The sequence below is a fragment of the Panicum virgatum genome, chromosome 7K (genome assembly GCF_016808335.1).
Source record: "Panicum virgatum strain AP13 chromosome 7K, P.virgatum_v5, whole genome shotgun sequence".
In the NCBI taxonomy this organism is placed as follows: Eukaryota; Viridiplantae; Streptophyta; class Magnoliopsida; order Poales; family Poaceae; genus Panicum; species Panicum virgatum.
Window position 1 is genome coordinate 30683052 of NC_053142.1, and position 140818 is coordinate 30823869.

At 48.7% G+C, this 140818-nt stretch overlaps 9 protein-coding genes, 1 long non-coding RNA gene and 3 pseudogenes across 16 annotated transcripts; 5 read left to right on the forward strand and 8 right to left on the reverse strand.

The window, feature by feature from the left end:
* Positions 1-12318: 12318 nt before the first annotated feature.
* Positions 12319-14355, forward strand: LOC120640885. The gene has a single exon (XM_039916809.1). It carries the CDS (start codon positions 13036-13038, stop codon positions 14047-14049), a length of 1014 nt encoding a protein of 337 aa, XP_039772743.1. The 5' UTR covers positions 12319-13035; the 3' UTR covers positions 14050-14355.
* A 36395-nt stretch (positions 14356-50750) lies between these two features.
* Positions 50751-52999, forward strand: LOC120640886 (cytochrome P450 77A2-like). Its single transcript, XM_039916810.1, has one exon. It carries the CDS (start codon positions 50766-50768, stop codon positions 52665-52667), a length of 1902 nt encoding a protein of 633 aa, XP_039772744.1. The 5' UTR covers positions 50751-50765; the 3' UTR covers positions 52668-52999.
* Positions 53000-61407: 8408 nt separating this feature from the next.
* On the reverse strand, positions 61408-63340 carry LOC120640887. Its single transcript, XM_039916811.1, has 4 exons — positions 62689-63340; positions 62219-62329; positions 61979-62059; positions 61408-61845 (listed from the first exon to the last, which is right to left on the reverse strand). The coding sequence occupies exons 1-4, from the start codon at positions 62938-62940 to the stop codon at positions 61771-61773; spliced, it is 519 nt and encodes a 172-aa protein (XP_039772745.1). The 5' UTR covers positions 62941-63340; the 3' UTR covers positions 61408-61770.
* Positions 63341-64085: 745 nt separating this feature from the next.
* LOC120640888 (DNA-binding protein S1FA-like) lies at positions 64086-66140 on the reverse strand. Its single transcript, XM_039916812.1, has 2 exons — positions 65956-66140; positions 64086-64626 (listed from the first exon to the last, which is right to left on the reverse strand). Exons 1-2 carry the CDS (start codon positions 65980-65982, stop codon positions 64414-64416), a joined length of 240 nt encoding a protein of 79 aa, XP_039772746.1. The 5' UTR covers positions 65983-66140; the 3' UTR covers positions 64086-64413.
* A 2836-nt stretch (positions 66141-68976) lies between these two features.
* On the reverse strand, positions 68977-71052 carry LOC120640889 (annotated as a pseudogene).
* A 659-nt stretch (positions 71053-71711) lies between these two features.
* LOC120640891 (1,4-alpha-glucan-branching enzyme 2, chloroplastic/amyloplastic-like) lies at positions 71712-88340 on the reverse strand. Its single transcript, XM_039916813.1, has 22 exons — positions 87908-88340; positions 87370-87491; positions 86406-86644; positions 85948-86046; positions 85817-85859; positions 85525-85584; positions 85021-85101; positions 84824-84940; positions 84431-84514; positions 83720-83841; positions 83413-83532; positions 82731-82860; positions 82528-82638; positions 82195-82323; positions 81672-81775; positions 81000-81144; positions 73421-73568; positions 73199-73299; positions 72971-73048; positions 72607-72762; positions 72280-72354; positions 71712-72182 (listed from the first exon to the last, which is right to left on the reverse strand). Exons 1-22 carry the CDS (start codon positions 88041-88043, stop codon positions 72093-72095), a joined length of 2490 nt encoding a protein of 829 aa, XP_039772747.1. The 5' UTR covers positions 88044-88340; the 3' UTR covers positions 71712-72092.
* A 1738-nt stretch (positions 88341-90078) lies between these two features.
* Positions 90079-93919, reverse strand: LOC120640893 (tyrosine-protein phosphatase RLPH2-like). The gene is made up of 4 exons (XM_039916822.1): positions 93263-93919; positions 92257-92324; positions 91993-92172; positions 90079-90507 (listed from the first exon to the last, which is right to left on the reverse strand). The coding sequence occupies exons 1-4, from the start codon at positions 93780-93782 to the stop codon at positions 90331-90333; spliced, it is 945 nt and encodes a 314-aa protein (XP_039772756.1). The 5' UTR covers positions 93783-93919; the 3' UTR covers positions 90079-90330.
* A 113-nt stretch (positions 93920-94032) lies between these two features.
* On the forward strand, positions 94033-103689 carry LOC120640892 (histone deacetylase 9). 7 transcript variants are annotated; one of them, XM_039916816.1, is made up of 15 exons: positions 94033-94222; positions 97018-97267; positions 99513-99625; positions 99713-99830; positions 100217-100291; positions 100369-100588; positions 100782-100845; positions 101376-101468; positions 101552-101660; positions 101928-101977; positions 102055-102145; positions 102324-102394; positions 102605-102703; positions 102906-102972; positions 103223-103549. In XM_039916816.1, exons 2-15 carry the CDS (start codon positions 97066-97068, stop codon positions 103306-103308), a joined length of 1458 nt encoding a protein of 485 aa, XP_039772750.1. In that variant the 5' UTR covers positions 94033-94222; positions 97018-97065; the 3' UTR covers positions 103309-103549. The 7 variants fall into 7 exon arrangements, with proteins under 7 accessions (XP_039772750.1, XP_039772752.1, XP_039772748.1 ...); XM_039916814.1 differs by lacking the exon at positions 94033-94222 and adding an exon at positions 95035-95637 and having other exon boundaries at positions 103223-103689; XM_039916815.1 differs by lacking the exon at positions 94033-94222 and adding an exon at positions 95035-95637 and having other exon boundaries at positions 97024-97267; positions 103223-103689.
* Positions 103690-104019: 330 nt separating this feature from the next.
* On the reverse strand, positions 104020-106422 carry LOC120640894. Its single transcript, XR_005662046.1, has 2 exons — positions 105971-106422; positions 104020-105217 (listed from the first exon to the last, which is right to left on the reverse strand). It is a non-coding gene; the product is annotated as an uncharacterized LOC120640894 (long non-coding RNA).
* A 4429-nt stretch (positions 106423-110851) lies between these two features.
* LOC120640895 lies at positions 110852-112393 on the forward strand (annotated as a pseudogene).
* Positions 112394-113888: 1495 nt separating this feature from the next.
* On the forward strand, positions 113889-121278 carry LOC120640896 (annotated as a pseudogene).
* A 2937-nt stretch (positions 121279-124215) lies between these two features.
* On the reverse strand, positions 124216-125723 carry LOC120643012. The gene is made up of 2 exons (XM_039919553.1): positions 124912-125723; positions 124216-124822 (listed from the first exon to the last, which is right to left on the reverse strand). Exons 1-2 carry the CDS (start codon positions 125005-125007, stop codon positions 124463-124465), a joined length of 456 nt encoding a protein of 151 aa, XP_039775487.1. The 5' UTR covers positions 125008-125723; the 3' UTR covers positions 124216-124462.
* A 736-nt stretch (positions 125724-126459) lies between these two features.
* On the reverse strand, positions 126460-130141 carry LOC120640898 (serine/threonine-protein kinase D6PK-like). Its single transcript, XM_039916823.1, has 3 exons — positions 130000-130141; positions 127986-129643; positions 126460-127675 (listed from the first exon to the last, which is right to left on the reverse strand). The coding sequence occupies exons 2-3, from the start codon at positions 129527-129529 to the stop codon at positions 126820-126822; spliced, it is 2400 nt and encodes a 799-aa protein (XP_039772757.1). The 5' UTR covers positions 129530-129643; positions 130000-130141; the 3' UTR covers positions 126460-126819.
* Positions 130142-140818: the final 10677 nt, after the last annotated feature.

Sequence of the window (140818 nt, forward strand, 5' to 3'; positions counted from 1 at the left end):
GCGGAAGAATCGGACGCTGGTTGAGATGGCGAGGACGATGCTCGATGAGCATAGGACTCCTCACAAATACTGGGCTGAGGCGGTTAACACCGCTTGTTATGTGTCCAACCGCATTTTCTTGCGTGCTTTCATGCACATGACTTCTTATGAGTTGCGGTTTGGACGCCAGCCCCGTGTTGACCATCTCAGAGTTTTCGGTTGCCGGTGCTTTGTGCTGAAAGATGGAAATCTTGATAAATTTGAGTCTCACTCGTCTGATGGTATTTTTTTCGGTTATGCTTCTCACTCTAGAGCGTACCGTGTGCTGATTATTGATACTAACATCGTCAGAGAGACTTGTGAAGTCACTTTCGACGAGACTGCACCGTGCAATTCTTCTGTCTTTGAAGTTACAGGAGATGATGAGCTCGGCACCTCCATCTTAGAAGATGAGGAGGAAGAAGCTCCAGATGGCGAGGCTGAGGCTACCACGCGTGCTGTGGACCCAGCTATCTCTGCTACGAGCTCGGACGATGACGACGGCCCCGACCCGACTACGTCTACTTCCCGGGGGCTGTTCGAGGAGGTGACTCAGGCTACACCAGCTGCACCTGAGGAGGCACCAGCTTTGGTTGAGGAGGAGGCGACTTCGACACGGGAAGCACCGCGACATATTCAGCGTCGCTATCCACCTCAACAGATGCTAGGTGATCTCAACGAGCGAGTCACCAGATCCAAGGTAACAAGTATCACTGGCTTTGCTCATTCAGCGTTTGTTGCCTCTTTTGATCCCAAAGATATTGGACACGCTCTTTTTGATTCTAATTGGGTCAATGCCATGCATGAGGAACTTGAAAATTTTGAAAGAAACCAAGTTTGGGTCTTAGTCGAGCCTCCCCCTGCTTGTAATCCCATCGGAACGAAGTGGGTTTTCAAAAACAAACAGGGTGAGGATGGTTTGGTTGTTCGAAACAAGGCTCGTCTTGTTCCCTAGGGGTTTTGCCAAAAAGAGGGTGTTGATTTTGAGGAAACCTTTGCTCCTGTTGCACATTTGGAGGCTATTCGAATCTTTCTTGCATTTGCTGCTTCCAAGGGTTTTAAGGTTTTCCAAATGGATGTTAAATCTGCCCTCTTGAATGGTTTTATCGAAGAAGAGGTTTATGTAAAGCAACCCCCTGGTTTCGAAAATCCCAAGTTTCCAAACTGTGTTTATAAACTTCAGAAAGCTCTTTGCGGTTTGAAACAGACTCTTAGAGCGTGGTATGATAGATTGAAAACATTTTTGCTAGCTTAGGGCTTTAAAATGGGATGTGTGGATAAAACTTTGTTCCTCATGCGATCTGGCACTGATTTCCTTTTGGTTCAGATATACGTGGATGATATTATCTTTGGTGGCTCTTCTCACGCTCTTGTCTCCAAGTTTTCTGAGCAGATGTACAGGGAGTTCGAGATGAGCATGATGGGTGAGTTGCAGTTCTTCCTCGGGCTGTAGATCAAGCAAACTCCTCAGGGCACTTTTGTCCATCAAGCCAAGTACACTAGAGACTTGCTGCGGAAGTTCGACATGAGTGACTTGTCTCATCAGCCGACTCCGATCAGCACATCTACGGCGCTTGATGAGGACTTGGACGGTGAGGCGGTGGACCAGAAGGAGTACAGGAGCATGATCGGCTCGCTCCTGTACCTGACGGCGACGCGACCGGACATCCAGTTCGGCGTCTGCCTTTGTGCGCGCTACCAGGCTTCTCTGCGCACCTCCCACAGACAGGTGGTGAAACGCATATTCAGGTATCTGAAATTCACCCCTGAATTTGGTCTTTGGTATTCTGCGGATTCTTCTCTGGTTTTGGTGGGCTTTTCTGATGCCGATTTCGGTGGGTGTCGGTTGGATCGCAAGTCGACATCCGGCACTTGTCAATTTCTCGGTACATCTTTGGTGTCTTGGTCCTCTCGCAAGCAGGCTAGCGTAGCGCTTTCTTCCACAGAAGCCGAGTATGTTGCCGCTGCTAGGTGCTGCTCCCAGATACTTTGGATGAAACAAACCTTGCAGGATTATGGCTTGAGTTTCGGTAGGGTTCCCATCTTTGTGGACAATATGTCAGCCATTAGCATTGCAAAGAACCCTGACCTACACTCCAGAACCAAGCACATAGACATCCGATTCCATTTACTGCGAGACAACCATGAGAGAGGACACATAGACCTGATCCATGTCCCTTCAGAGAGGCAAACCGCAGATATTCTTACCAAACCGCTAGAGCAAGACACTTTTGCTTGCTTGCGAGGGGAGCTTGGGGTTTGTTACCCCTTTTGATCGCTGACTTTTGTTTTGGTTAGCTTGGTAGGTCTTGGTTTTGCTTCTCTTTGTTTTCTAGGTTTGGTAGTTGCATTGTGCATATGCATTGCGCATATTTGCATTTTGCATTGTCTCACTTGCACTAGCATTCTTGAATACATTGCTATGATCTTCTAGTGCCTACTAGTGTGAGTTGATAAACTTGATCATGTATAGCTTGCTCTATTGTGTATATGACATCATCTGAGTTAAGCTATTTTGATTTGAAAATCTGAAAACATGATCACCCTGTCTTGGCTACTAGCATGTTAGGGCGTGTTGATGTGCTTTGCTATCTTATTCATGCTAGTGTGCCTTTTCGTTCAGCAATTCATACTTGAAATGATCTGAATCTGATAAAATTGCTTGAACTATTCTTGAAATGGATTGAAAAGATCCAGGTGGGATTGCTTGTCGCACTGATCGAGCTTTCGGGACGGCTCACTTTGCACTTGTGAGAACCCGGGCAAGGCTGTGCATGACTGAAACGAGTGCTTTGAGCTTCTGATTGTCTGTTGGCATAGGCTTGGCCTCGTTGCTCAGTAAAGCATGACAAGCTTTCAACCCCTGGCATTAAGAATTGCTTGATATAAATTTGATTGAAAAATGAATGTTCGCAACATGTTTTGGCTGGTTTGGCTCACCTGTATGAGTTTGAGTAGCACTGCTTTCCATTCCCTACTTGTTAGTGCTAGATCATGGGTGATGCTTTTATTTCTCCTAAACTGAACTTGCCTAGCTCTAGACTGATTTGATATACCCTGTTGAGCTAGATGCGGGTCTTGTTTATGGATGCACACATGCTTGAGACTAGATGTTGCTCATATCTTTGCATCCCTGAATGCTTTCGCTTACACCTCCTGTATTGCATTCATTGCATAGCATTGTTCAGGGGGAGTCTCAGCTTCAGGGGGAGTCTCAGCTTCAGGGGGAGCTCTAGGTCTTTGTAGCCTTGATGTGTGCATGTGCCAACAAGGGAGAGAATTTTGAGAGAAGTGATCGAACAAGGGGGAGACTTGTTTGATTTTTGAAAAACTTTAATTGGGGAGTTTCTGCTTTGGTTTTGGCTCCTGGTTTCCTCGTTTTCCCTCTGCTTCCTGCATGACTGTGTCGAGCGTTACCTCTGTCTTTGAGGAGTCATGTTTTTGGCTTTTGATCGATTGTGTAGAGCTTTTACCCTTGTCTTAGGGGATCGATCTTTGCTTGAGTAAGTGACTGTTCCTGCCTTTCTGAGCTTTTTGTCACTTGCTTGTGCTTCTTTGTTCTTTTCTGGTTTCACTTCTCTTGGTTCATTTGTGGTGTGTTGACAATGCACTCATCAAGGGGGAGATTGAGGAACGAGAGTGCTCTATCCTGCTTGTGATGAGTGAATTGTCAACCGTGCGGTGTGATCGTGCGCTTGGTCTTTGGATTGCAGGTACACGGGCGTCGAGTGTCGACGGGGAGCTGCCGTGGAGGTGCTGTGGCCGATGGACCGTGCGGTGGACGGCGGTGAAGGGTAGCCGGGACCGGAACTCGGACCGGGCGGCAGCTGTGGCGTCCACTCCTGGATCGAGGGCGCAAGCGGCGACGGAAGGTGGGTTTCTTGGTTTGTGCCACAAAACCAAGGAGGCGGACGGTGGTTGAAGACGTCGAGTCGTGGAGGCACGGGCGTCGGTCTCGGGACTGACGGAGGCGACGGGCATCGACGGCGTCTAGGGCCTCGCTGCGGGCGAGGAGGTGACGGGCGGCGGGCGGCGTCTAGGGCCGTCAGAAGGCCGAGGCTGGAACGGCGTCTAGGGCCACGGCGTGGAGGCGGGAATCTTCCCGCGCGTGAGGTTTTGGCGGTTTTCTCAAAACCGGCCACCTACCTGGGTTTCGCGGACCCTCCAAAACCGCGGACTGGATCTTCAACAAGACGGCGGCATCGCGGAGAAGACTTCGTTTCGAAGAAAGAACCTCGGCAGTCGGATGAGATCGTGTACAGGGGGTGCTGCAGGCCAACCGGTCTGACCGGTCCAGCGTACCGGTCTGATCGGTCCCGCGGGTATAAATACCCCTTCACTTGTGTTAGGTTAAGTGCGGCTTTTGTATTGTGTCCGTGGATTCTCTGTTTCCCCAGGCCGCCGCCCCTGTGTTCCTATTCCCCTGTTCATCTCTTTAGGGTAGATTTGAATGTTATTTGTGTGAGAACTCTTGTGGATTTGATTGGGAAAGAAGGCCCTAACCTCCTCGTGCCCTCTGGGCGGTTGGAATCAATCCATCTCCTCGTTTTGTGCCTTGTTTGATGAAATTTCGATTTCGTTTTTGGTGCACTTGATTGCGAGGAGGTTATGAGTTCTTTGCTGTGATTCCCGTGCTTCTAACTCTGTCTTAAATCCTCTGGAATCACTGGCTGGTTCGAATTCGAGTTCTTGAGTTTTTGAGAAAACCCCAATCCCTTTTGATCTCCTCTATAATTCTCAAGATTTGTTGATCTTTAGGACGAGATTTTTTGGGGATATGTTCACGGGATAGGGGCGAAGCAATCCCCCAAGTTTCATCGATTTTCGTGGTCATTTGGTCGAGATTCACCGTTTGAATTTAAGTTTTTCGGGGTTTTCTGGGTGCCACCGGTCAGACCGGTAGGCAAGACCGGTCAGACCGGTCTGCTGGATTTTGAACAGACTCGACCGGTCAGACCGGTCCAGTGCACCGGTCAGACCGGTCCAGTGCATCGGTCAGACCGGTCCAGGCAGATCAGTGCTGCAGTTTTTCCGATTTGCTTCCGATTTGCTTCGTGGTTTCGCTCACTTGTTCGTGGCCTTTTGTGTTGGGTTAGCTTTTCAATAGCTACTCCAAATTTTGGTCAGAACGCTTGAGGGCTTGGGCGATTTTGGGACATAGGCCGACGATTCGAATTTTGAAGAAATTTTGATCGGCTCCCATTCACCCCCCCTCTGGTCGCCGGCTTCGGTCCTTTATATTCGCCTTCGAGGCTTAATGCAATACATTCCATGCATTATACCCAATCTTACGTAACATATGCAACAGAGTAGGCTGGTTTTGTGCGCACGTATTGATTACATTACGTCCATAAATAAATTGTCGTAAGCTCAACTCTGACAAATCTTCATATGCTCAGAAGTATCAGTGTATCACTACACTTAGCGCCTGTTTACTTCGTGCCCTGCCAGGCAACACCGTCGCCAGGCATGCATCGCAGCCCCAGACGACCGAAATCGGACGCCTGGGAGCGCTGCTTGCGCCAGGCGTCTTTTCCAGGGTGGAAAGCAAACAAGCCCTTATAATTTTATCTGAAATTCTACATACCATGCCCCACAATCGCGAAAGTGCAGTTGACATCGCTTTCGTTGAACATGCTGAAGCTGCCCAGAATTTGAAATTTGTAATAATGGGACAAGAGGAGTTTCGTGCAAGGGCTTAAAATCTCGTCATTCTAGTATGTTGGGAGGTTTGGAATGAGCGCAATGCCCGCATTTTCAATAGTGAAGAACCGCCTTCATTTGTAAAGACCGAAAAGATTAAGGGAGGGGCTTCTACTCGGGTTTTCGCTAGGACGAAGCATCTGGCGTGGCTAATTGGTAGAGCTTGAGTTCTTTTAGAGAGGTAGAGTGTGGGCTCTCTTTGTAAAGTCTTTTTTCTAGCTTTTTCCAGTTTTGTAGCCTCTAGGCTTTACTCTCTTCTTATTAATACACAGACTGCTCTCCTGCTCGTTCCATTTCCAAAAAAAATGTAATACGCCCTGCTTTGGACCCAACAAGATAAACCAACACAGCTGAGCAATTGAAATGCATCTGATTATAGCATTGGAACCATAAGTGGTCAAATCTCTCAGCCTGTTTATGTGTCAAGCTTCATAAGTGCGTAGTACTAGCTAATTCCATCGCTTCTGCCAGAATGAAAGTTCTTTTATTTCATTCAGCGTTCATGTACTCAGTCAGAGCATTCCTGGTTTATTTAGTGCACTAAGGCATGTTCCATGGAAAACCGGCCTCAGAATTCAGTTTGGCAATTTTTAAAACAATTTCTTCAGTACATTGAGGCTTGAGCATGTACAATTGTAGAACGAGCTCCAATTGAAGAAGCTAACATAATCACCCTGAGAATGCCTTTGTTTCTCTGAAACTGTTTTGCCACCATCTTGCCTGCAATTTGCTTAAGCATATTCCTCATTCCTCATCTTTCCATAGCGCTAGCTGACAGTTTCCTCACTGAATGAATCAATTTTCTCGCACTTTCCCATGTGTTTGTGAGGACAAAATCTTGTTAATTGTATACAGGAGATTATTGCTCTTATCAGCCTCTTCGACTGTGAGCTAACTGGGGAAAAAAGAACATCCTGTCCATTTTCATCACTGCTGGATATTCTGTCGCCAAAAGTGTCACCATTCACCATCTAGGCTCCTCTTTGTTCGGGGCTGGAGCTGGGGCTGGAGAGAAGGTTCACGGCGACGACTGACGAGTTCGGAGGCGCCGGGCTTCTTCCGGGGTCGGTGATCAGCTAGGCCGGAAGATGAATGTATGGACCACCGGGCCGGTGTCGACCTGCCACCAGAGCCGCTCGACACCGTGGGCGCCGCAGCTGCTGATCCCATCCCACGCAGGGCGGAGCCAGGAATTTGTTTTTTTCATTATTAGGAGGGGACCAAACATATTAATTTATAGAAAAATTTAAATATTCAATGGAAATTTGAGGAGGGCCAGTCCCCTGCCCCCCCCCCCTCTACGCCCCTGATCCCACGACGCCGCCCGTGGGCGGGTTCGTGGCGCACACCGCGGGTGGAACTCGACGCCAGAGGCCGTCGCGGCGGGGGCTTCCGGTGGTGACGTGGCCGCACTTAACGGGCCAGTTCTTGAACGAGAAGATGGCCGTGGAGGCGGCCGTGATGGGCGGCGGGGACGAGGGCGAGGGGAGGCGGCGCCGGGCGGGTCTCGTCGTCGCACGGCAACCTGCTGGACCTGGTCAAGCGCTTCCAGCCGGGCGCAGCAGCACGTGGCGCTGCCGTGTCAGAGGCGAAGCGGCAACTCGTCTCGTCCGATCCGTTGGGATTTCAGATCGGTCCTAGAAATAAATCCCAAGTGGTTGTGTGATTTTTGCGTCTGTTGCGGTGCTTCCTGGAATTGGACAATTGGTGCGTCTGTTGTGGAGTTCAGCCGGCGATGGTGGCTGCTTCTGCTTGCCTCCTTCCGTCGTCTCTGCTCCTCCTCTGTCTCACTGTTGTGTTGTGGCCTTTCCAAGGCCTCATGATGAGTGCAGCTCGAGGGAGCTGGCCCGTTCTCCTGTTGGGCTGCTCCCTGCCAAGTCGCGGTCGCCGCTCTGCCGCGACGGCATTTCCACAGGGGCTGTCTAGTTTACGGTCGGCCATTGGGAATGAATTGTACGGTCGATTCTCCGACAACCGCTGATAGCAGTTGTTTTTCCCTTTTCCAGTAGGTTTTTTTGTCATTTTGTGATAAAAAAAGTTTAGGAAAAAAATTACGGAGAGACATAAAAAATTTAATGAGAAAACTTTTACATCCAAACAAAAAAAACTCGGGTAAAAATTATTTGCATCCAAAACAAAAAAAAGGCTCGGGTATAAAGTTTTTCAGAAGCACAAATATTTTAATGAGAAAAAAATTACAAGAGAAAGTTTTAAGAAAAAATAAAAAAATGGGAAAAAACTTTCGCACCAAAAACTAAAAATAATTGGGAGAAAAATTGGTGAAAGTTTTTGCATAAAAAAAAACAACACCGCTACCCCTCAGGGAGCTCGCCGTCGCCGACGCCGGAGACGAATGCCCCGGGGAGGACCCCGCCGCCAATAGTGAGAGCTCGAGGTGCGGGCCGCCGCGCAGTGCGCGGAAGTTTGCTCCGGAGAAGCCCATCGCCGCGTTGCTGGCCCCTGATCGAGGAAGCTCGTGGACCACCCCACCGTCAGGCCGCCGCACCTTCGTCTCCGCCTCCCCGCAGTCGGGCAGCCGACCTCGCCTCCAGCCCGCTGAGCCGCTTGAGTTAGATCCAGAGCACAAGGGGGGAGAGAGAGAGGAGACTGGAACACGAAAAGGGATTTCTCACAGGAAGGGGATGGGAGGAGTCAAGCGGTTCACGGAAGCAGAGTCAAAGGGTTGGATGGAAGGCAAAAGCTGCTAGGGCGCGAGACCCGCCACGTTGGGGGTCGACCGTGACTTTGCATCCATCCAGTCACCCGTAGAACCAGCATTGGGATCTCCACATCCTGTCAGCCATCAACTGCCCCGGCCCACGGTGCAGTGGCATCTTTGATCCTCCAAACGAGCTTTTGTGGGTAGTGGCTGCGAGATCTACCAGCATGGCGGCACTGTTTCAGTATTTTTTTACGTTGGAGATGGAACCTGAGCTTGCCGTGCACACGCACAATCACACGCGGTTTGGCTAACTGATCGAGCACGTTGACAATGTTTCCTTTCCTGGATCTCGTCTCCTGCCACTTTTTTTTTTATATATTACATAAACAACTAGTACTTCTGGATCGTTGTTGTTGGGACGCTGCCGATGGGTCGGAAGTTTCTTATGCAAATTCCCTGCCATTTTCTAAACGGCTGCTTCATTCGACGCCCTTACTGTTACTGGTCACTGTTTCCTTTAATTCCTGACGCGCGTAACTGTTTCCCATAAGTATGATCTGGTCCTGCGATGGATCAATTCCTCATGGATGTGCCGGCGGCACATGCCCTGCACTCCTCCAGCAGCAAGTGCCGCGCTGCGCTTCCAATAATTCCCTCGCGTTAGAAAGAGACAACAAGGAAACAGGTAGCACGACGCAGGAGGAGAGGAAGCAGAGATGACATGCAGAGTCTGTACTTCGATCGGTACCGGGCTACCGGCCCCGGTGGTGGTAGCGCATCTGCACATGCGGACAAGAACAGGCACCCGCGCGCTTTCCGCTTGCGGGCCGGGCGCAGTGCGTGCAAATCTGCCGTGTGGGTGGTCATTAGTCAGTGATTACTGAACAGGACGGGAAGTGTAACGACAAGTACGTACTCCGAAACAAAGCAGCCAGTACGCTTGAGCATTGAGCCTGGCGTGGGTTGGATGACGCATCGATCGATCTCGCGTGCTCCAACTCCCCGGGGCCCCGGCCGCACGGTTCGGCTTCGGCACGAAGGGCGTTTCGTCGCCGCCGTGTCTGCCTACCGCGAGCGCGCAGGGTTCGTGCTCCGGCGAGGGGAGGTTGGGAAGTAGGTCGTGCCGGCCAACCACCGGACGTGTGGCCCGTCGACGATCGGGCGCCGGCGAGGAGTGCCGAGACGGGGGGGCGTCTTTTTCGGTTGGGCCGGAAGGCCGCCGGGTCCAGGCCATTCCCGCCCGGGGAAGGCTTAGCTTAGCCCCCTCACGCGGGCTGGTGCTGTCGTGCACGCTCGCATGCAGCACCGGTGCTCTCCACCAGCTGGCGCGTAGTGCGTACGTACGCAGGAGAAAAGGCGGCAACGTAAGCGGCATGCATCAAACGCCGGCGCAGCCGTTTCTGCTCCGGGTAGTGACGCGCCGTCGGTTTGCCTGGCAGCAGGCTGGCGCCCCCCGGCCCGGCGCGCGCAGCTGACGGCCGGCGTCCTCGGCGCGGCGGAAGTGCAGCGGCTGCTGGAGATGGTTGCCCCCCGTGTTCCCTGGGCCACAAGCAACAGCGCCGCTCCCGACTTGATTGACCGGGGGCATCTCGACCTTCCGCTGCGGCAGAGCACAGCTCCCGATCCGTGCAGCGGACGCACATGCGCGGGGGCGGCGGGACGGAAGGTTCGGCGCTGAAAACCCTGTGCCCGGGGGGTGGGCGCACGGCGCGGGGGAGGTGCCGTCGGCCGCGTGCGCTCGCGGGATGGGACGGACGAGGACGAGGACGAGGAGGAGGCGAGGAAGGACGGGACGGGCTGGTTCGTGCGCGCGGAATCGGCAGGGGCCAGGGGGCTGCGCAGCCTGACAGGTCAGGATGCAAGTGGGTCAGATTTGGATCAACTAGTGACCAACCCAACCGACCCATAAGCATTTAATTTGGGTTTTAGGTTTGTCCAACCAATTGCAATATTTACACCAGTGACCCATTGGGTTAACCCAAAACAAATGCGCAAAGTATCATGCACTGGTTATGGCTATTGCAAATCATTCTTAATTAATTAGCATCAATCAGCGCAAATCACGCACCAATCCATCACTTTTGTCATTATTATTGAATCATGATGAACGCATCAGGCCTTAAGCTTCTTGGCGATGGCTTTGCTTCGCCTGATGGTTGGCCACAGCGAGCTCGGTCTCGCTGGGCGGCGTCCTGCCGTCGGCGTTGGCGAAGGGGTGCCAGCCTGTGGAGTCCACGAACGTCTTCATCTACGCCACCATCATGCTGCCATCTGCCGTGTTCCGTTCCTCCGACCTGTTCGCCGCCGCCGCCGCCGCAGCATCCGCATCCGCCAGTCATCCGGCACCCAAGGCTGCATCTGCCGGAGTACCAGACAAGAAGCTGGAACGCGAGCTCGAGTCGAAGGCGGGCATCTTGGGCAGCATCCGGCACAACAACATCATCAGGCTGCTGTACTGCCTCTCTGGCACCGAGTGCAAGGAGGAGGGGCGGCGTGCAGGGAGGAGGGCGGCGCCGGGAGGAGTGGTGTCGGGACTAGGCGGCGACGGGAAGAGGAGCGGCATCGGAACTGGACGGCATCGGGAGGGGTGGCGACTGGCGAGCGGCGTCGCCGCGTCAGGAGGGGCAGCGTGTCAGATTGGGGAAGGGGAATGGGAGGATGAGAAAGATCCGGATGAGAATGGGTTACTCTAATGACCCGGGCCTCTTAGCACTAATTGACATCAAATTTTTATGGGTTGTCCTAATAAATTATTACACTAAATTTCAAATTTTGGATTTTGGTCATTAGGTCGACCCAGTAAAATCTACATCCTGACTGGCAGGTCCCGGCGCCGGTTGGGCGGGCCGAGACGTGTCGGCGGCTGTGCGGCGGGTGCGGCGGGTCATTGCAGGTGCAGGTCCACTGCTGCGGCCGTTCGGCTGGCTGGCCGCTTTGGACTTCACAATTTCACCTTTCTGCCCTCTCTGGGTCTGGGGCTCTCAGCTCCGGCGCACGCGCGCGTTTGCGGTCTGTGAGCATGTTCAGGGCGCCAGGTGCCGTACAACTGCGCCACCACCAGCGTGTTCAGAAGCCTCTAATTTTCCCCCCTCCTTTCTTGGGTTGGAATTTGGAGACGTGCGCTCCTGGACTTGGACAACGTGCGACGTCTAGAGCTTTGGACGTTGGACCTAGTAGGCACCTACCATTCGTGTTCGGAACAGCTAATGAATTTCGTACTAGCTAGCTAGTTTCGCCTTAGAGCAAGTATTGTGCTCAGCGAGTAGCCGGCGAAGTCCTGCGTGGAGGAGTGAAAATAGAGGAGAGAGGACGGAACGGACGGTTCAGAAAACGCCGGCTTTTCAGCGGACTGAGTATGGATCCTGCTACTCCTATTGATCAATTGTGCTCACGAACAATAAATGGCGCAGGTGCCGATGAATAAAAAAAGAATCACTGATGACCTGGCGCTGCTATCCGCCGGCAGCGGGTTAAATCTATAAGCCTTGCTCTTACTAGACGGGAATACGCTCGTGATAAATAATTCGGCGTGCGGGCGTTGCAAATCCGCAGTACGTGAGGGGTTGAGATGAGTCGACGATGCTGGCCGCCGTATGACTAATCATACGCTGCGTGCGTGGTTGTGATTACGTATGCCACAGCGGCAGGAACCGGCACGGGACTCTAATGCTCGCATTAACGCAAACGCAAACGCATTCGTTACTGCCCTGCAGCCTTTAATAGGTAGTACTAGCCTATTACTGATCGTCGCCAAAGGGGAAGATGGGAGACGTCCCCTCCTGATCTGACGGCTCCCACGAGAGGTGCGGTACCATGCGGTGCTGCCGCCGCGGCGTGATTTGCTCCCTTCCACTCATTCAGTGCCCCCCCCCCCCCCCCCTCAGAGAGCTCTATACTCTACTGTCTACACGTCCCTGCAGCTGGAGGAGAGGAGGATGGGCGCGGCGCTTCCTTTTGTGGCCGCAGGTGCCGCCGCCCGTTCCGTTTGGGAAGTTTCAGTGGGAGCGCCGCGGCAGAGGAAGAACGGGATGCGTCTCTTTTCCAATTTCCACCACCATCGTTGCCGCCGCCAGGTTCCAGCCAGCGGGCTAGCAACAAAGCGAGCGCGGGCGCGCGGTCTACTCCTAGCAGCCGCCTTGGGAGGCGAAAACGAGACTCGCCTCGGGTGGGTGCATGCGCCCGGAGGAATTTGTGCTCCCGTCCACTCAGTCCAGCCCCACCGCCACCGGCGACTAGAAACGGACGGAATTGAAGTGGTGGCGCGCACAGTGGTAACGGAAGAGGCGCTTGTGGGGTTGGAGACGGGACGGGACGGGGGGGAATTATACCTACCTTGCAAGCCCCCCGGTGTATCGCCTGGCAGTGTCAGGCTTCCCGATCAAGAGATACCTTCCTCCTGCGATTACCGAACCACTCGCCCTTTCATCTCCTCCTCGCCCTCTCTCGCTGTCCTAATGCCCGTCGCCATCGCCGGCCCAGCATAGTGCCGGGGCGGCCGTTGCTGCCCGCAAAGCCGTCCCAGCACGCCCCGCCTCTGCCCCGGTGGTGAGCGGCGGCCGGCCGAAGAATTCCCGCGTGGGGGGAGGGGTGGAGGAGAAGAGGGAACCCGTCCGAGGACAGGAGAGGAGAGGAGCGGATCGGCTGGGGCTTTCATGAAGGACCTAGTGTCGTGCTTCAGCGAGCACGCCGTGCGGATCTCCGACGTCGCCTGCTCCGGCGCCGCCAATGCGGCGGCCTGCGCCCCGGGCCCCGGCGGGGCAGCTGGAGGCAGGGCGGCGGCGTCGGCGGCCGTCAGCGCGGTCACCACCGGGTACCGGTCTTGGCTCGCCGCGTCCGGGAAGGAGCTGCTCGTCGAGGTCACGTGGTCGCGGGCGCCCGACGGGCCCGCGCTCTCCGTCGCCGTCCACGAGGCCTCCGCCGCCGCCGCCGCGCCGCGACACCTGCACAAGAAGAAGGGGAGCGGGACGTTCACGGCGGGCAGCTGCGTGGTGGGCGTCTTCTGGGACTACGCCGCGGCGCGGTACGCCGCCGTAGGCGCCGGGCCCGAGCCGGCCTCCGGGTTCTACGTCGCCGTCGTGGCGGACGCCGAGTTCGTGCTGCTGCTGGGCGACCTCAGCCGCGGGTACGTCGAGCGGCTGCACGGCGGGATACCGGTCGCGGGCTCCCGGGTGGCGCGCCGCCGGGAGCGGTTCGTCGGGTGCGGGTGCTGGTCCACGAGGGCCCGGTTCCTGGAGGCCGGCGCGGAGCACGAGATCGCCGTCGCGGTGCTGGACGGCGACGCCGAGGCCTGGGTCGCCGTGGACGGCCGCAAGGTGGTGCAGCTCCGCCGGCCGCGGTGGAACTTCCGCGGCAGCCACACCATCTTCGTCGACGGCGGCGCGCCGGTGGACATGACGTGGGACCTGCACGGCTGGCTGTTCCACGCCGGCGCCGAGCCGCCCCACGCGTCCTCCTCCTCCGCCGCCGCCTCCTGCGCCGTGTTCACGTTCCAGGCGCGCGGCGCGTCGGAGACAAGGCTGTGGACGGAGGACGACGACGGCAGCGCCGGCGAGGAGCTGGAGAAGCCGGCGAGCGGCCGGCGACACAAGCCCGGAGGCGGAGGGGCATCGGGGCAGGGGTTCTGCCTGCTGATCCAAGGCTTCAGGGGCTTTTCCAAGAGCACTTAACCTGTACATGCCGTTAGGGACTTTCCATCGCCATTTTTTTTCACTTCTTCTTCTTGATTTGTGTGCTTGGAAGAATGGATTAGGATCGGCGTGCTGCTGGTTGACCACTTGTTGATTAATCCGAACATGACAAGGGGTGTGTGATTGTGAATGGTAGGATAGGAGGGGAGGCTGACATACGGAAAGAGATGCTTTCGTTTCAGTTTGCTGCGTCACTGTCCTGATTTCACACGACATGACTGTAACAGTGTTCTTCTGCAACTGACTTATCAGAAATACACTAAAGATTGGATCTTTTTTACCTTATTTCACGAGACTGTTTGATCTTAATTAGCATGCCAGGGAGGGAGTTGTTAGACCCTCGGAATAGCATGCCTGCAGGGAGGCGTTGGATGATCAGCTCAGCAGCAGCCAGCAGTGTGTTTCGAGCCCAAGTAGGCACTTGCAAACATGGAAAAGCTTCAGGTAACAGCATGAACCGGTTTCCATTCAGAAAGGAGGGACTTGCACTTGCTAGTGGCTGGGGTGTGGAGATAGCGATGCAAACACTTTCTGACTCTCTCTTTGGTGCCGCACAATTGCGGTCATTTTCTCGAGGAAACCGCCCACATCCATAGCCATCGCTGTAGATGTTGATTGCCCATTTTGTAACAGAAAATTTTATGGTTGGTCGATCAGCTCCCGCGTGCCATTGCCATACAAACTTCACCACATTATCTTCTACTTTAAGAAATGCGCTTCACCACACGGGCTGCTGCTATGCTCACAGGATTGCCACGGCTGCCGGCGTTTCATCATAAAACTAAGACGAAAATCGCCACGCGTTTCTTTGTTGTTGCCAGGGGCCGATTCAATCGAACACGATTAAAGAAGTCCTGGTCTGAAGTAGACTCCACCATGGTTCCAACCAGAAACCAGTGGACCGGGCATGCTTTCTCTAGGCCTGTTGGGCTGAAATGGTACGAGATAAAAATCTGAATTCTGGCAAAAATCGGGACAGGGTGGGAATGTTTGGTCCGAAGCTATAGCTTGCCACAATTTACCACGTCTATGCTTGGGAAGATTTGACCAGCTTATAGGTACCTGTTTCTAGCCATAGTTGTGGCAAGATTTCATTATAGCAAACTAGGTCCCAATTGTCAGTGACTCATAAAGTGTGCAAGATTCTCTTAGACATGCCAAAGTGTGGCCAAGAATTTGATGAACTAAATAGTATTAGGCGAGCTTGGTAATATTATGTGGCAATCGATGGCAATCTTAGTATAGTATGGTCCAAAGAGGCCTTTTCGCAAAGGTGTAATGTCGAAGTAAAAATCACGGCTTTCCAGTCATTAAATGATCTGTGAGGTGCTTGCCAAGTACAGACATTCTTGGGAGGTTAGCTACTACTACTCCCTCTTGCTGGCCTTTCCTGTCCGGGGCAGCTTTCCCATGCAATTTACCAACCAGTCCAAAGCCACGGACAAAATACTTTACGCAATACCACCTGCTTTGCAACTTGAGTATCTGTGACATGCTCTATTGCTTCATGCTATACTTTTCTGTCAGGTATGTTAGGTTCAGCGAGAAGTAGCCATCCGACATATGCTCGGCCATCCATGGCACGCAGCCTTTACGTTTCGTCCATGGCAATTGCAGCTGCGGAAAGGCAGGCCTCCCTCCCTGGTTTGAGAGCATCACCATTAGAGCATCGGAGCAACTGCGTGCAGCTTTCATGGAGATTAAAAGCACGCGGCTTTCACGCGGCTTGAACTAACTGCAGCCCCGAACGGATGCGCACGGCGAAGCTGTGTAATTCAGGTACGTTAAGGAAGAAGCCTGCCTTCTTGCTGCCGCGTGCGGCATCCGATGTTGTTCCGACGCAACAAGTAATCTATTAGCAGAGCACAGCACGGCTCGCGCGTCGACATGCTAAAAGTAAAAGTCACCGGGGGCATCTATGCTCCAGCAACGCTCTCGTGACCATCACGACGACCCCGCCCCGGAGACGACGCGGTAGGTCGATCGATCGGCCGCCAGAGCAAAGCCGCGTCCGGACGGCTGCTCAGGCAGCGAGACACGAAGCGGGGCCGGCATCACGACAGGAAGGATCGGGGCACGCATTGCATCGTGTGTAGAGAGGATCGCAAGGGCGCCGGAGCAACCGAACGACAGCTCCGGCCTACGGCAGATTGACAACACAGGACAGGAGTAGAGGACCAGAGTCCCACAAGTAAGCGAATCAGTTGCAGCCCAAGTCGATGCTGAAAGGAGGCTCAAAGTTTGAGAAGAGTATAATCGAGCTAGTAGAGTATATTGGAATACATGGATTGGCATTTTCTAGTATATATGTGTGCCAGAAACGAGGTGGGAGCATTGCAGAAGCGAAAGGGCATGCTGAATTGCTGATCGCTCCAGAATCTAAGCGAAAGTGATCTACACAATGGCTCTGTCTGGAGATATAGTCTTGTGTCGGTATCTTGTAGCAGAGATACCCACTCTTACTGCAGCAAAACAGAACTCGCGTACTCATCCGTAACTACACAATAAGGGGCGGAGCAGCCAGGTCCCACGGATCAGGCACTTTCCTCACCGGGCCAACGGCCCCGGGCCCGCTCCCCGCTCTGGGACGGGTCCGGTGACGCCACGTGTCTCTGAGGAGGGGAAGCTCCGAACCAACATCTGATGCCTCGGACCCCCATAGGGGTCCGGGACCTCCCACGCGCGTAGAACCAACATACCGCCGGGGGGGGGGGGGTTCGGAGCCGCCGCGTGTCCCGCAGACGGGGGCGCGGGTCTTCCGCTGGAAGACTCGCCCACCCGCCGCATTCAATGCGGGTGATTAACGCGTGCTCTGCCGCCGCGGCACGCGGGGCAGCTTTTGTCAGTCTTCACTGTAGACCGCGCATTACCGAGGTACACAGTGCAGCCGCATGCGCCGCATCCGCGCAGAGCCCGTTTGCCGCATTAAATGGATACGACGGCACATCACTTTTCCATCATGCCTCCTACGCCGCAAGCTACACGACCCGTTCAGCTACGCTGCAGGCGACGCCGCAAGCTACGCCTGGCGCTGTTTCGACAAGACAGCGCATGGGTAGGATGGACGGAGGATTCCCAGGAGCAGGCAAGGAAATCCAGGAATGAGATCTCCTTCGCCTGCAACACCATAATGTATGAACAATATGTTACTTTATACTACATCGATTGGGCCCACCTATCGAGGACCCAATGGCCATGTACGCGCCTCCCTTGAGATATAAAAGGGAGGCGCTCGCTGCACACACCAGGCTCTCTAGGCTCTCTCAGACTCCCTCGAGACGAAGGGAACACAACCAATACAACACACAGTGGACGTAGGGTATTACGCTCCGGTGGCCCGAACAACTCTAACCCAGCTGTGTTCATCGTGTTCTTCCAGCGAGATCGAACTAGTCCTAACTAACCCCCGAGTACTCACCCTCTGGGCTTAGGTGGGTGTATTACGGCACCCGGCTGTGGGTTTCCACTCCACCACATTAGGCGCGCCAGGTAGGGGGATTTAGCTGGTTTCAGTTCATCTCTTGCTCGTCTCCATGGTTCGGGTGGCTGAGCACTCCCACAACGACGACGACGTGGAGATGATGGAGGGTGTGGCGTTATCCACGCCACATGCCTCTCGCCTTCCTGCTCCAGGGGCAACCGTGCCCGCGGAGCAGCCACCGTCGGCGGCGGCGCGCGCTGCACGCCGGCAAGAGTCAGGGCGCCCGTCAAGGGCCCCCTCACAAGCTGCAAGCGGCGGAGCGCTGGCGGCAGCTAGGGAGTTGCTTCGCAACTCTCCGGCTGCTACAGCCTCGCCAGACGCCCTGAGGCAGTGGCGGGATGACGTTGACCGTCTCCTCCATCTGGCTCAGGCCTCCCCCAGTTCTACAAGGACTGGGCAATTACCTCCGCCTGGCAATGCGGTGGTACCCTACCACCGGCGCCAGGGCGGTGCGTTGGCATCCGTGCGCTCCCCCACGGTGAGGGTGCACGAACAGAAGACCTGCGGGCGGAGCTCAACCGTAGGCGTGCGGGTGAGGACGCCCACATCTCCGTGGAAAGGGCGCGAGAGCGCCGCCTCAACATTGAGAGCCGCAACCTCAATGCCGACTTGGATGTAGCAGCACCCAAGCCTCCGGTGAACGCGCGGATACAGGCGGGCACCCCGGTGGCTGGGGTGGGGTGCGCCGCGCTGGCGGATCACCTCCGCGCGGTGGCATGGCCATCCAAGTTCCGCCCACACCTGCTGGAGAAGTACGACGGTACCACTAACCTGTCGGAATTCCTGCAGGTGTACGTTACCGCCATCACAGCAGCTGGTGGTAACGACGCCGTCATGGCGAGCTACTTTCATGTAGCCTTGACTGGGCCAGCCCGGACTTGGCTCATGAACCTCACTCCTGGGACGATTCAGTCCTGGGAGGAGCTCTGTGCGAGGTTCACTGCGAACTTCGCCAGTGCATACCAGCAGCATGGTGTGGAGGCTCACCTCCACGCCGTGAGGCAGAAACCCGGGGAGACGCTCCGGGCATTCATCTCGCGCTTCACCAAGGTACGGGATACCATTCCTCGTATCTCTGATGCATCTATTATCATTGCTTTCTGCCAGGGGGTACGTCATGAGAAGATGCTCAAGAAGCTGGCGACGCACGAGGTGGAAAGCGTTACCACGCTTTTCTCCCTGGCTGACAAGTGTGCCAGGGCCGCTGAGGGCCGCGCATGGCACTCAGCCCCCCAAGACGGAGACGCCAAAGCTTGTGGCTCCGGGGCTACCGCCCAGAGCGGTGGCAAGAAAAAGAAGAACAAGAACCGGAGTCGCGGGGAGCCACATCCCGGCGGTCCAGTCGCTGCAGCAGCGGCAACTGCAGTAGCGGCCGGGGACCAGAATGCTCATGGCAAATGCCCGCGCCCGCAAGGTGGCAGTGGAGGTTCATGCCCAGTGCATCCCACCGCTCGCCACAGTGCCGCTGACTGCCGCGAGATCTAGAAACTCGCGAAGCGGGTCAGTGGGCGGCGTTAGCAGGCCTCCAAGGACGGCTCATCCCCTCCTCGCCAACGGTCTGGCAAGGAGAAAGCCTCTGACAGTGAGACCGCTGCCGGGGAGAAGGAGCTGGGTACCAATCCCCCGCTCGGGAGCTGAAGGGCGTTTACCGCCACGACAACTCCGACTCCGACAACGAGGAGCGCCGCAAGAAGCTGTACGTAATGTACGGCGGAAGCTGGGAGCTTGTCGCCCGACGGGACGTGAAGACCCTTCGCCGAGAGGTCCTTTCGTTGAAGTCGGGGGTCCTGAAGGCGGCGCCGCTCCACAGGTGGATGAACACCGCCATCTCTTTCGGGCCATCTGACTGCCCGGAGAACGTGGCCGGGGCCGGTGGACTACCTCTAGTCACCGCCCCTGTCATAGCCAACATCAGGCTCTATCACGTGCTGATAGACGGTGGGGCTGGCCTCAATATCATCAGCTATGCAGCGTTCAAGCAGCTGCAGATCCCGGAGTCCAAGCTGACTCCCTCTCGCCCATTCTCCGGACTGGGCCCACATCCGGTGTTCCCTCTGGGGAGCATCACTCTGCCGGTCATGTTCGGGACCGAGGAGAACTTCCGGACAGAGAGCGTCCAGTTCGATGTTGCGGAGGTGAACCTCCCATTCATTGCCATCATTGGCCGGCCAGCACTCTACCACCTCATGGCCATTGCCCATTACGGGTATTTGGTCCTGAAGATGACTTCCCTGCCGGTGTCCTCACCGTGCGGGGTGACCGCACCGCTGCCGTCGCTGCAGTTGAAAGACTGCATGCTCTGGCGGCAGAGGCTGCACGATCCGAGGAGGGCCCATCCACTTCGCAAGCCAGGGCGCCTGCAAAGGCACCTAAGGTTCAGCCGTCTGATCCGGACAACGTTCCCATGAAGAAGGTGCAGATCGGAGCAGACACCTCCAGGACCACCCGCATCGCGGGAAACCTGGAGGAGAAATAGGAAGCACGCTCATCACTTTCCTCCGGGCAAATGTGGACGTGTTCTCCTGGGAACCGTCATAGATGTCCGGGATCCCCAGGGAAGTGATCGAGCACCATCTGAGGATCTACCCTGACGCCATGCCAGTACGCTAGAAGCCTCGGAAGCAGTCCGTGGAGCGGCAGAACTTCATCCGTGAAGAAGTCCGCAAGCTGCTACACGCTGGCTTCATCGAGGAGGTCTACCACCCAGAGTGGTTGGCTAACCCGGTCGTCGTCCCGAAGGCCAACGGGAAGCTTCGGATGTGCATCGACTACACCAGCCTCAACAAGGCATGTCCTAGAGACCCCTATCCTCTTCCACGTATCGATCAGATTGTGGACTCCACCTCCGGGTGTGATCTTTTGTCTTTCTAGATGCATACTCTGGTTTCCACCAGATTTAGATGTCTAGAGAGGATAAGAATCATACTGCTTTTGTAATAGTAGATGGACTTTATTGCTATATTGTCATACCATATGGTCTGCGGAATGCCTTACCCACGTTTGTACGAGCTATGAACAAAACCTTCTGTAATCTAATTAGAGATATTGTTGAGGTGTATTTTGATGACATTGCGGTCAAGACTAAGGTAGGGTCAACACTAGTGGAGGACCTATCCCTCGTCTTCGACCGACTGCGCGCCACGCGCACAACACTGAATCCCGAGAAGTGCATTTTCGGCATCTCGGCAAGGAAGCTGCTGGGTTTTCTGGTCTCACATCGAGGCATCGAGGCAAACCCAGCCAAGATCAAGGGGATCGAGGCGATGAGGCTTCCTGGCCGCATCAAGGACGTCCAGAAGCTTACTGGATCTCTGGCCGCTCTTAGCCGCTTCATATCGAGGCTGGCTGAAAGTGCCCTCCCCTTCTTCAAGCTATTGAGGTGGTCCGGTCCTTTCTCTTGGACCGAAGAGGCTGAACAAGTCTTTCAGGAACTGAAACAGCACCTCACCTCACTGCCAGTGTTGGTGGCTCTAGAGCCAGGTGAGACGTTGTTTTTGTATCTTGTTGCGTCTGCAGAGGCGGTCAGCATGTGCTGGTCGCCGAAAGGACGGAGCAAGCTCGCCAGGGGGACACCAGGGTCTCCCCGGACAAGGGTGGTGAGCCGGACCCTGGACGTGGGGGTCCAGCAGCCACTCCTCAGTCTGAAAGTCCGGACCCCGGACAAGGGAGTCTGGAGGAGCCTCGTCCCAGTGGGAACCCAGAGCCGCTGGGGGCCCAAGGACTTGACGTGGTGGACAAGGGCGAGCCGGACCCGGTCGCCAGGGTCCGGATCGTCCAGAAGCCGGTCTACTACATCAGCAAAGTCCTCCACGAGGCAAAGGCCAGGTAACTTGAGACGCATAAGCTTATCTATGCCATACTTATTGTGTCTAGGAAATTACGCCACTACTTTCAGGCACACAGAGTTGTCGTAGTGACCTCTTACCCGCTAAGAGCGATCCTGCACAACTCCAACGCCACGGGCAACATCGCCAAGTGGGCAGCAGAGCTGGCTGAGTTCCAACTGGACTTCCAGCCTCGCCATGCAGTCAAAAGCCAAATCCTGGCTGATTTCAGAGCGGAATGGACTCCTTCCCCAAGCAATTCTGGGGGTCCGGACATGTACGCCGGACCCCCGGAGCCGGAAGTCAGGACATCAGTCTTCGCCGAGCCCCACTGGACACTCTTCTTGGACTGGTCCATCTGCAAGCAGTGGACTGGAGCTGGTGTGGTCCTCATTGACCCAAACGGAGATCAGCTGAAGTACATGGTGCACCTTGAGTTCAAGGCCACCAACAACATGGCGGAGTACGAAGCTCTGATCTTTGGCCTGACACAAGCCCTATCTCTGGGGGTCCGGCAACTTCTGGTGAAGGAAGATTCTCAGCTAATCATCAAGCAGGTCCGAGGGGATTGCAGCTGCAACAACCCCCAGCTCGCGGCATACCTCATCCACATGAGGAAGCTCGAGAAGGACTTCGACGCCTTGAAACTGCAACATGTTCCCCGCGAACTCAACTCAGCAGTAGATGATCTCTCCGCGAGAGCATCTACCTGGGCATCCGTGCCCGAGGGCGTCTTTGAAAGACGGTTGCTGAGGCCTACCACCCAGCCTGCCGAACTGGGTGAAGGGGATCAAACTAGCACCTCGAAGCTAGCGGTCCCGGCGGCATTCCACCTGTGGTGCCCGCCCTAGGTTGTGAGCTCTGTTGAGGATCCTGGAGACCTCATAGAGCCACTCCCACCTGCTCAGGGAGCTCCCGATGCTTGGATCTCCGAGATCCGGGGCTACTTGAAAGACAATATCCTTTCTGATGATGATGTGTCCGCTGAGCGCATAGTACAATTGGCTAAACGTTACGTGGTGGTAGAAGGGGATCTCTACCGCCATGGCGCCAATGGTATCCTCATGTGGTGCATTTCCCAGGAAGAGGGCCGCGAGTTGCTCGCGGAGATCCATGGAGGCGAGTGTGGAAGTCATTACTCATCTCGCACGCTTATTGGTAAGGCCTTTCGGCATGGCTTCTACTGGCCGATAGCACTCCAGAATGCGGCTGAGCTAGTAAAGTCCTACAAAGCATGCCAGTTCTATGCAAAGCAAATACACACCGGCTCAAGCTCTCCAAATGATCCCGACCTCATGGCCATTCTCCATATGGGCGTGGATATCCTGGGCCGTTCCCCTGGGCTGTCGACGGGTATCGGTTCCTCTACGTCACCATCGACAAATTCACAAAATGGCCGGAGGTTACCCCTGTGGTGAACATCGCCAAAAAATCAGCAGTCGCATTCCTCAAGTCCATTGTGTGAAGATTTGGCGTCCCAAACCGCATTATCGCGGACAACGGGACCCAATTCAAAAGCAGACTCTTCCAAGAGTACTGTGAGGACATCGGCATCCAGCTATACTTTGCGTCCGTGGCACACCCCCGCAGCAATGGATAGGTCGAGAGAGCGAATGCAGAAATCCTCAGGGGACTCAAGACCCGCACCTACAACTGCTTGAAGAAACATGGTGCCAAATGGGTTGATGAGCTTCCGTGCGTACTATGAGGCAACCAGACCACACCCAGCTGAGCCACCGGGGAGACCCCATTCTTCCTGGTCTACGGGGCTAAAGCATGCCTTCCCTCGAAAATTCACCTGGGCTCACCACGGGTCCAGGCTTTTGACGAGTACATGCAGGAACAACTGCGGCATGATGATGTGGACTTCGTTGACGAGCGAAGGTGGCGAGCAGCAATCCGAAATGCACGCTACAACCAGGCGCTCAGGCGCTATCATCAATGGTTCGTGCACAGTAGGGAGCTCCGGGCTGGTGACCTCGTCCTGAGGCGGATCCTACACCATGCAGGGCTCTACAAACTCTCCCCTAAATGGGAGGGGCCCTTCAAGGTTACAGAGGTATGCCGCCCCGGATGCGTTCGCCTTGCCACAGAAGATGGGGTCCCGCTACCCAACCCATGGAAAATAGAGCATCTGCGTAAGTTTTACACTTAGGCAGAGCAGGGAAGTGAATTTTTCCTTTGTAATAAGATAGAATTAGTGTGCGGCCCAGAGCGGTGGGGGTCCATCCTCGTAAACTCGGCCTCTGGCATCCATCGCACCGTCGGCTTGCATTAACGCGCGGCCCAGTGCGGTAGAGGTCCGCCCTCATAAACCCGGCCTCTGGCATCCATCGCGTAAGCCATGTATATCAACTTGCAAAGGAAAGATTTGCTCCCAGTTCTGTATTTGTGTCAAATTTTATTTCGCATTTTGATTCTCGAATTTCTATCTTTCTAACCCCCGTGCGGACTTCTACTCTTGTCGCTACAGCTAAGATCTGTATTGAGTTGCTGGACTGCCATACAGGTCCGGACCCCCTTTGCTGCTGGGACAGGGGTCTGGACCCCTAGGGACCTACTCTGGAGAGGGGGTGCTTGTTTCCTGGGGTGGTCCGGAGTCCTGTGTAGCCGCTTAGCCGGTTCCGTACCCAAAGCCTACACACTCCACCACCCTGTAACGAGTGCTCTAATACTCGGAGCTGGGTAAATAGGGGCCCGGACCTCGTTCTAGCTCAAGGGTTGGCTTCCTAAGTCCTACACGGTAGGTCCATCTCCATATCTCAAAAGATGGAGTACGACAGAATGACCTCACCCACTGCTAGGAGAGGTCTGGAACGTCAGAGCCAGATCCGGTAAAGTCGTGTTTGTTTCTTGGAGTGGTCCGGAGCCCTGTGTAGCGCCTTAACCTGGTTCCGCACCCTAAGCCTACACACTCCGCCACTCTGTAACAAGCATTGAACTGCCTGGACCTGTGTATCCGCAGTTCCGGACCCCGTACTAGCCTGGGGGGCGGTCCAGAATGGGTCCCGCGGGCCTGCTACTAAGCTGTAACTTTGAGTGGTACGCAGGTTAAGCCTTGACTGGTGGTAGTTAGCCTCAAACCGTTGAGCCTACCTACCAGGGGGTTCCGGCATCCGCTTTAAGGCTTCATGAAGATCGAGATCCAGTGTCTGTGGTAGATAGACTCAAAGCAACTGAGCCTGTCTCCCAGGGGGCTCGGAGCGTTCGCTTTGAGCCAGACATCACGGACGCTTGTTCAACCTCATTATGCATGCGTCAAACAACTAGGTTGCAGTATCATTACTACCATACAAGCAAGTTTGATTTTTCTATCTGTAGTTTTTTCTGCTATACAGGGAATAAGTCGCTCGTTCGAGTTGCAATTTATGCTACACCCATGCCCAAGGACGCTTGTTCAACCTCATACGGGGGTTCGGAGTGTCTTCTTTGGCTATGGTGGCAGAAAGGTCCTAACAACTGAACCTATCTATCAGGGGGCCAGGGCGCCGGGGTGCTGCATACCGCAAACCACAACAACTGACAAATAGCTAAGTTGAAATTTTCTTCTATTCAAAATTTCAACAAGTACAATGTTTTTACAACTGCAAAAAACAAAACAAAAGTGCTACTGCTGTGATGGCCCGCTCCGGAATCTGCAGGCTCACGCTTGAAGTAAGCAGCGACGAAGTCAACGACGTCACGCACGCCTTCTCAAGCAGAGGCCTCCATCTCCGCCACTGGACCATCGACCACGGGGGCTAGCGAGATGGCTGGGTCGTGGCTCCGGAGGAAGGTCAGAATGTGCTCCGCCACCATCCGGATCAGCTCGCGGCCCTCGGCTTCCAGCTGGCCAGCAAGGATCATCTCCAGACGCCGGAGCCTGTCCGAAGCAGAGTTCAGCACTGGGAGGGCGTCGGCAATCGAAGCGGGCGGCTCTGCCACTTGGATTGGACTCATCCCAAGTGGCACCAGCGCTAAGCTCGCTTCGCTCGCCCAATCAACGATTCGCTGGCCCCCTCTGCAGCTTCCGGACTGCCTCCTGGACCGCCTCCTGCACCCGGGTGTCCAGTGCTGCCTAGGCCGCCTCCACCTCGCGGGTCCTCTCCTGGAGCTTGGCCTCCTTCTTCACCGCCAACTCCTTCAGGGACTTGAGGGCCTCGCGCTGGCGGTCAAGCTGGAGCTCCATGTTGGTGGTGTGGGATTCCCGCTTTGCAAGGGATTTCCTATCCTCCTCAAGCTCCAACTCGGCAACAGCCTGCTTGCTGGCGGTCTCCTGCAGCTGCTCGCACCATCCATGCAGAGTCTCATAGAGCTTGTCGAGCTCCAGCTTGCGGACCTCGAGTCCCTGGCTGCGAGACTCGAACTCCGACCACTGCGCCGCGAGGTTGGCCTCCTCCTTGGCAATGGCCTCCTCCCGCAGTGCCAAGGCTTTTTCCCGCCTCGACACCGCAAACTCCCGGTCGAACACCTTCCAAAGATTGGCTCGGTAGGACTCAAGGTCGGCCTTGAGTTCAGACCGAACACGCACAGCATGGGAGGCTTTGGCCTTCGTGCGCCCCTTCAGGCGGGTGTGCCAGTCGCTGAGGTGCCGGCGCTCGCTCTCTAGAGCAGCCCACTCCCGCTGGAAGGCCGCCTCGGCGGTAGAGGTCTCCTTCTCTATTGTCTGCCGGCCCCGGACCAGCACCTGGGGGAGGGGAGCCGCTTCCTCCTCCGGGGGACCCTGCAGGAGCCGCCTACCAGAGACCTCCTCCAGCTCTTCCTCTGCCGCAGGTTGGGCGCTAGGGGAGGGGACATCCGGTACAGGCGTCGGGACCTCAGGAACTGAGGTGCTCGCCGTTGCCGCGTCTGCTGCCACTGTACTCGCCATTGCCGCGCCCGCTGCCGCTGCATTCGCCGTCGCCAAGACCGGTGTCGGCGCGACTGCCGCCGTAGCTGGAGGCTCGGGAGCCACCACGTCGGTTGTGGCTGCGCCTGGCACTGGCGCACCCACCACCATCGCGTACGGCGTTGCTGTGCCTGGCGTTGGCACATCCTCCGCCGCCGCGTTGGGCGCCATCGGGTTAGCGGAAGCCGCCGCACCCGAGCTCCCCACCCCCGCCGTCGCTTCCACCGTCGCCGCCGAGGCCCCGGTCACCTGGACCCCCGCTGACGAGCCAGCGGCGGTGGAAGAGCTACTTGGGCGAGGGGCCCTGGCAAGCAAAGAGAAGAAGCCTTCAGCAAAAAGCGAAGCACCGAGAATAATGGGAGTGAACGGAAGAACACTTACCTCGAAGCGCCGGGTCTCCAGCGCTCACGGAGGCTCAGCGACTGCTTCTGCTACTGCTTCCGAGGCGGTAGCGGAGGTGCACCACGCGGCGGCTGCTGCTGCTGCTGCGGCTCCCGTGGCGGCGGCGGAGGAAGTCCCTGAACACGTGCAGCGAGGTGAGGCCTCCCTCCGCCAGCGCCCTGATCTTGCTCAGCACGGAGTCGAATGCCGACGGCAGGGACGACTTGGCCCTCCAAGACTGGCGGTCAGAGGCGGATCCCCCGGTCGGCATCACGAGGCGCTCGTTGGCTTCGGTGGTGGCGATCACCCACTTCTTGCGCCAGTCCTCCCACTTCCCGCCGGTAAGCCCGAGGATGTACGGCGTCTGCAAGTCGCTCCTCGTCTGGAAGTAGTACGCCCCCACTTCGTCTTTGCCCTTCCCGGACTTCACCAGGACGAAGAAGTGGCAGAAGAGGATGTGTGACACCTCAGGTGTCAGTACTTTTAAATACAATCAATGTACCTTAGTTAAAGTTAAAAGAAAAATTTGGGAATTTGATTCAAAAAGAAAGGGGCAAATAAAGGACAAATTATACAAAAGAAATTAAAGGAGACAATAAAAAGAGTGAAAAGCTATTCAAATTTCAATTCAAAAAGGTGCACAAAATTTTAGTTGGCTTATGAGAGGTGCTTCAATTGACATGTGCTCAATTGAACTTCAGCCAAAATCAAGTCAAAAACTGAATAAAACCAAAGTCCTTTTATGCAAATTTGCAAATGTACAAATAGTTCAAAATGTGAGTTTCAAATGAAAAATTGCATAACACGAAAGTTGTAGATCTTGAAAAGTTATGCAAAAGTGGTATTCAACACTTTTCCATTTGAGCCCTCCAAATAGGAGATAATTTTTGTTTACCGAAAGGTCCCTGGAATTTCAGAAATCGCAGAAAAGCCCCTATCTCCATCTCTCTCTCCCGGCTTGCTCTGTTTCGGCCGCCGCCTGCCGTACGCCGCCGGTGGACTTCGTCCACCGCGCGCCCGCAGCCAAATGGACCCGGGGAGTCCCTCAGCGCCACCTGGCCGCCTCTTGGCACCTCCTCACGCGCACACGCGTCCCAGACACCTCCCCGAGCCGCCACGACACCCCGGCCGGCGCAGCGCCGCTGCCTCCTCCGCCCGCTCGCCGTCGAGTCGCCCAGGGCCAAATCGACCGCCCCCAGACACCACTTCCCTCACCCAGGAACTCCTTGGCCTATAAGAACCCCCAGAGCTCCACTGTCGCGCCCCTTCTCCTCCTTCTTCCTCCTCCCGCCGCTCCGCCATGGCCGCCGAGATCCAGCTCGCGCGGACCGGCTAACCCAGCCCTACATTGTCCCATCCGACGACCGCAGCAGCTTCGCCACCTCCTAGTTAAGCTACACGCGTGCGGAATCGAGCCAAATCCTCCTCCCGACGCCGTTCCCCTTTTGCGCCGCCGCCGGCGAGCTCGGGCTCACCGCGGACCGGCCAGCTCCGAGGGAGACCGAGCACGACAGCTACCCCAGGAGCATCCACAAGCTTCCGCGGTGCTCATGCGCACCTTGTTCCCCTACCCCGAGCCCTCCTTCACCTCCAGCGCCGGCGAACTGAACAACCGCCTCGCTATTGACACCGACGAGCTCGAATCCGTGCACCAAACCTTCGAACGCCGACCAGGGTAGGTGTTCCTCGATCCCTACTCTCCCACGCGCCTCCCCGTGGCAGCCCCGGTAAGCCCTGCATCGCAGAACACCACCGGCAAGATGCCACGGCGGAGAAGGCCGGCGAAGGGCCCGGTTGTAATTTCTTTTTTTTGTTTAAGGGTGTGGTTGCAAGATTTTCAGTGTATACCAGTGAACTTCTAAAATGCGAAAAAACCACAGAAAAATTGCAAAAATGTAAACTCAACTGATCTGGAATCCTTGTAACAAGATCTACAAATTTTGTAACAGGCACATCTGCAGAAACTCAACCGATTTTAATCTGGGAAAAAGAATAAGAAAACCACCTTATGCATGTTCAGGAAGTTCTACTCAGCAAATGACCTTGATTTTTGGATATGTTATCACTAATGGAATATTAAGATCACAGTAAAAATATGACACCCAACCAAAACAGTTATCATGTTGGAACAATCAAGATTCTCTAATCTATTGTTAGCTTTCTCGATTTAATTCTGGAAAATATGCACATGAACTTGCTCTGGAATTTTTACTGCATGCATGTTCCACTGAATCACTACTAATCCCTAAATTTCAGATTTATTAGATTTCGTATGCTATATACCATGATTTATGCTTCTTTAATCAACTTAATTCTTCATATATAGTTCTTATGCCCAGAAAAATCTATATTTATTTCTGAAGTCTCTTTTTAGCTCTGTGTTCCTGTCTAAAAATTTTGAGCTGCAGTTACTGAGTCTTGCTTTGGTGAATAATCATGCTTAGCATCTTAGGGCTAGATTTACTGTTTTTGTTCTGAGTAATCTACAATGTTTCTGATCATGATTTTTTGGTATGATCTTGTTTAGAGTATGTTCTACCTATAATAAAAAGTTCAGATGCAATACTGGTTAAATACACCTTGAGAAATTTATGCAAACTCATGCTAAGTTAACTGCATAACTAAATTATCATTTTGATTTAAATCTTTCAAAAATTTATGGAGAATTTTTATCTCATGAACAGTATCTGGTAAAAATTTGAGAGCCATATCCCTAGAAAAACTCTCGGTAGAATTAATCTTAGCTAAAATCTTGCTGTTTTTGTCCTTTTTGTCACCTCAGTTATATAAGAGAATAAAATCTGGAAAAATTTAAGTGCTTAGTATATGCTATGACGTTGCTCTCGTAAAATTTCTAGCACCAGAACACATCTTAAACGTTCTGTAGAAAAAGATGAAGTAATTAGAATAGTTTACTTATATGAATAGTAGTGGTAAATGCTTTATGGTCAATGGCTGAAATTTATACCATGAATACTTAAGTTTGGATCTGTGTTACTTTAGTTTCTCATCAATAGCTCATTAATAATTGTGTTGTTAAGAAATAATGAAAGCGTGCTATGTGTTGAAATTGAAAAATGAAAACTAAAACCCCCACTCATTCATGAAGAAACGTAGTTATGTTTACTACTCTATAAATGACTGCCCATGAAACTGAAATGTTGAAATCGTCATTAAAGTAACTTTTGTTGACTACAACTTTATCGTAAAGGAAAGAAATTGTTATCCATGAATAACTCATAATCATGCATTGCATATAGAAACGGTTAATCTCGCGGACGGTGACTGCGAGTTGGTGCCCGCGGACTCTCGTGCGGAGCAGGAGGTTAATCTGAACTGTGCTAACTTGTCTCAAGACCTGGGCCAAGCCCCAGAGGCTTTTTTGCCTGACAGTGCCCAAGAAAGCAAGCCCCGGAGCATAATCCCACTATTTTTCCGAATTATCATTCAGCTATCTATTTATTAATGTATTGTAATATTTTGTTTTCTGCATTTAAGTTTCTAGGCGTTGATCGAAAACCTTAGATGCATGATCCCTAGGAACCTATGTTTGTTACCGGATCTTTTTATCGACTAGTTGCCATGCTAAATAGGTACGGTAGAAGTCGAGTGGTTTCCTGCCTCTCGCGAGCAAATAGGAATTGTACTGACCTAAATTCCTATTGAAATGTAAGGACAACGGGCGGGGTTGTGTAGTTGTGATACCCCGCTGGTATAGTCAAAAATGGCTAAGGTCGCGGTGTGTGGCTCATTTCGTTAAGCGTTTGAAAGTACTAGCCACATACCGAGAAATATGGTAATCGGTAAGCTTAAGTACCTGATTGGACCGGCGAGTGGAACGACCATTCACCCTCTTGGTAGAAGTAGGGTTTATATTTTTGTCACGACGTACGGGTGCAGAGTGGTCGGACTCTGTAGTCAGGGAGGGTGACCCGGATCCACGGACTGGAAAGAAAGGGGAAAAGTAGTGTGGGCGGGAGCGAAGTCAATCCCCATGCGTGTGGTCTAGGTTCCCCTGGCCAGGTTGAAATTCGATTCGGAATCGTCCGCCTCTCACGGCATGAGATTGCTTAATGTTTTCGGTCACACAGAGTAACAAGTGGAACATGATGATAATAATACTGCTGGTTGATTAAAATGGTTGCTCTACCATGTTTGTGTAGAGTTAGTTGCACATTTAGAATGGTTAATCCAACTAGAATTTGGCTAAGTAAAACCTGAAAGTAAGGATCAACACTTAGCAGCATTTTTGGCAAACAAACCCCACCAACCAAAAAGCCTTGCATGTCTAGTTATCGGACTAGGTTATATCCGGAGACGGGTCAGTCTTGCTGAGTATTAGTATACTCAGCCTTGCTTGTGGCACTGTTTTTCAGGTACTAACTTTGAAGATCTGTTTGCAAGTCTTACTTGGCCGTGTACTCTGCCTCCGGGTTGGTCTGTTGAGTGGGATGGCCCTTCAGCTGGTGCTAATCACCCTCCCGCTGAGTGACGCATTCGTACGGGCTTTATCGATGTGTCACGTTATGTCGCTAGTTATCTTTATTTGCTTCCGCTGAACATTGAGACTTGAATAATTTGAGTAGTTGGAACCCCGTAGAACTTGCTACTCCGAACATGGTTTGTAATAAATTTTCTTTCCGCTGCAATCACTCTGAGATGTATGAAATGTTTTGTGTTGTAATCTCTGGGCTCACCTTCGTGTGAGTGTTGTCTGCTGATCCTGGAATAGCGTGGCTTTTATCGAGGCTTCACTCGAGGAACTACCGGTGAGTGCCGATTTGGGTCAGAGTTGCTTAGCAACAAAGATCAGTGCACCTGGGCCCAGTAGTTTTGGGTGGTTCCGCCACAGCTGGCATCAGAGCTCGCAGATAGCCTACCAGAGATGGCAACCTCGGTTTCAAAACAACAATTTAAAACTTGACTTCAAAACTACTAAAGTTTTTGAAAGAGTTTAGGATCTCCAAGGACAAGTCTAGGACGTAAAGCCCTAGGGGATCTTATGGGTATAATCAGGTGGCTTATATTGTATGGCTAACTTCCAGCACATTACTTTTCAGTATTTAAATTCTGCAACTACATCGTCGCCGCGGAGGTATGCTTACTCAGTCAGCTGAGGGAGTCTGACCTTCCCGTCGGTGATGTGAGCCGAACGCTGGAGCTCAAGCAGTGGCCTACTTGAGCTGCTGCCCATATACCAACTTCGGTTGAATATATGGGGAGTACTGGTTCGAAATTGGAATTCAATTCCCCGTCAAAGACGGTACTCAGTCAATACGTTGTTTCGATAACTTATGCTTAACGTTGTCCATACGGCGGTAATTGTATGGATGCCGGTTCTATAGTGACCGGTAATGTATGGGAACGCTTTCGTGAGTGCTGGCACGAAAGGTTTATTTTATATACTGTCAATCTTGTGCAGGTACGCTAACTCGAATTCGAAATCTAGGCTATCTAGCTATATCGCGTAGATATATAGTGAGGGACGTAATATGTATGTCACCAAAATCATTGCGTAAGACCAAGGTTACTTGGCAATTCTTTTCCTTGGTGAGGACGTATAGGTTCTGCATTCATCCTCAAAATGGTTAACAAAGAAATCCTCGGAAGAAATCCCAATCAAATTGGCTAAAAACCTATCTTAAGGAGCATCTTGATAGTCTGCAATTTCAGGGAAATCGGATTCCACGAATTTTAACCTTCTGTTAAGTTACTCAAATCGACTTGGGGTAGTAAGACTAAATGATGTTTCCTAAGTTATCAATCTACTGTAAAAAAATGAAAATTTTTGAAGCCTTCTAGCTTGGTATTTGTGATTTTAGATCAACACTGTGTAAAACTGATAACTCGGAACAGTATAGACAACTGAAATTTTTCGACCCTTATAAGTTGTTCAAACGAAAAATCGTTCAACATGAAAGTTGTATAAAAATAAGTGATGAACTTACCATAAAAATTTGAAAATTTTTTGACATTCGGTTTTAGAGTTATGATCAAAATACACCCTCTCTGGACACTCAGTTTTCCTGGTTGACATCACTCTGAATACCTGAGCATATCACCCCCACAGAGTCCGAAATGCAAGACAATCTCCAGGACACGGTGATGGATCGTGATGCCACGATCAACTTCCTGGAGGACCAGTTTCATGACTTGCAGCTTGAGTTGAACGAGGCCCAGGGGCAGCTCCACGCGATACAACACGCGCAGGATGCCCTTCACGCACCTCCCGATGAGATGCAGGTGGACGAGGAGGACGAGCCCCAGGAGATCGAGGGCGTTTTGGAGATGGACTCCGAGGACCAGGTGCTGCAGCCCGCACCGGTTGAGGTTCACACTCCCGCGGCGAGTGAGGCATCGGTCAACATGTAGACCGAGGCGCTGTTTTCTTAGCTTTTGTAGACTCCTCTTAGTGTAGCCTACTTTTGGATCATGGCTACTAGGCTAACTTAGAGTTGAGTAACCCCCTTTAGTACTGATGTTAGGAGTAACCAAGTAGAAATGAGAGAATGATGGATGTAATGATTCCCTAATGCTACTAATGTGAATTATCAGTGATCTATGAAAAGCTGAAGGCAACAGCTAGTTCGAATTTTTATCCTCTTTTCCTTTCGGATTTAGCTCCTGAGTTGAATACCAAAGTGGTTCCAAATTTCATCGTGGAAATACTCACAAAATTTCAGCCCAAACGGATTAGTATCGCAGGAGATAATCGCCAATTACAGAAGCTCTGTTTTCCAGTGGAGGAGTAAATGAATTTTTCGACTAACTTACTCTGGAAATCTGACTTTGTGATGACTACCAAAGTTGTAGATCATGAAATTATCTATCTCCTGTAAAAGTTTCAAGTTTATTTCATGTGTAGAACTCCAGTTATTAGCGTTTTCGTATCATTGGTTTTTCTGCCCATATGAATTAAGTGATCCGTTTTACTCCCATGACATTTGAGTTGTATGTTCCACTTGAAATGATGAGAATGTGAGTCTAATGCAAAGATACTCGCATTTCAGATGGTTGGATCAACTCGAGGCACCCCTAGTGGTTTTGGAGCCGGGGGGAATGGCGATCCACCTCCACCTCCTCCACCAGTGGGTATTGCTGAGGTTCTTGCCGCCCAGACGGAGATTTTGCGGCAGTTGGTTCAAGCTCAGCAACAACCGCGGGGTGGGCATCATGCTCATCAAGCACAAGAAGCGAGCTACCAAGACTTCCTCAGTACTCAGCCTCCGCTGTTCAATAAAGCGGATGAGCCTCTGGACGCGGACGCTTGGATTCGCACGATCGAGTCCAAGTTTTCTCTATTGACTACTCCTTGTTCCGAAGCGAACAAGACTCGCTACGCCATGCAGCAGCTTCGCGGATCAGCTCGTATGTGGTGGGATCACTACCACGGGATGCTACCGGCTGATCATGTGATGAATTGGAATGAGTTCAAATTGGCTTTTCGAGATCATCATATCCCAGCTGGACTTCTGGACCGTAAGCTCAACGAGTTCTTGGCCTTAACTCAGGGCACTCGTACTGTGGTGCAGTATGCCCAAGTATTCCATCAATTGTGTCAATATGCTGGACATCACGCGGATACCGACGTTAAGAAGCGTGAACGCTTCCGTCGAGGCCTTAGCACTAAGTTACAAGAAAGGCTAAGTCTTGTCCGTGCAGACTCTTTCAATGAATTGGTGAATATGGCTATCTCTCAGGAGGATCTTATTTCTGCACACCGCGCTGAAAAGAAGCGCAAGGCACATGCTGGACCCTCGAGTGCCTCTGCACCGAGGTATCGTATTGTGCAGAATAACCCACCCGCACCCTCTCAAAAGGCCCCTCAGCCAGGGCGTTGGATTATTCAGCCTCCTCAACAGCAGCAGCAGACTCGATTCGGGTTTCCTCAGCAAGCTCGATTTGCACCTCAGCAGCCGCAGAACGGCCCTAGGCCGAATACTCAGCCAGCCGCTCGCCCTGATAATAATAACCGCTGTTTCAGATGTGGGAGTCCAGATCACTTTGCCAAGATGTGCCCCCAGGCGGGACAATCTCAAGGGCAGGCTTCTCGCAGAAATGATCAGAACAAGGGCAAGAGGCAAACCATTCACGTCAGGCAGGGCCGACTTAACTTCACCAACCTTGCTGAACTTCCTGAGGGAGCACCAATTATGTCGGGTACATTCTCGATAAACCATCACCCCGCAGTTATCTTATTCGATTCTGGTGCATCTCATAGTTTCATTAGCTCTAAATTTGGAGCAAAAGTTGGTTTAGATTTTTGTCACACCAAAGGCTCTTATATGATATCTACTCCTGGTGGTAAAATAGCATCCAACCAAATGGTTAGAACAGCACCGCTTAAGTTGGGTAGTAAACGATTTCAATCGATTTAATCCTATTACCACTAGAAGGAATTGATGTTATTCTGGGAATGGAATGGATGAAAAGACATGGGGTAGTGTTAGATATCTCTTCCCGAGCTGTTGAAATAAATTCTCCAACTCATGGTCATTCGGTTCTATATTTACCTCATCACCAATGCAACCACTCTTGTGCCTATGCCACGAAAGATATTCGTCTCGAAGATATTCCGGTAGTCTGTGAATATGCAGATGTGTTTCCGGATGATTTACCTGGTATGCCGCCAGACCGGGATATCGAATTTGTCATTGAACTTCAGCTTGGTACAGCACCTATTTCAAAAAGGCCGTACCGAATGCCGCCTAAAGAATTAGCTGAACTAAAAATCCAGCTACAAGAACTGTTGGACAAGGGTTTTATTCGCCCAAGTGCTTCACCTTGGGGCTGTCCAGCATTGTTCGTAAAGAAGAAGGATGATAGTCTGAGGTTGTGTGTTGATTACCGGCCTCTCAATGCGGTGACCATCAAAAATAAATATCCACTTCCCCGCATTGATGTACTGTTTGACCAGTTGGCTGGAGCCAAGATCTTCTCCAAGATTGATCTCTGTTCGGGGTATCATCAAATTAAAATCCGGCCTTGTGATATTCCCAAGACCGCCTTCTCAACCCGATATGGTCTCTATGAATATTTGGTTATGTCTTTCGGTCTCACCAATGCTCCGGCTTATTTTATGTATCTCATGAACTCGGTATTTATGCCGGAACTTGACAAGTTTGTCATGGTTTTTATTGACGACATTCTGATCTATTCCAAGGATGAGGCAGAACATGAGCAACATCTGCGCATTGTTCTTCAACGTCTCAGAGATCATAAGCTGTACGCAAAATTCTCCAAGTGTGAATTCTGGCTGGACACAATCAAATTTCTGGGTCACACTATATCTAGTGAAGGCATTTCAGTTGATCCCAACAAAGTACAAGAAGTGATGGACTGGAAACCTCCTACTTCAGTTCATCAGATCCGCAGTTTTCTCGGCTTGGCGGGGTATTACCGCAGATTTATTCCGGACTTCTCCAGAATTGCTAAGCCCATGACAGAACTATTAAGGAAGGATGTCAAGTTTAAATGGAACGCAAAGTGCGATGAAGCATTCCATACATTGAGAGCACATCTAACCACTGCACCAATCCTGGCTCAACCTGACAACAATAAACCATACGACGTTTATTGTGATGCTTCAGGCACTGGTCTTGGTTGTGTTCTAATGCAAGACAATCGGGTTATAGCCTATGCTTCCCGAGCTCTTCGGCCACACGAGCTAAATTATCCCACTCATGATCTTGAACTAGCCGCCGTTATTCATGCTCTCAAACTTTGGAGACATTATCTTATGGGCACTCATTGCAATATCTATACCGACCATAAGAGTCTCAAATACATTTTCACTCAAAGTGAGCTGAATATGAGGCAACGAAGATGGCTGGAATTAATCAAAGATTATGACCTGGAGGTTCATTATCATCCGGGCAAGGCGAATGTTGTAGCCGATGCGCTCAGTCGCAAGGTTCATTGCAATTGCCTTTCAGTGGAGTCGTATAATGACACATTGTGTGCTGAAATGCAAAGGCTGAAATTGGAGATCATCCCTCAAGGTTCTTTGAATCATATTTCGGTGGAACCGACACTTCATGACAAGGTCATGATGGCACAATTACATGACAAAAGTGTTGGTATCATCAAGCAGAAGGTAGTAGAAGGTGAAAATAAATATAAGTGTTTCCGAGTGGACCATAAAGGAATTTTGTGGTTCGAGGATCGCCTAGTCGTTCCCAAGAATCCTAAGCTGCGGAAACAAATCCTGGACGAAGCACATCTCTCTAAATTCTCTATTCATCCGGGTAGCACCAAGATGTACCAAGATCTCAGGCAAAATTTTTGGTGGACTCGCATGAAGAGAGAGATTGCCAAATATGTCGCAGAATGTGACACCTGTCAGAGAGTGAAAGCTTGTCACTTGAAAGTTGCTGGAACTCTCCAACCTCTACCAATTCCATCTTGGAAATGGGAAGATATCAGCATGGATTTCATCATGGGCTTACCAAATACTTCTCAGCATCATGATTCCATTTGGGTCATTGTTGATAGGCTCACAAAGACCGCTCATTTTATTCCAGTGCATACTGAATATCGAGCCAAGAAATATGCTGAAATCTATATGGATCGGATTGTCTGCCAACACGGTATACCCAAAACAATTATATCAGATCGTGGCCCTCAGTTTGTGGCAAGGTTTTGGGAGCAACTCCAAGAGGCTCTCGGAACTAAATTAATTCGAAGCTCAGCTTACCATCCACAGACTGACGGACATACCGAAAGGGTGAATCAAATTCTTGAGGATATGCTTCGACCATGTGTCATCCATTATGACAAGAGCTGGGACAAATGTTTATCCTTGGCTGAGTTTTCTTATAACAACAACTATCAGGCCAGTCTGAAGATGGCACCCTTTGAGGCCTTGTATGGTCGACGGTGTCGAACTCCTTTGAGTTGGTCCCAGACTGGAGAACGTCAAATATTTGGACCCGAATTAGTGGTCGAGGCTGAGGAGAAAGTAAAAATAGTACAAGCAAATCTCCGAGCAGCCCAGTCTCGACAAAAGAGTTATTTCGATAAAAGAAAGGATCCTTTGAAATTCATGGTTGGTGACCACGTCTACTTATGAGTGTCCCCAACTCGAGGCGTTCAACATTTCGGAGTCAGGGGTAAGCTAGCACCTCGCTATGTCGGGCCATATGAAATCATTGAAGAATGTGGACTCGTGGCTTATCGTTTGCGACTTCCTTCACGACTCGCCGCCATCCATAATGTTTTCCACATATCCCAACTCAAGAAATGTGTTCGAGTTCCTACGGAAATCATTGATCAACAAGAAATTTTTGTGGAGCCCGATCTCTCATATACCGAATATCCCCTCAGGAGCGATCCGGAGCTTCAGGAAGTCCCTGAACACGTGCAGCGAGGTGAGGCCTCCCTCCGCCAGCGCCCTGATCTTGCTCAGCACGGAGTCGAATGCCGACGCAGGGACGGCTTGGCCCTCCAAGACTGGCGGTCAGAGGCGGATCCCCCGGTCGGCATCACGAGGCGCTCGTTGGCTTCGGTGGTGGCGATCACCCACTTCTTGCGCCAGTCCTCCCACTTCCCGCCGGTAAGCCCGAGGATGTACGGCGTCTGCAAGTCGCTCCTCGTCTGGAAGTAGTACGCCCCCACTTCGTCTTTGCCCTTCCCGGACTTCACCAGGACGAAGAAGTGGCAGAAGAGGATGTGTGACACCTCAGGTGTCAGTACTTTTAAATACAATCAATGTACCTTAGTTAAAGTTAAAAGAAAAATTTGGGAATTTGATTCAAAAAGAAAGGGGCAAATAAAGGACAAATTATACAAAAGAAATTAAAGGAGACAAGAAAAAGAGTGAAAAGCTATTCAAATTTCAATTCAAAAAGGTGCACAAAATTTTAGTTGGCTTATGAGAGGTGCTTCAATTGACATGTGCTCAATTGAACTTCAGCCAAAATCAAGTCAAAAACTGAATAAAACCAAGTCCTTTTATGCAAATTTGCAAATATACAAATAGTTCAAAATGTGAGTTTCAAATGAAAAATTGCATAACACGAAAGTTGTAGATCTTGAAAAGTTATGCAAAAGTGGTATTCAACACTTTTCCATTTGAGCCCTCCAAATAGGAGATAATTTTTGTTTACCGAAAGGTCCCTGGAATTTCAGAAATCGCAGAAAAGCCCCTATCTCCATCTCTCTCTCCCGGCTTGCTCTGTTTCGGCCGCCGCCTGCCGTACGCCGCCGGTGGACTTCATCCACCGCGCGCCCGCAGCCAAATGGACCCGGGGAGTCCCTCAGCACCACCTGGCCGCCTCTTGGCACCTCCTCACGCGCACACGCGTCCCAGACACCTCCCCGAGCCGCCACGACACCCCGGCCGGCGCAGCGCCGCTGCCTCCTCCGCCCGCTCGCCGTCGAGTCGCCCAGGGCCAAATCGACCACCCCCAGACACCACTTCCCTCGCCCAGGAACTCCTTGGCCTATAAGAACCCCCAGAGCTCCACCGTCGCGCCCCTTCTCCTCCTTCTTCCTCCTCCCGCCGCTCCGCCATGGCCGCCGAGATCCAGCTCGCGCGGACCGGCTAACCCAGCCCTACATTGTCCCATCCGACGACCGCAGCAGCTTCACCACCTCCTAGTTAAGCTACACGCGCGCGGAATCGAGCCAAATCCTCCTCCTGACACCGTTCCCCTTTTGCGCCGCCGCCGGCGAGCTCGGGCTCACCGCGGACCGGCCAGCTCCGAGGGAGACCGAGCACGACAGCTACCCCAGGAGCATCCACAAGCTTCCACGGTGCTCGTGCGTGCCTTGTTCCCCTACCCCGAGCCCTCCTTCACCTCCAACGCCGGCGAACCGAACAACCGCCTCGCTATTGACACCGACGAGCTCGAATCCGTGCACCAAACCTTCGAATGCCGACCAGGGTAGGTGTTCCTCGATCCCTACTCTCCCACGCGCCTCCCCGTGGCAGCCCCGGTAAGCCCTGCATCGCAGAACACCACCGGCAAGATGCCACGGCGGAGAACGCCGGCGAAGGGCCCGGTTGTAATTTCTTTTTTTTTGTTTAAGGGTGTGGTTGCAAGATTTTCAGTGTATACCAGTGAACTTCTAAAATGCGAAACAAATCACAGAAAAATCGGAAAAATGTAAACTCAACTGATCTGGAATCCTTGTAACAAGATCTACAAATTTTGTAACAGGCACATCTGCAGAAACTCAACCGATTTTAATCTGGGAAAAAGAATAAGAAAACCACCTTATGCATGTTCAGGAAGTTCTACTCAGCAAATGACCTTGATTTTTGGATATGTTATCACTAATGGAATATTAAGATTACAGTAAAAATATGACACCCAACCAAAACAGTTATCATGTTGGAACAATCAAGATTCTCTAATCTGTTGTTAGCTTTCTCGATTTAATTCTGGAAAATATGCACATGAACTTGCTCTGGAATTTTTACTTCATGCATGTTCCACTGAATCCCTACTAATACCTAAATTTTAGATTTATTAGAGTTCGTATGCTATATACCATTATTTATGCTTGTTTAATCAACTTAATTCTTCATATATAGTTCTTATGCCCAGAAAAATCTATATTTATTTCTAAAGTCTCTTTTTAGCTCTGTGTTCCTGTCTAAAAATTTTGAGCTACAGTTACTGAGTCTTGCTTTGGTGAATAATCATGCTTAGCATCTTAGGGCTAGATTTACTGTTTTTGTTCTGAGTAATCTACAATGTTTTTTATCCTAATTTTTGGGCATGATCTTTTTTGGAGTATGTTCTACCTATAATAAAAAGTTCAGATGCAATACTGGTTAAATGCACCTTGAGAATTTTTTGCAAACTCATGCTAAGTTAACTGCATAACTAAATTATCATTTTGATTTAAATCTTGAAAACTTTTCTGGAGAATTTTTAGCTCATGAAAAGTATCTGGTAAACATTTGAGAGCCATATCCCTAGTAAAACTCTCGGTAGAATTAATCTTAGCTAAAATCTTGCTGATTTGTCCTTTTTGTCACCTCAGTTATATAAGAGAATAAAATCTGGAAAAATTTCAGTGCTTAGTATATGCTATGAAGTTGCTCTCGTAAAATTTGTAGTACCAGAACCCATGTTAAACGTTCTGTACAAAAAGATGAAGTAATTAGAATAGTTTACTTACATGAATAGTAGTGGTAAATGCTTTATGGTCAATGGCTGAAATTTATACCATGAATACTTAAGTTTGGATCTGTGTTACTTTAGTTTCTCATCAATAGCTCATTAATAATTGTGTTGTTAAGAAATAATGAAAGTGTGCTATGTGTTGAAATTGAAAAATGAAAACTAAAACCCCCACTCATTCATGAAGAAACGTAGTTATGTTTACTACTCTATAAATGACTGCCCATGAAACTGAAATGTTGAAATCGTCATTAAAGTAACTTTTGTTGACTACAACTTTATCGTAAAGGAAAGAAATTGTTATCCATGAATAACTCATAATCATGCATTGCATATAGAAACGGTTAATCTCGCGGACGGTGACTACGAGTTGGTGCCCGCTGACTCTCGTGCGGAGCAGGAGGTTAATCTGAACTGTGCTAACTTGTCTCAAGACCTAGGCCGAGCCCCAGAGGCTTTTCTGCCTGACAGTGCCCAAGAAAGCAAGCCCCGGAGCATAATCCCACTATTTTTCCGAATTATCATTCAGCTATCTATTTATTAATGTATTGTAATATTTTGTTTTCTACATTTAAATTTCTAGGCGTTGATCGAAAACCTTAGATGCATGATCCCTAGGAACCTATGTTTGTTACCGGATCTTTTTATCGACTAGTTGCCATGCTAAATAGGTACGGTAGAAGTCGAGTGGTTTCCTGCCTCTCGCGAGCAAATAGGAATTGTACTGACTTAAATTCATGTTGAAATGTAAGGACAATGGGCGGGGTTGTGTAGTTGTGATACCCCACTGGTATAGTCAAAAATGGCTAAGGTCGCGGTGTGTGGCTCATTTCGTTAAGCGTTTGAAAGTTCTAGCCACGTACCGAGAAATATGGTAATCGATAAGCTTAAGTACCTGATTGGACCGGCGAGTGGAACGACCATTCACCCTCTTGGTAGAAGTAGGGTTTATATTTTTGTCGCGACGTACGGGTGCAGAGAGGTCGGACTCTGTAGTCGGGGAGGGTGACCCGGATCCACGGACTGGAAAGAAAGGGGAAAAGTAGCGTGGGCGGGAGCGAAGTCAATCCCCATGTGTGTGGTCTAGGTTCCCCTGGCCAGGTTGAAATTCGATTCGGAATCGTCCGCCTCTCACGGCATGAGATTGCTTAATGTTTTCGGTCACACAGAGTAACAAGTGGAACATGATGATAATAATACTACTGGTTGATTAAAATGGTTGCTCTACCATGTTTGTGTAGAGTTAGTTGCACATTTAGAATGGTTAATCCAACTAGAGTTTGGCTAAGTAAAACCTGAAAGTAAGGATCAACACTTAGCAGCATTTTTGGCAAACAAACCCCACCAACCAAAAAGCCTTGCATGTCTAGTTATCGGACTAGGTTATATCCGGAGACGGGTCAGTCTTGCTGAGTATTAGTATACTCAGCCTTGCTTGTGGCACTGTTTTTCAGGTACTAACTTTGAAGATCTGTTTGCAAGTCTTACTTGGCCGTGTACTCTGCCTCCGGGTTGGTCTGTTGAGTGGGATGACCCTTCAGCTGGTGCTAATCACCCTCCCGCTGAGTGACGCATTCGTATGGGCTTTATCGATGCGTCACGTTATGTCGCTAGTTATCTTTATTTGCTTCCGCTGAACATTGAGACTTGAATAATTTGAGTAGTTGGAACCCCGTAGAACTTGCTACTCCGAACATGGTTTGTAATAAATTTTCTTTCCGCTGCAATCACTCTGAGATGTATGAAATGTTTTGTGTTGTAATCTCTGGGCTCACCTTCGTGTGAGTGTTGTCTGCTGATCTTGGAATAGCGTGGCTTTTATCGAGGCTTCACTCGAGGAACTACCGGTGAGTGCCGATTTGGGTCAGAGTTGCTTAGCAACAAAGATCAGTGCACCCGGGCCCAGTAGTTTTGGGTGGTTCCGCCACAGGATGACGCAGGGCCGCACCCCCACGAACATCTCGCACAGGTGGACGAAGATGGCCGTCAGGAGGATGGAGTGCGGCGTGAGATGTTGAAGCTGGAGGCCGAAATCTTTCAGCAGCAGCAGAAAGAATGATGAGATCGGCACCCCCAAGCCGGTAGAAATGTGCGAGATGAACAGCACAAATTCCCCGGCCCGCAGGTCGCCGAGGGGAACCGAGCCTGCTCGAATCCCCCAGGCATTCTCCTGAGAACTCCACCCAAGCAGGCGGCGCACCGTGTTCAGCTCCTCCTCAGTCTGGAAACGGCGGGGACGAACGAGGGACGCCATCTCGCTATGGAGGTGAGGAGCAATCTACGCAGAAGAGCAAGGGGTGAGGAGGCTCGAAGGCAAAGGAGCAAAAAGGTTGGAAGGAAGAAGGCGAATGCGAAAAGATAACTGCGGTATGTGGTTCGTCCATTTATGCCGTCGCTGGAAGCCAAGCGATGCTCACACCTGGTGTTAGCCGCCCAGTCCATGACAAGGGAGCCCAGGCCCGCCTGTCAGGGAGGGCGGGTAACAAACAAAGGTGTGAAAAGGCAGGATCTGAACCGTCGCCCGCGCGCGAACCGAGACGGAAGCTGAGCTGACGTGCGCGCATAAAGCGCTGGCATGACCAGGCTCTTCGGGAACTGCGCTGGTGGTAAATATCCCGTTTACTCCGGCCGCAGCAATGCCGAGCGTCGCTCGAGTGACTAAGTGCACCATTGCATGTGGGGACCGCGAGTCAGTAAGCTGTTGCGATGTGATGAGACAGCAAAAAACCCGATGGATGGTCAAAGCGGTCAAGACTCCTACAGTAAGAGGCTTCAAGTTATGCAGAGCCAAATCGCAGTAGTGACCCCACCTACGGGTTCGTCACCTCTCCCGAGGTGGGCCCGGGGGGTCACTAGCGGTACCCTGTAGCAGGGATACCGACTCTTACTGCAGCAAGGTAGGACTCGCGTAGTCATTCGTAACTACCCGATGAGGGGCGGAGCAGCCAGGCCCCACGAGTCAGGCACTTTCCTCACCGGGCCAACGGCCCCAGGCCCGCTCCCCGCTCTGGGACGGGTCCGGGGACGCCACGTGTCCCTGAGGAGGGGAAGCACCGAGCCAACATCTGAGGCCTCGGAACCCCCATAGGGGTCCGGGACCTCCCACGCGCGTAGAACCAACATACCGCCGGGGGGGGTCCGGAGCCGCCGCGTTTCCCGCAGGCGGGGGCGCGGGCGCGGGTCTTCCGCTGGAAAACTCGCCCACCCGCCGCATTCAATGCGGGTGGTTGAGGCGTGCTCTGCCGCCGCGGCACGCGGGGCAGCCTTTGTCAGGCCTCACTGTAGACCGCGCATTACCGAGGGACACAGTGCAGCCGCTTGCGCCGCATCCGCACAGAGCCCGTCTGCCTTATTAAATGGATACGACGGCACGACACTTTTCCATTATGCCGCCTACGCCGTAAGCTACACGGTCCGTTCAGCTACACTACTGGCGACGGCGCAAGCTACGCCTGGCGCCGTTTCGACAAGACAGCGCATGGGTAGGATGGACGGAGGATTCCCTGGAGCGGGCAAGGAAATCCAGGAATGAGATCTACTTCGCCTGCAACGCCATAATATATGAACAATATGTTATTTTATACTACATAGATTGGGCCAACCTGTCGGGGACCCAACGGCTATGTACGCGCATCCCTTGAGATATAAAAAGGAGGCGCTCGCTGCACACACCAGGCTCTCTAGGCTCTCTTAGACTCCCTCGAGACGAAGGGAACACAAGCAATACAACACACAGTGGACGTAGGGTATTACGCTCCGGCGGCCCGAACCACTCTAACCCAGCTTTGTTCATCGTGTTCTTCCAGCGAGATCGAACTAGTCCTAGCCAGGGTTAAAATATCCGGCCGGTTAGCGGTAACCGCAGGCCTCCGGTTCCGGTTTACCGGACCGGTTTGACCGGTTACCGGTAGAAACCGGTCAAATTCAAATTTGAATTCAAATACCGCAGTTCAACCGGTTCGTACCGGTTTACCGGCCGGTTTGACTGGTAACCGGTCAAATTCAAATCTTTTTCTTTTTTGGTTTAAATTCAAATGCCCGCAAAGTATACTAAATAAATGTTTGTATAACATATTTTAGTCTAAATGAACCCGCTAACTCTCTTTTGTACTATTTTTACATTGTATTTGTATACTTTTGTATGCACGTTTTTTTTATTTAACTTCAAATCCCCGCAAACTATACTAAATGAACGAATTTTTGAGAAAATTTGACACTATTAGATTCGTCGCACCTTGAAGTATTTTTAGGAATTTTTCAGGAATTTTTCATTTTTTTGAATTTAAATTTAAATTTTGAATTTGGGCCGGTTTGGTACCGGACCAAACCAGAACCGGACCGGACCGGTTTGACCGGTTACCGGTCAAACCGGCCTGGTTCCCACCGGTTAGGTGAACCCTGGTCCTAGCTAACCACCGAGTACTCACCCTCTGGATTTAGACGGATGCATTACGCCACCCGGCTGTGGGTTTCCACTCCACCACACCTTGGGTTATTTTGAGGGCTCAAGTTTAGTTGAAGAAAATAGTCTTGCAATGAAGTAGTCCTTATGGTGTTTGGGTCCAAGAGATATTTGGCTCATAAAGTATTATTTCAATCATTGAGCTGCCACTTATTAAGAGGGAGAGTGAGAGAATCAGTGGGCCCCACAAAAAATAGCCCCAATAGCACTTTTTGGAGGGGTTATTTTTTTTAGGTGGGCTATTTGCAAATTGCCCAGAAATAGCCCTCTTATTTGGCTCTCTTTGAGTTATTTGGGACTATTTGAGGTGAGCTAGAAAATAACTTATAGATCCAAACAGGACCAATATATATCTTTTTTATCCACATTTAAGATTTTCATGGGCTGCAGCCCGGAAGGCCCAGAAGTGTAGTTATCTTTCTTTTTTTTTGTTACTCGCGCGGCCTAAAAGGCCTTCGTTACGCACGGCCCAAAAGGATTGAGCCTCGGTCGGAGATGGGCCGCGCGACGCAATTCCCCCCACGGCCGGTTGCCTACCAAAAAGGTGGTCCAGACCTCCGTCCGGCCTGTACAATAATAATTGTAATAATCCTCCATGCATCGTTGAATGCCCTGCGCCCCCGCGTACGGCGTCGCGCCATTACGACCCTGTTCGGGGCCGTCGGTACTTCGCCGCTTTCTCCGCTGGAGCAAGCATGCAGTGCCGCGCCGTAACGAGGCGACCGGGATCGACCCTGCGTTGACCATTCCTGGGATCGATCACTAGTACTGTTACTGTACTACTAGTACACAAGAAGATCATCCTAATTACGATGCAGCAGGCCAAGGTTGGCCGCAGACCCGCAGTAAACTGACGGAACGAGCGACCGCCAAAACGGCGCCGGGCGGCCGAGATGGAGATGGCCCGGTGATGTGCGCACGCACTGTATGTATGTACGCGACGGAGATGGAGCTGCTAGTTATGGCGCGCCGGGTCGCGCGCGGAGCAGCTATCCCCGGCCGCTGGCGCCGCTCCGCTCCGAAGGGAACGCCGAGTGCGGACACGGACGCCGTTGACGGGTCCGTGTCCGTGCCCCCACAACCGCGCCGGGGGCCTGGCTCCTCTGTCCGTCCGGGGGCCGGGGCTGCCGCCGGCCCGGCTTCTAGAACCACTTCCATGTCGCTCGCCGTCGCCGGGCCAGCCCCAGGCCCCCCCAGCCTTCGAGATATGGCGCGCCGCGCTGCTACCGTGCTACTGCAAGGTCTGCAGCCCCACCGTCACGGCGTCACCGCGCCGGTCCCCATCGACATCACAACCACCACTCCAGTACTCCACACTGCCCGTTCGTCCATGCTCCACCTCTCTCCGCGTCGCTTAATGCCACTGTGCCAGTGCCAGTGCCAGTGCCAGTGCCAGCAGTACCAGCTTTCGATTCGAACAATCGGGAGTCGTACAGGTACTGTGAGCCTCTCTGACTCCCGGCCCGGTACCCGCGTCGATCCAGTGTGCCGAGCTTGGGAGCAGAGTGCGGCGGCTTAATGCACCGAGTTCGGGGCCAATAGCGAGCGGAGCGGCGACGACTGCCCGGCCGACGGCGTTCCGAGTGACCCCCCGCCCGGCGTGCCAGTCGCCGCCGGCCAGCTGCGTCCGCCTCAGACCTGTCCCTGCAGCTGCCCCGCACGCAAGGCATCAAGGGAGGTGATTAAGAGCATATCCAGCCGGCTCCCCAGATATGAGCCTCTATTTTGCATTTTTGGACCGGCTCGTAAAATTTAGGGGTTTGAAATTCTCTTCAGACTCCAATCAGTCCGACCAAATGATGGCCCCTAAATCAATCTGACTAGTAGGATCCAGCTGTCAGCGAAACTCTACCGGCTCCCACCACCCCTTCCCTGGTCTCTGCCTCTCCTCCTGGCCCCCTCTCCTTGCGGCAAGCCGGCGACCACTGGGCGAGCGGCGGCGCCATCCGCCACGTCTTCGCAGCGACGAGCGCCCGCTAGGTGTTCCCTCCCCTTTCCCTTCCTGCTGGGCGAAACGTAGCACCCTATTCGGATCTGGGTCGGTCCTCCCCTGCGTGCTGCCCAAGTGATCTCGAGCGGCCGAGTTCTTGCGCGGGATGAGTGGCCAGGGGTTCGGTCCGGGGAGCCCCAAGTCCTTCCGCTACCCCACCAGAGCCGGCGGCGGCGGCAACTTCGACCTCGAGACCGGGATCTCCCGCAAGGGCCGCAAGCCCAAGAACCCGCACCTCAAGGCCTCCGTCGCGATGCGGTTCCGCCACTTCTACGAGGCACACCCCGTGGCCGTCGCCGCCGCCCTGCTCTCCGCCGGGCTTGCTGCCCTGGTCCTCCTCTCTGTGCACGAGGCCCAGTCCCGGAGCGGCACGAGCGCGAGCTTGTAGAGGACGCGGTTCCCCATGCCCATGGCGACGACCGCGGTGCTGGCGAGGGCGACCTCCATGACGGCACCCCTCCCGACGCCAGTGCGCCCCGCCAGCTGCCCCGCCGCCGCGCACCTCGGCGGCGCCTCCCTCCTGCTCCTGCTGGGCCACACCCGCACCCACGCCGACGACCACCGCTCCGCCGCCGCCGCCACGATCCCCCGCGTCGCGACCAGCGGCTCCCTCGTCGGCGGCAGCGCCCGCCGCAGGCCGAGCGCCGCTCCATCAACGCGAGGCGCGCGGGCGCGGAGAAGCAGCCGGTGCCGTGCCGCGGAGGGGCGACACGTAATGGGGGACGGCGGGGCCATCGACGAGAGATTTGGGGGTGGGCGACCGCCTCGTCCATCGCCGGCGAAGACGACCTCCTCGCCGTCCTCGTCCACGCCGTGCCACGCCGAACTGTGCAGGAAGCACCCCACCTGGACGCCCCCGCCGGTGGCCGCGTACGCGCTCGCATTGGCCTCGCCGATCACCTGCACCAGCCCGGCCTCGGGCTTGCCCCAGCGGCGGCGACCACCCACGAGCACCACGGCGTCCGCGGCACCCCGCTGCTACTCGGCCGCGAAGAGCCCTGCCGCCGCGCACCAGAGGGCGGTCGACACTGCCAGCGGCAGGAGCGAGGCCGCGGCGCGCGGGACCGCCGCCGCCGCCGCCGCACCGCAGCACAGGAGTGCGGCGACGGCGAGGCCGGCCGCGAGCGCCCCGGGAGAGGAGCAGGCGGGATGGGGGCGGCGGCGGCCGGCGCGGGAGCCGCGAGTGCCTCTCCGAGCGAGCCAACCAGAGGAGAGGGGAAAGAGGAAAAAAAGAAGTGGGGCCCACATGTCGGGTGGAAATAGAGGGCCTCCAGTTTTAGGGGCCTGGGCCAAAATTTGGTAGCCTCCACAAAATGGTAGCCCATTTAGAGGCCCGGCTGGAGTTGGTTTTTTCACCTGGGAGACTAAAAGAAGAGATAGAGGTCCATTTAGTCATCCGGATGGAGATGCTCTAACTGCGGCTGCCCGTCGGAGCCGAGCATTTCCCCAATAATCCTCCCGGCACCGCCGACGACCGAATCCGAACCGCAGTCGCCGTTCCTGATGCAGAGGCTGCATTCTGCACCGCCGCGCTGCACCATACCACTCTCCGAACCACCAACAGCCAGATGATGTGAAGGGCATCTCTTGGGTTCAAGTGGTACCTCTCTCCAAAGACGGTTAGGAAAACCCGAACGGCCAAAGTTCAAAATCTTCCTCGCGCTGCCATGTGTTACACATGTCCATCTGCTTCTATGGTGTTATCTTTCGATTTCATTGCCTCGTATATATGTATGCAACTTTAGACGTTTCTTATTATGCACATACTTTCCTGGTGTACTCGGTTCGGTGCGTGTAAAACAAATTGGGAATAGACAGTGATATGGTGCTTTCAAGATGGCTGATCACAACTTCACAAGTCGCTTTGGTGTCTCGGCGAAGATATGTGTACCAACATTTGCAGGCACAGTTTTCTCACAAACAAATGCAGCAGCATAGTCGTAGCATTGCTAATTACTCCCCTCAACTATAGCCAAAGTCCGGATAACCCCCTAAACTACAATTTGGTCCAATTTATCTCCTGAACTATGCCATTTAGTTCATTCTACCCCATAATACAATTTATTCTTTTTGTTTCTCCATACACAAGTTGAATTCTAACTTCAAATTTTGCAGGGTGGTAGTGGACATTAGGATGCATATTTTAGAAAAAATTTATAATTTTTCAACTTTATTTTTATATAATTTTAAACTCCAATGTTAAATATTCTAACATATCACAATAATAATAAAAAATTATGATATATTTTTCTAACATGTGTTATGATGTGTACTATCATCTTGTAAAATTTCAACTTAAAACTCCACCTATACATGGAGAAATGAAAAAGATAAATCATGTTAGGGGGTAATTTGAACCAAAGAGCATAATTTGAGGGGTAAAATAAACCAAACGATAGTTTAGGGGGTTATCCAGACTTTGACTATAGTTGAGGGTAGTAATTTAGACTTTTTCCCTATTAACTATACAAGATCTTTTTTACTAAGAAAATTGGTAAGTGGCGCTTAACTAAAATTGTTTCGACTAAATCAATCAAATTTCTTCGCTTCATATATATCCTCCTGATAAAACATTATGATTAATGTCATCTCCATATCACGGCCAGTCTCAAATGGGCTTTACTGGAGAGTTTTGTGGCATTAAATTTTATGTCGCATCATCAATTTTGTTGACATGACGAGCAGAGAGGATGAGGGAGTTTCATGAGATGAGAGAGGAATTTTGTCTTCATGAAACTCGGTTGACACAGTTATTTAGTTCTCAGTCTTAGTGTATTGTGCCATGAAACTGTACACTGAGACTGGCCTCAGTTGGAACTACTACTATCTAGATTGTGTGTGTGTGAGAGAGAGAGGGGGGGATGTGTCAAAGAAAACTAGCGACGCATGTAGATATGGACGTAAGGGTAGAGAGCATGAAAGTAGACCCTCTTCCCTGCGGCCATTATACTGTTAAATGTGCATCTGAAAGAGATATGGGAGCTACCTCGCATTGATAATTGGTTGACAAATAGACCTCGAAGCCTCACATGTATTATCTTCTTGCATTCATCAACTTTTCGGAATTTCGCTTGACACCTACCTTTTTTCTGAAAAACTAGGGATCGTTGACGTTGATGTCCCTCCTTCCAAGGCTAGAACCTCGGATTATACTAGTTATTATAGTTACATCAAGTAAGGTTGCTTTGTTGCCGGTGGTTGTTGTAATTTTTTCCTACATAACTGAGTCACAGTGTTTATTTTTTTCAAACACCCCTACATAGGAGTACTTTAGGTGTCTGAGATTTTAGATTGTTTTAGGTGATGTATTCCGTGTTGCAGTTCTTGTTCTTTGATGTTGCAGACGATGTTATTATCTAACGTGTGGTTGTTGAGCCCGTTTCGGCCATTCGTTGCGTGCCATGCCATGGTTGTCGACGCAACTGGTACAAGCAGATAGTAAAACAAATTAAAAAGGCAGTGCCTGCAAGCTGCCCTGCCGCACCTCGATCTGGTACACCGTGACTAGCAGTAAACCAGAGCAGCTAGCTTAGCGTTTACCGTTTAGCTCCTTGGATGGACCGGCCGGGCCGCGCCAAAAGGGCGCAGCACGTCGGAGTAGCTAGAGTCTGGTCGGTGACGGAGAGCTACGCCGGCGATCGCCCTTGGATGCCCGCCCCCAACCACATTTTCCACCTCCCATTTACTCCGCCCCGCGCCACCGGAGCGCTATATCTAGCTAGTGGGCGGCACTGGCTTCTCCAACCAACTCGGGCAGTGCTCGATCGTCGACCACCTCGTCGGGGCCTCGCGCATTTATTTATCCCCACGTCCGTGTCCATGCAACAGCCGACGAGCCGCGCCACCACCGCCGCCGGCCAGCTTCTTCACGCCGCCGCGATGGAGGAAGCGGCCTCGTTGCTCTCCGTCCTGCAGCTCGCCTTCACGGCGGCGGTGGCGACTGCCGCGCTGGCCGTCGCCGTCGCCGCCGCGAGGTACAACCGGCGGTACCGGGGCCTCAGGCTGCCCCCCGGCCCCCCCGGGTGGCCCGTCGTCGGCAACCTCCTCCAGGTGGCCTTCTCTGGCAAGCTCTTCATCCACCACATCCGCGACCTCCGGCGGGAGTACGGGCCCATCCTGACGCTGCGCATGGGGGAGCGCACGCTGGTGATCATCAGCAGCGCGGAGCTGGCGCACGAGGCGCTGGTCGAGAAGGGCCAGGAGTTCGCGAGCCGGCCCCGGGAGAACACGACGCGCAACATCTTCTCCTCCAACAAGTTCACCGTCAACTCGGCGGTGTACGGGCCCGAGTGGCGGTCGCTGCGGCGGAACATGGTGTCCGGGATGCTGAGCACGTCGCGGCTCCGGGAGTTCCGGCCCGCGCGGGCGCGCGCCATGGACCGGTTCGTGGCGCGGATGCGCGCCGAGGCCGCGGCGTCCCCCGACGGCGCGTCCGTGTGGGTGCTCCGGAACGCGCGCTTCGCGGTGTTCTGCATCCTGTTGGACATGACCTTCGGCCTGCTGGACCTCCCCGAGGAGCACATCGTGCGCATCGACGCCGTCATGAAGCGCGTGCTGCTCGCCGTCGGCGTGCGCATGGACGACTACCTCCCGTTCCTCCGCCCCTTCTTCTGGCGGCACCAGCGCCGCGCCCTCGCCGTCCGCCGCGAGCAGGTGGACACCCTGCTCCCGCTCATCGACAGGCGCCGCTCCATCCTCCGCGGCGCGGCGTCGTCCCCGCCGGACCCCACCGTCGCCGCGCCCTTCTCGTACCTCGACTCCCTGCTCGACCTCCGCGTCGAGGGCCGCGGCGGCGCCGCGCCCACCGACGACGAGCTGGTCACGCTCTGCGCGGAGCTCATCAACGGCGGGACCGACACCACGGCCACCGCGATCGAGTGGGGCATGGCGCGCATCGTGGACAACCCGGCCATCCAGGCCCGGCTCCACGAGGAGATCGCGCGGCAGGTCGGCGGCGCGCGGCCCGTCGACGACAGGGACACGGAGGCCATGCCGTACCTGCAGGCCTTCGTGAAGGAGCTCCTCCGGAAGCACCCGCCGACCTACTTCTCGCTGACCCACGCCGCCGCCCGGCCCGGGTGCAAGCTCGCCGGGTACGACGTCCCCGCGGACGCGAACCTGGACATCTTCCTGCCGGCCATCTCCGAGGACCCCAAGCTGTGGGAGCGGCCGGCGGAGTTCGACCCGGAGCGGTTCCTGTCCGGCGGCGAGGCGGCGGACATGACGGGGTCGGCGGGGATCCGGATGATCCCGTTCGGCGCGGGGCGGAGGATCTGCCCCGGGCTGGCCATGGGCACCACGCACATCGCGCTGATGGTGGCGCGGATGGTGCAGGCGTTCGAGTGGCGCGCGCACCCGTCGCAGCCGCCGCCGGACTTCAAGGACAAGGTGGAGTTCACGGTGGTGATGGACCGCCCGCTGCTCGCCGCCGTCAGGCCCCGGAGCCTCTCCTTCTGATCGATCGGATCGCCCGTGTGCCCGCGCGGCGAGCTGCACATGCATGCATGAATGGCCGCGGGCTGCATGCAGCCTTGATTTCCGATCAGGACGCGTGGCGTATGGGTACTTGCGAGCTATAGCTGCTCTCTCCTACCAGCCATACTACCAGTAGTGTGTGTGCGTCTCTGAGCTTGCCGTGTGTTGCGTGTGTAGTGTAGCATGTTAAAACGAAATGCTACACGTTTGCATGTGCGAGTTTATAGAAACTAGTATAGTTCACTATGTATAATAACGAACCCTTTTTATCCCCTGAATTTCCAAATTAAAGTATACGCGTCGTTTGTTGACCATGGTGACGATGCATGGCTCGTAGCCATTTTTGTGACGTGTACTTTCAGCTACTCGTTCCAATCAGTTCACAGTTACTCGCATAATTCAAGTCGGTGCATTTGGAGCAGATGTACACGCAGCAATTAATGATTGATTTAGGACAACGCGGCAGTGCTAATCCTGGCAAAAGCATGCAGTAGACCCAATTGCATCGAAGCCGTCGGAGACGGGGAAGGAATCAAGGATTGGGGAAGTGGAGAAGTGTGGGTTGGTTCCAAGCAAACACAAACATGGGAACATAGCTAATAGTGGTGGTTGTGGGGAGATACCAAATGCCCGAAATAGGTTATTACGGCCTAGTGGGGTGGATTGAAATGTGTTTGAATAAAATGCACCGTCGGACCTCGAGCGTAGCGTCATCTAAATCCTCAAACTTTCAAAAATACACATTTAAGTCCTTAAATTTGCTAATCGTATCACGTGAGATCCAAATTACAGGTGCTTAAGCTAACCGAAAGTTGTATAGTTTGTTCAACTATAAAATTATATATAAAACATGCATATAGAAAATCATAAAAAATTACTTGTACAAATATATTCAACTAGTGTAAGTAGGTTCTTAAAAAAGTTGATCACGTACCAATTCATCAATTTCAGTTGGCTTAAGGCAGTCCCAACCCAAAACCTGCAAATTGGTTTCTACAGCAACCATGTCGGCAAGAAACTCCAATAGAAAATTAAGCTGCCCAACGCATGGTTTCTTTCGAATGGATCCGTAATAAATACAGCTAGCCAGTCGCCACACCAGCAGCGAAGATGGTGGACCATGAGTCCCACTGATGGAAACGGAGTGGTCGCCCCCAACGTCGAGATAGTGGTTTCGTCGGGCACCGAATGGCGCGTAGACACAGTTTCTCAATCAAGAAACTATTTCTTTATTTCATCATCTCTTTCCTCGTTAACTCATTTGCTATGTCATCAAATTACTTATATGACAGCCTCATTAATATCATGAAAATCATCCTAGGCCCTGTTTAGTTGAAACGCAAAAAAATTTTGCGAAAGAATCTTGCTAATTTGAAGTACTAAATTAAGTCTATTTACAAAACTTTTTGCACAGATGGGTTGTAAATCGCGAGACGAATCTAATGATGCTAATTAATCCATAATTAGCGGATGGTACTGTAACATAACTGTTGCAAATCATAGATTAAGTAGGCTCATTAGATTCATCTCGCGATTTACAGCCCATCCATGCAAAAAGTTTTGTAAATAAATTTCATTTAGTACTCCATGCATATGTCGAAATATTTGATGTGACGTTTTTTGTGTTTATGAGGTTTATGGGGTGGGAACTAAATAGGGCGTCTTTTCCAAAGGGGGAGGCGATATCGTCAGCTTGAACTGACGTGGCGGAGAGAAATATAGGAACAAAAATTTACACTAGCGAGTATTATTGTGTCGCTAGCTTATGACACGCTTTCCCAAATGCTGTGAGAGCTGACGCACAAATCGAGAATCACTTGGACTAGTATATTGTTTCTTATAGCTATCTATCGTTAGCACCATTGGAGGAGGCCTAAAAACAAGTTTTATGATACTGCCCGCTCGCCGGCTGCAAGGGACTCTAGGTCATCCCAGCTGCCCAGCAGACCTCGTGGGCTCTACCGGTAATTAATGCTCAACTGTGATTTGGACACATGAGATTGGAGGAGGAGCTGCTACAGTCCATTTCACCTGCTTTGCGTCGCCGTCTCGCGAGGCGCTCGTTTCTCTCTCTCATGCTTTCTCTTGCCACCACGTCGGATCTCGCGGATCCTCTCTCCCTTATAATACCTGCTCTAAGAGGGTTGGGACTGCCATTAACTGAACCTTACACAACAACCCACAAGAACGAAATGAGGAAGAAAGAGCTAGCTTATTGTTCCTTGTGCCGCTCGCAAATCAGTAACCCCCACGGGGATGCACGCAGTAGTAGCACTACCTGCATGTGTTAGAAGTGGTGTTCTTCAGGTGGCCTCTTTCCTCTTATTCCTAGCTGGTAATTAGCTTCACCTGGTCCCTCTGCGGCTAGTAGCTGTTAGCAGAAACAAACAAGCTACAAATCCACTGCAGTTGTCGACGACCTTCCATATGTATGTACGATGTGCATGTATGTTACATGTAGATGTGGTTGCTTCAAGCCTTCAACCTGCTTGCCGGCTAGCACTCATGCCTGTATCATTGCTACCATCACCATCGTCCATCGTCGTCATGTCCAGGCTCATAGCTTGTAAGGCCTTGATGAGATAGCCATCTATAGATGTCCACACTTGAATGCCGTCCATCCCCTCCCACTGCGTGCCAACCACATTTTCATGCAACGACGACCACGCACAGTGCAGCTGAAAAAAAATGAAGAATTCAGAAGCAGCAGCAGCTCATCAGGACCGTGCACTTGCAGTGTGCCGCTCCCCGCCCCCTCTTAAATAAGATGGGTTCGGTGCAGGCCACGCCACCAGCATTCGGCAGCAGTGCCAGTGCTGAGATCAGGCCGGCCCGGTCGCCATACGACGAACCGGGAACGGAGCAAGAGCTATTAGCCGCGCTTGCTTAATCATTGTTAAGGTGCTTGCCAGGTTGTGCCTGCACTGGTGGCTGCTGGTAAGGTAACAACCAGTAGTTGTTTAGTTAACGTTCCCTGCGGTCTTTTCGTCGTCATCAAACCATCGGGACAAGTGGCCGTAGGCGTGCCTCCTGGGTCCTTGCACTCGCCGAAGCAGTGGAATCTGCATGTGCGCTGCGGGTACGGGGTACGGGGCACGGACGAGGTGAAACCGGGGCCCTGTTAGGTTGTCTTTCTTCCTACCACACCGAGCACAAATTTTAACCATTAATTTGGGTGCTAAATAAAGACAGTTTACAAAACTAACTCCACAACTCTGCGTTACTTCGTGAGACGAATCTAATGAGGCATTTGACCGTATAATTAGAGGTTGGTACTATAGCATTACTATAGCCAATCATTGATTAATTACCGTCATTAGATTCGTCGCGAAAAATTACACCCATTCATAAAAATATTTTATAAATAAACTTCGTTTAGTATTTCATAATAAAATTCATGATAAAAGATTCCCTTGTCACGCCCGGCCCTCCGATCCTCTTCCGCCCCGGCAGCTAGCAGGCGTACCTGAAATCTGTTGCGTGGATCGGAGGACGGTGGCTGAATTTCAACAGCATGCGTGTGTGACGGCAGTGGCAGAATCCCTGCACTGCACTGCAGCCCAAAAGCAGTTATGGCCGTGTTTAATTGTTTACATGCAAAAGAATCTTGTTAATTTGAATTTGAAGTACTAAATAAAATTTATTTATAAAACTTTTTGCAAAGATGTGTTATAAATCGTGAGACGAATCTAATAATGCTAATTAATTTATGATTAATCTATAATTAACGGATAGTTACTGTAGCATCACTATTGAAAATTATAGATTAAGTAGACTCATTATATTCGTCTCGCGATTTACAGCCCATCCATAAAAAAAATTTTAATAGACTTTATTTATTACTTTATGCATGTATCAAAATATTCGATGTGATGTTTTTTAGAAGTTTATAGGTAAAGATCAACAGTGCGTACAGTAAACTGGAGCAGGGCGCGCAGCAGTGATGGGATGTGATGTTTCCAGGCTCAGGCCCTGTTTGGTTTGCCCTAGCACAAGTAGTATAAAAACTTTGACCAATAATTACGGGTACTAAATAAAGATAATTTACAAAACTAACTCCACAGCGCTGTACTACTTCGCGAGAAGAACCTAATGAGGCCTTTGACCGCACGATTAGAGGATGGTACTGTAGCATCACTGTAGCCAATCATCGATTAATTACTATCATTAGATTCGTCGTGAAAAGTTACACTCATCCGTGAAAAGGTTTTGCAAATAAATTTCGTTTAGTACTCCATGCATTGAAGATTCTTTTCTCGGGAAATGTGTGGTATGCTATGCTAGGGAAAAACAAACACGGCCTCAGGTACGTTGGTACTTTTTACAGGACACCGTAGTTTGGTCTGGGGCTGGGCATGGCACATTGGTACGGACTACGCGTCGTCGGCCAATCAAGATGGATAGATCGCCGGGACGCTGACAGAACAGAGCAGCATTCAGCTACGCCATACGCACATATTAGTTTTCTTCTCATCCTTTACTCCCTATTTGTATAATAATTTTGATCTATTATAAAATTATTAATAAAATAAATTAATACTTGTGATAGTTCTATATTTCAAATCAAGAAGGTATCCGAATTTGAATTCGGATTCGAACTATCCATTTTGTATTCGTATCCGATGAGATCCGCATTCGCATTCGTATCCGGATTAAAATGTGATAAAAATGATATTCGGATCCGATTTCATCTGTATCCGATCCGAATCCATCTTTACATACGCCAGGGGTGGTTGGGCATGAATGCATCCGAAATTGCATCGTTCCATGGACGTCATGTTTCTACCAAGAAGAGACGATGACGACCACGGCGACGGATTATGAATTTGGATCCCCATTTCTCTTAGGTTGCGTTGGTGTCTGACCAAATTATTCGAGCACAGTAGTGCCGGTATCTTCATGTTGGCCCCCGCCCTTGCTACATCAATAGCTAACAACCTTTTCTTACGTACAGATCATTGCCTGGTCCTGCTAGCCGTTCATGTTACTGTTGACACTTTTCTGGTCAACACACGAGCGCCAGAACGTGCGGATCGCAAACGATCACAGCACCAGTGAAGAACACCGGCGACCGGTCAGACCGGCCACACTAACCGGTCAGACCGGTTGGACGCAGAGAGCTTCGCGAAACCTAGAACCTCGGACTCGGAAAGGACCCCGTCGGAGCTCAAAGAACTAGGGTTGTCTTAGGTCAGCAGGCCACCCAAAACGTCCTTGAACGCCGTAGAGACGAGCAAAGAACAGCAAATAGGTTGGAAAAGCTTAGGACTTGAGAAAAAGAGTAAAAGAGATTGTATTGATTCGATTGTGGTTAAAAAACCCTCAATCGGCCGCAGTCTTTATATTTATAGGCCGGGGAGGACGTACCCCTTCCAAATCGGATTACAATAGGACTCTATACACAAAACCCTAATTATACTCGGATGGCAGGCCCAGACCGGTCTGACCGGTCGGCCCAACCGATCTGACCGGTTGATCTCGGTTATTGCCAATTTTGACTTCCAACAGTTACTATCCTTAGCTTTGCAATCTGCGTGTGGGCGGGCTTCGAGCTTGTACGCTGAGCAGTAATAATAATCAGTCCTCGCTGCCTCACTGGTACCACAATTCGCTGATGATGATGATGTCACGCGGCTGTAAAATCCTATCCACTTCGTTAAAGTCAGGGATGTGCAGCAAATTTCTCCTGCGTTTCCAATAAAATTTACCTTTTCAATAAGGAGATGTATGCAGTTGGTTAGATTATTGTATCTGTGTATTTTCTCAGTCATCAACAAGCAATATCCTAACTTTTGCGCCAAAGCACATGTACCTCTGAACTACGCATGGATGCGCGTCACTTAAATTCTTTAGAGAAAATCAAACAGGAGGATCAACCTCTTGTTGGAAACTTTCTTTGTATCTATGTTTCTACGCAAATATCTGCATTTTTCCTGTGATATATCTAAACTTTCTACTGGAAAGTTCGCTGCATTCTGAATTCATGTAAGATTTCAACCGACAACCAATTCGAAACCTACATTCTTTTTCTTTCCCTATGATTTGAGAATCCTATGTTCCAAAGAGGCCTAAGTATGAAGGGTTCTCACGTTTATACTGAGAGTATTTTCTACCCAGCATTTTTCTAACTTTACAAATCTTATTCTTTTGTGTACAAGCAATTGTTTTTCAGTGTTGTGACACATGCCAGCACCACGCTCCCCTTTCACCACACACCCAGCCCGTAAATCGACTGCGGAACTCATGTTCCCTGGCTCCCTCCTTGGGAACTGTTCGATCGGTGCAGTGACTGGTGATTCATCGAGACCCGTACCAGGAAGAATAAAAAACGACTTGCTCTGTTGTGCTGTCACTGGATGCTTGCACGAACTGAGGAAGGGGAAGGTATTACGAAACTATCTGGAATCATAATCTCTGGTCTCCACTATACATAGTTATGCTAAATAATATTTTCACTACGTGCATTCATAATATTTGCGTGCAAAAATTGTACATCTAATATATCACACTATATTTTAGTTTATTTCATGGTTTACAACAAGAAAGTGCATCACGACATTTGTAGGATATTCTTGGTGATACCAATATGTGCATCTTATATGTTTAATAATTTTCACAATTTTTACTTGTACAAAAATATGTGCATCATACCCATCAAATATTTGATAATTATTTGTTATTTAACAATATTTATAAAAAGAAAGCACATCTCATCCATCGAATATTTGACAAAACATATCCATGTTATTTATTCATTATAGGGCAATAGGATTTGCAAATATATGTGCATCTTGGACAATAAACAACTTTGAGAGCTTTTATGTGCAATTGTAAGTGCATCCTGTGTCCTTGGAAAAATATTCATATCTTTCAAGAAAAAGAAAAAATAATATGCATCACAGTAAATTTATTACTTTTCCTGTGCTTATGTCATTATGTGCATCCTGATCGTTGACAAAAATTACAAAATAAAATATAGGAGCAGGCATACAATTCAGCTACTAGGCACACTTTGGTTTCCGTCTCTCTCTCCATATTCTCTCTCCATGCTTCTGTATGAGCTGACAGTTGACAGTGTGACACTCACCTCTCTCTCCACCACGTGTCACCCATCCACATGAGTTCCGCGGTCGATGTTTGGTTTCATGAGCTAAACTTTAGTCCATGTCACATCAAAAAAAAATCTTAGTATTTAGAAATATTAAATAAAAATTAATTACAAAACTAACTGTAGAATCCTGGGACTAAACTGCGAGATAAATGTATTGAGATATATTAATCCATGATTAGCGGGTAGTTACTGTAGCATCACTATAACAAATTGTGAATTAATTAGGCTCATTAGATTCGTTTCGCGAATTAGCACTCAGCTGTCAAATAAAATGATACTTCAAAATAGTAAGATTCTTTTTTTATGTGACAGGGATTAAAAAAAGAGTCTCTTAAAACAAACAGCCTCGCCCACACTGTTGATGGTTGTGATTATGGGAGCCACGGATCCCCAAGTTCCCCGTTGCTCCTTCCCGCACGGCCCTTCGCAGCTTTGCCCCATCACCCCACTCCTCAAGTCCCAAACTCCCAACTCGCCCGCCGACACGCACACAGAAATCTAACAGGTGGTCCTGCTTTGCTTGTGGTCGATCTCGCCCTCCTGCCTCTACCTGGCGGCCGCTGCCATAAGCCCATAACCCTATTGAGCTGCCTCCCATAACCCTCTTTTACTTTTAGATGACAGTACATTAAGCCCTTGTCACAACGTTGTGGCCAACTGATGAATTTGGAGCAGGACGAAACCTTCGCTTGAGCAATAATAGGAGGCGTGTTTGAGTAATCTACGGTTTCACAAGTGCGGGCTTTTAGGGGAGGTCTTTTGTTAGAGCAGCACAGTGTAGCTAGGAAGCCTAGAAACTCGTCTGCTCTCACACGTTGAGTCTGCCCCATTTGCGGCACGTATAGTGCAGCGATCACACCCGATGGTCCATGGTCCATGATCCGGCGATTGTAGAACAGCATGCACGGAGACACCGTCTCAATGGCTTGGACCAGAGTATGCAGCGTGCTCGATCATCAGTTAACTGCAACCCAATCAACATCATGTGGTCTCTTGTGCCATCATGCATCTATCTACGTCCCGGCATCATGCATGGCCGAGGACCAGCCTTACGCGTACCTGAATGAATCCAGAGGCCACTGTCATGGTTTCACTGGACTTGATTGGGTGTTACGTGTTGGTACAGAAGAAGTACGTAGTCATCTACTCCTACTGCATCAAGTATGTGTCTCTGTGATCAAGTACTTGTTGAGGACCATGCAATCAGCTCTCTAACCCCGATTTTGAGGGTTCATTCATCATGGCTGATCGATCAGGCCCATGCTATGATTATATTCAGAGATGGAAAGAACCCGCTTTGCCGTGCGCGCCGAATCGAAGCTCCTTAATGCCTGTGGCGACCTCTTTACGTTCTCCGGCAAATGCGGGATCGGCGGATTGTTGCTCACATTAATCCCTTTGCTTTAGGATCTGAAATGGTACGTTAGCAGCAAGCAATCCCCTGAAAAGTTCTCGTAGCATGGAACTGGTTCAGACTTAAGAATCAAAACTCTGAAATCTGAATCTAATTAACCCCTGAATCCCTGATCTCTGATCCCTGCAGGTGAGTAGTTTCAGAGTACCCCTGTGATCAGAGATGACTGAGGACCTCAGCAGCAGCACGAAAAACACTCAGGATATTGCTGTTTGCATTACCAGCAGCACAAAAAACGAAAGGGATGATAGCTACTCTGAATTAGCACTATAGGTCCTACTAGTACGGTCGACAGGCCACCCTCCTCGTTTTCAGCCTTGTTCCTGGTACTCCGTTGTTGCTTAAATACGTCAGTTTTACTCGACAGTGACAGTGCAACGAGACTCAAACCAACTGATGAAAGAGAAGAAACAAAAGGAAAAGAAAGAAGAAGGAAGAATCACTCGATGAGAAACATCAGTTACAAGCAACACCTTGAACAAGTCCCGAATCCTTATGGCACACTGAGATTACAGAGGCGTCAAGCGAGCTCTCGGTGGAGGTGAGCATCAGCTGGGCGTCTAGTAGAGTGAGTCGACTGTCTTGTTGAGCTCCTCTAGCTTCTTCATCCGCATCCTCTCGCTCTCGCTCACCAGCTGCATCGTCAGTCCCGGCGATGCAGAGCAAGAGCAAGTTTAATTTTTAGTGTTTCAGAAGTTACAGTATCAAGAGTTAGTGATTACAATGAGCTACTGGGTTCTTCTTCATTAAGATTCAGAGAGATTTTACCTCGATTAGCCTGTTGACTAGCAGCGCTTTCTCTTTGCTCTTCTCGTTGTACGCCTCCAGGACCTCCTTGTACTCCTTCTCCTTTTGTTTTCAGTAGACGAAAAAAAAAATCCACATGTCAACTCATGAGGCTACTACTTGAAACACTATCAGTTGGTTTCGCTCGAATAGTCATCTCAATTAAGCCATTAATCTAGCTAATCCATGCCATGTGACACGTATGCGTGTGAGCTCTCTCACCTTCTTGACGCAGCTCTTGCCGAGAGGCTTGAGCTGACGGTTCACCGTGTCAATCCTCTTCCGTATCGACTCCACCTCCTTCCGCGTTGGATCCGCCATGCCTTCCAGCTCCTATACAAGCGGAATTATCGCGGTTTAGACAGCAAAATACCGGACAGTACTTATCAGGCTATCTTGAATCTCGTCAAGCAACACGGTGGTTCGTGACTACAGAACCTAGCATCAGCAACCATCTGTACCAAAGTACTAATAAGATGCTATTGTTTAGCAAATTCGTTTCTTGGAACCATGCTGGGATGGAACCGTTTCTATGAAATTTATCTGAAATTCGTGAAACTAAGAGTCTAAGGTAGCATCAGGATGTCAGGACAGAGGAGGAAGTCTCGTCATGAAGGTGAAACTAAACACGGTGCAGTAGTTTTCAGGATGTCAGGACAGGAGGGCAAGGCAACCAGCAACCTGCAGCTCACCTGCCTGATGAAGGCGAGCCGCTTGGACTCCTCCTCGACGCGGCCGAGGTGCGCGAACACCTTCTCCCGGACCTCCATCTTGCGCCTCTCGATCTGCTCCTCCTTGGCCTTGAACACCGAGAGCGCCGACCTCGACGAGCCCTCGCCCGCCTCCTCCTCGTCGCCGCCCAGCGCCGACGACGACGTCGGGTGCTTCACCCGCAGCACCATCTGCATCGGCTGCTGCTCCACGCCGCCGCCGCCGCCCTGCATATCGTCCTCCCCCTGGCGCACGCAGCAGCTACCTTCTCTCGCTCGGCGTCGGCGGTTCGGTTAGGCGCGGCCGGCGTATCCTCTCTTCCCTCTGTTCCCACCTCGCCGCCACTTATAGCCCCAGCCACCAGCAGCCTTCACGCTGTCAAAGCGTCGTGGCATCCGTTGCTTTCCCTGCGATGCTGGGTGTCTAAGCAACCCCGGGGGCACAGTGGCCGGTAGCATGCCTCATGGTAACGCCTGCGACGGCGAGCCAATAGCGTTCAGCGAAACCGAACGGAAAGGCAAGGCCAGACATGGTGACCGGCTTCGACGGTTGCTTCTGGCGGACACGACCGCCGACGGCGCGTGACCGATCACGGCGGCGTACAGTATTGTATGGTTGCCGGCTTGCCGTTTGGTGGCGAGTGCCCTGTGGTCTCAGAGGTCGAGTACAAGTAACTCTTCCCCGCGAGAACTGTGCCGGGGAAGCCGCCGCTCCGGTGAGGCGAGGTGAGGCGATCCTTTCCGCCGGGTTGGTGCGCCGGTGTCTCGTCGCGCTTGGACGTCGCTGAGCCCTCGCCCCTCGGGCTACGCATCGCCGTCTCGCAACTTTTCCCCGTCGTCTACTGTTTCGCAGGGGGGAAAAGGCGAGGGGGACATGGCGCCCGCAAGCCTGCAACGCGAGGCTTGCAAGGCACACGCGGGGCCTCCGGCTCGCCGTCGGCGATCGCCGCTGATCGAGACGGGACGTGCCCGTCCGAGAGGAGCGACAGGCAAGACAGAGCAGCACAGGCGTCAATCAGTAGCTCGAACGAAGAAATATCTCGTGGGGGCTGAAAAGTCTGACGTCCCAGCATTTCTCTTCGTTATCCTTCTGCTAGCCTTTTGAGGCACGGCGACATTACAAGATTCAGAGATCTTCAAGGTCTCAAATAAAAAAAAGATTCAGAGTTCTTCATTGCTCCTTAAAACCATGATTACCAACGCTAAACGGCCATCATAACACACAACGTGATGTGAAGTCATCTCAGATCTTGTTGAGCGTCAATCGAACACCCGGTTGGTGGCCTGGAAAGCCAAGCTGCAGTCGGTCATGTAGCCAGACCTCAATGGAATTCTAAACATGAATTCATCAGAGTTATCTAGCTCAGAATAGATAGATATTCGAACCACGGCCAAATTTCAATGTATATATTCATTTTTGATTTATACCAACGCAAAAAGGAGCACAGAAGGCACGCGGGGCTCATGAGTTGCATAGGTTCCCTCTTTTACCCAGCACCAAAGCATTTGAAAAGCTTCTAGAGGACAGGAAACAATGGGGTAGCTCAATTTAGGCTAAAGGTTCCATCAGTTGCTGAAACACAATACAAATGTACCACTCAAGACAAAGCTTCTACAGACTCACTTCAGACAATGCAGCTCCAGCTGGTCTATATATATATTTTTTATCATGTAAAGAGGAGCTCAGGAGATCAGTAGCATGGCTGTTTACTCTCCTGGAGCGGAGACGCCCTGCTTCAGCTTTTCCCTCTTCAGCTTCTTCTTGGAGACCGGCTTCTTCTTCTTAGGTGGAAGCGTCTTCTGTGCATACACATACAGCGCATAGTTTCCCACAAAGAAGAGCAGCAGGAAGCTTGCAACTACAAGCAGGACTATCATTCCTGGGTTCAGGCCCTTCACCTCCTCGATGATCACATTGTTCTGAAACAGTGGTAATCTATGAGAAAATAAACAGGATACCGATGACAACTGTAGTGGACTAAGCGCATGGATCTTGTAATGTCATATGTAGGTGAGGACAATCAAACAACAGCTGAACATATATACCCTTCTTTACAAATGGGACAGACCAAAAGCTGACTGAACAGAATAGCACGGTAACATATCAGTAATTGCACCATATAGAGCACTTCAGCTACGGAAATTTTACCCCGCATCTGCAAAGGCTAGTCATGTCGGAAAAATGAAGCTTAATTTGACCATATTAGTACGGCACATGAAGTGATACAAACTATAGTCACGATTTAGAATAAAATATGCAGATTAGCTAGCACAGACATGCACAAAGATTAATGGATAGCAACTCAACAGCCAGAATTACTGGAAATGTTTAAACCTAGATCACATGCACCTAAATAAACGAAGCCATTTAAATTTACATAGTAATTGAACAAAAGCTACACCGACCATCAACCAGACATTTACTTAAACAACTTTGGATTACACAAGCAAACAGAATAGCAACCACTTACCCAGGTAAGTGTATCATGATATTAAAATTTTCAAATGGGGGATCATAAGTCTTAAGTCTGATGGCAACCTCGTATAAGTAAAATGCACAATATATAAAAACACCAAACTAATCAAGTAAGGATAATAGATAGCATCAGCTAGACAGAGAATTGGACAAAACTAGAACACTGAAGACTAAATTGATCAAACATGATCCACATGTATCATGCCCCGAGCGCTCCACATTTGCAACACTCAGCAACCTTATGTCAATTTGTAGCACATGAAACCAAAGCTCACGAACAAGATAAAAGAATTTCGCAACCATTTTCCTAGGACACAACCGAAACATGCATTTTTCTAAACTAGTGCAATTACCGTATGTCCTCAAACCTATTGGTTCCGTAAAAGGTTTGCACAAATTTGGCAGATCCAATCCTCTATACCTCAACTTGGAACAAGATGCACCACACCAAAATCATCTACAACTCCGGTCGGTCAACGCTTCCTGCTCTATCCCGGAACAGCAACGACCCCAAGCTCGCTGCCACGGTGACAACCAAGCCAAAACCCGCCGGGAAAGGAGAAGGTAAGCATCAGATCTGAACTTTGCATGCGCATCGCACAGCTAGATAGCAAGGGCGAGATGGGCCGAAGGAGGGAGAGAGGCAACCATGGTCACCGGATCCCCCTTCCACACCGGAGCGGAGAAAAAGATCTGAACTTTAGATGAATCCTTGCGCCAAAACAGAAATCCCACACCCAAAGAGGAAGGAAGAGCTCGACGAGACCCCTTACCGCCGAATCCGCGAACTGATCCACCATGGCGGCCGCCCGATCTGAGCCAAACGCCCCGCCCGCTCTGAATCGGAAGATTAGGAGGAGTTAGCCGAAGAATGGAAGGTGGTGTGCACGAGAGGTGACGAGGAGGACGATGAATCGTAGGATCTGAACAAAAGCTCACCTTTGCGCTACTGGTCCTGGGGACCTTCGCGTCTTTCTCCTGAGGCCCTGTATAGTTCCCAAAAATTTTCAAGACTCCCCGTCATTTTTAGACACATACATAAAATATTTAATGTAGTTTAAAAAAAATAACTAATTGTATAGTTTAGTTGAAAATAATGAGATGAATCTTTTAAGCCTAATTAGTACATGATTGAACACTAATTACCAAATAAAAGCGAAAATGCTACAGTAACAAAACCCAAAAAATTTCACCAACTAACACACCCTGAGACAAAATAGGCGTTTTGGTCCCTCAACTTTCAGATAGGTCAATATGGTCCCTCGACTTTTGTTTTTTAGATCAAATTCATCCTTATGCTACATATTATACTCCACAATAACATAAAATTTATGCAAAAAGTCCTTTTCACCCTTGTTCCTTCCCCTTCTAAATTCCTCAACAATTTATTATTACTAAAAAAATATTTAGCTAATGCAAGCAAACCAATGTAGTGGCATGAGCATCAATGCATTTAGAGGATGAACATCACAAATGTTAAATTTGGAACACACAATTTTATTTACCCACGCATCACATTGTATTGCGGGCGCATGAAGAGTGAAAATTAAGGAGGAGAAGAATAAGCAAGGGTAAGAAGGACTTTTTGCATTTATCTCATATTATTATGGAGTATAATATCAGTATAAGGACGGGTATGACTCTAAAATAAAAGTTGAGGGACTATATTGGCCAATTTGAAAGTTAAGGGACGAATTTGATCCTTACAATAAAGTTGAGGGACTAAAATGACTATTTTGCCTTCTCCTGAGCTCATCCACAATCGCTTACCTCCGCCTCCGCGTGTGGGTTTTATGGGCTGTTTGATCTGGAAGTTTCTAGCGCGGCGTTTTTCACGGGTTTTGTCCGCTTTTCCTAAGGGACGTGTATTTGTGTCATATTTGTTTCGATTGAGGCACTTTGCACGGGGTTTTACTTTAGGTTAGTGGATCAGCTATGGATTACGGAAACCAGATAAAAAAAACTCTGGTGTAGCTAGTTCACATTATCTCTATACGTAATGTTTAGTAAGCACATGAGAAAAAATTATTATGCGCTTAAGTCAGCCCATTCAGTTCAGACTATTGATAAAATTTTACTCTATTTGTTCTAAAATATAGGTTGTTTTAATTTTTTTAGGATATTTTCTCATATGGTCCTGACAGCTTCATCAATATTCCATTTTTTCTAAAATAGCTCTTAAATCTCCGCGACTTGCCCCTCTCTTCCTCCATCTCTACACCCTCCGGGGGGGGGGGGGGTGGTTAACCATGAGTATTCTCTTCTATTGTTCTGTCTACGATATATAGACTCCTCTACAGTACAATCACTCACAGTAGCATGTAGAAATTTAGGGTAACCAATGGCATATGAGAAATTTTCCTTTAATATTGCAATGTTAGACTATTGGTGGGTCAAAATGGCAGCCCATTAACATTGTCTTGTAGGAAGGCATAATAAATCACATCGTTCTTTTTCCAACCGAGTAAATGCCTTTCTTCCACTATACCGGAGGAAGCTCAGGTGCTACTATGCTATAAATGCACGGTAACACCCGCAACATGTATAGAAGAGTTAACAAAATATATGGATGGATAAAACATGCTAGTATTTACATTCATGCAAAACTTGAGGTTGGATGAAAAAATTGCAATGAGAAGTAGAAAAGAGAAATCAACATAGGGATAGTTGCAGATTAAAGATATTAACAGTTGAATCCGTAACAATCATATGATGTATTTTTTTTTCTCCTTACACAATTTTTATACAATTCAAATATATGTCCTAAACGTCCATATTTTTTCATGCTCGAACTCACTTATGTTTCTATTTTCTACTTTTATATTTGTTTACATCCGAATTTCATTTGACTGTAACTTTGAATCCTTAAATACTCGTAGAGTTCGACTGCTTTATAAGAGGCAACACAAGAATCCCATTTCACATGACCACACCATTTAGCTACAATCTAGCGAACTCCAAAGGAGGATTTTATGAACCCGAGCTTAACACACACTCTAATAAGATGTTCTATTTGCTCTGATTTGTTCGTGGGATTAATGCACCTTGGTTACGGTCCTGTGATGACGTGGATTCGAGAGTTTGCGCGTGACATATGTGTGTGTCATAGTGCTGTTGAAGCTTGTACTTTAGAAGGAACTGATCTGTTGAAGCTTGTTTCAAAAAAGTTCCACGAATTTGCTAAGCTTGAACAAACAGTTTTTGCACAAACATAAACCGTGGATAAACACAATATACTCTTCAAACGGACTGAAATAGTTAGAACTTTTTTAAAAAAAATAGTTAGAACATACTACATAGAAACTTCTAGAAACTAATTTCATGGATTCTACTGTCACTTGGAACTATTTTGAACTATTTTGAAGCACCATAAGCTGGCTGGTAGTCATCTCGGTAGTCAATAGGCAGACGAAGGTCTCGTGCAATTGCTCTATCAATGAGGTAACGGACAGCCAGAGTCACTACGAGCTTCCATGTGCAGTAGAAATTTAAGCACAAGTCACTACCTCAGATGCTCAGAATTCCAGATTCATAGGCATCACAATAACAATTTCTTAGAGGAAAAGGAGCATGTGGCCCTGAAGAAGTTCATCCCTCGTGTGACAAAACTGGAGGCCATGATCAAATAAAATTTAGCAATCCAAATCAAATCATGTGGATGCATGTGTCAGACTGTCAGGTAAAAGCTTAAAAAAACAAATGAGACGCCATTCTGAGTAAATTTTTGGCAAGTCCATGCAATGAAGATTTTAAGCGTATGGACTCACATAATCCGATAAAGGAAACACAGAAAGAGCATCAACTTAAAAGTTCTTCAGATATTGCGGAAGTGACAAGCAACAGATAACAAAATTATATCTAGATTCAAGATCTGACATGATTCACCAACATGCATAAAATGCCCGTTATTGGCATCATGGGTACCAAATCTTAAAAGTTTTAAATACTGAGGCCACCTAAATCATTGTCTAGATTCAAAACATCAACCGAGCACACCTGCCAGTGGCACCATGGATATTGTTCTACTTTGGAATGAAACCTTGAATGCAGCCAAAGTTAAAATAGTAGTTTCAGATAACCAGCTAACAGTAACACAATGTCCTCAACTGATTGATGGATAATCACCCCAGCAGTACAACTGAGTCATTTTAATAGCCCATGATGTCGATATCACTGTCAAAGGGGTCAGGCAGAGCATTCACAGCCTCTATACTGAAACCCTTGCGATGGACGACTTTCTGACCCTCGAACATGACTTTGGCTTCCAAGGAGGCCCTGTGACATTGACTGAGCAGATTTTGCTGTTCTGTAATCCATGCAGGGTTGTTGGACATGGCAGATTGAATCTTCATGGTCTGCAGCACCTGGGCATTTGCAAGGAGGAAACACACAAATTCTAGCAAGTTTTGGTTCTCAACTTTGCTTTCACGTTTCTCGAATTTGATTTCCAGTCTCACGCTTTGAAGATGGTTCACAATACATCCAATGGGATCAAGCTTCTGGTAGTAGTTCGGGCCAATTGAGTGAACTTCCCCTTCCCCGCGCTTGTTGCCCTTTTGCACACATATGAGGAATAAGAGGAAGTTCTTTGTAGGGTTCAGCTAATGGGATAGTATACACAAGAACAAACAAACAGAGCAACCTCAAGCTGTAATTACCTGGATATGCAATGTTTCCAGGAAGGGAAAGCACTTGAGCAAGTTCATCACTGACTCCATGTTCTTCTTGCTCGAGAGCGTCACACTGATAGCCAGAATCTTCACGCAATTGAAAGGAGCGCGCAATCCTTTGTCAACCTTCTGCAATGTACAAGCGAGTGATGCCTCTTGGGCTCTGCTATCACAGACGAAGAACAACAAAGTGAATTCAAACACTGTAACCAGTTAACTACCTTCTGAGCAGCAGGCTTGTCAATGCCGTGGAAGAAATCCCGGAAACCCAGCACGAGGTAGCCTAAAGCAGTAAGCTTTGGCGCGCCGACGATGGTAACCGCCGTCCCCAGATGCGCGTCGCAGAGCAGACGCTCCAGGCGCGGGGCGTCCTCCACCGTTAGCTCCTCCAGATACTTGTACTGCCACACCCCGAGCAGCACGAGGCTGTGGCAGGAACTGATGTGGATGCGGCGGGGGCCCTGGATGTGTCTGAGCATGACGCTGCGGAGCGCGGGGCAGCCGGAGAGCAAGCTCTGTAGCGCGACCTCGGAGATGTGGGTGCTGGAGAGGGAGAGCTCCGTGAGGCGGGACGCGGCGGCGGCGGCGGCCCCGGCGTCGGAGAAGCGGCACTCGCCGAGGGCGAGGGTCTCGAGCGTCGGGGAGGCGAGTAGCGGGTCGGCGAGCGCGCGGTGGCACCAATCGGGCGTGCAGACGAGGGAGACCTCGCGGGCGCGGTGGACGCCGGCGGCGAGGTCCCGGAACCAGGCCTCAGCGGCGGGGAGGCGGGAGCGGAGGGTGGTGCGGGCGAGGCGGAAGCGCTCGACGGGGCCCGGGGTGGGAGGCGAGCGCGAGGGTGACGGCGTCCGCGCGCGCCGCCCAGGGCGTCCCCGCCGCCGCCGCGGCGCGGGCGATGGAGCGGCAGGTCGCGGCGGGGAGCTCGAGGTCGTCGAGGCGGAGCGGGGTCCCGCGCCTCGCGTCGCGCCAGCGCGTGGAGAGGACGGCGGCGCGCGCGGCCTCGGCGGTGGCGAGGCGGGAGATGATCGCGGAGAGGAGCTCGAACGGGAGGTTGCTGATGAGGTCCTCGCCGCCGGCGTCGCGCGGCGGCGGGGCTGCCATCTCGCCGCCGGGATTTTGCGGGGGTTTGGGTGGAGAGGGTTTGTTCACCGGCCGAACTTGGTCTGGTAGGAGAGAGAGTGAGAAGATGCTGTAGTGGGCCGTGGGCACACAAGGTGACCATGCCCATTTTCCCTTCTTCAGACTTTCAGAGGGAGAGGGCAGCTGTTTTTTTTTCCTTCTGAATTGAGAAAGAGTAAGTATTGCTAATTTGTTACTTGTTAGGGAAGCCAAACAAGCCGATTGTGGATTATTACAATCCGGATCGTTGCAATTCAACAATAAGGATCGTAACGATTTGCTCTTTCATAGACTATTACAGTTCAAGAGTCCATTTCTACCCAGCTTGTAGGTTGTAGTTGTGGATTGTTACAATCCGGATCGTTGCGGTGAGTGGTACAAACTGAACTGTAACAATCTCAAGTGAAACCAGACAAAAAGATCAAATGGTGCAGACGACTCCAGTGGTGGTTCCGCTGGCTGCTATGCACCACCCTCTGTTTTTATTCTGTTTTTCTTGTTCGTTTGTGGTTCAGAGTTAAAAGGTTACGCTTCCTGATTTGGCACTGCAAGTGGAAATAGATGAAAATACAGAGATGACAGATAACCTATGTGAACATAACTTAGAAGCAAAATTTGCGTATCAAGATTCAAGATAATGTCCGAGTTTATGCATAAAGACATTAAACGTTGGTGTCACGTCTTGCAGCCAACCAACGCGGGAGCATGCAGTACAGGCATATGCGAGCGTAAGAAGAACCCCGTTGTAGGGAAAATACCAGCTTCTTCGATGCTTTATTACCACAAACTAAGCAGTAATAAGGGTGTAAATAACGACGAAATAACGAGGTACTCTGAACAGATTGTTTTCAGAAGCCATTATGTACAAACCACAAAGAACGTTTTCAGATTGGAGAGGGACTAGCGTACTAGCTCGGGAGCTCGGGTCCATTTCTTTCACGAGTCCCTCGGAGACGAGAGACTCGTTGATAAGCTAACCTATCAACCTGAATACCCTGATCCACATTCCACATGGTCTCGGGTAACAGCATAGGGCGCAGCATTGCGCCTGGTCGCATTGCGCAGCGGTGTAGCGCCGCGCAGCTCATCCCTGGAGTTCTTTCCCCAATAGCTGCTGCCTCAGCCTATTCGTCCTCTGCGAGTGCGTACACAACGGCTGTTCTGCTGGGTGCATACACCGAGAAAGAACACGGCCTGTTGTCATGTGGCCAGTCCTGTAAGGGATCAGAAAATGGGTTGTTATTTCGTATTTGCAGGCAACAATAAAATAAGAAACACAGACTTTGCGTAATATTTGGAACTGAGACTTACAGCAGTGAAGTACTCAGCCTCGTGATCAAGCCGACTAAATCCACCGAAGAGGCCATCGTCAGAATCTAGGACAATCTGATAAGGAAATAAAAAAGCAAAAGCTTTCAGCATCAGGTACAACACAAATTTTTGTACTCCAGAAAGAGTTAAATGAAGGAAGAAGATCATAGGAGTCCACAATTTAGTAGAGAAGACAAAAAGGAAGAACTATAGGAGCGCTAAACTGCTACTTGATTAACAAAACTACAGGATTATCCATGCTTGGAAACAATGAAGGATCCGAATGCTGACGAAAGGACATAATCAAAATATATGGAAGCTGCATACCTTGTACTTCCCAGGCTTGAAACAACCAACGCGGTAGTCAAAATAGCTATTGCTCCAGTGGAAGTTGAACACAAATACCAAATTTCCTCTTTCGAAGATTATCACCTTATCCTCCTCATGTTTCCGTGATACATACTGGTGGTCTGATGTCATGAACTGCAATCAAATTGTTCATTTCATCAGTAAAATGCACCAAGTACCCTCCTATGAACATCAATTCCATATCCCCTTTTCAGTAGTTTTCCATAAATTATAAATTCTTGTAGACTCTCCTACCAAATATAAATGCTTTGTAGTTGTAGTTGTATAGAATATAGAAATTTAGCTTGATTTATTATGCAACAGAGACAAAGTAGTGACATACTTCATATTTTTCCTCAAGATGCTGCATTGCCTGATCAAACTCTTGCATACCATGATACCTAAGATAATCTGCATCTCCCTGGAAAGAAAGAAGGAATGAAAATTGTACTCAACAATGACATATGGTAATATTAGCTTTATAGAAACATTATTGGTCCTCCCCAAGTAAGTTTACCAATAAATATATGGCCAATCTGGATATATTTAAGGACATAGTAGTTAAACTTACAAGGTCAAATCTACGACGACATTTATCGTAGCTATAGTTATTTCCAGGAATGACGGAGCCATTTGGAAGACTTTGAGGACCTCTTGGAAAATCTATCCATTCTGCCAAATAAAATTGAACTTTTTCCTCAGATAAAGTAGATTGCATGCCTCGCAACGATCAAGGTTAAAACCTGAAACACGATACAACTGCGCAACATGGAATAAGATTGTAAAGACTAACCAGGATGCCCAAACTCGTTTCCCATGAAATTTAGATAGCCTTCACCTCCTAAACCCATTGTAACAAGCCTAATCATTTTGTGTAATGCTATCCCACGATCAATGCGAGGAGTTGAAGGCCTGTCCAGAGCCATGAAATCATACATATCCTGCACGAAGAGAAGTTGAGATGTTCATGTCACTATGTTCTATTAAATCAGCAATTTACGGCACAATACTAAACTTCTGCATGTACTGTGTATCAACCATATGTAAATAATATTCAAATGGAAGTATGCTTTTCTAGGAGAATACCACAAAGTATACAAATAATTATATCTTCACCAATTCACAAGTATAGAAAGCCCTTCAATTGCTTTATACTTAAGGTAGTTGTTAAAAACAAAATGTACAAGGATGTTAGCGTGATAGTTTGGGCTAGGCCCGTTGGGCTTAGGGCGCCGGCCTTAATGGCCTGGCTGCCGTGGTTTGTGGCAGATTGATGTGTATTAGGCAAGGATCACCGTTGATTGGGTATGTTCTATAAACCCTAGACGATCCTTGCTATATATTGTACCTTGTACTCCCTTCAATCAATCATCCAATTCCTAAGCCAATTCCAGCTTTCATGGTATCAAGAGTCCGAGTCTCTCTGATCCCCCTTCCGCTGCCCTAGCACGCCGGCTCTTTGCCCTGCAGTGCTCGCGCGCCGGCCCCTCGCCGTGCGCGCCCTCCTTCCCCTCGCGCGTCAGCCCTCCGTGCTGCGCCATGGCCGGCACCCCGCCGTCCTCCCCTTCTGCTGCCGCCGCCGCCGCCAAGGCTGCCCAGGACGCCGAGATTGCCCGGCGCACCGCTCAGGAGGCCGCCAACGCCGCTGCCCTGGAAGCCCAGCGTCTTGCCAAGGAGCGGCAGGACGCCTACGACGCGGCCATGGCGCGCGCCCTCAAGGCTGAGGAGGACGCCGCGGCCGCCGCCGCCCTGGCCCGCGCGTCCGCCGAGCGCGCCGCCGCCGAGGCTGCCATCACCCCTCCAAAGCCTCCTTCCGATGGCGACGACGGCCCCACCAATCTTCACGCCGCCATGCTGCTTCACGAGGCCGCAACCCTCCTGAACTTGCATGCCCAGGCGGTTGCCGTCGTCAACGTCCGCAGCCTTGTCTCCATCGTTCTCGACGTCGACTCCGGTAACTTCAACCGCTGGCGTGATCAATTCTTGCTCACCCTTGGCAAGTTCTCCCTTCAGGATCACGTCTACCTCGACGCCCCAGCTGCTGCCTCCCCGGACTGGGCTCGCATGAATTGCGTGGTCAAGTCCTGGATTCTCGGGACGCTCACCGACGACCTCGCCGAGATCATCTCCTCCCATGGCACCTCTGCCAGGGACGCTTGGCTTGCAGTGGAGTCCCAGTTCCTCGGCAACCGTGAGGCGCGCTCCATTCAGCTTGAGACAAAGTTTCGCAACTTTGTCAAGGGCGACCTCTCCGTCACCGAGTACTGCCGCCGCCTGAAGAAGATGGCTGACGATCTCGGCGCCCTCGGCGAGACCATCACTGACAGGACTCTCGTCCTCAACGTGATTCGTGGTCTCAACGAACGCTTCACCCACGTCGGGACTCTCCTCCGGCGCGCCCGCCCCTTCCCCAGCTTCCTGGAAGCCTGTGACGACCTCATCCTTGAGGAAATCACCCTGGAGCAACGCCAGTCTTCAACGGCTGCCGCCCTCACCGCCTCCGCCAAGTCTGCTGCCCCTCAGCAGCAGCCCGCCCCAAATTCTAGGGGGGGGGGGCAACACCTCCGGCACCGGCGCCAAGTCTGCTACCCGCCGCAACAAGCGCCGTGGCGGCGGCGGCAACAGCAACGGCAGCACTAGCAGCGCAGCCGGCGCAGGACAGCAGGCCCCCGGCACCCAGCAACAGCAACAGCAGGCGTTTGGAGGCAAGGGCGCGGGCTGGCCTACCTTCTACAACCCGTGGACGGGGACCATTCAGATGTGGCCTGGTCCCCACCCACCCCTAGCGCCCCTCCCTCAACCGCAGCTGCCGCCCGTCGCCCCCCAGCAGCAGCAGGTCGCTGCATCTCCTGCGCCCCTCGATGGGGCCGGCCAGTAGGCTGCTCCAGGGCTCTACCACCCCATGGCCGGCCTTCCCTCCTGGGACCAGCAGTCGCTGGCCTCCGCATTCAGCACGACGTCGCTGAATCAGCCCCCCTCCAGCGACTGGTACGTCGACTCAGGTGCTACTTCTCACATGACATCTCTACCTCACATACTTTCGCATGCCCATTCCCCGCGGTATCCTGCTCCTTCATCTATTGTTGTCGGTAATGGCTCCATTATTCCTGCTACAGCCACTGGCTCCACAGAGTTATCTCCTTCATTACGTCTTAATAATGTTCTTGTGTCGCCACAAATCATTAAGAATCTTATCTCTATTCGCCAATTTACTACCGATAACAATTGCTCTGTTGAGTTTGACCCCGCTGGTTGCTCTGTGAAGGCCCTTCCGTCACGAACCGAGATCGTCAGGTGCAATAGCTCCGGGCCGCTGTACCCCCTGCGCCTCCCACCAGCCGGCTCCTTCGTCGCCAAGGCTTCATCCCCGCTGTGGCATCGGCGTCTTGGCCACCCTGGCCACGAGGCATTGTCAAAGCTCACGTCTAGTCTCTTTTCAGCTTGAGGATTGTTCACAGTTATGTCATGCTTGTCAGTTAGGGCGCCATGTTCGTCTGCCCTTTCGTGCGTCTTCGTCTCGTGCTACTCATCAGTTTGATCTTATTCATTGTGATCTATGGACGTCTCCTGTTGTTACCGTCTCGGGATTTAAATATTATTTGGTCATACTTGATGATTGCACTCATTATTTGTGGACTTTTCCCCTTCGATTTAAGTCTGACACTTTCAGCGCGATCTCCAACTTCCTCGCCTACGCCTCGACCCAGTTTGGCGCGAGCATCAAAGCCGTTCAGTGCGACAATGGCAAAGAGTTTGATAACTCCACTACCCGCACGTTCTTCCTCACTAGGGGCATTCATCTTCGAATGTCTTGTCCCTACACCTCCCCTCAGAACGGTAAAGCTGAACGTATTATTCGCTCTATTAATAATGTCGTTCGCTCCCAGCTGTTTCAGGCCGTCATGCCCTCTGTTACGCGGATACTCCTAGGAGGTGGCGTATCCGTATCCGATACGTATCCGTATCCGATACGTATCGGATACGGATACGCCTCGGATACGTTTCTAGCCATATCCTGAAAAAACGGATACGTATTTGCTTGGATACGCGTATCCGATACTTTTGGGCCAGATGGGATACAGCCCAAAGCAGTAATCAGCCCACCCAAATGCTGTTTTGGTAGTAAGAGATGATACAAAATGATGAACTTGCTGCAATAGAACTAGATGAGCAGCAACTGAAGAACCCCTTGTGGAATCAGTTGTGCTTTTAGAGAACGCTAGTTATAGAGGTAATGTTATATGAACATGCAAGTATTGCACATCTGAGTATAGGGAAAGTTACTCAAGAGTAAAATCTCACTTGCTGAATATCTATGTGATATTTATATATAATTATTAATTATCCTAGTCGTATCCCTGTATCAGTGTTTTTTGGAAAAGTGCGTATCCGCGTATCCGATACGTATCGTATCCGATACCCGTACCAGTATCCGTGTAACATAGGCCATGCCTCCCCGCTACTGGGTCGAGGCCCTCTCCACGGCGACCTCCCTCCTTAACATTTTGCCGACCAAGACCCTCGACTTCTCCACGCCGCACCTTGCCCTTCTGGGCAAACCGCCGGCCTATGATCACCTTCGGGTCTTTGGCTGCAAATGTTACCCAAACCACTCTACCACTGCCGTCCATAAACTCGCCCCTCGCTCCACCCTATGTGTCTTCCTTGGCTACTCCGCTCACCACAAAGGATACCGCTGCCTTGATTTCTCCACGAATCGAGTCATCATCTCTAGGCATGTCATCTTTGATGAAACTGCCTTTCCTTTCACTGAGCATGATGGCCCTCGCCAGGATGCGGACTTTGAGTTTTTGGATGCTACTAATGTTGTGCCCGTTCCTATTGGATCGATGCACAAAGTTTCTCCTGCAGGACCTCTCGGTGCCTCACCTGCCTGTCCAGCTGTGACAGTCGCAGGTCCTCCTGCAGCCGCGCCCGATGCCGCGGCATCTTCAGCGTCCTCTCCCGGGTCCCCGGTGCGCGCGCTCTACGTCCCGCCTGTGCGCCGCGCGCCGGGTACCCCAGGCGCGCCCCCCTGGAGCTTCGGGCGGCCTCGCCACCGCTCACGTCGACGCCTCCCACACCACGCGCGGCCACGACGTCCTCCTCCGGGTCCCCGGTGCGCGCGCTCTACGTCCCGCCTGCGCGCCGCGCGCCGGGAACCCCAGACACGGCAATGCCTCCCGCGCCACGCGTGGCCACGACATCCTCCAGCGCGCCGCGTGCGCCACTCGGCCCACCACCCGGGTTCCCTTCGCGCGTGATCACCCAGGTGTACTCACGCCGCCCGCATGATCCCCCCCTCCCTGCTCCAGCTGGCCCAGCTCCCTTGCCCAAGGGCGCCATGGCTGTCGCTCCTGTGAGCAACGAGCACACCATGGCGACGCGCGCCAAGAGTGGCTACAGGATGCCTGCTCGGCCCATCCTCCACGCCGCTGCCCTGTCTCCCGTCCCGAAGACCTACCGTAGTGCCCTGGCCGACCCCAATTGGCGCGCCGCTATGGTAGAAGAACATGATGCTCTCTTGCAGAATCACACCTGGGATCTTGTGCCTCGCCCTGCAGGGGCCAACATAGTCATTGGGAAGTGGATCTTCAAGCACAAGTTCCAAGCGGACGGATCTCTTGAGCGGTACAAGGCGCGCTGGGTTCTCCGTGGCTTCTCTCAGCGGCCCGGCGTGGATTTCTCCGAGACCTTCAGCCCGGTGGTAAAGCCGGCCACTGTCCACACAGTCCTCTCTTTGGCTCTTTCGCGACAGTGGCCCATCCATCAGCTTGATGTCAAGAATGCCTTCCTGCATGGAACGCTTACTGAGACAGTATACTGTGTGCAGCCTTCTGGTTTTGAGGATTCCAGCCGTCCGGACTTCGTTTGTCGCCTCAACAAGTCCATGTATGGGTTGAAGCAGGCCCCTCGAACTTGGTATAGTCGGTTTGCAACACATCTCTCTCTGGGGTTTCTGGAAGCCAAGTCAGACACTTCGCTCTTCGTCTACCGGCACGGATCCGACACAGCTTACTTATTGCTCTATGTTGATGATATTGTCCTCACTGCCTCGTCTCCAGAGTTTCTTCGGCGGATTATTTCAGCTCTCCAGCAGGAGTTCTCTATGAAGGATCTGGGTGAGCTGCATCACTTCCTTGGTATGCATGTTCAGCGCTGCGGTGATGGTCTTCTTCTTTCTCAGAGACAGTACATGCTGGAGATCCTTGATCGTGCTGGGATGGCAGAGTGCAAACTGTGTTCTACTCCGATTGACACCAATCCCAAGGTGGTTGCAGCTGATGGTGCTCCTGTTTCAGATCCCACGGATTTCCGGAGTCTTGCTGGTGCTCTCCAGTACCTGACATTCACACGCCTGGATATCTCTTATGCTGTGCAGCAGGTCTGTCTTCATATGCATGACCCACGAGAACCTCACCTAGCGGCTCTCAAGAGGATTCTTCGCTATGTTCGAGGTACCCTCCACCTTGGTCTTCTGCTGCGACCGTCTTCTTCGACTGATCTTCAGGTCTACACTGATGCTGATTGGGCAGGTTGTCCGGATACGCGCAAGTCCACCTCGGGCTATGCTGTGTTTCTTGGGGACAATCTCGTCTCCTGGTCCTCGAAGCGTCAGAACACCGTGTCAAGATCCAGTGCTGAAGCCGAGTATCGTGCCGTGGCTAATGGTGTTGCAGAGGCATCTTGGCTGCGCCAGCTTCTCCAGGAGTTGCATGCCCCCCTTCGTCGCGCTACACTGGTATACCGTGACAACATCAGTGCTGTCTACATGTCGTCCAACCCAGTCCAACATCAGCGTACCAAGAACATCGAGATTGATCTCCACTTCGTTTGCGAACGGGTCGCCGTCGGTGATCTAAAGGTTCTGCATGTACCGACTTCTTCTCAGTTTGCGGACATCTTCACCAAGGGTCTTCCCTCTTCGGTGTTCACGGAGTTTCGGTCCAGTCTGAACGTGCTCAGTGGCTGACGATCAGACTGCCGGGGGGGGGGGGGTGTTAGCGTGATAGTTTGGGCTAGGCCCGTTGGGCTTAGGGCGCCGGCCTTAATGGCCTGGCTGCCGTGGTTTGTGGTAGATTGATGTGTATTAGGCAAGGATCACCGTTGATTGGGTATGTTCTATAAACCCTAGACGATCCTTGCCTATATATTGTACCTTGTACTCCCTTCAATCAATCATCCAATTCCTAAGCCAATTCCTGCTTTCAAAGGACATTAATGAATAAACTAATGCACGATGGGACACCTAAATTTGCTTTGCTTGAGAAGTCATCAATTACCACGGAAAGATCTTATGTGTTTCTCCTTATAATATTAGTCTAACTATTTCCTTTTTAATATTATCTGGCACGAACAAAGATGAGATTCAAGCACGCAACGAAATACGAAAGAGCATAGCACCCAGGCCAGTAGACCTACAAGAAGATCTAGGCTCATGGGACTCCTAGATGCTTTAGAAGCAGTTACAAAAATTAAGATCCAGTCAGCCAAAAACTGTAACCAAATTGATTTTAATTGGGTAAAGCAAATTTCTGATTTCTCCTCAGCTATGGGCATAAACTAATCCAATACTCCCTCCGTCCCAAAATAAATACAATTCTAACATCGAGCACGCAAACCAATACTATGTGTGAAATGACAAAAATGCCTCTTGTCTTTTATGATGAGTGGATGAGGTGTTAATTGTCTTTTGTGAGAAACTTCCGGAAATTGTCGTCTTTTGTGGTAGGTGGGTCAAAGTTTACATTTTTTGTGGGACAAATTTTGAACTCCAGAATTGTATTTATTTTGAGACGGAGGGAGTAGTTTTGAATGAAGTTGAAGATTGACCAGAGTCATCATAGAGACATATATGAGTTTGACTCATCCTTGCCCTATTTCTCTGTAAGCTGTATGACTTTCTTAGAACCATTCGAGAATGTATCATGTATTTATACACCAAAAGTTTTAATAGATGACTCATTAGTCAGTTGTTGAAAAATATTTGGAAGTGAAAATGCTCATGTTCGGCCAATTTGCAGATCAGTACACACACTATGCCTAGCAATCATTGCTTGATATCAAAGTACAGTGCTCAATTACCCATATGGCTAATGATTGGTGTACAAACAGATCACTAAAAAAAAAAGAGCGTACCCAGTGCCGTAGGCTTCCCGCACTGTGCGGGGTCTGGGGAAGGGTTGACTTTAAGCCCCAAGCCTTACCCACACAAATGTGCAGAGGCTGGGGCTCGAACACGGGACCTTCCGGTTACATACGGTAGGCTCTACCGCTGCACCAGGCCCGCCCTTCTACAAACAGATCACTATCGAAAGAAATACAAGCAATCTCAACGCAAATTATTTAGGTTAGGGAGTAACAACTAGTACCTTATCCATCAACCAGAATGCAATTGTCTTGTCACCAACTAGAGCTTGATCATGACTTTCAGCATAAGTGACACACTTTTCTAGCCATCTTCTATTTGTTAAGGTGTGCACGATATCACCCATTTTCCAATATTCATCACTTTGCCTGTGATAAAAGAAATTATTCAAATTTGATCACATCATATATTTATTTGGAACTACCAAGAATATGCCTGAAGTACTAGAATTTCAGCTAAACCAAGAAGCCTGATTTTAACATTAGGAAAACAATAAGGTCCAGAGGTTGTCAAAACTAGGAAACATTTACACAATGGGAAAATATGTTACTGGTCACTTGAATTATTGGCATAGTCCTGGTACAACTTGGACCATTGCATGATGTACTTCTATCTAAAAAAATTATAGACATAATGATAAGGAAGTATTAGATTTACCATTTGATGAAAATTCTATTAATCTCTTTTCCTGTGATAAAGTTAAAGCATTTTGTATATTTTTGTGGGGAAACCAATTTTTAAAAAATGACTGCATGTGTTTTAGGATGATAGAAGAGAATGGAAGTACTTATCATATTCAATCTGATACCACTAAGGTTATTGAAACAATAACATCAATATATGAAAGATCAATTAAGATCAAATTGCATATGCAATAGCTAATTTCGACACTTACTTCAGGAGTTCAATCCATTTGTCTGGGGCAGCCATATGAAGGCGGTAATCAAAACCAACACCACCATCTTGAACAGGAATACAAAATGTAGGCATTCCGCTAACCTGAACAATTACATAATCATTAAAAAAATTGAACAATGCATAACTACTCTGAACACACAAAAGTTCAATAATATAGGTCTAGGTCTAAGCATGTCTAATAATACTTAGTACAACTAGAATCCTTAAATACTTTGAAAGTATGTGAAATCCTGTTCCTCTTGCAAAATACACCATAGTAATATATCTTTGGATTGCACACCAAATCCATGTCATGGCCATTTTTACAAAGTATCAAATCAACTGACACTTGCCATATTTGGTTAAAGAGTTATTTGCAGTCCAAGAACAATAATATGGAGTTCTTTCCACAAAATAAAGAAAACTAACCAGTCTCTAAGGGGGATAAAAACACCAACTAAATTAATTGCACTGCACAAGTATTTGCAACAGGAAAACACAGAAACATTGTGAGCACTTACATCTTCACCAATGGCTACAGCCTCAGGATAAAGCCCATGAATAAGATCGTTTACCAGCATTAGGTAAACTACTGCATCAACATCAGTGGCAAATCCAAAATACTCGCCATAGTTCCCAGTAAATGCTACCTATAACAAATAACAGCAATTATAGAAGAAGTCAATTATTGCTTTCATCAGGTACAAACTAAGAAAAACTATCTCGGATTTGGTAGTCGGTCATAGAAGACATTACACATGTAACAATGCAGAGCAATTACACCCATCAGAAAAGGAAGTGATAGGTGTGTAGGACTCTGAAATCAAATTACCAGAATTATTTGGTAAACTTACTTGTAATCCATGGTGAGTATACATCATGGAAGTCACCCCATCAAATCGGAAACCATCAAACTTATATTCTTCAAGCCACCATCTAGCATTTGACAGTAGAAATCTCAAAACCTGCAAAAAAAAGAAGTAATGTTATACATGTAAAGAAAGATAAATAGGAACTCTTAGCTAATACATTGTGAAAGAAGTCACATATTACATACTTCCCAACTCCCATAATTGAATAGGCGAGAATCCCACATCCAATGATGGCCCCGTGGACCACCATGGAAGTAATGCATATCAGTGCCGTCAAAACCATTCAAACCATCCAGGGTATTATTTGATGCATGACTGCAGGACACAGAAATATTGGTAAATCTATGCAATTGAAATGGACAAATCAATTGATAAAAGAAGTGAGCAGAATATGAAATTGAATTGGCTAAAGCAGTAGATGTCTTAAAGCCTATATAACTGCCAAGAAGAATCACTTTACAACTCTTTTGTGAAGATATTGGCATGTATCTACATGTCTTCTTTCTTTACCTCCCTTGGGAGGAATATACCAAGTGCATATTTAGCTCAGTAACTATGCAAACATGTGTAATTGGAATGATGATGATAAGTGGCACCTAAGGCCACTTATCCATAAGAAGCCAACTATACTTTCCCAACTCGCAAGTTCTTTGTAGCAACACCTAGCAAATTACTAGGTAAGTGAATGTAGCACCTAAGCTTCTCTGCCCGCGTCTACACCATCTGTGTGGCTATTACAAAACAAGGTTCTAACAATTATCTACTCATAGGTTAATAAATCTAACAAAAAATTCAAGGGTGCAATTCTATTGCATGATAAAAATAGGGCAAGCCAACAGCCCTATCTAGATTACCAAACGAACATACCTATGAACAATATCCATAAGCACTAGCAACCCGAGCTCATGTGCTTTATCAATCAGAGATTTCAGGTCCTCTGGAGTCCCAAAACGGCTACTCGGCGCAAAAAAGTTTGTAACATGGTACCTGAAAGTGAACATATACAATAAGCATATAGAGTAAGAAAAACTAAGCATTGATGTATGGCCTGAGAAAAAATGAAGTGGATCCAACTGTTTCTGTATGTACAAAGCATTAGGATGCAAGAGTTCGAGATGGATGAAGAAGAAACAGAAACAATGGAGAGAAATGAATCAAGTGAAATTGTGAATACCCAAAGCTTGCATAATAAGAGTGTTCTTGGATTGCCATGATCTGTACTGCATTATATCCCAGCCTTTTAATTCTTGGCAGCACCTCATCTCTGAAGTTAGCATACGTGTTTATCTTTGGTTCCTGTGTAACAAATCATCTAATATACTCAGCTTATCCTCAAGTACTGATGACTATAATTTATTGTACTGAAACTTCAATTACCCAAAAGAAGTAAAGAACTGTACAAACAATCACTCATATACTACCCTCATTAAGATCATATTTCTTATCCTTAGTTCCTTACTAATAGTACGCACTGCTTTCGCTTAATATGCTAATATTTATTACCACAAAGACAGACTTCACACATAACTAGGTTCTGGAAACAACAAACCAATTTCACCATTTATTTCAACATGGGATTCCTTTACAAAAAAGTGTGTTAGTAATCATGCAAGAAAATAGAAGACCTGATATTCGCATGTTAAAATTCTATGAAAACAAGTTCCGCATTAACAAATTTTAAAAGTCCAAAATCTGCCTTCTCGTCACATGAATACAATGTGTCTGAGAGAGTATCTAAGTAAAGAATTACAAGTTTTTCTCCCTCTCTCATTTGCGGAAGAAATATGAACAGTTGGATGTTAAAAATATCAAAGAAATGGGACAGGCTACAAGGGATTAAACAATCAGCACAGCGAACAAAATCCAAAATAACTTCTTGGCATACCGGGCTACTCATTCCAACATGTGATTCGTAAATCCGCAGTGACTTTGGCCGCTTAGGTTGAGGGTGTTTGAAGACATATTTCTCCTGCACTCGCAAGTAAAACACCCTTAGAAAATGGTCACAAAAAATTCAAAACGGAGGATCCTACCAAAAAAGTAAATAGGCATCTCTAAGAGGCTTAAGTAGAACAAAAACACACAGAATCATTTACACTAATAAGAAGACATATTGCATATGCCACTTCCATGTTTCAAAATATTGTTCTTTACCCTAATGTTATATAATAATAAGAAAAAAATGAAATAAAACAAAACTAGACAGTGGGGCATACCAAAAAGATTATGACATAGAAATTGTAATTAAAGAATGTAAGATAAAAAAACTAAAGCATACCTCTTCAGGTGGATCATAATATATACCATTGTATGGTATTTCACCTGGAGCCTGCACAGAAAACTTGATCCATGCAGGAATGGAATCCTTCACACCAGATGGTGTATCCATCCGTATCTAGAAACAACAGAAAAAAAAACAGGGGTTCATTCAGGTTGATCAATTTGAATATTTCCACTCCCAATCAGAAAATATACCTTTACACGCGAGCCATGAGGAATAGCAGGGGATCCATCAGCATTATTAGGCAGGAAGATCTCCCAAGTGCCATACTCGTTCTGAAAGTAATCAGTCAATATATCAGCATGAATATGAAAAACATTACTTATCATGTGCAAATATATTTGTATGCTATGAAACCCATCAACTTATTTCACAATAAAATATTGTGGATGGAATATCACAAAAAAAAATCAAAAAATGTTCTATACATAATTAGTAACACGCAACAACTACAACCATGAATTGAAACTTAACATTGATTTTTGAATTTAGGATTAATGGCAGTTGATCAAAGGTTAAGCAGCAGTACTGTACAAGGAATCTGTTCACACATTTTACTGAATTTATAAAATATGGTTGGTATGGATTCTTGAGGCTCAACTTGAAGGAATGTATAAACAAGTAAAAAAATACAACAGACGAAAATATATCAAACTATTGTAAATCAAAGATGGAAGATTGCAAAACTGTAGACATACTCTGGTCATTGTATCCGCATTTGGATTCCAGTTGTTGAAGTCACCTACTAATGCTGCTGACTGCATTAATATACAAGAGTCAGTTCTTAAATCTTAATGGAGTAGACCAGTAATTTCCATAAAGTATCAATTAAAGAGAGCCACAGTATATTGTGTATTATCTGCACAAATATTAAAGAGAGCCACAGTATATTGTGGATTATCTGCACAAGTCTTGTGCACTAGGTAACAAGTAAATCATGAACATTATCAAGTGTTCGAAAGATGACTGCTAAGACTGTTGAGAACATACGTGTGCTCCAGGAGCCCATTCTCTGTAAGTTATACCTTCAGCGCTAGAAAAAGAAGAGGGCAACACCAATCAGATTTGTTCATAAGATGTGCAAACTACTGAGGAGCATATTCATGGGGCTTAAAGTTTACCTGCGAGTAAATCCCAACTTTTCATAACCACGAGAAAATGCATCCAATCCACCTTCGTGTTGATCAATAGCTGCACGCATTCTCTTGTATTCGCTGTATCTGTTGAATCCAACAAGGTAAACCAAGCAAACATGTCAAAGTTCAACTTCTCACAACAAAAGCAACAAATATTGGGGCTTAACCTGTCTAAGTTTCAGAGAATCAACAAAGTAAATGACAGACCCTGGTTACCAGTTACCACATTCTTATCAGTTTAGTCACTCTGTATTAACAATGATCAGCAGTGACAAAAATAATATATATTGCATCTATGAGTTACAAAAATTAGCAAAATAGAAATTATGTTTTCCAGTCATGTTCAACAAGTGATACAGACACAAAACCATGATGAATAATCCCATCTAAGAGCAGAGCATAATTTCAGAAGCTCAACGGAATTAACAAAAGTAACCGCTTACCGGTAGTCAAGATGGTTCCGAAACCCTTCAAGCATTGGGTCAATCTGGTATATTCGCTGGCCATCTCCTGGTGGTGGGACGACTCGTGGTTTCTCCTCCATGAGTGGTGCTTTGCTTGCGACGGCTAAAACATCAGTTTCAGTTTCGCTAACGCCTTCAATCACTTGTGAGGGTTCAGTCTTCTCTTCAACCTCAACTGCCAAGCTCTCTTCCACAACCAGTTCTGCTTCGTCAGGTACCTACAGCAAAGAAATAAGTAAATTCTATGTAGAACCAAAGAAATAACCAATGGCTTATGCCTTAGTGGATCTTGCTAGGTGTAGGCTATGCAGCACGGATATGGATACGCGTATCGGTATCGGGCTGATACGAATACGGGGATACGTCATTTTCCCAAAAAACCCAATACGCGGATATGTTTTAATATTTTTTTATAAAATAAATATTAATGCATATTAATGGTAGGAAAAGGAAAATAAAAAAGAAAAGAAGAAGAAACTAAGAAAGCCCAGCCCAAGAGACCACCAAACAGCCCATATAACCTTCCCTTTCTCTGGATCGGTCGATCGGAAGCAGATCCTCTGCACTTTCTCTGCGATACGTTCCACGGAGTATCCGATACATACCCAAATAAGTATCCGATTTATGTTTCATTTATTTTTTTACGGATACTTCTCCGATACGTATCCGTCACGTATACACCGCATATCGGTATCCGATACGTATCGGATACGTAATTCGCACCTCCTTTGGAGTATCCGGGTAACGTAGGGTGTAGGTGGTAGGCGGTGGTACTACATGCTAACTTTTCAGTAGCCCCATAACCAGCACAGCTCCGTAACCAACAATGCACGAGGCTTTGCACAATGCTGATATTAGGAGCGCAAAAACCTGACACCCCCATTATTTTTTTATCAGACATTTGGGCAAGTGTATCATGAAGGCACAGAAGGGACACTCGAACCTCTAGTTGCTCAGACTGCACTGGATTGTCCACGGCAGGCTCTGCGGAGGAAAGCAAGTCATCGTTGCCGCCTCCCGGAACTAGCACCTTTCCAGGAGCACCCGCGCAGCTCAGAACCGTACCTGAAAAATGCAAAGCCAGGTCCACAGGTAAGAAGCAAGTAGGAAAACAGCACCGCCATTTGCAGGTTGCAACGATAAGGAAGCATCAGTCATCAGCCGCACAGGTAGCGAGAGAGAGAAAAGAAAAGGAAATATAAGTATATAACACCCATTGGCTCAGAAATTGAAATGATCGCCGTAGCAACTGGCAACGCTAACGCATACTGCTGCCACGAAATGCAGGTTCCGAGTTCAGTAACCGCGCCCGATCGCTTCACGGGTCGAAGTGCGGACATATGAATTGGAGAAGGAATGAAGGATGCGTGCGTGTACGAGAGCCGCAGCCAGCCACAGGATCCCGAGTGCAGCAGAGAGAGAGAAAAGCGAGGAGAGCCGGCGACCGACCGAGTAAGAATAGAGAGGGTTGAGAGCCGTACGCGAGAAGGAGTCCTTCCTCCTGAAGAGCACCGGCGGCAAGTCCACCCCGCTCCTCCGCTCCCCGCCGGATCGTGCCGCGCCGCCGCCGGGCCGCACGACCCCGAGCCTCGCGCCGGACACCGCGAACGACGCCATCCCGCGGCAAATCCGAGCCCAGCCACCCGCGCGGCGCACCGGTGAGCGAGCGCGCGTGCGTGGGGGGAGTGGCGGCGGGCCGGCGGCCGAGGAGGAGCGGCGCGAGATATTATCCTCCCGGGAGCGAGCAGGGCTTGCGGGGGGAATGGGGAGGGAGACGCTCAGACGGGGGAGGAGCAACGTGTGCGGCGGAGGTGGAAGGCAGTGGCCTGGCACTGGCAGACTGCATGGGGATGGGAGACAGAGAGGGGGGAGAGAGAGAGAGAGAGAGAGAGAGAGAGAAGAGGCGAGGCGCCGAGCCCGCAGTGTGGGGCCCCCGTGTGGCGTCGTCTTCCCCGCGCGCGGAGGTGGCAGCGCGGGACGGCGACGTGCCGTGGCGGTGGGGCAGGAGGAGATCCCGAACCAACGGCTGGGAGCGCGTCCCCGGGCCATAGCGATCCGGCAGTCTCGTACGCTGCTGGATCTCTCTTCGTTTTTCCATTTCTTGTTTTTTCTTTTTCGTTGAGGAAACGAAGGCTGGCTGCAGCCTGCATGTGGTTAAAAAAAAAGGTGCGGTGCTTTTAGCTGCTTCGTTCACATGAGTCACGGCTCATCACGCCGTGGTCAATCATGGTGTTCGCGTGTTGTCCTCCGATGGCGGCGGTTAGTCACTGCCCGACTGGCGTTTGGGGTCGCGCCCGTGCCAGCCGTCCGTTGGATTGCAGAGGAATTTGAGAATTTCCTGTCCGCAGGTGGAAAAAAATCTTAAGAGAGCGAGGGAGGAAACATACTCTGATGATCTGATCCCTCATCATCACTGGCAGAGCTACATGTCGGCAAAAATGGGCTGTCCCCCCCCCCCCACCCACACCCAAATGAAATCACATATGTATATGCCAAATTAAAGCCTTGAAGACCATCTTGTGTATAACTCACATAGTCTGGTAGAAGTTGCAGACATGTGTCTACCACTGCGTCCGTGCGAACACTCCAAATGCCCCCGCTACGATTCATTTCTAGCTCCGCCACTGCTCGTCATATATGGAATCCTTGTAACGGAATTTGCAACCCGTAAAAGGTTTAACCTGGCACATAAATAGCGGCTTATTATAGGCTTCAAATGCCTTAGTTAAGTTCGAGTTTCGTTTTGATCAAACACGGAAAAGTCCCATGACCCTTCTAAACATGGCGCCAAGTCAAACACGTTGTAAAACTTTAAGGAGAGTATTTGTGCTCATTTCTTAACTTGCATTGGCATATTTTGGATGTAGTGAACGCATGGCTGAAAAATGTGTGTTGGTTGGCCCGCCGATATATTCCCTTGAAGGTGTTCAAACAGATAAGAGTATGCGAGCGTGCATTCACAAAGGTGAACGTGTGTTTTGGGAACACGAACTATAATGTGTTTGGAAGAAAAAACAACAAAATCTCCCTCACAATTGTCTCTCCTTTTTTTTGCAAAAAACCCCCCTCACCATTGTCATTTGGCCTAATGTGCTCTTTATTAATTAATTACTCGTTAACCCGAATACCGAAAAGTGTGCACCCGTGCAGCCCACGCATAGTTTAATCGCTCGATGATCCTAGATACCGGAGAGATTTTTCTACAGCTTGTCGACGGATGTTGACTAGTAGACGAGGAGGATGCGGAACCCTTCTGCAGCAGCCTACGATTGCCCGATCGCTTTCTGTATCCCGGGCCAGATCGACGCGCGGCATCAGAAAGACAGAAACCGACAGACGAAAAGGCCCGGTACGATGGGCCTACGAGGAGCCGCGCGCTCCTCCCTGACCGCGAATTTGGCCGGGCTGATATTTCGCCGCCCCGCTAGAATTTCACGACGCAAAATGGCAAGCGAGCCTGCACCGCGCACATGCCCGTCCCTCCCAAATCCGCCCAACAGCGTCGAGAGAGGGACTGACATGACATGCTATCATGCTCGATGTTCAATAGGGAAAAGAAATGCTGATGTGTGAAAAGGCAACTAGGCAAGCCTTTTGCCTTTATTCTCGAGACCTGGAAATCTCCAAATAGTCAAGACAGCCAGGGCCCAACTGAAAGGGATGGGAAATCTTCTTGTTCAGTTTAACGGTATCCAAAGGTGTAGTATAACAAAGTTTACAGTTCAACAGTTGTGACTATACATGCCAAAACACAGGTCTGGACCCAAAACCTCTTATTTACTATAGCCGTTGCACCTGTTAATTATTTTGGTGTGCGTATGACACATGACCACAGGCAGTAGCAAGTAGCAACTAGCAAGGGGGGGAAAACAGCACCTCCCTGCTCATGATCATGACATCCAGTTCAATCCTGTGACGTTGTTCCCTCCGTGCTTCTAATCAATGTCTTTGAGGGAAAAACGATAGCAGCTATTGGTTTGTCTTCATACCCACCGCCTTCATCAATGATGAATCGGAGGCCGTCGATGTGGAGCTGCCCATGGTGACCGCTGACAACGATGGTACGCTTGCCAGTCAGATCCTGAAAACAGGTTGTCACAATATTAGAGTTTGCATTTCTATTCTTGTGATATGCTTGAACAGGAATACAATGGCGCCCATGAATTCAGAGCAGCATAAGAACGTGCCCCACTGGCCCCCCAATAGTCAGGTCGTATGAGTGCCATGTGTATCCCCTATGAGCAAAATCATGCAGAACAAATTTATACGGGCCCATCACATGCATTGTCCCCCATCCGCATGCCCTCATGCTCGCTTGTTTCAGTGAAAATGAAAATAGTCCTACATCAAGTGAAATGGACAAATATTACAGCAAAAGCCCAGAGAACACCCATTCTCTAGGTATCAAGTTCACCAATTTGTGGGTGAAGTGATGATTTTTAACCAAATACACAGTGGTATAATAAGTTTAGCTATCACAAGGTAATCGTGCAATTAACATGGGTAACTCTTGGTTTAATTTCACCTAACAATACAAAAAATAGTGGGTCGGGTTCAAGGGTCAAGACTTAAAGTGAGGAGACTCCACTCAGCTCAGCAGTCTCCAAACAATCACAAACTAAACTCCAATAGCAAGGTTAAGTTTAATGCCGACAGATCTACTAAGAGCAAGGGTAAGGGCAGTCCCAATGCAGACTCCACTCGTAGAGTCTTAAGCCTCAAAGACTCCATCACAAGAAACTATACTTCCCAATGCAAAGTGTGTAATAGTAATTTCTATACATAAAATCATTTATTGTTTTTTTTCCATCACAAGATCCATGGACTCCACGCCCCCTCCACAACGCAAGTCTCCCTGGTTTCTTGGGCATTGAAGGGCGCGTAGACTTGAGGTCTTATCTAGAAACCAAGTCTTGTTTTTTCCCTTCTCTCTTCAATAATTAGAGTGCCATCAGCAAAAAAGCTATAAATAGAGGACTATAAATATACTTAGACTCCATGGTAGAGTCTGGGTTGGGACTGCCCTAATGATCTAGCCCGCTGCTGGCTGCCCACTTGTATAGTGGTTTAGCTCTCCACCATTAATACATGACCCACTTGTCTATCTTACAAAATTTCTTGATTCTTGTGTCAAAGCTGGCTGTAAGCTTACAGCCCACTTCACCTCTCTCTCCTCCTCTCTCCTCCACCTCAACATTCAGCCTGCTTATATCCTACCATAATACTTGCTCTAAAATGATGTAATCATGTAACACAAGGTGAATGACATGAACTAAGCATCATGAGGCATTGATGTAGATCCTTCATATTGTAGTGGGCCTTTAATACAGAAGAAGTGCAAATGATATAAAGTAGTGAATTTTATGTCCTAAAGCATTTATAAATGCATTCCAAAGACCATGCGGGCCTCTGTGCTGAAATGCATGGTACAGCAAAAGAATTCTGCAGAGTATGTCGCATCACCAAGTAGGTCAATATTCGTTTTGAAAAGAAACAAGTAGGCTAAAGTCAGACAAGTTTTCTTATTTGGTGAAATAGATAGAAATAAGATCACATAGTAGCTCACCTTTGGTGTGTTCCAAACATCCTGCCTCCCACTGAGCATTGGAACCTTTGGCACCCTTGTGTCTCTAGTTCTTAGAACTCTAAGCTGCTCATTCAAATCTATGGACTTCTCTAGGCCAGCATGAACTGCAATTAGATTGCAAATGATTTGGCCTTCATCCGTATCAATGGGCACATTTTCCTGCCATGCATGTAACCTGAATACAGAAGAAGCAATGCCTTTTGCGTGCAAACTTACAATTCGCACAATAAAAATAATACCCACCTCTTCATGGATCCATACCAAGTCACGCAGAAACCTCTTATGCTCCTCCGGCATAGCCATTGCAAGATCTATGATGAACGAACAGCAAATTAGAAGATAATCTTGTTTGAAACTGGGAATTGTTTGCTGCAAATTAGAAATTGTTTGGTTAATCTCACGTAGGAGATTCCAAATGACTAATTCCTTGCTTTGCACCTCAAGAAAGCTAAATGGTTAGTACATTGCACTATCGGTGAATAGCTTGCCAGGTTTTGGTGTGTTTATGTGTTAAATCTAAAACTCCATGAAAGCAGTCTTTCTGGTCTTGTTAGAAGATTCAGTATCGGTAATTTTAATCATCTAGGGGCCAAAGGGTGCTTAGCCTAGCGGTTAAGACACTCGAGCTGCACTCCACAGGTCCTGAGTTCGAATCCCCGTGGGAGCGAATTTCAGGTGTGGTTAAAAAAATCCTCCCGCCGGTCCCGTGTGCCAAAGCACTAGTTTAGAGCCGGCCGGCCCAGGTCGGCCTGAGGACCGTGTATGGCCCAGGCAATTCCCAGAGGTTACGGGTCCCAGTGTTAGGGCGGGGCTGGGGTTCGGGGATTTTCTCGGTCGGGGAAGCCGATGCTTCTTCTTAGCTTAATACCGGTGGGGCGGTCTTTCCCCACCCGGCCGAGTTTTTTAATTTTAATCATCTAGGATAGAAGTGTAGAACTCTCCTAAATTGAATAATGTTATTAACCATGCGTCCATTCAGCAAATAAGCAAATCGTAGGTTTCCTGTCTGTTTGGATTTCAATATTTCTGAAGTTTCATGCAGTCCCGTGAGAGATTGATTGGAATATTTACACAATATATGCAGAGCCTGCATTTTGGAAGCGTGCTGCAGCTGTAACATAGTAAACCGTTTGATAGGCTCTATGGCAAATCGCATTGGTTGATAACTACAGTCTACTCCAAACCGATTAAGCAAGTATTAACTGATTAAGCTGTTACATCAAACCGATGTGAAACTTTGAAAACTGACCAGGGGAACCATGGGCGACGCCGTAGGACTCGAAAGTGGGCTGCGCGTCGTAGATGGAGCCCCTGTACGGGAGCCCCTTCTTCGGGTTCCACCTCTCCTTGATGACCCCGCCCCAGCGCCTCCCCTGCACGTGCATGTCCTCGTAGCCCGGCCCGCGGAACCACCCCTCGTGCTCCTCGTTGTGGAGGTACTCCTCCCAGGTGGCCGAGAAGGGGGAGCCGTCGGGAGGCGGCGGCAGCGCCCCGACGAACGCGGCGAAGGCGAGGTCGTGGTTGCCGCAGAGGAACACGAGGCGCTGCGCGGGGTGGCGCCGCGGGAGCGCGAGGAGGAAGTCGAGGACCCCGCGGGTGTGCGGTCCCCGGTCGTTGTAGTCGCCGAGGAAGATGACCAGCGCGGTGGCGAAGGCGCCGGCGGGGAGCGCGGATTGGAGGTTGGACCAGAGGCTCTCCAGCTTCGTGATGTGGCCGTGCACGTCCCCCACGCAGATCACCGTGCGCGGCGGCGCCGAGGGAGCAGACATCGCGCCCGAGTTCCCGCCACGGCGGCTCGCCGGAGGCTGCTTCCCTGCCCAGAGAAGCGGGTAGCGAGCGGAGCGCCAGCCCAGATATCTCACTGTGAGGTGCCTCCGGCGCCGGCTACCTTACATTACCGCCTGGACGATATCAACCGTTCGATGCTGGGGTCGACTGATCTAGGCCGTCCGTCCCGATCCAGAACCTTCCCCCTTCCCCCTTCCCCTTCCGGACGGCGGCTCTCCCCTTCCTCGCCTCGCCCCGCGCTCATGCACAGCACGACCGCCCCCGCCCCCTCCGCCTCCGCCGTCGAGCTCGCCTGGTCCGGGGCTCCGGGCTCCGTTTTCCTACGCGGCCCCGATTTTTCCAGGCCCTTCCGCCGCTGCGCTCAGGAGTCAGGAGTGAGGCGGGATGCTGGAGAAAGACCGGATATCCTACTTCTACGACGGTACATTCGCGGCGCTCCCTGTTCCCCTCTTCGCTCTCACCAATACGCTGCAAAACCCTAGCTCTCGCCGCAGACGCAGCTCGCAATTCTTATTCCTCTTCGGGTGTCGCACCGCGCGCGGGCAGCTATGATTTTAAGCGCTAAAGCGGTGACCGAGTAATTCGCTTTTGTTTCGCTGATTTCAAGTGGCGAGGCGTGATCAATGCTCATGGCGATAGCATTGTGCTCAGCTGGAATTCGGGCTGTTCTGTTCATTAGCAAAGGGAAATTGTGGGTGGACCTTTCAGGACTTGCTCGATTGTAATTGGGGCTGCTTTGCTCATTGACCTAATTCACAAGGCCTGGCGCTAGGTAGTTATAGTTTAGCTTAGGATTTATGCTTTATCCTGACTCAGATAACACAGGTGGTCAGGTGCAGATATATCCATTGGATCAATATTTGAGTGGAATTCGTTGTGCTCTATATCCATGTTTGGGAGGTTGCACTAAAATTCCATTTGGTCAACAAACAAAAATTCTTGAACACTTGATTGCTTTTTGTTGACGACCAAAATTGGCATTAGACAATACAGACCGGTCTGACCGGTATGCCCTAGCGGTCTGACCGGTCAGACGCTGTAGTCGGTCCGGCAGCAGCAGACCGGTCTGACCGGTCCAAGTGGAATCCGAGTACAACTAGGGATTTTAATAGATTTAGATCTTGTAATAGGATTTCTTGCGGGATAAGTCCACCCCACCCTATAAATATAAAGGGTCACGGCCGATTAGAAAATCGAATCGATCAAATCAATACAACTTTTATCTTTTTACTTTCTTTTTGCCTTAGCTTTTTCCCATCTACTATCTGTTGTTCCTCCTTCGTCTCTACGTCGATTGAGGGCGTTCTAGTTGGCCTGCCGACCCTAGAGCAACCCTGCGTGCGCCTGCCCCGACGGGTCCTTCCCAGGCGACGTTCGTTGGTCTCGCCGCCGGCCTGCCCGGCGACAACCGGTCTGACCGGTATACCCGACCGGTCTGAGCATCGGCGCTGCATCGTGCCGTCGCTCGCTGCACGTTCAAGTGTTTTCATGTGTTGGCCTTAGTTCTGCGCCAACATATTTTTGGCGACTCTGCTGGGGAAAAGAAGAAATAAATCGGTTGCCATGGCCGGTATTCCTAAACCTGGTGAAGTTGATTCTACCAATATCCGGAGGCCGAATGTTCAACAACTTTCGGTCGAGCATCAGAAGATTCTTGATGGCGTCCAGAAGAAGATGAGAGAAGATAAGGAGGAGATCCAGAAAATTAGAGAAGAGAAGGAGAAAGAGATCCAGAAGCTGGAAGAAGAAGCCATGAACCAGTACATCTCGCACTTCTCCATCGACCGGCAAGGGAAGGTCACGACGGATGACGCCTTCGATGCTTCACAATTTGAGGTAAAATTCGATGAGAACGAACAGCCTATCCTTAATTCCGAAATAGCTAATGCTATAGATGATGCTGTTTCTTCTCATGTGAATAATAAGTTGGAATTTATTGGCCAAAATATGCATGATATGTTTGATGATCGCTTTAGCCGAATTGAAATACATCTTGGTATGAAATCTGTAGGTAATAATGCATCTACATCTAATACCGATAAGACAATGTATGGTTCGGCAATTCCAACTAATAATGCTATTGTGACTAATTTGGCTAATCAGCGAAGCCAAATTAATTATTATACATCACCTAACGTCAGTGTGCCATATGGGACATCAAGTTCGTTGCGACATTCTACACCGCTGAACTTTGCTCAACCTAATAATACACCGATCACTAATCGGCTTACCGCCGACGATGTTGGATCAGGTAGTATTAAAGAGGAGGTGATTAAGATATTTCGGCAAACTTTTGGTATAGAGCCTAAAGCCAAATGCCGATTTTATCAAAGACCATACCCTGAGAATTACGATTATGTTGCATATCCTCAAGGGTTTAAAATTCCTGAATTTGTTAAATTCACTGGTGATGATAGTAGAACTATATTGGAGCATATTGGTCAATTTATTATACAATGTGGTGAAGTTAGCACTAATGACATTTACAAATTGAAATTATTTCCTTTATCTCTATCGGGTGCTGCATTTACTTGGTTTATTTCATTGCCACCCAATTCAGTTTTTACTTTTGCTGATCTAGAGCAGAAATTCTATTATTATTTCTTTACTGGTGAAACTGAATTGAGATTGTCACATCTTTCATCGGTTAAACAAAAAATACATGAAGGTGTTTTTGAGTATATTAGAAGATTTAGAGATACTAGAAACCGATGCTATAGTTTGACAATTTCTGATAGAGATTTGGCTGATCTAGCTTTTGCTGGTTTACTTGATTTTCATAAAGCAAAGCTAGAGGGACAAGAATTTCTAGATGTTAGTCAAGTACTACAAAAAGCTCTGGCTAATGAAAGCCGAGCTAAAGAAGTTAGAGATTCTCAAAAGTCCAACGAAAAACCTAATCGTCATGTTTATGTGCTTGGGTGTGATTCTAATTGTTCGGACGATGAAGGTAAAGATATTTATACCGCTGAATTTGTTTGGCCCTCCAATGATAAACCTTGCGTGTGTGGTTCTCTTAAGCCGATTCATAAAGATCGGCAGGAAAGATTTACTTTTGATGTATCCAAACGCGAGAGAATATTTGATGAATTGTATAAGAATGGATACATCAAGATGTCGCATGTCATACCGCCGCTTGAAGAATTAAAGCGGTGAGCTTATTGCAAATTTCATAATACTTTCTCTCATGCGACTAATGATTGTAATGTGCTTCAGAGACAGATTCAATCGGCTGTTAATGAAGGCCGAATAATTGTTTCACAAATGAAAGTGGATCAGAATCATTTTCCTGCACATACATATGTGCTTGAGTTGAGTAATCCCAAAGTGTTAATTCGGCCGAGTTTTAAAGAACTCTTGGCCAAATATGAGAAGAAAGGAGTCGTCCAGAAGCAGAAGGGACGGCCAGATAATGTTAAGGATACAAAGCCATCATTGTCTCAAGTGCAATTGAGTTTGAGCCAAGGTAATTTATTTAATGGGCCGATTGCTCCTTGGTATTGTTGGTATCCTTGTTATATGCCTTTGGATTATAGTAGGATGCACATGCAGTCATATTATATTCATTATCCTCCTATATATCCAAGTTTTGCTTCGCAAAGACCGATTAGCGATAATCTGGTCAAAAGGGACACTAATTGCAGCAAGGAGTGTGAGAAGAACATAAAACAAGATTTAAAATATCTACAGCCGAGGTGGTGTCCCTCAGGTTTGTCTTACATTCAAAAGAGGAGGTTGCAAAGGATGCGCAAGAAAGAGTCCATGGAATAGCAAGCGGAGGTTGTATCAGTAAAGTCGGTGACCATGAAGCCGGTATGGAGTCCCAAACAAGTTGTTTCGTCGTCAGCTTGAAGAAGAAGATATGGCCGATAAATTATTATCGCCCTTAGCACAAAAAAAATGGCCGATGTATTCATCGCCCTTAGACAATTTTGGTCCAGAAGAGTGTTCTTTGGCACGCAAGCTTTGCCAAAAAACAGGGGGGCATATGTTGACGACCAAAATTGGCATTAGACAATACAGACCGGTCTGACCGGTATGCCCTATCGGTCTGACCGGTCAGACGCTGTAGTCGGTCCGGCAGCAGCCGACCGGTCTGACCGGTCGGGTCGATCGGTCTGACCGGTCCAAGTGGAATCCGAGTACAACTAGGGATTTTAATAGATTTAGATCTTGTAATAGGATTTCTTGCGGGATAAGTCCACCCCACCCTATAAATATAAAGGGTCACGGCCGATTAGAAAATCGAATCGATCAAATCAATATAACTTTTATCTTTTTACTTTCTTTTTGCCCTAGCTTTTTCCCATCTACTATCTGTTGTTCCTCCTTCGTCTCTACGTCGATTGAGGGCGTTCTAAGTGGCCTGCCGACCCTAGAGTAACCCTGCGTGCGCCTGCCCCGACAGGTTCTTCCCAGCCATGTTATCTAGTCGTCCGACTAATCGCGATTAGTCGAGCTTATCGGTCCGGGGACCTCGATAAGGGACACCGAGTAGGTCTGAGCGACTAGTTTTCTAGTCGTCCGACTAGTCGTCGACTAATCGCGATTAGTCGCACCGATCAGGTTGAAAAACGATCAGACTTGGGGTTTTTTGTGGGCTGTTTGAGTTATGGGCCTCGGCCGGTAGTGGGCTGGTGAGGTGGCCCATTAGGTTTTTGGTATATAGAAGAGACAGAGCAGCTCCCAGCTCACCACGAGCCGTCCGCCCGCTCTAGACCACGAGCGCCGTTCGCCCGCCAAATCGCCAAATCCCTGCCAAAATCGCGCCGCCCCGTGGACCGCCGCCGCCTGCTGCACGTCTGCCGGCGCAGCTGCGGCCTGCCGCTGCTGCCGCGGCAGGACCCGGCGGCCGGCGACCCTCTTCCTTCCGCTTCCCGCCTCCGCCTCCACCTCCGCCAGGCCTTGGGCGCCGGCGTTCCGCAAGGCTGCCACCAGCAGCAGCACTTGAAGATGACCTCCTCTTCCTCTGACGGTAAATGTCATGCTTCTTCTCTGTGCTCTCCCCTCCCCTGCTTTACTGTCTGCTCATGCTTCTTCTCTGTGCTCTCCCCTCCCCTGCTTTACTGTCTGCCTGCTCATGCTCGAATATGGACTATGGGACAGGAATATAGAGTTCTGGACAGTTCACAAATCATATCTCACAGTAAGTCAAAAATCGACCGTCATTGTTGCCTTCATGCTTGCTTGACATTAAGCAATATATAGCATATATATCATATCGGTCATGGGACACATAGGACGACTATAAGACGACTAGGGATCGACTAGGCTCGACTAATCGGCCTGATCGACGACTAATCGCGACTAGTCGTCTGATCGGTCCCATGGCGATTAGGTCCGACTAGACGATTTGAAAACATGGCTTCCCAGGCGACGTTCGTTGGTCTCGCCGCCGGCCTGCCCGGCGACAACCGGTCTGACCGGTATACCCGACCAGTCTGAGCATCGGCGCTGCATCGTGCCGTCGCTCGCTGCGCGTTCAAGCGTTTTCGTGTGTTGGCCCTAGTTCTGCGCCAACACCTTTGTGTTGTCTGCATATTCAAGATTGTTTTATCTGCGTTCTACAAAATGAAAAACAAATGATAATGCCCTCAAGGTCCTCCATTGATATAAAGTCCCACCCAGTTTTTCGAATATGTAAAAATATTTTATTTGCTCAAATGTGTGATTGCTTGCTTAATAGTTTCTTCTATGGACGACCGTTTCAGGAGATGTGGGCAATGTCTACTTTGGGCCAAATCATCCCATGAAGCCACATCGTCTTTGTATGACGCATCACCTTGTTCTTTCATATGGACTTCATAAAAAGATGGAGATATATGTCAGTATTGAATTTCATTTATCATTTTCTTTGGACTCATGAAGAGTATAATATGTAATGTTATTTTGCAACCAATGACTTTTGCAGAGACCACACAAAGCATATCCAATAGAGCTTGCCCAGTTCCATTCTGCTGATTATGTGGAATTCTTGCACCGGATAACTCCTGACACTCAACACCTGTATGCAAGTGAATTAACTAGATGTATGGATGCCAGGGGTTTTCTCTTCTTCAAACTAGTGTACCAGACTTCGCAAATTTCACAATGAAATACATGCCATGTAACGTGCTGCTCATGTTTCATTCTTATACCTTAATTTATTCTAGTTAATTAGATCTAAGGTGCTACCACACTTATATGTTGTTTAAGCCTTCATGTATATAATTAAAAGAATAGAAAGAAAACACACTATCATCTTGACATAAATCCGCTGTTGTATACAGCAAATGTAATGTTAGCTATTTCCCAGGTTTGTAGCTTCCATGATGTACCTGTTTGACACAAATTGAAGACCCTGTCGAGCGTAACCTTCTTCCTTTTTTGAGTTTTCTGAATTGACTTACCTGGGACTCTGTTTTTCTCTGTTCAGTCAATCTTGGAGAAGACTGCCCAGTCTTTGATAATTTGTTTGAGTTCTGCCAAATCTATGCTGGAGGAACTTTAGGTAATATTAAGATCACCAAGGGTCTGAGGCTTCTTTCTATTCTAGGAACTCTCTAAGCTGTTCTTTATTCTTTTTAGATGCTGCTCGCAGATTAAATCATAAATCATGTGACATTGCCATTAATTGGGCCGGTGGGCTGCATCATGCGAAAAAGTGTGAGGCATCAGGCTTCTGCTACATTAATGATCTAGTTTTGGGAATTCTGGAGCTTCTCAAGTACCATGCCAGGGTTCTATATATTGACATTGATGTTCATCATGGAGATGGAGTTGAAGAAGCTTTTTATTTCACAGACAGGTTCATGCTTTTCCACTAAAAGATTATTTATTGCAATTTCTATAGCTATTCTTTTTGTTGTTGCCTTGACTATTTCCAATTAAGTTTCCATGCCTTTGGCATTTATTTTTGTTGGTGTCCTGTTGTAGTGTGGTAATGCCTGAGTGTCTTCAAAGTGTTTCAGATTTTTGTGTTTCTCTTTAATGTTTTGCAGGGTAATGACTGTGAGTTTCCACAAGTATGGTGACCTGTTCTTTCCTGGCACAGGTGATATTAAGGTAAACTTCGACCAACAAAGGTCATGAATAATTTTATGTATTTCATTTCTTCATTTAGCTTTCTGTCGAGAAAAAAAAATGGGTGTGTGATGCAGGCAGTGAGATTTACTTTGATTTCTGTTCACTTTTGCATATTAATCGTATGGCATTTGCATGTTTTTTACCCTGCACATGTTATATGTAAACTAAAGTTGACGTGCCTGTGCTTAGTTATCTGAAACACAGAAACAGAAGAGATTATAGCTCACTTCAATTGTCTCACAATGAAAATCATAAATATGTGGTGGACGCAGTCAATAATTAGGAAGAACCTATATTTTCCTAAAATAAAATTTGATGTGCTCCTCATTCTTATTTACTCTTCTCATTATGATTTACTAAAACTGGGTCGCAATCAAAGAGCTGACGGTTATATATATTACTTCTCAAAGTCAGTAAGACTGGAGTAATGATGAGACCTTTGGTATTGTTATATGGATTCTGTTTCAATGGATGTGCTCTTTGTGCTGATTTACCTATTGTCGTTGAAGGATATAGGAGAAAGGGAAGGAAAATATTATGCTATCAACATTCCACTTAAAGATGGTATAGATGACGCCAGCTTTACTCGTCTTTTTAAAACAGTAGGCTCCCTGTGCTGTATCCCTTTCTTGTTATTGTTGTCATTGTTCCTAGTCCCGTCAATTCATGTGAGTTTATCGTGCAGATTATTGCCAAGGTTGTTGAGACATATCTGCCTGGTGCTATTGTTCTTCAATGTGGGGCTGATTCATTGGCAAGGGATCGTCTGGGCTGCTTCAATCTATCCATTGAAGGTTCCACAGTTCTTAACTGTATATATACCCAGAGTTAGCAAGATAATTAGTTATGCATGTTTGATATGCTTAGACGAGCTGCTAGTGTGTCATTTGTGGGAATGGGAATCCTTATGTCCTTAATTCTTCAATTTCACTGTTTTGCACATTTTCTTTGGATCAATGGTGGTTTTGAGCTTCTTTGGACATTTCGCCTAGTTTCCTTAGTCTAAGCTTCCTAAATTATTATAATTATTACTTAATTGCTTTATCTGTTTTCATGAACAGGCCATGCTGAATGTGTAAAGTTTGTTAAGAAATTCAATATTCCCCTTCTGGTAAGGGATATTGCTATTATGAGATATTTCTCTCTCTGACTTTAATAGGCTATGAAACATATTCTCCTATCATTCAGGTAACAGGAGGTGGTGGATACACCAAGGAGAACGTAGCACGATGTTGGGCTGTTGAAACCGGGGTCCTTTTAGACACAGAACTCCCAAATGGTATCTTATTTGTTCATTCATCTTTCCTCTGATTTTTGGGTGAAGCAGCTAGTAGCCTTGTTATCCTCAGTACACACAACATCCCACATGTTCTTCCCATTCATATCAATTTTTTTCTGATAATTCCTTGTATAGTTTGTTCATGCTATGGAGTTTTGCTTTGGCATTTTTTTTGCAGAGATTCCAAACAATGACTACATTGAGTACTTTGCTCCAGATTATACACTGAAAGTTGCAAATTTGAACATGGTAAAGAAACTTCTCGTGCCTTAATTTATCCTATACTTCGTATGTATTCTATTGAGTGACTAGAATTTAAAATATTGAGCTGTGGCTCAACTATTTGATAAGTTGTTAATCAATAAGTGTTAATGGAAACCTGAAACTTTCATATGTCATATGTTTCTTGTGGATTGAAAAATGATTTATGACTTCTTACCTATTGTTCAACTGGAGTAGGACAATTTGAATAGTAAGACCTATCTCAGTTCAATCAAAGTGCAAGTCATGGAGAGTTTGCGGTCTATACAGCACGCACCTGGTGTTCAGATGCAAGAGGTTAGGCTCTCTTCTCCTAGTTGTTGATTTTGTGCACTTGTACTTGCATGGTGAAACCTTCCAACCAAAACAGGTTATGTAAAAAAAAAAAGGGGGCAGTATCAGAAGTTCAACGCACTAAAATATGCATTTCCACCATTTTTTTTCTTCCAAAGACATTATAGTTTTTTCTGAAGGGGTCATGTAAAAAACCAATTTGCAGGTTCCGCCAGATTTTTATATCCCTGATTTTGACGAAGATGAGCTGGATCCTGATGAACGTGTTGACCGTAAGTGAAATATTTTTTGCACGCCCTATGTTGCTTACTTAAAAACGAGCTAATGATTTGTCTGGAAATCAAGAGTTCTCTAGATTCATGTGCATGGCAAATGGTCCTTCAATTTTCCCTTTTATATATGAAATAATGTTATACAATCTATTAGTCTCTGGCAGTCATTCACATGCTAACATAATTCGTGCTTTCAAGAAGTTTCAGTCAATTTTGTGCTTACAGCAGAACTTTGTAATGTGTTATCCAGAGCATACCCAAGACAAGCAGATTCACCGTGATGATGAGTACTATGAAGGCGACAACGACAACGATCATGACGATGGCGCTCGCTGATCTGTTCCTTTTGGCATGTAATGGTGTATATGGAAACTGAGAACCTTCACTGTTGTTGTGTAGCTCATCAGGCTTGAGGTGGAGTAGTTTGCAGATTTACACTAGGCTCTAACGTAGCAGGTCGAAGTATTTGGGTTCTAACCCTTCCTCAGTCATTTTATGTAGTACAACTCTGCCCATTTTTCGTCATACGGAAATGCAAGTTTGTCGGGGAGATCCCTAACTCGATGCGATCGAGCTCGATGCAAAATGGGCGCTCGGTGATGTATGGTGGTGTACGATGCTGTCCTGCAGTTGAACGACGTTGTATCGTGCTGTCCTGCCATTCTACGGCTATTCAGTTTTTACTGAATCTTTCAAAAAATAAAACAGTTTTTACTGTGGGTAACGGCTCTACTAAAGGTATCGTCATCACCCTTACATGAACAAAAGGTCATTACGATAATAAACCGTGTGTGATTTTCATCGGAGTTACAAAGTTACAGCAGAATTGTAACAGAACTAGTTGAATTGCGTTGCTACAGGTGTTGATTGAGTGCAGCTACGGGTGGGAAAAAACATTTATTAGAATTCAAAGTAATTCAAGTCAACTAAAAGACATAATAAATAATGTTGTTCCAAAGTAATTGAGTGTTTTGCATAAGACAGAAATTAGAGTTCTGTCAATTGTGGTTGGATGAAAATGTACATTAAAGACCCCTTATTTCCCAATGAAATAAACCTGTGAACACTCAATCAACAAAATATAACTAACTTGATTGTGAGACGCAGATACACAAGTACTCTTCTTCCTCCATATTAGACTTACAACTTAAAATCTTACAAGTTACAACAGTGACTAATGGCTAACAGAAGCTCCAATCCTCTAGATATTCGAATCACATGGTCCCCGCGTCCGGCTCTAACAGATCACCGAATCCACCTTACCACACTACAATTGTGTACACTTGTTTGAATATGCAAACCATGTGAACCTGGATATGTAAGTGCAAAGATTATTCAAGCTGACTTGTTTGAATGATTGCTGGTTTTCAGCAATTTAAACTTTGAGTTAGTTCAGTATGAGTTTTCTTAGTTTGACAAAAACCAAACACTTACCGAGTTATCATTAAGCGTATCTGTCTAGTTCATTCAGCTGTCATATAGGATATAGCAAACACAAATCCAACTAACATTAATGCATATATTATATAGTGCTTGGGGGCATATATACACACCTTTTGTTTTTTTTGTTGTACATTACAATGGGATATTTGAGTTTGGATGAAAATGCACAGAAAAGTCCTCTTCTTTCCCAATGAAATAAAAAATATCAACACCCAAGCATAGCTCATTTCAGAAATGCCAATTTTTTCCTTCACAGTTTCTGTGATAAACAATTCAGATACGCCATCACTCTCTCATATCAAGTGTGACACAATATAAGTTTGCAGTGACTCATATTTCAAAAATATTCTAGTTGAACATATTTAGTCTATGAAGAGATTATTGTAATTTTGCATTCAAATTCAGTGGGACAAACACTCAAAATGGATAATTAAAATAATGTATTACCTGATATGTAGGTATTGAGCTTCTTTCTAATGCAGAAACCTAACCTGATGCTCTTGTTTCTAGTCTAGTTCAAAAATTCCCATTTAGCATCAGGATCAGAGCCTATGTCAAGCAAGTTTGTGCATTAGTTACCATGTATAAGATCACCTCATCTTCAACCCAGTAGCCACCAGAAATGCTCTAAACCTGATCCACAAACTTGAAGGTATGCTGAAAGAACTAAGACCTGCAGTTGTAACTTCTAAAATGTGAAAATTATTTGTAACTGCAAATGTACACGTACCTAACTCACCATTATTTGAAGCAATTAGGAGCCTGCTTATGAGAGCTTACCTGAACTTTCATAGATGTGCCCCTATGTTCATATAGGAATCATAAGGAAACAGGATAATCTAATCCATCAGAACACCTATTGCATGCAATCATATTAGAAACCTACAGTGACATAATATGATAGTGCTAATTATGCTTCGGAGTTCAGTCTCTCGTATAATTATATATGAGTAGCCAGTACTATAATTCAAGCATACGCACTCCAATGCCAAACGAAAGCTGCATTCCTTAACATACTAAAGCTAGCCTGAACCTCAACCTCGAAGGAGCCAAAAGCCTACTCAAATATGCAATAGGTGTTAGCAAAACTTCCAGCATTGATCTTCCGAGCTCCAGGCGATGTGAAGTGAATTTATCCATGTTAAGGATAGCACCATAAGTCATTCCTCAAAGGTAACCAATAAAATTGGTAGAAAACTGAAACTACAAAATATGCACTAAAGAAGTTCTGAACGAGTAGATACGTTCAGCTAAAGTACGTGTACTGATGGTTTTGTATCTCCAAAGTTCTATTTGATCCCAGTGCAAACCGTTGTTCCAATCCCTGCACCTTGTTTACTAAGCTGACTTCAAATCTTATGAGCTGTTTCCCACAAGTTCCCGTCCTCTCGAATGGAATCAGAACAAATCAAATATAACCGGTGTTTCAGGTGCTGAAGTGGCTCAGCAGCAGAACTACCAACCAGACCTCTCTCTCACCCCAAGACGGCCAAAAGGAAGACGAACAGCAAGAGAAACAATGGAACCAGAGCAAGAGGAATGCTGGATTGCTCACCGAATGCGGTAGAGGACCTTGGAGGCGCCGCGCGCACAGATCCAGTGAGCCATGGTGCGCGATAGGGTCGGTGACGCCGAGCGAGACAGGGAGGGCGAGGGCGACGCGGGATCGGCGGCGTCCGCGAGCGAGACGGGGAGGGCGAGGATGCCGCGAGCAGGACGGCGAGATGGACGCGACGGGGAGGTGAGGGCAGCGAGGGCGTGGCGGCGGCGTCCGCAGGCGAGACGCACGCGAGGGCCGAGGCGACGCGGGAGCGGCGGCGTCGGCGAGCGAGACGGGGAGGGCGAGGGCGACACGGGATCGGCGGCATCGGCGAGCGAGACGGGGAGGGCGAGGACGCCGCGAGCAGGACGGCGGCACGAGGAGGAGCGCGAGACGGGGAGGCGGTGCCGATTTGTGTGCAGCGGGGAACTGCCGTTTTTGCGCGAGCGGCGGGGCAGACTCACTGAGGAGGCAGACGCACGTGAGTGTGGACTGAACTTCGTTCTTTTTAGATAGTAGTAGCAGATTAGCAGGGTCTGTTTGGCAGGACTTCGGCTCCTTCAAAAACGGCTCCGGCTCTGGCTCCTCCGGTGGAGTGGCTTCTTTGGTGGAGCTGAAGTCATTTTGGAGACCGTTTGGCCAAACAGCTTCACTTTCATTCTCTCTCATGGATTGAAAATGTGAAATACCCAATATACTCTTATCATTTTCTTATTTTTTTATCCCATTCTTTTTCTTTTTCCTTCCATTCTCTCTCCTCCTTATCTATTCCTCTCCTCCTCCCGTGCGTCTCCTCCGCCCGAGCCTCCTCTCGCCGATCTCCGCTTGCGCTGCCTCCTCCCGCCGCCGGCAGCCTCCGCAAGCATCGCCGCCTCCCGGCCTCTGCCGGCCCCGCCTCTTCTCGGCCTCCGCCCGCCCCTTCTCCTTCCGCTGCGGGGGAAGCACCGCCGCATCTCGGCCTCCGCCCACGCCTACTCCTGCCGGCGGTGGCCTCGGCAAGTGCAGCCGCCTCCCGGCCTCCGCCAGCCCCTCCTCCTTTAGCTGCTAGAGGCCTCCGCAGCGCCGCCACCTCTCGGCCTCGCCTGCGCCAACTACTCCCGCCGGCGGCCGCCTCCGCCAACACCGCCCTCTCCCGGCCTCTTCCCACGCCGCCGGCGATGGCCTCCACCGCCGCCGCATGCGCCCGCCGCCGCTGCCGCAACTCGGGCTCGCGTGGAGGCCGCGGGGCCAAAGCTAGCAGGCGGTCGCGGAGCCGTGGCTGGAGCTGACGGAGCCATGTTTTTGTGGCTCGGCATCCCCAAACTGCTCTAGAGAGCGGGATTTGGGTGGCTCCGGCGCCGGAGCCACTGCAAAAACACCCGTTTGGTAGGGCTTCACGTGAAGCCGGTCTTGGAGCTGATTTTGGAGTCGTGACAAACAGGGCCTTATCTAGGACCCCCGATGCTTCCAAACTGGAGAAGCCGGTCTGTCACGCAAACACGCGACGAGTACCCAAACAAGCATGCGTGGAGTCGAGGAGACGGCGGCGAGAAGCGTCGGGCGTCGGACACGTCACACGTCCCCGGTGGGTCCCATCCCCTGTCGCCCTCCTCCCCGCGCCAGCGCCACTGCCCTGCTGACACCGCGGCTTCACGTGCCCCGCGCCGCCGCGCCACGCCACGCCCCCACCGGCTCCTGGCGCAGCTAGCTCTCCTCCTCCTGCTTGCTCCTAGTAGTAGCTACTCCTAGCTTGCCAGCCAGCGCATTCGCATGGGCGTGGGGATCGCGCGGGTGGCGGCCCCGCTGCACCTCACGTCCTCCGCGCGGCCCACCGGCGGGTCGCTCGGAGTTGGAGCCGCGCGTCCAAGGACGGGCCGGCAAAGCGGATGGGGACGACGAAGACGAAGGTGTGGAACTGTGGACCCTCGCGGCCGCCCAACTCCGTGCCGGACCCGAGAGCGCGCCACCACGACGACCCGGGCTTCGAGATCGGCGGTGCGGTGGAGGTGGACGTGGACGTGGACGGGAGGAGCGTCAACGGCGGCGGCGCCAGGCCGCGCCGCGCCAAGGGTGGGAGCTCCTCCGGGAGTCGGTCGTGCACTACTGCGGCAGCCCCGTGGGGACGATCGCCGCGCGCGACCCGGACGACCCCAGCCCGCTCAACTACGGCCGTGTTTGGTTTTGTGGTGGGGAAAATGTCATGGAATTTTTTTTAGTAAATTACACCTACCATATAATAATTTGACAGATGAGTGCAAATTGATCTAACAACTTGTAAAGTGCTCAATTTGGAACATTAACTTGATGTCTGGGTGCAGACTGATCTAACAACTTAGAAAATACTTAATTTAGTACGATAATTTGGTAAATTGGTGCATTCACAGTCCAAAAGTTACACGACAATATATTTGCTAATGTCAGGTAACAATAGAGATTATATTCACGTCAGAAGGTATTATTTGACCATATATTTTTATTTCGCAATGGACGCCAATAATTTTATTTTCGGAATAAATTAATTATGGTTTTATATTATTTAACCATCATTACAATAGCAACATATTAAGCAAAGTAGATAAACATCAATAATTCTTAAATTTTATAAATGAAAATTATTGATGGTGATCCGGTTGTTGCTTTTCAACCATGTATAATTTTTTGTTAGTTCAAATTCAAACAAATTTTAGAATTACACCACAAGCATCAATGAAACACTGAAGTCAATAAGAAAGACCCTGAAATCTTAGGTTTTTTGTGCGCTTCTGTTCATGCATTCAATAATGCTCATGTTTGTTTCTATTTATTATTTTATTTAGCTCATTATCCTTTCTAGCGAATATAGGAGGCTTTGAAAATATATGTACCAAGTTCTTAAAAGGTACCAATAGTTTGTTTCAATATTTTGACCTTTTTAGCTTAATAGTGCATATAATCAAATACATTGAAATCAGTGTGGGTGAATTTTTCAATATTAAATATCAAATTAAATAGTTTTAATCAAAATTAAATCACTATACAAAAATTAATTAATATAAAGACATAATATTAATTTTCAAACACCGAGGGTTTTTATCTTGGCTAAATACATTGTCACATAGGCGTAACACGAAAATCAATGGTCAAATAATACTTAATAATTTGTCCTAACGTGAATATATTTTTTATTGAGACCTTGCGTTAGTTATATTTTCGTATAATGTTTGGACTGTGAATGTACTTATTTGCCAAGTTATTGCATTAAATTGGGCGTTTTACAAGTTGTTGGACCAATTTGCACCCACATGTCATGTTATTACATTAAATTGAGCATTTTATAAGTTGTTGGACCAATTTGCACCCACCTGACAAGTTGTTGTATGGTGGGTGCAATTTACTCTTTTTTTCATGTGTTTGGAAGCACAAAGAAAACAAAAAATGGGCCCAAGGGGTGGGGTCACATGCGGGACCCACGACAGAACACGTTAGGCTTCCTCGCCATTAGCGGGTACCGCACGGCGCGGCAGGGCGGATTCGAGCGCGACGCAGAGTGGGTCGCGGCAGGGGCATCCACCGGCAAGCTGCAGACCAAGAAAGGGTGGTGTTAGACACAGAACGTCTAGGGTTGAGAATAGAATCGAATCTAGGCATACAGATCGAGTATAGGGTACAAGTTCTAGGCATAAACACAAGTAGTTCATCCCTAGTCTAGAACAAGAATGAGAGAGAGGTGAGGGGAGCGCAGACTGTAGAGGAGGTAGATCTCTAGTGCACCATCGCTCCAATGGCGCAGAGGAGGTCGGAGTCGGCGAGGAGTGGATCCAGCGGCAGAGGCGGACAGCGCAGATCCCAGCGCCCTTCGGGCCTCCACCGGCACTGCCCAATGATGGTGGCGGCATTGGTCGTCATGGCGACGCTTCCCGTCGTCCGAACGCTGCCCTAAATCGGTAGGGGCTGTAGGAGGGGTTTGTGGCGGCAGCGAACCTTAATTCTCATGCCCCGGCCCCCTTCCTTTCTTTATAACACTGGCGACGGGGCCAACTAGCCATATTGGGCTGGGCGCCCCGACGCGGCAGAGGGAGTCCGACCCGATCTTTGGATGGGGCCAGAAAGATCAACTCCAACAGGCGGAGCATGGTCCGCGTCAAATCCTGCCGCCGTCTGATCATGGATTCTTGCTATCTGCCAATTCACTCTACGAGGCATCGATTGATGCAATGAGGCTTCGATTTCAACCATCCGACAATCGATTCATGTTGCTGGGCATTGGATTTCGGTCATCACTTTACATTTTCCATCGATGAGCTTCGATTTCGCAAGGCAGCGGTGGCCGGTGGCTGACGTCGTGCGTCCACGGGACAGCGAGATGTGCGCAATCGAGGCCGCGCAGCGGAGTGGTCGGGCGGTAGCGGCAAGAGCCTCCGGCGCAAGGAGCTTGGAGTTGAGTGCCCATGACGCGGAGCCGGCGAGGATGATGCTGCACCGGCGGCGGCGGCGCTGCGGGTTCGGGCATTGCGGAGCAGAGGAGAGGAAACAGAGTGGAGTGGGCTGGGTCCGGGCACGCGGGCGGGACAAATCGAGTTCGGAACCGGCGCTGGGGCATCTGCTGACTTGAGCCGACGTGGAGTGACGCGCTGGCAGTCTCGTAAGCGAAAGTGTAATAATGTAATGATTTTTTCTGTCCTGAACTGATTTTGTAATGTAAAAAAATAAAAGTGATATATCAAAAGGGAGGTGCACATGGTATACAAAGTTAAATTCCCCCAACCCCGCCCCGCGGCAAACAGGACCGGGATCTGGTGCAGTCGTAGTAATAACTGCAACTTTGACAGTTGCGATATAGATGCCCTCCAAATGTGATCTAATGCCTCCGCGGAAAAGAGCACTGTTCATCTTCTTCCTTTCTCTCACACTGTTCTCGGCCCGTCGTCGGAGCAAGCAATGTGCCCTCGAGCCACACGGCTCAGCACTGCGGTGCCGCACTGGCTAGCGTGTGCTCATTCGTGGAGGAAGAGTACATCGACCTGGATCTCAGCTCGTGTAAGGAGTTCGAGTTTTGGGTGCGCCGGAGCAGTGGCGCGGCGGACAAGCTGCTCTGCTGGGGCAGGCTGGCGGCGGCGCCCCCGAGGCCGAGCGGCAAGGTGCAGGACGTTGATGCCGGCTGTGGCGGTGCCGGCAGGAGGAGCGCCGCCACGGTCGCGCCACTGCAGCACTCGCACTCCGTTGGGTTCCCCGACGCGCAGTTGCCCGTGTTGAGGCTACGCAAGGAGGGCTCCCGGCGCAGGAAGGCCGCGAGGACGTTGCATCATGCCAAGCTGCTCGCGTCGCGGGCCTTCTTCCGGTTGTTGTTCGCCTCGACGTCATGCTCCGACGAGCAATGCCGCCGCGCCAGAGACGTCCGGCCCAGGGCCAGGGAGACGCCATCTGGCAAAGACAAGAGCAGCTGCTGAAACTGCAAGGCGCCGTTCGGTCAAATCAAGAGCGGCTACCACCAGGACCAGGTCCACCACAATAGCACCAGCACGGCACAGCGACCACCCTACGGTGCAGCATCGAGCAGGAGATGCTGATGGACGATGAAGAGCTCGCTACGGCCGCCGTCCGGCAGCGCAAGTCCTTCTCCGGCGTGATCAAATAGCAGCACGCCGCACTGCCGGCGAAGCAGCTGTCCTCGTCCTCGGCGTGGACGAGCTCCGGGGCTGGTGGCGGCGGCGGCCCAGCACTGAAGCGGAGCAGCAGCGCCCGGTCCGAGTCGGAGGGCCGTGGGCGCCGAGGGATCAGGAGAATGGAGAACAGTGCGGGAGAAAAAAAGAAGACGAACGAAGAAGACAAAGTGCCTTTTTCCGCGGAGACGTTGCATCGCATTTGGAGCGCATGTATGCCGTGACCGCTAAAGTTGCAGTCGTTACTAGACTGCACCTGATCCCGGTCCCGGCAAACCGTATCAGGCATCTCCCCGCGCCGCCGCAATCTGCGGCCGCCGGCCGACCGCCGGCCCTCCATTCCACGGAACGGATACGCCTCCCTGCACCCACGAGACACCGGATTTGGGGCCGCCTGCCGTTTCCCTGCCGTCGACGTTGCGAGCACGGCGCGTCAAGTTTGGGGCCGGACCGCCGGCCGCCGGCCGGTGTTCGGCCCCGCGCCCGCGGCGCCGGCCCACGGATCAGCTGTCGTCCGCCCCCATTCCTTCCTTTTCCCGGCCGCGGGGCCATCCCCCGCCGTCGAATCCCCCCGCAGCGCAAGGTCCGTGCCCCCAGTTCCCTCCGCGGTTCCCTCGCGCTTGGCGTCGGCGGCCTCGTCTCTCTCCCGTCCGGCCGCCTTCCGTGACGCGGCCGCCGTCCGGCCACATCCGCCATCCCAGCCCGCTTCCTGGTCTGCCCCGAGCCCCTTACCATCCCTGTGCGACACCCGCTGCCTGGCCCCCCGCCGGCCGTCCACCTGTTCCGCCACACATCCTCCATTCCGCCTCTCATCCCGCACCCCCCCTTGCCAGCGCGCTGCCATGGCCGGACAAGGGGGTGACGGCTTCGGCAACTACTCACAGCCGGACCCCAGGGGCTACTACCCCTTCGTCGCATCGTCGTCGAGCCATGCGCCGGCTGCCGGAGGCAGGCAAGCGCCGCCGCATGGGTTCTCAGGTTTCGACCTCAACAATTATTTTCCCTCCTCGAGTACCCCATGGGCGGGCAGCGGAGCCATGAATGCGCCGGCCCTTTCCTTAGGCTTCCTCCAATGGGCCCCTGTAAAGCGCCCCCCACCCTACGTAGGGGGGCTTTGGGGGGAGCGAGCAGTCCAACGGCTCCCCCATAGCTCCCCTTGTATATGGGGGGAGTTGAAACTCCCTCCATATATAGAGTGAGTTTCAACTCCTTCTATATCTCTAATCACACCGTTTCTTCATGATATTAATCTCGTTGAGCCTCGTAACATGATGATAATGCGTATTATGATAGTACAAATATTGTATGATTTTTTTTAAATTCAAAAATAATAAATAAATAGTTAGTTAATGAGTGATAGTATATAGAGGGAATAGATATGGGGGGAATGGTTGGAGAGAAGGAGTTATAGGGGGGAATTTTTTGGAGGGAGGTAGTAAAATATAGTAAATAGTATGTTTGGGGGGAGTTGGATGGGAGGAATGGTTGGAGAAAGCCTAAGGCGACCTCCAACGGTTCACCGGACAGCTCCCCCCACCCTACGTAGGGGGGCTTTAGGGGGGAGCAGCGCTCCAACAGCTCCCCCTAAAGCGCCCCCTGCGTAGGGGGAGAGATGAAACTCCCCCACGCATGGGGGGAGTTGAAACTCCCCCTATATCTTTAATCACACCGTTTCTTTGCGATATTAATTCCGTTTGATTCCCGCAACACGATGATAATGTGTATTATGACAGTACAAATACTGTATGATTTTTTTTAAATTCAAAAACGTTAAATAAATAGTTAGTTAAGGAGTGATAGTATATAGGGGGAATAGATATACGGGGAATGGTTGGAGAGAATGAGTTATAGGGAGAGGAATCTTTTGGAGGGAGGTAGTAAAATATAGTAAATAGTATGTTTGGGGGGAGTTGGATGGAGGGAATGGTTGGAGAAAAGTGGGTACGACCTGAACTCCCCGTATTTCGCCTCGTCCGCTACACAAACCGCGGCCGCTGGAGGCATGTCGGGCCCGGTTCATGGTCATGGGTACTTCCAATTGCCCCCTCCCGCCGGCGTACGATCCCTTGCAGAACCCGCAAGGCATTCGACCTCCTCCCCGGCGCCATGGCAAGGTGGCCCCTATGCATCCCTCCCGCCGCTTCCGAGGCCTCCAGTTCCAAGCTCATACGGTGTGTGCCCTCCATAACTTTGCACAATATTCACATCTATAATATTATGTAACATCCTTGCTTCGATTCATACGCGCAGGAGGTTACGGCGAGGGCTGTTTCCAGGCTGCCCGTGCTGACATGCAACCGTTCCCCCCCCCCCCCCCCCCCCCCCCCCACCCCCACATGGTCTCCGGTGGCTATGGGCGATGATCCCGCGGCTTCCGCAGCACCGGGACGTCGGATGACCCGAAGCCAGACCCGTCGGCAGGCCGCATCCCCCGTTGCTGTTCCGTCAAGCAACGACGATTCAAATGCGTCGGATGTTGGCAACGACGACTTATCCTCGGTGAGCGAACCTGACCTCCTCTCATTCCATTCCACTTGTTAAATTTCGCTTTGGGAGTTCACTTGGTTGCAGTGGGCTACATTTGTACTAATTAGGGTGCTGTGTTAAGTTTGTACTAGCAACGTCCTTTGATCAGCATTGGGAATTGACTTGGTTGCATTGGGTTACATAGGGGCTGCACTGAGTTCGTACTGCATATTACTTGATATCTTTCTTTTATGAGGTTTGTAACAAGTTTGGCTGTCGGTTGTACTGTTTTCCTGCTGCTGCATGAGTATATATGTGAAACCAAATTTCTGTACTTGCACAGACATACATGTCATTGCTGTCTCAGTACTTCGATGCTTGCAGGCCTGCATCAACTCCGCTTGCACATATCTTTTTCTTATTTGAGATGCACATATATTTTTCTTATTTGAGATGCACATATCTTTTTCTTATTTGAGATGCACATGAACATATATTAATTACTTAAGTATACAGAACCTACTGTAATTTTCTTGTAGTCCCACCTTTTGCCTTATGTAGAGCTGTAAATCTGGGCCGTGCTTAATGGGCTGGCACGAGCACGGCCCGAAAACCTGGGCACGAAGCCCGGCCCAGCACGAAAACAACTGGGCCGTGCTGGCACGGCACGAAGGGCGGGCTGGGCCGTGCCTGAGATTTCGGCCCATCGTGCCGCCCGGCACGGCACGGTGTCCTGGGCCGTGCCTGGGCCGGCCCGGCAGCTGCAGATCTGGAGGATCACTAGTGTTAATTTATTGTAATTTTTGCCATTGTGGAAAAAAAACCTTTCAAATGGTGGTATTCATTATCTGTGGGCCGTGCTTGGGCTGGTACGGCCCGAAGGTGGCCCGACGTGCTTTTGGGCCGTGGTTTCAGGTCTTAGGCCCAGCACGGCACGGCCCGATAAAATTCTGTGCCTTATCGGACCGGCACGGTTCAGCCCGAAGCACGATGGGTCCGTGCCGTGCCGGCCCGGCACGGCCCAACTTTCAGCTCTAGCCTTATGCCTGATCATGGTTGCATTCTTTATTCATTTGTTGCCATAAAATGAGATCCGTAGAGCCCACTGGAACGAGTTTCGAACTCTTTGCTGCAACTATTTATTTTCAGTTATGTCATTATTGTGTCGTAGTCAGTTACATATGTTGTACTGCTTTTCATTGTGGCATACTCCCTGGTATTAACTAAGTTGAATGCATTGTTTGTGCAGGCATCAAGTAGAGGTGACCATGCAGAAATTATTGGAACTGGTGGGTCCGTGCCAGAAGAGGAAGGCGACGGGGACATCTCCAGATCCGAAGGGGAGTCCATCAGTTCAGAAGGAGACTCCAGTTCGTTGAGTGACGGTAACTCAAGTCCTGAGGTCGATGAAGAGCGGTACAAGGATCTAGAGGAGTTGTTTGGAAAAGAAAATCCAGTTTTCAAGGGCATTAAGATTGTCATGGAGAGTGCGAGGAGGAGGAAACTTATTAAGAAGGCCATATTTTTAGGTATGTACCATGACACTTGTGCAAACAACCATATAGGGTGCCTGTGGAGACATGAATTCAGTGGGTGGAGAGGACATTGAGAAATCCAACTGCTTGCTACAACATGTTTAGGATGCAGCACCGTGTGTTTGAGATGCTACATGACAAGTTGGTTACCAAATATGGGTTGCAGTCTACTAAGAGAATGTCTTCTAGAGAGGCTTTAGGAATGTTCGTGTACATGGTTGGATCTCCACAACCTGTTAGGCAAGCTGAGAATAGGTTTGAGAGGTCCATGGAGACAGTTAGCCACAAATTCAACCATGTCTTATCTTGTGTCACCAAGCTTGCCAAAGATATAATTGCCCCCAAGGACCCCACTTTCAGTTCTGTCCACCCCAAGGTAGCCAACCATAAGTCTGCTCCTTCCTTCAACAATGCAATTGGGGCAATAGATGGAACCCATGTCAAAGTTGCCGTACCTTTTACTAAGGTCGGCCAATATATCAATAGGAGAAATGAAAAAACTCAGAATGTACTGGCCATATGTGATTTTGATCGTCGCTTCACATTTGTTGCTGCGGGGATTCCTAGATCAGCACATGATTGGACCTTCCTGCAAGAAGCCATTCACAGATATGGGCCCAATTTCCCCCATCCACCCCCCGGTACACTCTTCTTCTTTGTGCATTGTTGGCACTTCCAATGAATGTGTAAACAAGATTTGTGTGATTGGTGCAATGGCATTGCAGGGAAGTTTTACCTGGTGGATGCAGGGTGCCCAAACAGGCCGGGATATCTAGCACCGTACAGGGGGGTGAAGTACCATCAACAGGAGTGGAGACATGGACCACGACCTTCGGGTAGAGAAGAGGTATTTAATAAAGCTCATTCGTCACTTAGGTCTGTCATAGAGCAGTCATTCGGGGTGTTGAAGATGAAGTGGAGAATGTTGTTGGCCGTCCCCTGCTATCCTGAGCGTACACAAGCCGAAATCATTATAGCATGTTGTGGCCTACATAATTTCATTTTGGACAATGATGATGAGGATGTGGACTTTAATGGGGCTACGGCATTCGGAGATTTGTCAATTGTCCACGAAGATGATGAGGATCCACAGAACCCCCGTGAGGCTGATGAAGTTGAAGATGATATAAACATGAATGCTGTCCGTGATGAAATTGCAAATACTTGTTTTTTGGCACGAAGGGGAAGTTGACAATCCTGTACATTATGCCATATGTGAGATATGTTGTGGTGTACCCCGAATAAGTTTGTATAGTCATGGGTATTTGTTTGGGGACATTTTTTCCCACTATAAACTGAGACTGTGCATTGTGCCCGCATAGTTGATTGAGGACTATTTGTGTTCCTGGACAATATTTTTGTTCCAAACGAACAAGGTCTGTATGCTGTGTTGGGATGTGTAAGCATGTGTGTGCACTTCGTAATTTCAGGTTGTTGGGGACACTAAGGTGTGTGAATGTAGCATTTTCTGAGTTGTCATGATATTTTTCTTGCCAAACATGAGGGAAAGTTTTGATGAAATTTTTTTAACCTCCTAACCAAACAGGCCCTACGACCAGGTGTTCATCAGGGACTTCGTGCCCTCGGGCGTCGCGTTCCTGCTCAAGGGGGAGCACGACATCGTCCGCAATTTCATCCTCCACACACTGCAGCTCCAGGTAATGTTCATGTTCACATTGTAGACATTTTTGTCCCCTTGTTTTTTTGCTAGTGTTTATCAGGCAATTCATGCTTTTGCAAATGTAAATCCTGTCACCGTGTGGAATTTTAATATTTGACCCTGAAACATATTGCACCTAAGCTTTGCGGTTGTGAAAATTAAACACCTCTGCGATTCATGAGAAGTGAGTGCCTGGTGTACACACACACATGCACACACACATGGAATTTTCCAGAATGTTTTGATGTGATTGTAAGTAACTTTGGAGGAGCTTCTACATAATGCAGCCAAGGTTGGTGGTCTCCCAAAGAAAGGGAAAACAAACACTGTTCAGGGTTGGTTACAGCCTTCCTGAAGAATTAGCTTCCGTTTCAAATTGTGCAATTATCCATGATACAGTTATTATGCATATAATACTATGCCTTTATCACTGTTTTTATCTTGTTTGGTCACATCAAGGATCATGGATTTGTTACTACTAGTACCTACTGGGTAGCATCTGTCGGAAATCTGTACCTGGTACAGTGTCTTCCGAAAGGTGATTTGATATGGATCAGCTTGAAACAGTAAACCTGGCTGAATTAGTAGCCTTACAAGAAAATTATGCTGCATACCTGGCTACATGGTCTGTTCGTTGTTATGCTAATCTTGTTGTCACATGAGACAGTTAAATTTCCAAACCTTAACGTTTGATTCAGCATTCACCTAACAGTTCTGTTCGGATCATTTCTTTGAGATACACTTCTGCAAAATAATCATATTATTTTCCCCATGATGAATTAAGTTTCCACTCTGTAAAACTGTTTAGTGATGATCTCCAGAGCTGGGAGAAAACAATGGACTGCCATAGTCCAGGTCAAGGCCTCATGCCAGCTAGCTTCAAGGTGCGTGTCATTCCCCTTGATGGTGATGATGATGCCACTGAAGAAGTCTTGGACCCTGATTTTGGTGAGGCTGCAATAGGTCGTGTGGCACCAGTTGATTCAGGTAGGGATGGAGTTTGATGAGTATCCTTTCTCTATTAATTTACTTGTGCTATAAAAAGAATAGATTTCACAATGATTTTCAGGGTTGTGGACTTGTGGTGGATCATATTGTTGAGGGCATATGGAAAGTGTTCAGGAGATCTTTCAGTTCAGGAGAGAATCGATGTGCAGACTGGAATAAAAATGATCTGGAAGCTTTGTTTAGCTGATGGTTTTGACATGTTCCCCACATTGCTGGTCACTGATGGCTCTTGCATGATAGATCGTCGTATGGGAATACATGGGCACCCTTTGGAAATTCAGGTAACATGATTTATCAGAAATGCTAGTGTAACAAACCTAAATGATGAGGGCGCTAAGTACATTTAAACTATCCTTTTACATGAAGTTGTAACGTGAACGCGAAAGTAACTCTTTTTGCGCAAATCAGATGGTTACTGTGGCAGGTCTCCACTGTTCTCTCTCTTTTTTTTTTGTAACGAACTGGCACAAGATTGTGCCAATTTCATTGCATATAGAAGCTTTACCGTAATTAGCTCTGAAGGCTTTTTTGAATTTTTTATTTCACCCACCACCTGTCTCTCAAAAAGGATTTCACCCACCACGTTATTTACTGGCTTCCGTTTCGGTTAATGGAAAAATGGGTATGACCCCGGATTGAAAGGTGGATGTAAAAGTAACTTAGACTGAAACTTAAAAAAAAACAGAGTATAAACCTGAATAATGAGGGTCAAGATCTGATATATTTTCAAATCTTACCTTTAGCATATTGAATTTACAAATGATTCCTTCAGTTCTCTTAAAAATTCTATATTGCTATGGCTTCATTATTAGGGATGTAAACGGATTGGATATGGACGGATATTGTCGATATTATATTTGTTTTCACATTTTTTATCGGGTTCGGATTCGAACACGGATAGTCTCAGATACAAATATGGATTCGAATTGCTTTGGTTACGAATACGAATAGATATGTATCGAATATGGAGTGAACCGGATGCGGATCATGTCGGGCACGGATGTTTATTCGGATACCAAGTAAAGGAAACATTTTTTTCAAAATAGAATGTCAAATTATTGCTAAAGTTTGACTTTAGTTCTTAAACTACACTAATAATAAATAAGATTCAACTTCTACAGAGAGGCAATAGAGGCAATAGGTACATTGTATTTTTAGTAAATTTTTTGTGCTAATTTTATATTTTTCTAATTTGAAATGAATTAGTTGTAATTTTTTTTAGACAAATCAAATTTTTATTAATATATATATTTTGTGTTGTAAAACTAAAGCAGTGGCAGTAGGTAGATTATATTTTTATAAAAAATTTGGTACTAATTTTGTATTTTTCTGATTTCAAATGAATTAGTTATAATTTTTTAGAGTTTAAATTAGATTTTCATTAGTATATATATTATGAAACTATCCGAATTTAATATCCGAATTACCTATCCGGATTATCCGACCGGATATCCGATATCCGACGGATATTACCCATATTGTATCCGTATCCGATATCCGAATAAAGTATCCGAATTCGTATCCGGATATCCGAAAAATAGCCGGATATCCGAAAATAATATCCGAATCACTATCCGACCCCTCTCGGTCGGTCGGGAAATATCCGTACCATTTACACCCCTATTCATTATGTTCTCTCTTTGGCGCTAAATACAAGTGTTCTGTTCTGGAATATCCGAGTGAGTTAAAACATTCTTCAGTCTTCAGAATATCCATGTGGAATGTGGGTACTTCTTTACTAATCTGATTTTACATAAATCTTTTCTGGTACAGGCACTGTTCTACTCTGCTCTGTTGTGTGCACGTGAGATGCTTACCCCTGAAGACGGACCAGATGACCTAATTCGTGCCTTGAATAAAAGGCTTAGTGCACTTTCTTTTCATATCAGAGAGTATTATTGGCTTGATAAGAGAAAGTTGAATGAGATATATTGATACAAAACAGAGGAATACTCTTACGATGCTGTAAACAAGTTTAACCTATACCCTGATCAGATCCCTTCCTGGTTAGTTGAATGGATTCCACCTAAAGGAGGTTACTTCATCGGAAACCTGCAGCCAGCTCACATGGATTTCTGATTCTTTTCCCTCGGTAACTTGTGGTCAATAGTAAGCAGCTTAGCAACAGACCATCAATCCCATGCTATTTTGGATTTGATTGAAGCCAAATGGTCTGATTTAGTGGCGGAGATGCCGATGAAGATATGTTATCCTGCCCTTGAGGATGAAGAGTGGAAATTCACAACTGGGAGTGACCCTAAAAACACGTGAGTCGTAGGTTATCGGCTACTTTTAATTCTTGCATATTGTTTGCATTCCTTCTCAAATTTTCTTCTTTTGATGCAGACCTTGGTCTTACCATAATGGAGGTTCCTGGCCAACACTGTTGTGGCAGGTACACACATAATCTATTCCCTTTGGAAATTATGGTTTTACAGTACTGCTACGCTACGCTCAGCAGCTCGAGTTGAACATATTGAAATGTCTAGTTGAATGATTTTGTTGTTTATGTTCTTGCGTGACCAGTCAAGATCTTATTTGCAGCTCACGGTGGCATGCATCAAGATGAACAGACTGGAGATCGCAGAAAGAGCCGTGGAGGTATCCGAGAGGCGTATTGCCAGAGACAAGTGGCCTGAATACTACGACACGAAGCGAGAGCGGCTCATCGGGGAACAGTCTCGCCTCTTCCAGACGTGGTCCATCGCCGGGTTCCTCGTGGCAAAGCTGCTGCTAGAGACCGTATAAATCCAGAATGCTCTGCAACAACGAGGACGAGGAGATTCTTAACGCTCTGAGTCTCATGGCAGATGAACCCAGTCCGAGAAGAAGGCGTAGGAAGCAAGCGCCAAAGACCTACATTGTCTAGGTTCAGCAGCAATCTTCAGCCTGGGGTCATAACATGGGGGTGGACGTCTCTTGTGTAGCTCACAGGGTAAATTTTTGTAGATAAAGGCGTGTTACTGTTATTGCATTAAACAATCTAGAGGTTTACTGCAGTAATGAAAAGATCACAGTGCAGTGAGTTATAGTCAACAGACTGGGCTCTAGCTCTTGATCCGTAGAAATCGTGATCTCCGGCCAATCCCGTAGACATCGTGAGCCGCCGCCGGCGTGGCCAGGAGTCTAGGATCATAGCCAGCTACGCAATTCGTCCAAGTAGCCAGGGGCACAAGTGCGTGACCAAGGGCAGCTTGTGCAATGAGTCGTCATCCATCCCTTTTCCAAAGTCTATTGGATGAATCATCATCGGATGACGATGATGAACTCATTCTTTCTACTGTAGAAATTGTACAAAGTCATTTACAACGTACGCGGAAACATGGTGGTTCTGTCCCTGGTCATGCAGTCCTTTATCGAGATCGAGAAGGGGGGCACATGAGAATGTATCAAGATTATTTGGCGGATGATCCTACATACGGTCCAACTCTATTTCGACGGAGGTTCGTATGTATTTGATTTGTCAAATTAATTTGTGATGTGCATTATAATTTGGATGTCTTATTTTGCTTGGTTGTGCAGGTATAGAATGAGCCGAGATCTTTTTTTACGCATAATGCATGCTGTAGAAGCTCATGATGAGTACTTTGTGCAGAAGAGAAATGCAGCCAATACAGCTGGATTAAGTTATTTCCAGAAAGTCACTGCATCATTCCGGATGCTAACTTATGGAGTGCCAGCGGATGCTGCGGACGAATACGTTCGTATAGCAGAAAGTACTACTATAGAAAGTCTAAGAAGGTTTGTCAATGCAATTATTGAAATTTTTGAAGACGAGTACTTGAGATCACCTAATGAGAACGATACAGCTCGATTGCTTGCACTTGGTGAGAAAAGAGGTTTTCCTGGTATGCTAGGTTCTATTGATTGCATGTATTAGAAGTGGAAGAATTGCCCTTCAGTATGGCAAGGTGTGTACTCCGGGCATGTGCACGAGCCTACAATAATTTTAGAAGCCGTTGCATCCAAGAATATCTGGATTTGGCACGTTTTTTTTGGTTTACCTGGGTCTCACAATGATATCAATGTTCTTCACCGGTCCCCACTTTTTGCAAAGCTTGCTGAAGGTGAAGCTCCTCAAGTGAACTATAGTATAAATGGTCACGATTATACAATGGTACCCATCTTGGGCCACATTTGTGAAGACCATACAACAACCTCAGGGCAATAAAAGAAAATATTTTGCTAAAGCACAGGAAGCAATAAGGAAAGATGTGGAAAGAGCTTTTGGAGTCCTTCAATCCCGTTTTGCCATTGTTCGTGGACCTGCTCGGTTTTGGGATGAAGAGACACTAGGAGATATTATGAAAGCTTGTGTCATCATGCATAACATGATTATTGAAGATGAGGGAGAAGTGGACCCTGATGAACATGCATAACATGATTATTGAAGATGAGGGAGAAGTGGACCCTGATGAACGCTTCGACTATGGTGGAGAAAATGTGATGCCTTCTCATGAGCATACTACTGATCATGAAGACTTTATTCAGATGCACAAAAATATTAGGGGCAACAAAACTCACCATCAGCTACAGGAAGACCTAGTGGAGCACCTATGGCAACATCATCCTGATGAATATTAAGTTTCATTTTTTGATATGCACAGAATAAATTGCATTTAACCTTCCACTGAGGTTCTATATACAGGATCTCTTTCTTAGGACTTTGGTAGTTGAATGGTTAATGCTTGTAAGACATTTTGCCTAAATAAGACGTTTCAAATATGGGAACATATCTAGTGCAAACCACAACTTCGTGAAAAATTATGCAAACCATGGCAAAAAAGTCATCTAAATTCACCAAAAAAATCACACATATAGATGATATGATGATACACAATCTTGTAAAATATCTTGTCCAAACTCAATTTCGTTTGTGAGATATAAAAATAACAAATTTCTAACAAATCATCTAAACAACTTCCTGGCTTGAAATTTGTTCTTTTTATATCTCACAGAAGAAGTCGAGTTTGGACAAGATATTTTACAAGGTTGTGTATCATCATATCATCTGGATGTGTGATTCTTTTTGTGAATTTAGATTACTTTTTTATCGTGGTTTGCACGAGTTTTCACGAAGTTGTGGTTTACACTAGATATGTTCCCTTCAAATATTCTGTTGTGTTATTTTTTGCAGAACCATTAGTTTTTCAATATAGAAATATAATTGTAGTTCATATATGTCGACACTAAAGGGAAATTGGATAGGTAATCTGAAAAACAACTGAGTCCATATGGGAATTCAAATGAAATAAAATTGCAGTTCAGTCTAGGATCTACCAAATTGGAAAACAAATGACACATGGCAATGATGACATATCGACATCTTCACTTGTGCCTAAGACCAACAACTTCAATTTGAGTTGTACGAAACTGAAATGGTACTGAAATATTCAGCATGTTCTTCCAAGGAGCTGGTCTGAAATTAAGAAAACTAGTAATTAAGAATGCAACATACAAAGGTAATAAGATTGTACCAGGGAAATCATAATCATAAAGGAGCTATTGTAGGAGAGGCAGGAGGCAGCCATAGGTATGGTATGTAAATAAAAAAATGATGTAAGAAATGAACCTGTCAAGTTGAGCTATTTTAAATATGACAAGTAATGATCTTATTTGGTAGGCTCTTGTAGTACTGCTGCTGCAGAATAGGCATGAAAGCAGTCTCAATTGTCATAATTCTCTCTTCATCTATGTCGTGTTTAGTTCCAAAAATCAAAATTCCAAAAAAAAATTCCGGCACCTGCATGGAGACTTAAATCTAGACGAAATAAAAAAACGCATTGCACAGTTTTCCTGTAAATCGCGAGACGAATCTAATGAACCTAATCAGACCGCAATTAGACGCTAAATTGCTACAGTAATGCTACAGTAAACAATCTCTAATGACAGATTAATTAAGCTCATTAGATTCGTCTCGCGATTTACAGACGAGTTCTGTAATTTATTTTGTGATTAGTCTACGTTTAGTACTTTAAATGTAGAAAGATGCTATTTCAAAAACTTTACAGACGGCAACTAAACACGGCCCTAACATTCTTTTGTGCTGTAGTTCATTTTCCTTGTGTTCTAATTCATGTTCCTTTATCTCGAGATTTTTTTGCCTCATTTGCAGCCCTCACTTCTTCAGCTTGAACCCTTCTTTTCTCTAGCTCAAGCCTCTCTATCTAGTGCACATGACTGGTTGTATCTCTCTTCTTTCTTCTGTTCTTTCTCTGCATCACTCTCTCTTTTTGCCCCACAAATGGTCTAAAGCCTCCACACAAGCCTCACCTCCACCTCGCCGCGATGCTTCTTTAGCCTTCTTCTTACCCATTGGTCTCTTGCGCTGATCGTTCTCTGGAGGTGCATTATCAGTGACAGCATTGTGGTTACTATCAACATTGATGGGAGTGGATGTCCTTGGGCTTGAATCCATGTTTGCCTTCTGTTTTTTGTTACCAAGTTGCTTCTGAGATGCCATTTGCTTCCGCTTCTCATGCCACTTTGGTTGATTTCGCAAGGTATTCCAGCAGTGCAAGAATTGGAATGACTTATTCTCCTTGTCTTCAGCCTTGAACAAAGCCAATGCCTGTACAAGCTGCAGAAATGAAGAAAGTTAACTGCAGTTAGTACACCCCTGAATGCATGAGTATAAAAAAATGGAAGGCCAATAATGCAATGAATTACCTTGTCTTGAATTGTAACCCCATTCTGATTTCTACCCTCAATCCGAGTTACACATCCACAAAAAACTTGTTGACATTCTCTAGAATACCTTTCCATCAATGCAAAAGTGAGCTCTGACTGCGATCTGACATGAATTCCTTATTTGAGTGGTAGTAGTCATAAACTCTTGTCCAGAATGATCCTTTAGTTTGATTGGTGCCTTGTATGGGATCTGTACTAATGTTCAACCATGCAGAAACAAGCAATTGATCCTCCTGCTCATTAAAGTTTTTTGATCTTTTCTGGTTTGGTCTTGCTGATGGAGTATTATTAATGACAGGCGATTGCTGCTCCTCAGGTGGGCTACTGAAGTCATCAAAAGGCAGGTCATCGTTGCCCTCCACCATGTTTGTCCAGTATCGTTGCCCTTCCATTGTCAATCAAGCTGATTGTTAAAGCCTGCAAGTCATAATGAAATGGTCAGGAAGAAAACTAACTGAATTGGCAAGTTATATCAGACGTTTTGGTTAATAGATAGAATGGCCCATGAGCATGCAGTTCTTCTTTTCCATGTCTTATTTTGACTAATGGTGGATCGAGTCAAATCATTTGAGGTAATAGAGAACTGAATTGCTTTGATAAAAAGGTTAATTGTTTAGTTACATCAATTGATGAATCCAGGATCAATTTTACATCTCCAACAATATTACAATAATGAATTGTTTTGCCACTCTACGGAACCTAGGAGATAGTACTACTGCTACACACAATATATCCTCTTCTGTGCGGTCAGTGAAACATCTATTAAAGAAAAATAAAAATATCTAGGAGAGCAAAATTAAAGAAAAATTATCTAGTCAGTGCATATCTGAGATTAACACCAACAAGGATACTTAGATTTGTTCGAACAATGCAAGTTCACGGGATGCAAATCAAAGCAAATCAACAAAGTTCAGTGCGTGGAGGACCTAAAGCTCAGTACCTGGATGCAAATCAACACGGGAGGGCAATCTAGCAGAGTGTTGCTGGACAGAGGGGAGCCGCCGCCGTCGATGAAGTGGATCCGGCGCCGAACAGATGGGAGCCTACGCTGTTGATTCCGGAGATCCGCGACCTGGATGGAGGGATGGAGGGGTGCGAACGGCAGAGGCGGCGCTGGTAGCCCAACAGGCCGTGGAAGGTATGGGATGTAGCGCGGCGGCTGCTGAGTTGGTAGGATGAGGAAGAAAAATAGCGCAACCAGAGGAAAAACCGCGGGGATGCGTGCGGGAAGCGAGAAAAGGCAGGGATCAGCAGTGAATTTCGAGATTGGGAGCGCCCGAGCGTCGGCGGATATCTGGTTCGAGGCAGCGTTTGTTTTGGGTGAGCCAAAATATTGGGCAAAGGATAGGGCCACTGTTGGAGCTTAGTTTTTTACCCAAAAGCTATTATTAGGAGTGGGTTTTGGGCACTGTTGGAGATGCTCAGCAAGGAACAGCTCAATGCAGAAGCCGGGCGCAGAGCCGCAGACTGTTACATCCAGAACGCATTCTACATTTCTACCCGTTGCATCTTGCACATGCCCAGGAATTTCCAAATCGTGTCTTCTAATATTTGATGGTATTAACAAGGCATAAAGTTACAGGCTTACATCAACCTTACCGTACTTCCCAACGTCCCAAATGGCGAAGGATGCCTCATTTTCAACAGAAAACTGCAGGGAGGAGAGACTACAGACTAGTTCTAGCTAGTTTATCTTGATATTTTTTATAAGTACTCATCTGCATTTAAACAGTAAGGAAAACCTACAACGAAGAGTACAGATACTAGAACATACGCGAAGGACACGTGTAGGGCAACTGCCCATGCCAACTGTCACCGAGCAAGTATGTTTCCTTCTCTGTGAACACCAGGCACACCAGCCATCTGACACCTCCATCGTCGCCAAATCTAAAAGAGCTCAAACTCGATGTCATCACCGTTCAAGCGAAACTCCAGACACTTGCCTTCCTTTTTCTTGCGAGTCGTTGCGACGGTTGCTGCAGCAGTGTCAAAGCCTTTCGGAGTCTCTGGCGGTGCGGTCCAACGGATCAAGGCCCAGTTCAGGCCTTCAAAGAACGGGTGCCTCTTGATCTCAGCAGCTCCTCTCGATGAGCCAAGCCGATGCTCTGGCTCCTTTATAAGCAGGCCTCTTATCAGATCTCGCGCATGGAAGCTGACCGCAGGGTTATCAGGGAACTTCAGGCCCTGCGATATCACATTGGAGAGTGTCTCCTCATTGCCAGTTCCCCTAAATGGTGTCTTGCCGTAGAGCAATTCATAGAGGAAGATGCCAAGAGTCCACCAATCAACCGAGCTGCCATGGCCATCTCCTCGAATGATCTCTGGGGCCAGGTATTCATGGGTCCCCACAAACGAATTTGATCTTGCATCAGTGGGCTCAACAACGAGCTGTGGAAGTGATGGTTTCTTCAGGGGTTCAGCTCTAGGCTTCCATGTCCTTGACGGTGTAGATGAAACCAGCCGGGGCGTGAAGCAAGATGAATTGTTCCAGGATGGCTGGATACATAATGGATCAATGCAGCTTTGTGCACAGGGACCAGAAGGCCTACTGGGCTCATCTCTGCCTACTGATGATGTTCTCACAAGCATTGGACTCACTGAGCACCTTAGAGACAGATCAAAGTCTGAGAGCATGATGTGCCCATCTTCACGAACAAGTATGTTCTCTGGCTTCAGATCACGATATATGACCCCCAACATGTGGAGGTACTCCAAGGCTAAGAGGACTTCGGCGACATAGAACCTACAAAATGTAGAACTCTTGAGTTACAGTAGTTCAGTACCAAAATGGAAATGTAAAAAATGTAGACTCTCTTGAGTTATAATAACCCAATAGTATAAAGTAACCTATAGAAAAAAAACAATGTAAACTCTTGGCTCATGCTAGCTCAATATACTATCACTAGACAAAAAAAAAACATCTATCAGGTAGCAAGTGCAGCAAAATGATATAAGCACCATTTTTAGTTCCGGGTTAATCAGCTCAAACATGGCAATAATAATGCATGAATACAGCACAGATAACATACTAGCATGAATAATTGTGTCCATACCTTGCAGCTGCTTCTGAAAAGGTTCTGGTAGGTTGTTTCTGCCTAAGAACATGCAGGTCACCACCTGGGCAAAACTCCATTACCAGGCAAGATAGGTTGTCTGTCGTGAAATGAGAATACAGAGTTGGAAGGAATGGGTGGTCGAGCATTTGCAGTATCTCCCTCTCAGTTTGTGCTCTGAGCATCTTCTTTCTGCTTATCAGGTATTCAATGTCCATAACCTTCAATGCAAACATGCAGTCAGAGCCCACCAACTCAGCCAAATAAACAGTGCCAATATCCCCACAACCAAGTTGTTTCAGAAGCTTGAAGTTCTCCAATCCCAAGCTCCCTTGTTGAATAGCCATACGCCTGATGGCTCCCCATCTCACATCTTTTGACATGTGTGGCCTGCTTCCATTGGCACTGAAACTGCCATAACTATCCTCACTGATGCTCGTGCTGGTGCTATAATCACCAATGCTACTCTTTGAGCTTTGGGAGCATTCACCCTTTTCCTTCGATCTTGACAACTCACCGGCCCTTGAACCATGGATTGCACCAACACCACAACTTTTGGTGCCAAAACCAGCTCCTTCAACGCATGTAGAGCTGATAGCAGCCTTCTTGTTAGTAGGTGCTGGGGTTCTGGGTTCATCCTGAAGGGCCTCCTGTTTACCAGTGTGAGAATTAGAACCTTTTGCCTCATAATGCTTGTGTGCTGTGGCCACAGCAGCTGGTTCGGGTTTAACCTTCTTTTTCGTTGAGGTTTTATTCCGAAACAATGGCTTCACCAGTCGTGAACCACCTACTGGAACAGCGCGGGGGCTAGATGCTTTCGCAGATTTTCCCTTTCTCTGCTTTGCCAGTGTTGTTCCTGCAGGAGGATCATCAGCTGCCTCTGATGATTTATTACTGATCACATCTTGGATCCTGGTTTTCTGGATCTTGGCTGTGGTTGGAGATGCTGATCGCGAACTCTTCTTGGTCGAGCTCTTGCTCTGCCCCTTGCTGGTTTCAGCTGGCTTACCCGACGAACTCCCCGCAGCCTTGTCTGGCAGCACAGAAACTTTCGCAACCTTATTATTTTCATCTTTCTCCTCTTTGGTCTGAACCGCCGCCGATCCATATAGCTTCTTGATCGCCCCGGAATCCGGGGGCGTCGACACCCCCGGCGGCTTGGACAGCCTCTTCGTGGCAGCCATCTCGGACGCCTGGGAGATGCACATCTTCCGCAGGGCCTGCTTGAGGCTGACGGACTCCACAATCTCCGAGCTCGACACCGGCGACTTCCCGAGCGCGATGAGCCTCCTGTCCGTGCTCGTCTGCCCGGAGGCCCGCGCCGAGGTGCGCACGTTGATCGACCTGATGAGCCGGTCGAGGTCATCCTCCACCGCGCACGACCGCGCCCCATGCTCCTGCCCCACAGGCTTGACCCTGACCCTCAGGTGGGTGACCCCGCCCGGGCACGCACCCTTGGGTTCGTCCACCAGCTCGACTATCTCCGAGCACCCCGCGGAAGCCATCCCCTTGGCTCTCTCCTGCTCCGGGAGCCGCACCTTCATCTGGGCGGGAGGCCGCACAACGGCTGTTGCATTTCAAGTCAGCGCCGGTGGGCGCCTGGCGCTCGGTGACCGGAGACGCGGCTTCCCCGGGTGAAGAGCCGGCATCACGGAGTCCTGCACGAGAACAAGCACGAACTGAATCAGGCAATGGGGGGAAAACAGGCCAAGATTAAGACTAACTGGTGTGAAATTTTTTTCCAAAAAATCCTAAGATAAACTGTAGATTCTGCAGATCTTCGTGCCCTATACCCGGCCGAAAAAAACTGAAGCTAGCAGATCTCGGTTTTCCGCAGATCCTGGTGAAATAGGACGCGAGCAGCTGAAGCAGGCACCCCCAAAAACCTGGGTGGGGGATAAGCTGACGAGTTGGCCAAAGACAGCCACCCAAACGTGGGGGGGGAAACAGAACACCAGGATGACGGCCTGCAGCCCAGCGAGAGGAGAGGAGGAAGCCAGGCGGAGGAACTTACCGGGCGGCGGCGTTGGCGGCGGGGCCCGGGGCCGCGGACCGGCGGTGCTCCCGCCTCGACGAGCGCGGCGGGGCGCGAGGATTCGCTAGGGTTTTTGCCGAAGCGGCGGCGAGGAGTGGCCGGGGGGGGGGGGGGTTGGGGGTGGAGTGGCTAGTCTGGGGGAGCAGAGCAGAGCAGAGGAGCTAGAAGTGGGAGAAAGCGGCCGCAGCGGGGAGCGCTCGGCAGCGATGCGCGCGGCGCGCGTCACGAGGAGCAGATAATGGCTGCCCCTCCCTGGTCCCACCCCCTCTCCTCGCACCGGTGCCCTGCCCTACCCTACCCCTCTCCTCTCTCTCTCTCGGTCTCTCCTCCACGGTCGCCGTGCACCGTCGCAAACCGATAAACCCCCACCACCACCACGCTCGGATTTACGCCTCTTTCTTTATTGCGGGGCATTTATTAATCCCTGTAGACGCGCCCAGCGTGCCGCACTAGCCCATCTTCGCTCGTAAACGCGTGAACAAAATACATCACATTGAATATTGAGTCACATGAAGCACTAAATAAAGTCTATTTACAAAATTTTTTGCATGAATGAACTATAAATCATGAGACGAATCTAATGATCCTACTTAATCTATGATTTGCAACAATGATGCTACAGTAATCATCTGTTAATTATGAATTAATCATAAATTAATTATCATTATTAGATTCGTCTCGCGATTTATAACTTATTTTGCAAAAAAAATTGTAAATAGATTTTATTTAGTATTTCAAATTAACAAGATTTCAACACAAAATTTTTACAGGTAAAAAACTAAACACGGCCTGTCTCTACACCTCTCGGTGTACGGTCAGCCTCGCGCTGAAGCAAAGAGAAAGCGCAAAAAAAGGGCAAGCGGGCGGCGGAATACTACCCGGACCGGACGTGGCACTGTCAATGTGAAAAAAAAATTTTGGAGGCGGCATCATCTGCGCCCGCTTTCTCTTTTCCTTTTCCCTTGTGTTGTCAAAAATAAAAATTTGCGGGGCGAGGAGCTGCTTTTTCCTTTTGGTTTCGTTGTCGTGCTCCTGTTGGGAATTCAAACCTTACAGCGACGTAGATGCAGCGACTGCTAGTCAGCTACTGGGAGTGGTAGCTTAGGGGGCGTTTAGTTTCAAAATCAAAAAATTTTGGATGTCACATCAATACTTTGACCAAATGTCGGGAGGGTTTTTCGGACACTAGTTAAAAAACTAATTTCAGAATTCACTTGGAAACCACGAGACGAATCTTTTGATACCTTTGACCGCATCATTAGCACATGTGGGTTACTGTAGCACTTATGGCTAATCATGCCCTAATTAGGCTCAAAAGATTCGTCTCGTCGTGTACATCCAAACTGTGTAATTAGTTTTGTTATTTAATTATTTTTAGTGCTTCATACATGTGTTTAAAGAGGATGTGAAAATTTTTGGGTGAAAATTTTTGGGAAATAAACGGGCCCTTACTACTAGCGTTTGTCTAGCCAGTAGTGGCTGTAGTAGAATTTTCTTGGTAAAAAAAATACAGTGGCCATGTTTGGTTAGAGGGTAGAAAAGTTTTGATGAGAGAGGAATGAAGCTTTGACCACTAATTAGTGGTATTAAATAAAGTCTAATTACAAAATTACCTCCACAACTGTGGTACTGTAGCAGTTGCTCTAGGTAGTGAGGCATTTGACTGTACGATTAGAGGATGATTGAACGCGGTTACTGTAGCATCACTGTAGCCAATCATCATGAAACTTGGCTTATTAGATTCGTCTCGAAAAATTACACCCATTCCTAAAAAGGTTTTGCAAATAAACTTTGTTTAGTACTTCATACATGCATTCGTCTTTTTGTGCAAAAAATTTCATGGTTTTATCCAAACCAGGCCAGTAATGGGCATCCAATTCCCAGACCGCAACGTCCCCGATTTGACGGCCCGTCGCGTCAGCTCGGAGTAGCATCCTTAAAAATCAAACGGAGCTGTCTCGGGGGGAAAAAATTGAGCTATTTCTTTTTTTAATAACGTGAAAAAAAATTGCACCCGCTTTGATGCGGCGGTGACGGTTTGCTAGTGACCTCGTGAAGCCCCGTGACGGCAAGCGGTGTCCACTGCCCAGGGCGGGGGCGGTCCTGTGGCGTGCCGGCGGGGCCGCGCCTGACCTCGCCTCGTGCACGCGCATTCATTTGTTCCCCGCGCGGGTCGCGTCGGTCTGCTGGCCCGGACGCATTGCTCCCGTGCGCAGCAGGTTGGTTCGTTCAGGGCCACGCGCGCCGGGTAGCCCTGCTAATTGGTTGGAACCCGCACCATATCCAACCCCACCCAAAATTAACATATACTCTGTATTTAGATACCCAACCCCACCCAACCCAATTAGTTAATTTCTCAACTCTAACCAACCCGCCCCATTATAAACGGGTAACCCATAAAAACCCATGGGTTCTACTATGCAGAGGAATTTAGTGGTTCTACACTTAATATGAGGACCACATATATGTTTAGCCACACTACTTTGCACAGAGTATATGTCAGTCACATTGACTCATCTCTAAAAATTTCAGTCAATTTCAATAAAATTTTATAGTGTGAACGCGAGATTTTAATTCTAGGGTCCGGCTCTTGATGTGGAGCCCATGTGTAGTTCTAGTCACGCTGTTTTGCACAGAGTAGCTGCCAGTCGTACTGAGTCATCTCCAATAAATTTCAGTCAATTTCGATAAAATTTTATAGTGTGAACACGAGATTTTAATTTCAGGGTCCGGCTCTTCATGTGGAGCCCACAGGTAGTTCTAGCCACACTGCTTTGCACAAAATAGCTGCCAGTCGTACTGAATCATCTCCAACAAAATTCAGTCAATTTCGATAAAATTTTCTGATATAAACACGTGGTTTTAATTTTAGAGTCCAGCTCTCACATGGGACTCACATTTATATATAGTTATACTATTTTGTAAAATGTATCCATTTCAACCCACCCCAACCCGTCTCAACCCGCATTTATATAGAACCTGCCCCGACCCACCCCATTAACTAATACAACCCATTTTAACCCATCCAAACACACTCCATTTCAAAACCCACCCCATAAAATTCATTTCAACCCAACCCATTAGCAGGCCCGGGGGCGGGGGCGCTCCTCCCCCGCCGCGCCGGCAGACGGCGGCCGCGCACCGGTGGCAACGGCCTCCTCGCCTCCGCTGGGGGGGGGGGGGGGGGCGGGCGGGCGGGCGCACGCAGCACCCCCACAGGCCACAGGCCATTGGAATCACGCGGCGCACATGGCGGCTGTTGGCAGCCGGGGCAGCAGGCACGCTGACCCTCCTCGGTCCACGCACCTCCTCTCCCTCCCTTTCCCTCCTACGAAATTTTGAAACCCAAGCCCCCCGTGGCGGCCCGCGCTCGCTCGCTTCCAGCGGCAGGCGGCCAGGGCTCCCTGCTGCTTCGCTTGCCAGGCATTGGCACCGCGACACGACCCCGATCCACGCCCGGTGCCACTGCCACACGACACGACCCTTGCTGGTCCACGCACATGCTGATGCGATGCGATCGCAAATGCGAGTACGAACTGCCGCGTTTAGGCGCGTTGGGGATGGGGGTGGGGGGAGGGGCACAGCTAGGTATCGCTTCAGGCGATGTTCTGTTGAACCATCGTCTGAAGTCAGCGGACCGTCCGCCTCCCACGACCACGCCGCCTCGTCTAGTCGTCCATGTTCTTCTTCTTCCCCGTTCTACCGGCCCTCGCCCCCGCGCCGCCGGCCACCTCCGCCCTCGGAGCCGCCGCCGCCGCTGCTCGACCCTGCTCCTCCCCACGCCGCCGCCACCCACCTCTGTCCGACCTTGCCGTGACGCCCCCGCCGCCTACACCGCCCACCAGGGGTCCTCCACAACCCGTGGCCGGCGGCGTCCCGCCTCCTCGCCGCCCCGCCCACAACCCATCGCCACTGCCAGTCCGCCCCCGCCCCCGGGCCCTCCCTCTATGGCCGGCGGTGAGCAGCAGCCACCCCCCCGACAGCCCGAACCCTGAAACCCTAACCTAGCACGGCGACAAACGACGGCGAGCGGCGGCGTGAGCACGACGGTGACGAGTCGGAGGAGGAAGGAGGAGTGGCGGCATCACCTGGGCCCAAATGGTAATTGGGCTGAAATCGCGAACCCGAACCGCCTTCAGGCGATGGCTGCTAATTTTGCAACGCGTGCGACATATAGTCGCAGTGGGGGGAGGGGGGCTTGTCCGGCATACTACTTCTCCGACGCCCTGAATGATGAACACGGCGCTTATCATGACTGGAAGGTCCCGCGAGCAACGCACCGCGTGTACGTGTGGCCCCTCTTTCAGCGCTGTGCGCTCAATCAAGATGAGGGAATCGGCTTTCTTGGGGTTTCGCTTGATCACCACTGCCATAATTGACGTTTTTTTTGGCTCACTAGTGAAAAGAGAGAGAGAGACTTAAAAGGGCCATTTCGTTAATTAACCTTTCCAATCATCCAGCTTGTTTCACAACAAACATGAAAAGGGGAAGGACTAAAACATCATTTTGTCGATGTAGGTAGTTGCAACGCAAGCACAACGCATATGACATCATATGACATCGTGGCTTAGAACCATGATCCGTTTTGATGTGATGATTTGGATCTTTGCATCAGCAGATTACCTAGTAGAATATAGGAAAAAGTCCGATTTACCCTCAAACTATCACAAAACGTCCAATTTCCAACCTTCAACTACCAAATTGGATAATATAGACCATTCAACTTTTTGAAACCAGACAAATGTGCCCCTTATGTGGTTTTGAAGGTGATTTTCTATTTTATAAAAAATAAAATATTCAAATTTAAACTAAAAAATCTTAGAATATATATATATATATATATAGGTTTCCTATCCATCACTGCAGTTACCATATGTATTTTTTTAACGCAAATAGCAGGAGCTCTGCCTTTCAATTAAGAGGGAAAAAAGTTTTAAGAGTACACATGACATCATGGCCACCGAAACAAAGGTGGAGACTACAAACACCCTGTCTAGCGCTCCACACGACACAACACACAGTTACCATATGTATATAATATAGTGTATCAGTTGAACGGTGCACGACCTCGATCGCCACAATTCCGTGGACCTTCTTTAGTCCGGTGCAACCAACAAATCACCGAAGTTGGCATATCTCCTCGATCAAAGCTAGGGACTAAAAAACCCACCTAATGAATTTGTTAAAACCACGGGTCCCTCGCGTCATGGTTGGAACGGCACACTCGTGTTAAAAAATTACGCTTGAAATGATGGTTCATCGAGAGGTGCAAGCTGATGCGGCCGGGGTTGGATGGAATCCTTGCCATCGAGATGCCATGCCCCCGGCACTCGAGCATCGGGAACTCGTCGAGAGCCTCCGGTGCCCACACCATTAGGTTTGTGTTTAGTTCCGCGAAAAATTCCCAAAATTTTTCACTGACGCACATCACATCGAATCTTACGATATATGCATGAAGTATTAAATGTAGTTAAAAAATATAACTAATTGTACAGTTTGGTTGTAAATGACGAGACGAATTTTTCGAGACTAATTACTTCATAGTTGGACAATAGTTGCCAAATAAAACCGAAACATGCTACAACAATTTTTTCGCGAACTAAACACACCCTAGGAAATCTGCAACTGGGTCACTGCGTGGCGTCTGGCGTCTGGTGGTGGCCCGCCGTCGCCGCCGCCGCCGCGATCCCATTCTACTCTGCGTGCAGCGAAGTCCCAGGGCCTGTAGCTTCATCTCGTGCACGTTCTGATTCGACGCGACACGGCGGCGGCCGGGAGACGATCGAGACGGCGGCGGCCGCGTGCAGACAAGAACGCGCGCACCCCCGGTGCGCCGATGGGGACGGCGCGTGTGCGTCCCCCTCGTCTCCACACCGTCGTCACGTGCCGGCGCAGGGGTATCCTAGGCTCGGTCGAGCGCTGATGGAGACAGGGTGATGGATGAGATGAGGAGCCCGCGTCGCGCGCGCCACACCCACGAGCCCTCGCCTGTAGGCTGTAGCCACGCCACGCCAGTAGGGTCGTCCCCTCGACACGGGAGCAGGAATCCATGAGCGCCTCCGCAAGAGATTGGTGATTAGCAGCTGACGCAGAGATGGGGATAAGAAACGTGTGCGGAGCCTGCGGGGCGTGGAGCCCATGGCGTCGTCGTCCGATTCGTCGTGGCCTCGATCGATCTCTCTCGCCCACTGCTCGACAGCCCACGAACGTGAGCAGGAGGGCGTGCTGCGTTGCGAACACCAGCGGCACCGGCACCGGCGGCGATTGGATCCTCCACTAGTGCAGGTGCGTACAGAGAAGAGATCGCACGGATCGAGCTGCTGGCGAGCTCGTGCTCGGCCTGCTGGGCACGCATCGCCATCAACGCGACGCCTCACCTGCAGTCTCGCCACACCCACAGCAGTTCCTACCGGACCGCCGATCGATTCGATTGGGGGCAGCGCTCATGTTCCTTTTGCTCGTCACGGCACGACAAGGACCAAAGAGGGCGGTCCGATCCGTCCTTGCGCCGCTCCCAATCCATGACCAGCTAGTCCTATCTAGCTAGACCCGAGTTCTTCGGCTACGCCTACGCGGCATGCACGGAGAAGGAGCAGTGGTTGGTGGCGCGGCCGCCACCGGCTCCTCGCCGTGCTGTGCCGGGCCACGCAGGTCAACACCGGCGCGTCACGTCGTTACCTACCTTACCTTCCCTGCAGCTGCAGGGAGGAGGTGTCCGTAAACCGTTCCCTCGACGCCAGTGCAGTTGTTGTACGGCGGCGTCTCGTCAAATCTACCGGCCTCTCTCGTCAAACGGCCGGTTTTACGCAGAGGGCTACGGGCGCACGGCCGGGCCGCGCGCATTGATCTCGCCGAACCGCCGGTCACGGACGCTGGGAAGACGAAGACGAGAGTCCATGGCTCATCAAAGTGGAGCGCCGCGGCCGCGACCTGCCGCTGCCGCTGCCGGTAGGCCTGGGCGTTCGGGCTACCCGAAAATTTCGGGTCGGATTTTTCGGGTTTTTAAAATTTCGGGTTTTGAAATCTTCAACCCGAAATTTGTTCAAAATAAACAAAACCCGACATTTCGGGTACCCGACATTTCGGGTTCGGGTTCGGGTTTACCCGAACAACCCGAGATGCAACTATGAAGGCAGCCAGCAAGTAGCAACACAAATGCAAACGAGGAAGCAGCAGATCCACGAGCAAGCAGCCGGCGTAGCAAGCAAGCAAGGATGCAAGCAGCAGGCGCAAGCAAGCAAGGATGCAAGCAGCAGGCTGCAGGCGCAGTAGCAATAGCAAGCAAGCAGCCGGCGTCGCAAGCAGCCGGCAAGCCACCTGAGTACTCAGCCCCGCCCGTCGTGTTGTGGTGCCGACCGCCGCTCCGCGGCCGCGTGTCCGTGTTGCCGCTCATCCGTTGTGCTCCTGTTGCCGCGGCCGCGGGTCATGTTGCCGCTCGCCGCCGGGCTCCGGCTGCCGCGGCCGCGTGTCGTCGTGATGCAGACACCGCTGGCCGCCCCGTCACCGCTGCTCCTCGGCATGCTCTCCACCCGCTAGCAATTTGTGGGGGCGCGGTCACACGGAGGTCTCGGAAGCGCCGCCGCCGGGGGTGAGAGGGATGGGGATTGGGCACAAGGTCTGGGAGAAGAAGACAGTAAAGAGGATAAGGTTGCGTTGGAGGTGGGTAGCCATACAGGGAATGGGCTGTGGTGGGCCAAATTTGCTTCTGAGATAGATTTTGGTACGGGGCACTTCGGGTATTTCGGGTACCGGGATTTAATACCCGAATTACCCGTAATAATTTCGGGTACCGGAGTTTGCTACCCGAAATAGTGGTCGGACTTTTCGGGTTCGGGTTTTTCGGATACGGGTTCGGGTTTTTCGGGTACGGGTTTCGGGCTTCGGGTAATATGCCCAGCCATAGCTGCCGGTGTCGATTGGCGGTGGCCGTAGCCCGTAGGTCGCGCGACTTCGGCAGCAACCGCTGCGAAGGACTACGCGTGTTGTGGACAGCGGGATCACAGGAGGTGCATGTGTAACTAGGCAGCAAGGCTCATCAGTCGCTCCGAGTCAAGATAGAGGTTTGGGTCATCAAGATGGGGAAGAAGGACGTAGGAGAGGAATAATCAGCCGAGCAGGTACCGGACGGAGTTGGATCTTTGTATGCCAGAATCCAAGGAGGGCATAGGTCCATAGGATGACATCCGGGCATCTGGTCGTACATGTCGAGAGGAATTCAGTGAGCCCCCCCCCCCCCGTAGGATGATGCAGTAGCTGAAAGTATTGTATTGGGCTGTTCATTTTGGCCCAATTATTTGGACTTTTCGGCTGACTGGTCTGCTTGTTAGAAACTGAACGAATTCCGAAATTGAATAGGCAAAAGTCTATTTTACCTCCTCTAACTATCACCAAAGTTTGGTTTTCCTCCTACAACTATAAAACCGGGTATTTCACCTCCTTCAACTTTTCAAACCGTCCATTTTACCTCTCTCGAGCGGTTTTGAGGACTGTTTGCTACAGTAACCGTAGTTTTGTCTTTTTTTTTAAAAAAAATTTCAGTTGAATCTTTGAAAAATCATAGTAAATCACAAAAAAAACATAAAATAGAAAATCCAATTTTGTTGGACTCCACATAAGTAGATATACGCAGTGAATATATTATATGGTATACTTTAGTATAATTTTTTTACTGTAACTTTAGATATATACTTTTCTGTAATTAATTTATAGCTACAGTTTTCGTCGTCCCATTATGGTGAAATTTTTATGGTGGGCTAATCATTATATGATTGAGCTATAGTAAAAATTTTATGATTATTAGATCATGTATGACTGAGTTATAGATTTATCTATAGATTCGTCTAGATTTTTCTATAGATTTATCTAGTTTATATAGATAAATCTATAGATCAGTCAAACATGATCTAATAATCATAAAATTTTTACTACAGCTCAATCATATAATGATTAGCTCACCATAAAAATTTCACCATAATGGGACGACGAAAACTGTAGCTATAAATTAATTACAGAAAAGTATATATCTAAAGTTACAGTAAAAAAATTGTACTAAAGTATATCATATAATATATTCACTGCGTATATCTACTCATGTGGAGTCCAACAAAATTGGATTTTCTATTTTATGATTTTTTTGTGATTTACTATGATTTTTCAAAGATTCAACTGAAATTTTTTTAAAAAAGAAAAAGACAAAACTACGGTTACTGTAGCAAACAGTCTTCAAAACCGCTCGAGGGAGGTAAAATGGACGGTTTGAAAAGTTGAGGGAGGTGAAATACCCGATTTTATAATTGTAGAAGAAAAACCAAACTTTGGTAATAGTTGGAGGAGGTAAAATAGACTTTTGCCAATTGAATACCTTTCGGAAGTCCCCGGCCCGTCAACGCTTGCCGTCGGCCTTCGCCCTCGCCGTCGGGGATGATCCCTTCCATAGGGCTGGTGGCCGCACGCTCGCCCACTTGATAGGTGCGCGTGCTCCCTCCTTGATTTCCCTAGGGTGTAGATAGGAGCGGGGCCCATTAAATTCAAGCGAAAGATATGTTGAATTTCTATTATTTTTAGCATTTTTTAAATATAACATATCCTATGTATAATTAAAAAATGAGAATAATACAACAAAACAGACTCACCCGCAAAAACGAAAAACAGACTCCTACAGCTCCAATTCCTCTCTAGCCAAAATAAAAGAAAAAAGTTCTATTTACCTCTGTGGATTGTGGGTCGAGTTGTTTATATTTCCAACCTGGACTCGAAAACTAAAAAACCAGGTACTTTGGCTCCTCAGACTTGTGATACCGAACAAATGATCTCCTCAACTTGTTTTTCTTAGTGGTTTTCCTTCTTTTTTATGTTTACTTTGGATAAATCATAAAATATTGCAAAAATAGAAAATTCAATTTTGTTAAACTCCACGTGAGTAGATCTATCGATGAACATATGATATGATATAATTTAGCATTTTTTATACTTTTGGATATATATTTTTTTCTATAATTAATTCATATCTACATTTTCTATTGTCTAATTATGGTGAAATTTCTATGATGGTCTAACCATTTGTTTGATTGATTTGTTGTAAACTTTCCATTCTTATTGGATCATGTATGACTGAGTTATAGATTCAGAAGTTTAATTTCAAGCTATGTCAAACTCTTCAGTTGCTCATGTATACATGATTCAATGAATATGACATTTTTACTGCAGCTCAATAATATAATTATTAGGGCACCACAAAAGTTTCATCATAATTGGACCACGGAAAATATAGACATGAATTAATTATAGAAAAATATATATCTAAAAATATAAACATTTTTTACTAAATTATATCACATCACATGTTACTGCATTGATCTACTCATGTGGAGTCAAAAAAATTGAAGTTTTTATTTTATGATTTTTTTTATAATTTACTATAATTTTTTAAAGATTCATCCAAAATAAGCATAAAAAGAAAAGGAGGAAAACCACTAAGAGAAACTAGCTAGGATGGTCATGTATCCGGTATCATGAGTCCAAGGAGTCAAAATACCCACTTTTCGAATTCAAGATGAAAAATGTAAACTCCACCCACACTTAGGGCAACGTATCAGATGGAAATCAACCTCTTCGTGCAACCGTACATACTTCTAATCTGGGCCATAGGATCAACATCCAAGGGACATTGGGGTCGGATAATTTTACACTTAACTGCCCGCTTCTAATCACACTTTTGCGAATCCCTTCCCACCCCTTGTGCACCTCCTTGGATGTTAATCCTTACTGATTAGAAGTTTGCACGGTTGCATGAAAAGCT

What these genes read in the sequence shown, in the direction of transcription:
- LOC120640885 (XM_039916809.1), top strand. Translation starts at nt 13,036, where the DNA reads ATGAAGGACCTAGTGTCGTGCTTCAGCGAGCACGCCGTGCGGATCTCC.
- LOC120640886 (XM_039916810.1), top strand. Translation starts at nt 50,766, where the DNA reads ATGGACCGGCCGGGCCGCGCCAAAAGGGCGCAGCACGTCGGAGTAGCT.
- LOC120640887 (XM_039916811.1), bottom strand. Translation starts at nt 62,940, where the DNA reads ATGCAGGGCGGCGGCGGCGGCGTGGAGCAGCAGCCGATGCAGATGGTG. An exon ending in GGCTCGCCTTCATCAGGCAG is followed by an intron (nt 62,330 to 62,688) that starts GTGAGCTGCAGG and finishes CCGCTTGTATAG; the next exon opens with GAGCTGGAAGGCATGGCGGA. An exon ending in GCAAGAGCTGCGTCAAGAAG is followed by an intron (nt 62,060 to 62,218) that starts GTGAGAGAGCTC and finishes TGAAAACAAAAG; the next exon opens with GAGAAGGAGTACAAGGAGGT.
- LOC120640888 (XM_039916812.1), bottom strand. Translation starts at nt 65,982, where the DNA reads ATGGTGGATCAGTTCGCGGATTCGGCG. An exon ending in ATCAGTTCGCGGATTCGGCG is followed by an intron (nt 64,627 to 65,955) that starts GTAAGGGGTCTC and finishes CCACTGTTTCAG; the next exon opens with AACAATGTGATCATCGAGGA.
- LOC120640891 (XM_039916813.1), bottom strand. Translation starts at nt 88,043, where the DNA reads ATGGCGTCGTTCGCGGTGTCCGGCGCGAGGCTCGGGGTCGTGCGGCCC. An exon ending in AAGTTGGGATTTACTCGCAG is followed by an intron (nt 85,860 to 85,947) that starts GTAAACTTTAAG and finishes TTCTTTTTCTAG; the next exon opens with CGCTGAAGGTATAACTTACA. An exon ending in AAATGGATTGAACTCCTGAA is followed by an intron (nt 81,145 to 81,671) that starts GTAAGTGTCGAA and finishes CTTTTATCACAG; the next exon opens with GCAAAGTGATGAATATTGGA.
- LOC120640893 (XM_039916822.1), bottom strand. Translation starts at nt 93,782, where the DNA reads ATGTCTGCTCCCTCGGCGCCGCCGCGCACGGTGATCTGCGTGGGGGAC. An exon ending in TGGTATGGATCCATGAAGAG is followed by an intron (nt 92,173 to 92,256) that starts GTGGGTATTATT and finishes CATGCATGGCAG; the next exon opens with GAAAATGTGCCCATTGATAC. An exon ending in ATGTTTGGAACACACCAAAG is followed by an intron (nt 90,508 to 91,992) that starts GTGAGCTACTAT and finishes ACCTGTTTTCAG; the next exon opens with GATCTGACTGGCAAGCGTAC.
- LOC120640892 (XM_039916814.1), top strand. Translation starts at nt 95,365, where the DNA reads ATGGCCGGTATTCCTAAACCTGGTGAAGTTGATTCTACCAATATCCGG. An exon ending in ATAAAAAGATGGAGATATAT is followed by an intron (nt 99,626 to 99,712) that starts GTCAGTATTGAA and finishes TGACTTTTGCAG; the next exon opens with AGACCACACAAAGCATATCC. An exon ending in TTACTCGTCTTTTTAAAACA is followed by an intron (nt 101,469 to 101,551) that starts GTAGGCTCCCTG and finishes TTTATCGTGCAG; the next exon opens with ATTATTGCCAAGGTTGTTGA.
- LOC120643012 (XM_039919553.1), bottom strand. Translation starts at nt 125,007, where the DNA reads ATGGAAAGGTATTCTAGAGAATGTCAACAAGTTTTTTGTGGATGTGTA. An exon ending in GGGTTACAATTCAAGACAAG is followed by an intron (nt 124,823 to 124,911) that starts GTAATTCATTGC and finishes TCATTTCTGCAG; the next exon opens with CTTGTACAGGCATTGGCTTT.
- LOC120640898 (XM_039916823.1), bottom strand. Translation starts at nt 129,529, where the DNA reads ATGAAGGTGCGGCTCCCGGAGCAGGAGAGAGCCAAGGGGATGGCTTCC. An exon ending in TTTTCAGAAGCAGCTGCAAG is followed by an intron (nt 127,676 to 127,985) that starts GTATGGACACAA and finishes TACATTTTGTAG; the next exon opens with GTTCTATGTCGCCGAAGTCC.